This window comes from Apus apus, chromosome 5, assembly GCF_020740795.1.
Source record: "Apus apus isolate bApuApu2 chromosome 5, bApuApu2.pri.cur, whole genome shotgun sequence".
Taxonomy (NCBI): Eukaryota; Metazoa; Chordata; class Aves; order Apodiformes; family Apodidae; genus Apus; species Apus apus.
The window spans coordinates 19,906,097-20,050,275 of NC_067286.1; the positions used below are offsets into that span (position 1 = coordinate 19,906,097).

A 144,179-nucleotide genomic window follows, 5' to 3' on the forward strand; every position below is an offset into this window, starting at 1 on the left:
CTCCTCCTCCTATATTCTGCCTTCGTGAGGCCACATCTGGAATACTGTCTCCAGTTCTGGGCCCCTCAGTTCAAGAAGGACAGGGAACTCCTTGAGAGAGTCCAGCGCAGAGCCACAAAGATGATTAAGGGAGTGGAACATCTCCCTTATGAGGAAAGGCTGAGGGAGCTGGGTCTCTAGCTTGGAGAAGAGGAGACAGAGGGACGACCTCATCAACATTTATAAATACATTAAGGGCGAGTGTCAGGAAGATGGAGCCAGGCTTTTCTCAGTGATGTCCTATGATAGGACAAGGGGCAACAGGTGCAAACTGGAGCATAGGAGGTTCCACATACACGTAAGGAAAAGCTTCTTACTGTGAAAGTGACAGAGCACTGGAACAGGCTGCCCAGAGAGGTTGTGGAGTCTCCTTTGAAGGGGAGACATTAAAAACCCACCTGGACACATTCCTGTGTGATGTACTCTAGGTGATGCTGCTCTGGTAGGGGGGTTGGACTAGATGATGTTTCGAGCTCCCTTCCAACCCCTAATGTTCTGTGATTTTGTGATTCTGTGATGGTGTGGTCAGAGCCCTTACCAGACTGAGGCAAAAAAGTTGTTCAGTTCCTCAGCCTTCTCCATATCCTGCATAACAAGGTCTCCTGTTCCCTTCTGCAGAGGGCCCACATTTTTCCTGTTCTGACTCTTATCACTAACGTACCTGTAGAAGCGCTTTTTATTACCTTTGATGTCTCTGGCCAGGTCTCATCTTTAGCTTTCCTAACCTGATCCCTGGCTTCTTGGACAACTCTGCATTTCTCCTAGGCTGCCTGTCCCTGGCTTCCACCCTCTGAAGACTTTCTTTTTCTGTCTAAGAGTGTCCAGGAGCTCTTTGTTCATCCATGCAGGTCTCCTGACATTCTTGCCTGCCTTCCTCTTTCTTGGAATGCATTGTTCCTGGGCTTGGAGGAGGCAATCTTTGAATATTGACCAGCTTTCTTGGGCTCCTCTCCTGTCCGGGATTTTATGCCATGATATCTTACCAACCAGATCCCTGAAGAGGCTGAAATCTGCCCTCCTGAAGTCCAGAGTAGTGAGTTTACTGCAGACCCTCCTTGCTGACCTACAGATCCTGAATTCCACCATTTCATGGTCACTGCAGCCAAGGCTGACCTAAAGTTTCACATTGTTCAACAGTCCATCCTTGTTGCTGAGAACCAGGTCCAGCATAGGACCTTTTCTTGTTGGTTCTTCTACCATTTGGAGAAGGAAGTTGTCATCAATGCATTCCAGGTACTTCCTGGATCGCTGGTGCCTTGCTGTGTTGTCTCTCCAGCAGATGTCAGGGTGGTTGAAGTCCCCCACAAGGATCATGGCCTGTGAATGGGAAGCTGCACCTATCAGCCTGTAGTCGATCCCCTTTCCTTCCCACCCAGGTAGGGAAAGGAGAGAGAATAAAGAGAGACCTTCCGGATTGAAAACTGAACTAGACAGCTTAAAGTAAATACTAATGATAAGAAAATATGTACAATTATATACAAGTATGTGCAGGAATGTGCAAAACTCTCTTGCCTCTCCCCACCCCCAGGAACTCCCATGGCACTATTCTGAGCTGTGAGAAGTTCTGAAATGTCCTGGACCGCTGCCGAAGATAGTGGCAGAGCACACAGGAGCTGAGGGGAGAGTTATGAAGGTCAAGAACGCACAAGCCTGGGGATCAGTGGCCCCGAATGCTGGCCATGAACCGAAGAGAAGGGAGGAAGAAGCAGAAAGGGACTTGACTTCCATGGTTCCAAACTTATACTGAGCTTAAGTAGATATATGGAATGGAATACTTCAGCCAATTTTGCTGTCCATCTAGTCCATTCCTCCCTGTCGAAGGGCTGCAGATACAACTCTTCTGCTCCTGTAGCATCTGGGGCTGCAGACTCAACAAGTAGAGCAAAGTGACCTTGGCACCTCAGCAGTAACATAAACATTCCAGTGTAATCAGTCCAGTAGCTGGAAAACTTGCTACTAGTGAAAAGAGAGCTCAATGAAGAAAAAAAAAAATCAGTGAAAAGAAAATTGGCTTCATCCTGGCTCAAACCAGGACAAATGGATCAAAATCAACCCTCAGGCTTTCTTAAACGGGATCCTACACTGCCTCAGTTAAGTCATAAACAAAAATCTGTTCACTGTAGTTCTAGTGTTCAGCTAAAAACACTTCCAGACCTCAGTTATGAATTACTGTTAAAAAATATCCAACAAAAATCCTGTAAACTCACCAGATACTACAAAACAAAACTATAACCAATTTTTCACAATTGCATCTTTTCCCTTTTGTCTATATTGTGCGTATTTTGACTTGCTTGCTTTTTGGCTCTCTGCTATTTCCTACACAGGATAACTTTGATACCACTTTTAACCTTTAGGAGCTTGTGCTTTAGGATATGCATTTTCTTTCATTGGTTAAAGTTCTTTTAATTATTTCAGGCAAGTTCTGCACTCTGCCATGGTAAAATAATATGGGATATAAATGCAAAGTTCTGGAAGCTAAGTCCAGCTGTTCACATTATTTATAAAACTCTACTTCTCCAGGATAGACTTCACATACCAGTAAGTCTCCCAAATACTTCTGTTAAAAAAACCCAACAAAACAGACAAACAAACAAACAAAACAAAACCAAAAAAACAAACATAAAACCAGAATGATATGATGGTGCTTGCACTAGAGAGTTTATTTTCTAAGCCTAAGACAAGAAATGACAAGAAAATCACAATACGTCAGCAATCATAGAATCACAGAATCATAAAATGGTTTGGTTTGGAAGGGACCTTAAAGATCATCTAGTTCCAATCCCTCAGCATGGGTAGGGACACCTCCCACTAGATCAGGTTGCTCAAGGTCCTAGCCAATCTGGTCTTGAACACCTCCAGGGAGGGGGCATCCACAACCTCCCTGGGCAACCTGTTCCAGCATCTCACCACCCTCACAGAAAATAAATTTTTCCAAATGTCCAACCTGAATCTCCCCTCTTTAAGCTTCAGACTATTGCCCCTTCTCCTCTCACTATACACCTGTGTAAAAAGCCCTGCCCCAGCTTTTTTATAGGTCCCCTTCAGATATTGGATATAAGGTAAACATTGCAACTAAGAAAGATTAACTTTTGTGAATTCATGAATATTTTTATTTATGCTTTTTCTTCGTAGTTTACCTGAAAAAGCAGAATAGATAGTAGGAATTTATCACCTTTCCAAGAGAATCAACATTCCTGAATGGATGGCTCCTACATTTAAGGAAGTTGTTCTCTGCCTGTTGTTGATATATCACAGAAAGATTGAAAGGAATAGGTCTGTGCAGGTAGGACTGGGAGCAGTGTTTGGCTGCAAAGCCTCGATGACTCGTGAGGACAGAAAGAAGGGCAAGGACTTTTGTTGTATTTGCATAACTGACAGTTGAAAAAATTAACACTTTAAATTATAAACTGAAAAGTGCACAAATAACACTGAGACGGTGATTCCTTCGATTCCACGCTTTCAGCCACATGATGGAACAGGACCACACTGTGAGGCAATCTGATTTTCTTCCCATGGATTTAGGATTTTGCCCCAGATCCCTAACTGCTTTGGAATATTGATAGTAACAAGCAGGGCATTGTCACTCTATCTGGATTGTGCAGTACTAGAACAGTCTGCATTTCTTTAGTCTCATTTACCATGGGGAACTTAGACCTAACCTGACTGGTGAACCTATGTAACTAATAATCCCTTTTCAAGAGTGCAGAAATGGACATGAGTGGTACTGGTATTTTTTTTTTTCCTTGATACTGCACAGACTAAGAAAGCATAAGATTGAAACAGGGTCTTCAAACCCCTAAAGGGTGAATTGCTTTAATCCCTAAATTACATGTACAGCTTGCACAAAAATCTTTATTCTCACCTTTATTGTCTTAGGCATACTCTGAAGAAATTCATAGTAGACACTTCTTTAATGCTGTAAAACAGAAAAAGTTTTCTCAGGCTTTCAAATATATTGCATTTTTAAGAAATATGTAATTCTTTGTATGAATACTGAGAACATACAACATACATAATCTTATTCTTGAAATCTACTTTGTGAATACTTTTATGGCTAGCATGGTCAAGTCTCAGTTCTACCATTCCTTATAGGGTCTACTTCTGTAATCCACAGAAATTACATGCTTCTTAGCTGATGGTCTTGACTGCACTGTAAGACAGCAATTTTATTATTTAAATGATAGTGTGTCACGCTGACTGCTTTTAAATGCTTTTTGTTTATAATTCCTCTCACAATGGAGAAATACATGGAATACAACACAGTGCTCTGTTTCATGATTGCCAGACAGTAGCAGAGAAATAATTGAATATACTAAAGACAAGAGGACCATGTGTGTGAGTTGAATGCACTGTAAAAAGTTCTTATCAGGTTAAGGTGCAAGTCATGGGAAGCAAAGTGAGTCTCTCCTTTGCACGCAAGTGTGCGGATGATTACATACGCCATGTTTAGGAGGAGTAGAAAACTTCATAACATTGGTACTCTGTTTCCCAGTTACTGGTACTTCCAATAGTACATTATATACTATGATCCTAACAGTGTAAAATGAGACTCCCAAAGAAGTAGCTTTTTGTCTGAATTAGTTGATGAAAGCTCTGGATCCTGGAGGTGCCTATATTTTGTATCGCCTTTTCTCCTCCTTGCAGTTCTGAAGAATGTGTACATCTGATGAATGCTTCTAACCTTGACTAGACTAGAATTACTATTGAGCCTTTTAGCTGTGGGAGATAATGTTAGTCCAAGTTCTTGGCCATACTTCATCAGTTTCCAGGCTAGCGCATGTAGGCATGACGAACCTATCATAGCTATGGTTTAATGAGTATAAACAATTAAATAATAATAAATAAGTGAGCTCTGTAACTCTGGCATTATAATAATTACATTTTAGAAGGTACTCCTTAGTTACAACTTAGGGATTATTTACAGGCAATAATTAAGGTCAAACTGACTTCCTTCTGTATTAGTATGAGCAACATGTCAATTAATTTAAGGCAAACCTAATTGCCTAGTGTACTGAAGTGTGTCATTATCATAGAGAATTTGCTTGTGTCTTTCATTGGTTATATGTTAAAGAGAAAAAATGTCTTTCTTTAAAATTAAAAATGGAAATTGTCTTAATATGCTACTTTTCAGTTAAAATAATTTCCTTCAGGATTTTTTTATTCAGCCTACAGAAAAGGTAATAAAGTAACAGAAAAAAGAGTATGGCACATTCCATATATGAAGCAATCCTGTGAAGAAAGAATAGATGAAAAAAAAATCGTCCAGTTATTTTACAGGATTATTCCCCACAGTATATTTCCCAGTGCTTTGTCTGGTCTAGTTTGCAAAGATGCAAATGATGTCGGTTTTATTGCTTCCCTTAGGGGAGATTATTGTAGTCTAATAACACTCACCATTAGGAAATTTTACTGATGTTAAAACTGTTTTTCTTTACCTGACTTTACCTCATTGCTCCTAGTCATAAACTCCTGCAGGCAATTTGAAATAATTCTTCTCCTTCTTGGGTGTTCTGAGCCAAGCAATACACAAGTACTTCTTTAAATCTTTCATAGAAGTCTGCCTAAATGATGGATGTTTGGGCCTTGGAGAGCCTCCAAGTTTGTGCACGGCCTCTGATTACTGCCTTGTGTCCACATGTATGTCTGTGCATGGACACACAGAAATATGTGTACTAGTAAATTTCTTACCCCTGATAATGCCCCCATGATACCTACTGACCACGTAGCATTCTCCTGCAAATATAATTCTTTTACAGTTAGAAGCTAATTCCACATCTGGTAGACTTCAGGAAAGGTGTATTCATAGGGTCAGAACAGAGTCATAAAAGTGGGAAGGGACCCTAGGAAGTTTCTGGTCTGATGCCCATTGCCGAGAAGGGTGAACTATGAATACCGACCATGTCGTACAGGGCTTTTCTCATTTGGGTCTTTAAACCTCATGGATCTAAGCTGGTGACCTGTTTGAACACTCAGTTTTCTCATGGAAATATTTTTTTCTTTCATGCCCAGTTAGGAACTAATCTTATGCTTGGTAGTCTTCTGGGATTGATTTTACTTTTTATATACACTTTTCAGCAGAAACTACAGCTGCAAAAGGTAGCAGCAAGAAAAGTGTATTATGAGCTTTGAAAGGCAGTACAGACTTCTCCAGTTTCAGGTTAGATGAACACTGTCAAGTTACCTTCCCTGTTTGTGTTTTGTTTTCCTGTCTGCTGTTAATTTGCTCAAATGATAAGCCCCAAAAAAATAGTCTTTGGAGTAACATCCTGAGAAGGCATGTTTAAAATGGGCTTGGGTTAAAACACTTTAGAATTTAGTCATATTATGAGAACTATTTAATAAAATTTTGGAAAGTATCTGCTGTTTGATTAAACACCTAACATTACATGACCCTTGGTAGTCACACTGTGCAGTCTTTCTACTTTATCCTTATGAAAAGTGGAATCTTCCACAGGAAATGCCATTCTTCCTCGTCCTGATGCCTATATCAGATCACCTCAGTGACCTCTCCTAAGAGAATTCACTTTCAGATCCTAGTGGTACAACAAACTTTGTTGCCAATATGCCATGCTTTTTTCCTGCTCAATGCTCCTCTTTTTTCCTGCACTCCCATTGCTGAAGAGACATCTAGTCTTCCCTGTCTCCATCTCACTTGCATAAACCTTCTCCTCTTTTTCATCTGTCAGTCACCTACCACTGCCCTCCCTTAAATTTATTTCATAGGTGAGGCAGACTTGACTATCAACTTGGAATTGCACTCCTAGCAGCTGGAGGTGTCACTGATAAAGAGATAATGCCTACACTTTTTGAAATGGCAACTGTCGTGAACTCTTACCCCTTCCCTTCCCCCTTTCCTTCTTTTTTATCTTCCATTTTCATTACAAGCTCTAGTTGCAGTCTTTTGAAGATCCTAGCCTTGCTCTCCTCTATGTCACTTCCAGATACCATATATGCTGAAGTGGTTTTCCCAGTCCTAGGATCAGTATTCCAGTTAATTTCACTGAAAACATATTTAATAAATCTGTCAGGCTGTGTTTTACACATCAAAGGGTGATGTTTGCCTCTCATGTGTCTGTTGTGGCAACATACTGTTTACTCGAATAGATCCCCTGCCTCCATATATTCAAAATTATTTTCTCAACAGTAATCTCCTGTTCTGCTTTTTATGGTTGAACATATCTGTGTAAGTGTAGCATTTTCCAGTTGACCCTGTTGTTAAATAGTATTCTATTTATCTTCCAGTTTCTAACAGTTTTCTTATTGGTAACTACAGCAGCCAGCACTGTTTTCTGAGACTGTTCTCTATATTTGATTCAAAACAAAGGATTAAGTAAAATGTAGCTGCAGAACTCCAAAAAACTCACAAAATAATACGATTAATGCATGACAGATGTAATTCTGTTTTGTAAAAGTCACAGTATTTGTTGTGGGAAAAATAGGCATTAGTTTAGGAAGAGATACAGGTGAAAAGGGAACAAAATTCAATGCTTGAATTCTAAATAGATGTAATGCAAAAATTACATATCCTTATGATAGTTTCCAAAAATCAAGGATTAAGTATTTTGTACAAAAGCTGCCTAGGAAGCCATTTCAAAAATAACAACATGAAAGAGTTATGTTCCAAAGCGGATGCAACAACATGGGTGCAGTAACATGGGTTTCATGATAGAAGAAAATATTAATGCTTCTTTTAAGAATTTATTTGTTAACTTATTCTCCATAGCCTTTTCCCAAGGATTGTACAAGAGATACTTAGCTGCAGCAGTGAGGTAAGGATATGCTTGCATAGTAGACATGCCTCAGGATGAGTTTTAACCTTTACTGAACCTTCTCACTAAATAGAGAATTACATGTACTCAAAGGAAGAGAAAGAAAGAGGAGATAAGGAGAAGCTGGTGTTTTGACTGATTCTATGATATTGTAATTATGTTTCTAAACCTTTGCTATGTCCTTTAACAAATCTAGCTGGGTTTTATTTTGTATGGAAGTAAGTAAATAAAGATTGTGGTTGGTTTTCCTGTTTCCTCAAATACAACTTTATAGGTGTCAGTGAAAACAATGTAATCAAGGCCTAGAAAAAATAGGACGCATAATTATTGGAACTGTGCAACTAAAGTAATGGGATTCTTAAGAGGTTGACTGGGTAACTAGGGAAGACACGATTTAGCAAGCTATTTATAGTCCATCAGAGGGTCTGTATGTTTCAGTTAATAAGAACATGAAAGCCAGGAAATGACCAGATACAGCCTTTGAATTCTTTTTGTATGAACACAATGCAGACAATGATTGGAGCTGGCATGGGTACATATCGTATGGGTAAGATGTGAATCAGTTGAAAAATGTGATGCAGATTAATGGCAGAAGCCAAGCAGCAGGAAATGCATGGCAAAATGTAAAAGGAATAGATTAGATGTAAACAAAGGGGGAGGGAGAAAAGAGATTTGCATACAAATTTTTTTACTCAGCTGCTTGAAAGCTTGACTGGCATCATGTTCCGTTGCTTACTGTGCTACATTAGTAAATGGAACCCGAGCAACAAGCCTGCTCTTGATTTAAATATGTGGTTAAAGGTGACTAGGTTAGTGAAAATTCCTGACTGGTGAGAGAGAGAGGTTCCTGACAGGGATGCAGGGCTAGTGGATGAAAAGTCAAACCTAGAAAAGCATCCAGAGACCCTGGATGGTCAATGGGAGTGGGGCATGAAGGTGGAGAATGGATGTGCAGTTGACATCTCTGTGAACTCTGCTTTTCTCTGCTGCAGTACCTAGCAGCAGAAACTGTCCTTGCCAAAGTCCATAAAGCCTTACTCTGCTTTAAATCCCTGCTCAAAACCTTTTTCTGCTGTGATGCTTGTGAACCACTCCCATTGGTAAGCAAGTAGTGAGCAGTAATGAAGCTTGCTTACTTACAGTTACTCAATCTTTCCAATCCACTCCCACCTTGTTGTTTATCTCTTTCATGCATCGCTTTTATCCCAGCTGATAGGTACATTGTTAGATCTCTGATGCAGGAACTCATTAAAGTTTGCAAAACACCTAGTTAAACTGGTGTTTCTAGGTGCAACTATAATGTAAGCAATAAATAATATCTTTGTAAGATTAGCATTATCTCTAACCCAAAAATCTGAAAATAGGACTTCAGTAGTAGGTGATTTACAGTGGAGGAACTAAGCAGCAGAGAAGGTAGTGGGGTGTCTCAACAGAATCTTGCCATCATCCAAATCCGGGCCAGTAACATAGAGGAGTGCGAACAGATTGCAGTTGTCAGGAAATGTGCAAGTGTAAGTCCTCTTAGCTTGCTCTCAAAATACCGTCCAGACTAGGAAGTTAGAACAAAAAGAATTTCCATTGTAAGTTGTTTTTAAGTAGATAGCAAATCAATTTATCCATGCTTAGGTCTGATATATTGATTGTTACTAACCGCTGGTTGACCAACTGTGCACAGAAAGCTTCCCACATTAATGGACCTTAGGAATTTAACCTGGCAGTCCTCATATTTGAATCACAGTAACATACCTCATCCTGCAATGAAAACTGTTTCATCACGGAAGTGAAGAGACCCTTATTTAAACCTCACAGGAGAGGTTACATGTGAAAGTCCTGTCATAACCTTTGTATGACTTGGCCGTTAGCATGTCATCTTGGCTGTGATATTAATAACTGTGTCAAAACCAGGAATAAAAATTAATACACAGCACATCACTAAGCCAGAAAGAGAACACCATGTCTTTTGAGATTTCTGTGTAACTAATCATACCTGTTCTAAAATGAGAAGATTCTTTGAGAATTTACTCAAAGGAAACTGAGTGTACCTTAGCTTCTAATACTAATAAAAGACAGGCTGGGTTAATTATTACTTGGTAATCCTCTATTTAAACCTTGTCCCAAGATTCTTTTGCAGTATATTCTTTCATGCAGAACATAAAAGATGTAATTGTGTGGTGTGCTTTTTCCCAAGGTCAACTAAGGAATAATTTGCTTATATACTTGCCCTGTATGAAAAATCCATGCATGCTCTACCAGAATATCCTAGTTTATAGACTGCTTTTATTAGTTGTTTGCACAAATAAGGACAATTTTTTAAAATAGCATAAAGCTCACAGTGCACGAGGAAGGATGAATGAGCTGAATCAGCATCAACACGAACGTTAAGAATGGAAGTCAAAATCAATCACATGGCTGGCTGATATTCATTCATAGTATCTGGGCCAGTAGAGGTGAATAAGAGAAGAGCAACAAAAGCCTAAATTCCATCGAACTGGTAATTTCAGAAGTTTCCACAGAGAGGGAAAAGGAAGAAAAGTACCTTTACTCCAGGGGAGCAGGAATGATGCACTAGCAGCACCACATACACAGAAACAAACTACAAAAGTGATCTCTGACCATCCTGTGGAAGACTGGAACCACACTTTTCAAAGCTGCTAATCACCCACTTTAATTAGTGCTAAATTTACTAGCCCTCAAGGCAACGTTCTTTATTGCTAGCACTTCTCTGCATGTATTTTGGGTTCACAGACATCTACTCTGCTCTTTGGGGATCTCTGAACTGTGAAGCTCTAATTATCTTGGAAGAGTACAGGATGTTTAATGCAAGCAGTTGCAGAGGAAATAAATTTATTCCTCCAGCATGGGGAAAGTAGATGGTCTGCCACAGGGTACTCATTGTGTCATTACACAGGCACTGTTTTTTAGTGTTATCAGCCATATTTTAAAAGTAAATGTTTTTCTAAGCTCTGCTATTTTTCTGCCCTTTAGATACTCTTTTTGTATGTCCTTCATCCCATACTTTTTTATAGTTTTGGGTTTTTTTTGTTCTGTTTTGTTTCTTTATTGTTTGGAGTTTCTTTTCTTTAGTCTTAATGTTCCCTTGATACCTTCAAGTCCTTTTCCTCTTTGACTTTTTCAATAGGATTGCTTTTTCCTTTTTCAGTTCCTTTCTTTCCTTTTTTCTCTCCTGCATATTCCTCTCCCTTTTCCCCAGTACTATATTTATTTATTAACAGCATTTAAACAGTCTTAATTGAGCACGAGGTCCTATTATGTTTGTCACACTCTATAAAGCATAGCAGAAAGGAATTTTATCCTCCTTTCACTGATAAGGAAAATATGGCTCTAACCACTCAGTGTCTTGACCTAATACCATGGCCTAAGCTCAGTCTTGAGACCATTTAGAACAGAAGAGAATATCTCAGTTGGATGGTAGCTACAATGATCAATAAGTCCAACTGTCTGACCACTTCAGGGCTGACCAAAAATTAAAGCATATTATTTAAGGACATTGTCCAAATGCCTCTTAAACAACAACAGCCATAGGGCATCAACTGCATCTCTAGGAAGCCTGTTCCAATGTTTGACCACCCTCTTGGTAAACCTTCTTAACATCAGTTCTGAATCTCCACTGACACAGCTTTGAACCATTCCCATGTGTCCTGTCACTGGGAGGTCAGCACCTACCTCTCCACTTCTCAGGAAGCTGTGAAGAGCAATGAGGTAACACCTCAGACTCTTTTTCTCCATACTAGACAAACCTAAAGTCCTTAGCTGCTTCTCATAAGACATTCCTTCCAGTCACTTCACCAGCTTTGTTGCCCTCCTCTGGATGCATTCAAGTATTTTCACATCCTTCTTAAATGGTGGTGCCCAGAACTGTATACAGTTCTGAGGGTGAAGCCACACCAATGCTAAATACAGTGGGGTAATCACATTTTTTTACTAAATAGTTACAGTGTTTTTGATGCACCTCAGTATGTGATTTGCTCTCTTGGCTGCCAGAGCACATTGCTGACTTATATTGAGCCTGCTGTCAACCTGCACTCCCAGATCCGTTTCTGCAGGGCTGTTCTCCAGCCACTCCCCTCCCAATTTATGCTTGTGCTTATGGTTACTTTTTCCCAGGTGCAGAATTCAGCATTTGGACTTGTTCAATTTCATGCCATTAAACATTGCTCAGAGCTCCAATCTGTATAGGAAGCTCTGCAAGGCCTCTTGTCTCTCAAAACAGTAACCAGCACCTGCCAGTTTGGTATAACCAGCAATCTAGATAATTGAAAAATATATGGAACAGAACTGGCCCCAGAACTGAACCCAGCGGAACCAGTCACCAGCCAGATGTAGCCCCATTTGCTACAACCCTTTGAACTCTGCCCTTCAGGCAGTTCTTCACCTAGTGCACCATGAAGCCACTTAACTTACAGTTGGAAAACCTTGTTAAGGGAGAAGGCACTGTCCAATCATTCACACACATATGCAATGTTCAAGGAGTCTCACACACAACACCAGAGATTTATCTGCTAGAACTTGAGTTCCTTCACAACAGGCAAATCCAGTGAGCTGATGGGCATCTCTTTCAACTTCTTGCTCACACCCACTCACACACCCACTCTTGGGTGCTTCCTTTTCTCTCAGGCTCAACCCTAGGTTTCCCATAGCAGAGTCTCAGATATTGAATCTTATATTAAAAAAAAATATATAAATAATACATTCAGACAGTATAGTGGAAAAAACAGCTCAAGCTGGGTGTCTCTGGACCCCAGACAAAGAAATCCCTTGGCACTTGTACCCCTACAATCTATGTATCCGCTCCTCACATGCTCTTCACACACTCTCCATACACTTTCTGGTCCAATGGCGATTATTGCTCTGGGGTCTTCTAGCACCTTTAAGGATTCCTTCTCTGTGTCTACGCAGGCTGTTAATTATTCTTATCTTGTTGAGTTGCAGTTTCTGCTTAGAGATGTAGTCTCCTCATCTGCTCATTTGTGTGTCTTGTGCACCTCCTCACTGATGGGAAATTCAAAAGTCCTAGGCTTAGAATAAATACTGTTTAGGAAAAGCTGAAACATCAGTGTCTTATCAACATTATGTTCATACAAAATCCAAAACGCAGCACTGTACCAGCTACTAGGAAGAAAAATAAATCTATCCCAGCCGAACATGTATCTAGGTGAAAGTTCACAGCTTGCACTCTAAGGCTTCAGCAAATCTATCTGCCCATACAAAGTAAGCAAATCTAAACAAACTACACTAAATCACAGAACATTATGCTGTAACCCCTGTGTCCTTATGCTAAATGACTCTGAATTGACTCTGAGAAGTTCATTCTACTTAAAACTTACTTTTTCAAGCTAAATGTCTAGTATTTCTTAACATTTTGTCCAGAAGGTTGCTGTGAGGGACTGCAACAAAAGCCTTACTAAAATCCAGAAAAACTAGAGTTTTCATGAGTCCCACTGATACAAGGCTATCAGTCATTAACCTTTTTTAAACACACCTTTTACCTCTGTGTGCTCTGTCTTTTTTTCTTCAGTACTTTTTCAGAGAGAACAATTTATTCTCTACAGTTACTAACTCTTGGCCACTTTGGTGAGGGGATATCTTTCCACTCAAATTAGTGGCAATGATCTCAGGTTACAGGATGTTTCATCAGCTACAGAACACTTGTATTGCGTAACTCAAGTAAGTTGAACAGTGCACCCATCTAGAAATAACACTGGGCACCCAAGTTAATTGCATAGTTACTGTGGAAAAAAACCACTAAAATTAATGATTTGGTGATAACTATACAGTAACTATCAGCAACAGCAGTAACTTGCTTGTTTAGCTTAGATAACACTTTCAATGCTTGTTATTTTCCAGTATTTGTGTAATTGATTGATCTGCAAACAAAACAACATTTTGGATAAGTGCTTGCACATAAAATCCCAAGCTAAAATAGCAATTCCTAGTACCTCCATAAACATTACTAATGAGAAGTATAATAACTTACCAAAAAATAAAGGGGAAAAATACTATACATACCTTCATTGAATTCCACCCATGTTCTTCTGCAGCACATGAGATGTACACCTGAGGGAGAAGGAAGAAGAGAGGTACTTGATTGATCTTAATTTATAAAAGAAGATCAAATAGGTTTTTTGTTTTCTTGTCCTCTGCCATAAATAATTCAGTGAGGGAAGGTTATTTGAGGTACATGGTGAAATACATGTTTAGGTCTACCTCATTTACAAAGCAAAGGGAACACTGTCTTGTCACTTGGAGTTGTTACTATCTCTAGCTCTCCAGACCTAAGTTTCTAATTCTGAGAGCAAGATAGAATCAACTTCTGCTAATGGGAGTAGAAATTAAATAATCAATTTATCCAATAATTAGATTCTAAGTTTTTAACATAGAGATTAGTATTTGGTTCATAAAAGAAAAAACTGAGCTTTAGACTTTCTAAAAAATAAAGAACCATTGCTTTTTGTCAATATTCTTGAAAGCAGTTTTGAATCAACAGGTTTTACCAATAGATTTTGACATCCATGCTTGCATGTGGACAGAAAGATCCAGTCAATCTATATAAGGATCAAAATAAAGATGGGCATTAATAAGAGCTTGTTTATTCAAGTTCTAAAGTGGATACTCCTATTCCAAGATCAGTGTTAAATCACTTCTCTAGAGTTTAAGGCTCCACTAGTTACAATTATGCTGTTACAAGGGTATAACAAATTCCTTTTCTCTGATATGACACACTCAAAGGGGCTTTTTCTGCTTTTATTTCAATTGAGTTTCACTCCTAGTCAGAACAGTGTTACACTACCATATTCACAAAGACACAATGTAACTGTGTTACTGTATTGTCTTGAAATTCCGTTTACTCATTTGTAAGCACGTCAGCATTTGAATTGGGTCTGTTATTTTTTTTTTTTCCTGGGTGTTTAGGAGATTGTGTTGCAGTGTCTTGAATGGTAATGGAATACAGAGATCTTGCAGAATTTACTAGACGTTCACAGCAGTTGTTGTTCTGTCTGTATTTTGTTAAGGTGATTCATTATTAATGGGAATTCTGAAAGAGGTTGTTATCTCATACATCTGGGTTTTAGCCAGGACAATGTAGCTTTGTCAGCTTCGTGACACTTCTGAATTCTTCACGGCTTCTTTTCTCTAACATGTATTTTCTCTTTTGTTCATATGTGAGATTGTTTTTGTGTTACATTCCCTGGTGTATTATTTCAAATTTATGGAATTTTAACATTTTATTATTTTTATTTTTGTATTACCTGTTCATCTGCACCATATTTCTCTGTTCAGGAATCCTGTGTTTATTCCTTGTGCTCATAATGGATATGTTTTACTATATATGAATATTCTGTATTCCTTCCTAAATTCTGAAGAAGTTCTCATATGTGGACACATTTTCCATGGAGAAATCTTTGTAAAACTAGTCTTGTTAGGATCAACTTTTAATACAGTATGGGGAAAAAATCAGAGACCTGTAAAGATAGGTAAGGCAGATGAGAATGTTGCCGAGATGTACAGAGCTTTGGAGGATACCTGGAAGTGAAGATTTGAATGTCCGATAGGCCATTAACAATAAAGGAAGCGAGCACAGTAGTTTCAGAATTTTATTTTTTTTTTTTCCAGAGATTAAGCCTTCTGATAGATTTCTTCATATAGATTTCTGCATAAATTTCCACATATATAGAAACATGACTAGGGAAAGCTCATGACTTGGGTAATGCTGTTAGATGGCATAATGTCACAACTTTGGTCTCAGTGTCGCAACCTGGGAACCTTTATAAAGGTAGAGTTAAAAATAGATTATGTATTATGAAGAGACATTAAACTTAAATACAGCTGGGATGACTGTCTCCCATCCTTTGTCTCCTTATAGGAACAGGTGACAATGTATTTATTTGGTAATTAATTTTGTGCAACGTGAGTTTCAGGTTACACTAAGTTATCCAGTATTGTCTACTTGATTGGTCATTGTTCTCTTCTGGTGCAATTAGAATAATTTCCTCATCTTCAGCAAGCAGTAGTTTTGGTTTTAACATTTCCAAAATGTAGAAGGCATCTCTGTTGTATTAACTACTTAAAATATCTAGACTTTCCAATATAGCTGTCATTATTATTGAGGACTAGAAATTTCAAACAGGGTAATATACCTTAATGTGCATATGACTTAATAATATTGGACTAACTAGTCATGCTACTAGTATTGGGCTGTTTTAGTAATATTTAAAGTACAGTAAAACATGGTACTGTTTTTGAGTACAGTGAAAGTGTTTTATCAGTGCTTCAATTGCCATAGACAGTTATCATAGTTCTATTCATTTAACTGTGCAGATCTCATAATGTGGCTTCCATTGCTACTTTGCTTTCTAATTTACATTGCTTTCTAATTTGGGTGTTTGAGACCTTAATTATATTCTCTCTTCCTTGCCTTTACTACACTGAAATAATTTGTTACCATAATGTTTTTCCTTCCCTCACTTGAAACATTATTCCCCTCTTATGCTATAGCTTGAGGCTTGATAAACTCAGCTATAACTGAAATGCTATTGAATGGGTTGTCCTCCCTGTATTGCTTTATAGAAACAGCAGCTGCCCTCTTCCTACTCCTACATATCTCTTTGTACCCCCATTTGTTTTAACCATGACAAGCAAGCATGACAATAACCTTGGGTTACATGTGGTGGGTTGTTTGGGTTTTTTTCCTTTTATTCTGGCAACTGGATTTTCAGGTTCAAATAACTCACTCATTCATGTTGAGTGAAAAATAAATAACCTTTCAGATACCTGTACAGCACCCCAGTCATAAGCTTGTAAGAATGTTTACACGGAGGAAGTATCAGGTGATAATTGTGACAAATTCTTTACTTTGGCAATGGAATTCTCCAAATAAATAAAAAAATAAAGCATGCAACTGGATTTGAAAGGCAAGTGAGGGAGTATTAATCTGTTCAGAAATATTTAAATACCTTGATTTGTAATTGCTAATGTATTTCTACTTGAGACCCTTCTGCTAAACTACATTGACACTCTTTGATTTATATACAAGTTGAAAAAACAACCCGCATTATGTGTTATTAATTTTGGCTATGGTTTTCATAGGTGTAGTCCTGAACTCTTGTTTTTGTGGTTCACGTGATCTTTTAGAAGTTATCATAACCTTAAGGCGAGGGCATTAAATAAAATGATGACCCAAGAAGATGTGGTAGCTTGATTTTGAACCTGTGATAGAAGTCATAGAAGGAATGTGTTTTTTTAATTGCATAAATTAAGTTGCAGAGACTGTTAAGTTCAACTTAAAATAATGCTTTTAAAAGTTCTTGAGGATAATGAATTAGCCAGGAGGATTAGAGCTTGCTGCTGCCAATGAAAGTGCTTGGGGACTTGAGATAGAAGTAAATGATAAAAAGCATCTTTCATGCATTCAAATAAATTACATGTTGGGCTTGGCTTAATCCTGGCATCAGAAAGATCTCTGGGGTTTTCCCTTCATTATCTTAGTCTATGATTATGCAAATATCCTTTTAATGTAGTGACTCCTTAACAGGAAATCAGTCTCATACTTGCTCAAATGCTCTTTGCTCTTGTTTGCAAAATCCTAGTATGTCTGAGGTACAAAAAAGCCACATTAACCTTTTAAGTATTAAAATTTTGCAAACACGCTAATAACAGGACATGCTCTGATAGGTCAGAGATGTAGCAGATGAATCGGGGAATGGAGAAGTTTTCTAACACAAAAAATATTCCTGGGTTTAGAAGTTCTACCAAAATGCAAATGGTATGAAGTTTACATTTGATTTCAAAGATAGTAAAGAAAATGGGGGGGAGGGGTGTGTGTGCTGGGGGGGGGAGGGGAAGTCTTAGAGAAAAGCAGGATTAAAACTGAATAAAACATGGAAATGAGACAAAGCATAAAGACAAAAGAAATGTGATCTTTACTGTTAAATGCCCTGCAACCTGCTGAACCTGGGTAGTCTGCCATCATCATTTGCGCATATAGACATAGTTATTGTAGTGATGTTCTTTTTAGAAAGTGCACCAAAATAGGAACTCTGAGGGTAACCTGCTTTGTCTGGAGAACAGGAATTTAAGAACCAGAATCAGATGTTTCATCTGGAAAGACAGATACCTGTTATCCTTTGGGAGGTGTGGAATTCAAGTCACAAAAAATTGTGTGAAAGCTACTGTGGTAGCTTTCATGTACTTCTCTGAGTAAGCAGGGAAGTTCAGTTCTTGATTTCTTGTTTTTGTAAATCTCTGCTAGGTGAAATTATGCTAGGCAACCTCTTTCTTGACCTAAGTGTTTCTAGTATAAGGTTGTATTTCTTTTCAGTAAAAAAATGCCCGTTAACCATTTGATATCAGTCTGGGATACACCAGTGATAAATTGGCAACTAGTATTCAAGATGCACCCCCTCCCCCCGCCTTTTCATTTTTACCTCCTTGATTGAAACACAGACAGCTGAATCCTCCAAGTTATAGGGGAGACAAATGAAATTAAGCACCTAACTTTCCAGTGGAATTTAGGGTAGTATTATTCCTCCAAGCTCTTATGAAACACCCATCAAAGTGAACTGTTCAAGGCATGACCTTAAGGAAAGCTGGGAAGTGGCTTTTCACCATAGAGGGCAGAGATAGGACAAGGGATAATGGTTTTAAACCGAGAGGGTAGATTTAGGTTAGACATCAGGAAGAAATTCTTCACCATGAAGGCAGTAAAGCACTGGAATAGGTTGCCCAGGGAGGTTGTGGAAGCCCCCTCCCTAGAGGTGATTAAGGCCAGGTTGGATGAGGCCTTGTGCAGCCTGCTCTAGTGTGAGGTGTCCCTGCTCATAGTAGGGAGATTGGAACCTGATGATCTTAAATGTCCCTTCCAGCCTTAACCATTTTATGATTCTATGATTATTTCCCATGAAATCCCATCTAGTCAAACAACCCACTCAGTGCACTTTGGGTATTGAGCACTACCCAGTCACTAGTTTTTTCTGACTACTCTAGCAAAATATAGCAGATGCTAGATTAAACCTGAATACATATACTAAAAAAACCCCCACTATTTAGAATTTATTTTGTTTTCAGTAGATTAAGATCCTAACAAATAGCCAACTGTTGTGGTTCCACCTCCAAAATAATTTTGCAATAGTGTACTCGGTAAGCTGAACCACTAGCATTCAAATTTAGCAGACACAGGTCCCTGTGCTAATTATGTCAACCAAAAAACAGTGAGATTTTATTTACCATCTGACTCATGCAGAGAACCCTTGGGTGATACCAGGATAAATGCCTGAGAGCTCTTTTTCAGACTCAGGGACTTAGAAATTAGCTCTCTTAAAAATGATGTCAGGTAGCACTCTTCTGGAGTAACATTAAGCTTTTAATATTAAGCTGACTTAAAATTAAACCAAACATACACATTATTGTCTTCTGTGAAAGCTTTGATCAGCTGGTCACAAAGTGCAATCCCGGGCACTTTCTTACTAGTCTTCCTCAGCTCTGAAGGTTGTCCTTGGACACAACCTAGGTCTGTAAGGCACAACTTTTATTTCACCTTCATTGTAGGGAAAAAAATCAAAAAGCATTAATGTCAATGTATTTCTTCTATTTCTTTCTTCTTCTATTTCTTCTTCTATTGATATAGATGTAAGCCACCTAAAGTGCTCCAGTCTTGTGGTTTTTTTTTTCCATTTTGCCATCCTCTGTAAAATGGCAAAAAATTGTTAAACAGACATATTTGCCAAAAAGTGTGCAAAGAATTCAAAGAATTCAATTGTATTGTATTGTTCCACTAGTCAGTGGGCTTTTTTAGATGCTATTTTTTAAATAACGATTTCAGAGTTAAAGGAAATAGGATGCCAGTTTTTCAGGTGTTATAACATTCACTATACAATATTGATATCATTATAGAATCATAGAATGGTTTGGGTTGGAAGTGACCTCAAAAATCATCTAGTTTCAACCCCCATGCTTGACCAGGAATACCTCTCACTAGACCAGGCTGCTTACTAGTTAGAGCTCCATCTCTTAATGTTTCAAGATGCTGTATTCTGCAACTTTATTTCCTTCTTGGAAAGTAGAATGTTTGCTAGGACATTACTTTTATTGAGAAACGCTGGAACATAACGAGCATTTTGGATGACCCACTTGAAATGTCAATTTTTACATAAGCCTATCTGGTGAAAATAAACCTAGATAATCAGCTTTGATGGAGATCAACTCTTTGCTGCAAATGTATAAAAATATCCAGCTGGCTTATTAGTCTACGATTCACATCAGAAAATGATCTTGACTTTTAAATTATGGGAGTTTAGAAGCTATAAAATATATGGGAAATTTTCATATTTTTGTTCTGGAGCTGAACTGTAAGAACTTTCTATACACTGTGGGAAACAGTAACCATTTCACAAGATTATGAAGCCATCAAACCTGTGAAGTCAATGATTCCCTGGTTAAGATATGAGAAGACTGAGACTTGTGAGTATCTTGGAATCCCCTATGAAAGAACTTAACTGCTACTACAGAACTTTGGTATTTCACACAGAGTAAAAATTTGCCACTCAGTGGCACTCTGAGTGGCAAATGGTAGCTAGATAAGGAAGTGAATATTTCTAATTAACATGACCTTAGAGGAACATATTTGGCAAAAAATACCTTTCCTTATGACTGTTCTCTTGTCTTTTGTCATGATACATGTAGAAAAGAACAAAAAGTGTAAAATAATCTTTATCCTTACCAAACATTAGTATTATGAAATTATACAATTCTGTCTTGCTCCAACAGCATCATCAGCGTACCAGATAAATTTACTTTTGTAGAAATCTAGCAGTTTAAATAAAGAATTACAGATCACAATCAGTAGATGGCAACTAGATATCAAGACTAAGTAGATTGTCACATGGAGTATTTTCATTAATGTGCCCATAAGGAAGAAAAGCTAATGGAAACAGAATCTAATTTCCCTTCATATCACTCGCACCTCTGAAGTCCTGAAATACTTAGATACATGTTTTGTGCTTAAGTGGAGCAGAAGAGCATGCAGCATGTCCAAAGTCCCTCTCTGATCTAAAAAATAACACTTTTCACCCAAGCTCTTACTGCAATCTGCATCCACTCACAAGATGTAGTGTCACTGCAGAATACTTGCGACTGACAAACAAGTGTTTAATAATGAAATAATTTAGCAATAAACACAGTCAACAACCTGCAGTAATTTTACAGTAGTTAAGGTCACCCTCCCCCCATTGGTTTAAAAGATGCACACTGCAGGTATATCACTAAGTACAGTACGAAAAGACAAACATGCCCAATAGTCACAAAATACAGATCATCCATGAAACCTGTCAGTCTGTGAGCATAGCACCATTACTCTAAAAATTTTAAGAATCAACACAAGTGTTTTGGAAGAAAGTTCAGAAATAAAGACAATGGCATAAACCACAAAACAGTCAATGCTATTCTTGTGTTCCTAAAACATTTAAGGAAAAAAAACACACAACAAAACAAAACCAAAACTAAATATGTTTATTCCTCTAACGCAAGAATAGAATGACAAAGATTTTTTTTCAATTAAATTCATTGTAATTGATGCTGGTGAGTATTGCAGTCCAATCATCGGGGGGAAGAAAATAGACCTATTTGAACTATATGGCAATTCCTTTAACAACCCTTTAGTTGGTATCTGACTGACAGGGACATGAAAATTTGGAGCAAAGCTTATGTGTATACTATTGAGAAAATCTGAAGCACCCCAGTGAGGCCAGGATATGTTGGTAATGAGTACTCAGCAAGTTTTTGATGGCATATCACTTATAATGAAACATTCTTGTGAAGCTGTAACTTCACCAGTTGAGGTCTTGATGACATCTTTGACAGCTGCTGTTGCTTTGATAGCAGCAGATGCTGAACATTCTCTCTCGTGCAGCACAGAAAGCCAGGCTGTAGCTGCTACAAGGATATGGAGGTAAGACAGGTCTGGTTGCTGACAAACTGGCAGCATAGTAGCACCAACTCTGGTGACTACACAAGGCTGTCATGCAACGAGTGACCACATCTTACCGTTTAGAAACAGCTGGTATCCAGCAAGCTGGATCAGGTCAGCAGGCACTTGGCTTGCATCATAATGCAAATGTGTTTTGTCATCACCCTTTGACAGACTGTAACATGGGGACACCAATATCCAGCAAGCCAAACTGGGATGTTTTTTGTGCAAATTTAGCACAACTCAATTACCAGTTACAAGAGAGACCAACAGCTTATGTTGTGCTATAATGAGTAATCTAACATACATGGCTAAAGAAAAGCTTATTACTAGGTGAAAAATACAAGAAGTTTCTTCCTGACATTTTAGTTTAGCAGAATACTTTCCATAGATTTCAGTTCTTCAGAACATCCATACTGAATGCCTGTCCATAAGTAGCCGAGTAAGTCTGAATAGTCATCCCCACGAAATAGGAGAAGTATTGTCTGCCATCTCTGGCTTCCACTATCTCCTCTTTTGCCACAGTTCTGGTTCTCTTTGGACACGCCTCTGAGTTGATTCAATGTTTTACCAGTGGCTTATTAGGAAACAATATCATAATCTTCTTCCTCCAACTCCTGCAGTAGTTTTCTCTTAGTTTGAAATGTTATGCTTAAAGAAGTGCCAGAGATGATGAAAAGGGAAGTGGATGGGAATGCAAGGCCTCTAGTAGAAAACAAGGTAAATTGGCACTTTCCCCGTCTCAATTTGCCTTTGGGATTAGAGTCTCAAAACACAGTCAGAAAGTTGGCTTACCAAGGCTTACACTGATATCACCGGGGGACCATTCCAGCAGATTTTGAAAGATGACAATGAGACTATATTTTAATGAGCAGCTTGATTAAATCTATCTTACGATGGCTAATCATAACTAAGCTGTTGTAAAGTTGTAATAAACAAAACCTTATGGAAAGTGAATTAATTAAAATAGGTAAAAAAAGGCAAGACCCAAAGCAGTCTCTCAGTAGCAACTTTCAAATGCACACTATAAAAGTATGTGTTTCCTACTCAATATAATGCTAAGTAAGAGAATATATATGCTACCAGCTTAATTAAAAAAACCCACCCTACTAACACAGCATGAATGACTCAACAGTTCAAACAGTGCTTTAAGCTTTATACCTAATCTCAAGCTGAGGGATTATCCTCACTTTTTTCCCCAAGAATAAAGCCTACTATAACTTTCAGAAATGGAAACCTAGAAGTTAAATGATGCAGCAGTAGAGCATGATCAGCATGTGCAGGCTGTTGAAATATGAATTTTCAAATATTGCAAATAAAATGTCACATTAGCTCTCCATAGCTTTTTTCAAAATCTTTTTTTGCATATGAATTTTCATTCCTCCTACTGTAGCATTTGACCCAATTAATAAATAGCAATGATTGTTCATTTTTTTTTTTCTTGTTGTTTTAACTCGTTTTCTTCTTGAACGTATTTAACAGTCAAAACTGACTGATAACATCTGTAAATCCGCCGAGTATTACAGCACCCTCTTCTGGTTTTAAAAGCGTGAGGTCCAATCTGGAACTCCAATGATCATGTAAGAAATCTCTATAGGTGAAACAAGGTAAAAGTGAAAATGTTCTAAAACTAGGCATTTAGTAATAAAAAATAGGCAAAGGAATATTAATGTCACTATCTTAGCCCAATATTATTCAATAGCAGGAGCTGAGAAGCAATTTTATAATGGTTCTTGCAAGCCATGAGGTAGGTCTGTGCACATGTGGTAGCCAGCATGTCTTCAGCATCATATGCAGTGGCAGTCCTGCCAATACTTGCTCCTGCATTTGACAGCAAGCCTCGTGTACCACTGCTTCCTCCTCTGCTGTGGGCATAAAGGCTAACAATCCAAGTATCTGTTCTGTGCTCATGCTGCCTGAGCAGCCATTTCTCATCTCTTCTGATGCAGATGTAGTGGGTGGGGAGGATTATCTGATGGGCCAGCAGTGTGCAACAAGTTTAATTAGACCACCACTTTGGCCTAGTAACTCCATCATAATTTCAGTACTGGTACCTTTAAACTTGCTTAGATTTTCAGGGAGAAGTGTCCCAGACCTTGAAATGTACCCTATCACTGTATTTTGCCATACCAAGAATTTTTTCAGGAAGCCCTCACGTTAAGTACTGCCCAATTCTACCATCTATGTGCTTTTACTTTAAAAGATTTATTATAAAAACTTCCAAAACATTGATCACTGTTACATTAGAAAACAAAGTCATGGTAATTTGATGCATGAGGTAAACAGGTGACACTAATCAATTGAAGCAATCAACTTGCAATGAACCATTTCTGCTGAACAAATAAGGACTAACAACTCACCAGATAAGTAATACCACTGAGATGGATCGAAATCAAACCTCATCCTGCAAGCTGAAGAACAGAAGTGGGTGTTCAGGTATCTCAGTATAGCTTAGCTTACTAGGCTGTTGTCTTTCTTTTCCATTGGCTTTTTCTTTAATATCTGATAAAATCTAGTTTTTAAAAGTAATTGCATCCCGTGTTGTACATAGGTGCTAAAATATGCACAGAACATACTTAATTATTAATACATATATTTTTTATGCATTTTATGGTAAAAAAGCATTATTTCAGACACAGACACAAGTGCAGTGGTAGTGGGGAAAGAGGTGAAATACTGAAGTTTCCTGAGTGGAAAAGCGGATTGAAGGGATGGTGCAATCTCTAGTCTCTCCCTTCAAACAGATCTTCTATACAGATAAATTCACACCTAATGTAAATGTTGTTGTCATTTACAAGACCTTATTTTCTCCTGCTGGATGCTTTGAAGGATCTAACCCATGCTGCTTCATCTGCACTGCGATGTCAAACAAGTAATCGTAACACTCACACCTAAAATGAAAAGGAAAAAAAAAAAAAGTGAAATGTAAAGTAAGGCTCAAGTCTTACCATGTTTTATGAAAATGTAGTACTTTTTTTCCTTGAGCTGTACATTACCAATGCAATGGTCTGACTGGACAGCTCTATTTATTGCCATTACTGCAGTATGGAAAGTGCCAAGCATTATTGCTACATGATGCTGATTTGCTGCACTTCCGTAAGCAAATGAAGAAGTAAATTCCAGAAATGAGACTAGAGAAGACAACACAAACAGCATTGGCAGGTGCCATATAAGTGCAGAGATTGTCTGCAGGTTTCCTATGAGAAGGGACTTATCCATATGAAAGGAAAACGTTGGGAAACCTATCAGCCAGCAATAATATAACAGGAAAACTAAGCAGAACCCATCCCAAAAAACTCCCTATATGTTCAATGAGGCCAGAACTTAATGTCCTGAAGCATTGTCCATGGGTTGGAAACAGATATGACATTAAGGTCATTAGAAGTTTGAGGTATAATGGCAAAAGACACAATATTCCTAAATTGTACTCACATCGTTTTAGTTTTTTCCCATGTTTTTCCCCATACGTAAACTCCATGACGTCTGACCAATACAGCACAAGAGTCTGGGTATTTTTCCAATGCATGTACCATTCTTTCCTTGAGATCCTTCTCTTCTGGTGTATTCTCAATAATGGGAACCACTAGTGTATCATTATATCTAAAAGAAAAAAGGAATGTTCGTGAATTCAAAAAAACCCACTCTGTTTGAATGGATGAAGCTTCTCCCTAAGACAGAGATCCTCCTTTGATTGTGTAAAGATGTTAAAAAATTCTCAACACTAGTGATTTTACACTTTTCTCTTGCTGTAATTTAAGAACTCTCAGGAGTATCTCTCACTCTCAAACATACATTATGCTACCAATACCTGAGCTATGCTTGAGGCACAAAAAGAAAGGAACATTTTCATGTGTTAGGTGTAGCTATTTGTTCCCATATCACTTTGTAGTTGCATCTCTTTATCACTTTTTTAGACTCTTTCCATCCTATATTGGCATCACCTACAAGCTTTATCTCAGATTCAATTATTTAAAAGAATCACATGATGAAGAAGGAAATGAAGCTGTTTGCTGGAGAGAAGAACAAAATTAACTCAGGTAGTCCAAAAAGCCCCTGGAAAAGAGATTGTCCTGCTAAGTCATATAAACAGAAAGTAGAGTCAACACGTGAAAAATAAATTCTCTGTGATGGAGTCACTGGTGGGCTGTATGTGATCTTAAAAGAGCCTGAGAACCCCAGTTCCAAAGGCAAGATGATGCATGTTACTCAGTGGAACTTGCCTAACAGTTTCTTCTGAAGGAGGACTGGCATATTTGGCATTGTTTGAACCTTAATTAACACTGGTAGAAACTTGTTTAAATACTTTTAGTATGTCCCCAGTTCAGGTTCAGATTTATGATTGAGATCACATAGGTATTTCATGAGTAGTACTTACTTTCATAAAACAGAGTAAGAAAGCAATGGTAAAAATTATACAGCTTGCATTTCAAACCAGATACTCAGAAAATTCAAAAGTCTCATCCCCTACAGTTTTCAATGCTGATGTTTTCCCGAGGAAGTCTACAAAAATAGCAACTGAAGAAAATTAGATGTTTTTTGTAGTTTTACTTTTGCCTCTTACAAGTTTGTGTTTGCTATTAGTGAGGCCAGATGAGCTAAAGGATTGGTTTCCTAGGCTCTGCTTTCTACTTGGACCTGAGTTTGGAAGTAGGTATAAATATCATAACTGATTCCTAAACATAACCATAAGACTTTTACCAAGAACTAATGTCTACAAATCTCAAAGAAGACTCTGAATTAGTTAAATACTTAGCATCTCTTTAGTTTTATTTAAATATAAGCAGCCTACATTTAGCCAAACCTTCATATAAAATATCTTGGATCAGTTTGAAACTTTCAAAGCTATTTACTACAGATCGAGTTCTCCATCTACTGAAGTCAAAAGTAAAATTATGCTGGCATCACTGGGATCATATTTAGGCCAACAAATACTTCTGATTATCCTACCTTTAGCATTTTCCTGGATAGCAATCAGAAAAGGTTTACATCATTTGAAACAAAATATTGTCAATCCGTATTTTGAAAGACCTTATTCAGTACTATTGAATTTCCTTTAAAGTCAATGGGGTGTGAGGCAAAACAGTGGAACCAGTCTAGTACGGAGGAATACATACTTAGGAACCATGTAATCTGGAGCTTTGATTTCTTTAGTTTTTCTGGTAAATTAACAGGATGACATGGGACAACTCTGATATGGATCCAAACTAATACAACGTCTCCTGACTAACATTTAGGAATGTTTGAAAATTCGAAACATATACCCAAAAAAGAAAATTGCTGTGTGGTTCTTAAAAACCAGTGTTGTTAGACAACTCAATATAAGGGGTGTCTCTTGCCACATTAAAAATACAAATGCTAATGCTGACAAGAAGGTAAAACTGGCAACCAAAACCAAAATACGCCCTGGCATAAAATCACATGCCAGACATATGTCTTGCTTCCTTGCCAAAGGGCAATAGCTATAAAAATTAACACTGAAAAGTGGAAAGAATTTAGCATTTCAATTTTTCATCTCATTGCTACACATTACATAAATGCTGTTTGCAGATCCCAGTTCAACACTGTGGGTGGAGTCCTTAAAGCAAGCCATCACACATCTTTTGGAATAACTCAGCACTTACCTCAGAGCTCATCTTTGAAAAGTAATGACATTAAATTTAATGAGCTGTTTATTCTGAATTTTCTTTCGAAGTCTGTCAAGCAAAATCTGAAATCCTCTGCTCTCTTAACGTGCCCTAAACTAGCACAGGCAGTGATATGTGAAATCCACCCAATTGAAGTTTGTATGTTATCAATCCAACCTAATGTTGGTTGGCTTCAGTTTCAGTTTCATTGTATGCATGTATTAACATCTCTGTTCTTGAGATACTTGTCACAACACAGCACTTCTTTTGGTTTGTTGCTGTAGCTCAGCAGATCACAGTAGCCTTGACATCACAAGATTTTATCTTAGATCTCGTCCAAAAACTTGAGACCTTCTTAGAGATAGCTAATGACTGATTTATTCCAGAGGTCTTTTTACTTTGAATTTCCAATACTTTATTTTACATGCTTTAATGCACATAACTCACATGACTTGTCATCTATTTATATTGCAGAAAACACATGATCAAACACCACGCCTCTTTTCTTAAATATAGAGAAGTACCGGTAATAGCCTCCTGAAGTACACTTCTGGATTCCTTTTATCATCTCCTGATGGGTAATACTGAACTCACTCCCTTGGTAAAGAAGGGTAGCCATAACAGCAGCCTTGGAATGAGTATGTATCACTGCACCTGCCCCTAAGAACAGAAAAAGAGGAAAAAAAATGACCTAAAAATTATTTTAAAGCATGTCAATTAAGAATTTTTTTTACATACTTCATTTCCTTTGGCTAGGCATCTTAGCAAACGGTGATCTGCTGTTTTAGAGGAAAAAACATATAGCAACCTAAATAAAGGTATGAGATAATTATTAATCTATACATTATAATTATTGATTGCCTTAGGACAGTAATGTTAATTTTTAGTTAGTGACAAATCCCAGGAGAGAAACCACTTCCACAAATCTAAGAAGAAACACTAACTGTATATTTCTTTACATACTGCAATGACTGAAACACTTGACTAATTTTATCAGAGTTCTGAGATTCTAAAGAATTTCCAAACTTATTTTGAGTGACAGAAGTTTAAAGAGCTTTACTCTTTTTTATGCTAGTACTCTTCTTCGATTATCAATTGAGTATCTGAAAAAATTTCATTGTTATCTTATTATGTCATGATGGATAGATAGATAGATAGATAGATAGATAGATAGATAGATAGATAGATAGATAGATAGATAGATAATCCTTGGGTACACATATAAGCTTCTTGTGTAGGAAGATCAGAAGAGCCTCCCTAAATTCTTTCTGAAGTAACAGATGTAAATTTTATACAACAGCAAAAGCTCTCTTTTACTGTCCACCTGCAAAAGAAAAGTTTCATATTCATTTCACTTATCTGTGAAGCTTTTTATCCCAGCCAATGGTTATAAAACGATCTAAAACACAGTTGATGAATAGTCAAAACTACTGTAAATCCCTCAAGCTCCTCCCACAGCCTACTAATAAAAACACTAAAAATCAGTGCCAAAAAGACGACCACAGAGAGATTAAAATGTAAATGTTGGTCACAGTACATTACCATGGATTACCTTCCATTGTACATATTCCTTTGCAAATTAATTTATTTTATAGTTTCATGGTTATTTCACTGTAACCTCCAGGTATAGAGAACATGCTATTGAATTTCAACTTTGTGGATGTGTAGATACAGTGTTTCAGTCATAGCTGGCTACGCACCTCTCATAGTGTAGGCATTCATAAAAAGAGGCGTGCACTGGCTTTTCTTTAGTTTCTTGTGTGGTGGTGGACCACTGATGTCCTGTTCATTCATATCACAAACAAATATATCTTCTGGCTGTAAAAAAGAAGAAATTACTTTGACCTGTGATGACTAGAATAGTTTTAGTTTCTTTCTAGGGAGAAAAATACATAGAGCATGTGACTTCAACTTTGTAAAAATGCTATAAGGTACCACATTTACTCTAGCTTCTGATACTACTTACTGACATTGTGTACTGTGAAATAATATTAAGTACTTCTTTTTATTTAGACTGCTGCCAAGCAGATATTTGTAAAACTAAAATTTTCTCAGAAATGGGACAGCCTGTGTGTGAATAACGGACAATAGATCCAAAGGAAAAGTAGTAACTGATTCTAAAAAAAAAAATACAGATGTACTTTTCCTTCCCCCCTTAAAGAACCAACAAATGACAAGAATCAAATGTACATATATTCAACTTGTAGAACAATTTTTTCAAACCTTGCTTTTAGTATCTTTACATGAATGTTACCTTTGCATCAATCAGCTGCTTGTAATAGTACAAAGAATTGGTTCAGGGCAGCAATACAACTTTCTTCTTTAATGTTATTTTAAAAATCAGCAGGAAATACAGTTTCAAGAGTTTTCCTTACTTATTGCACTCAATCCACTGGAGTACTGGGCATAATCCTCAGTTATTTCAATAACTCAGTCACTAGTATAACGAATTTCTAACTTTACATATGGAAAAATGAAACTCTAAACAAAGGTACTTTCAGCCATCTCAAGATGAGCTCTGAGGTAAAAACAATTCAATATACCTGTATTCTTTCCTTTTGGACTCCTGAAGGAGCAATGTAGATTTCATTCCTAAGAAAAGTTAGACAGGGAAAATCAATAAACAAAGAACTATTCAACTGCACAGGCATTAGAGCTCTTCATAAACTGAAAAGGAAATAGCAAATCTAGCACCTCATAGTTTAATAACTTTTTTGCACCTTCCATAAATTGACATATGGATGGCTTTCAAAATTGAACCAAATCATACAAGCGCACATGAAATCTCTAACTTGCAGGGGTAAAAAACATCCTTTCAACTTGACAGGAGATCTGAAATACATGTGGGAAATGTAGACTCACTTACTACTTACACAGCCTCATCCTGCAATAATTCAAAACTCAAATCCCCAGAATTCAGAAAAAAATGGAACAAGAGAAACTGCAAGTAAATCTATGATAAAACGTGACAAAACCACTGCTTAAAAATCCACAGACCACCTATAAACAGTGTTAATTAGCTGTAGTATTCTACAATACAAATAACAATAATACTAGAGGCAACAGCCTGAAGTTGCAGCAGGGGAGGTTCAGATACTAGAAAGAATTTCTATACTGAAAGAGTGGTCAGGCACTAGAACAGCCTGCACAGGGAGGTGGTTGAGTAACCATTCTTGGAGGTATTCAAGAAACGTGTAGATGTGGCACTTTACGGCATGCTCTAGTGGCTGAGGTTGTGAAGGTTTTTGTGGGTGTTTTTTGGTAGGTTGTGTGGGTGGAGTTTTGTTGGTTGGTTGGTTGGTTGGTTTTTTGTTGTTGATTTGGTAATTTTGCTTGTTGTTACAACTATCTAGCTTAGATTTAAATTAGTTTTTATATTTATTAATATTGACAAAAGTTAAGATAATTCAATGCTATTACATTTCTGAAATTCAAGTTGCAGTGCATTTACTTATTGCAAGGCTTACATGAAAAAAGACTGAAAAATTGATTTAAATTAAAATTCTTTTGAGATGGTATCTGAAATATTTTCAATAACAGCAAAAGAAAAAAAAAGAAATTATCTCTTTCAATTGTAATCACTACTTAGTTTCAACAGTAACATAATAAATACAGGAGCATAGAGACATCTAGTGAATAAATAGTCAAGTTACAGATAATTTTCTAAGGACCATGAGATGTTCCTATTTCTGGACCAGAGCACTTAGAAGAGCAATGAAACTGACAAAGAGTCAAAAAAAGTCTTATAAGGAGAGGCTGAGGGCTCTGGGTTTATTTGGTCTGGAGAAAAGTAGGTTGAGGGGAGACTTTATTGGTCTCTGCAAGTACCTGAAAGGAGGGTGTAGCAAGACAGGTATTGGTCTTAATGTAATTAAACCCCAGCTGACAACTAAGCACCACACAGGCACTTGCTCACTAATGGGTGTCTTGTTGGCAAGCCTCCAATTGTCTGGCACCTATGTTAACTAGGACTGATGATAGATGATGGAGAGCAGCTTGGCAAGCTCCTCTGCCAGTTCCCTCAGCACTCTTGGGTGAATCCCATTCAGCCCCCTAGACTTGTGAGTGTCCAGGTGGCATAAAAGGTCATTAACTGCTTCCTTCTGGATTATGGGGAGTTGCTGTTGCTCTCCATCCCTATCAGGGAGTTGATTACCCTGAGGATTATGGGTCTGACTATTAAAGGCTGAGGCAGAGAAGGCATTCGGTACCTCAGCCTTTTCCTCATCCTGGATAGCAATGTTCCCCCTGGATCCAATAAAGGGTGGACATTCTCCTTGACTGTCTTTTTGTTATTTATGTATTTGTAAAAACCTTTTTTGTTACCCCTCACAGCAGTGGCCAGGTTGAATTCTAGCTGTGCTTTTGCCTATCTGATGTTCTCCCTGCATGATCTAGCAAGATCCCTGTACTTAAGAATTCTTGAGTTGCCTGCCCCTTTTCCTAAAGGTAGTAGACTCTCCCTGTCTGCAAAAAGCTATTAGAACAACACAATTATTAGCATTTAGAGCCTTCACTTCAGAGATGTACCTCTTTCACATTTGAATAGCTATGGCTGCTTCTATCTGCATGCAAGTGTGTCAGAAAAGTAAGAGATCAGACTTTTTTTTTTTTTTCTCAAAACACTTTGTGACTGGGGTCAGAATTGCAGGCACTGTGCAAGGTGTTTTGTAGAATGAGTACTTCCCTTTTTGCAGTGGCCACTGAGAGGAGCTCTGTCTCCATTAAAAGCTTGGAAAGCATGAAGAGGAGTTTAGCTTAAAAAGCAAAGCGGTGTTCCTTAGTAATGGATACACATTAAAAATGGCTATGCTGTTACGTGGTCTGAATTATATGTTAAGAATATCTCCTTAGATAGTAGAACAGTAACTTCCTTCTTAAAGGAGATGTCTTGCTTGCAAAATGCCTAGAGTGGGATTCATCTCATCTAACTCCAGGCATCTGAAAGCAATGTGGCTGGTGTAACCCACTCTATAGTCCATAATTGATGAAAAGAAAAATGGGGAATGCATTGCTCTTTAAACGCAATTCATCTACTTAAACAAAGATAGGAAAAGGACACCAAAAAAAGTAAACTCTCTGCAGCTGGCTGTATCCATTAATTCAGACTAGTCACGTGACTTCTATATGATAAATTTGGCATACTGTTCATTTCCCCCTCTACCTTCTTGCCCACTCTTGACTTTCATTTATAATGGAATTGAAATGCCCTCATCAACTACCAAACACAGTCATCCTCTCTCTCTCTAACCATCACATTCTTTCTCTTCCATCTTCACTTACCCATGCTTCAAGCTGATTCCTCCACCAGTTCCTGTTACCCAGCCTAAGTCATAAAACAATCTACAAAGCTCAGGGATAAGATTTCTTGGATGTAACTTCTCCTAAAAATAAAGAAATAAGTTAAAACCATAAGAAACATAACAAACATAAGAATTTAAATTCTGAAATTGAGTTTAAAGGGGTAGTACTTTTGCACTGCAGCATGACAGTCTAATTTACGCTTATGAATTTCAGTTACAAAAATGACCTTTACACATTTTAGGGGCCATTCATTTATTGAAACTAACAAACAAATAAAACGCATGTGTCATCCTTCACACAAACGTTTCACCTAAAATTTATTTGAGTCCAGTGGCCCAGAGGTATTACACCACTGAGATTAAGTAATAGACTATAGTAATAAAAAAAGAAATATAAATGCATCTAACATTATCCATTTTGAAAAGCTCAACTAATAGCTTTTCCCATTGAATCAGATTTCTGTGGGTCTATTTTGCTTCACTTACGAATTTCAGTAGAACAGACTTTATCAGTTCTGTTGTATAGTATTTTTACATAGCAATCAAAAATAATCACAGAAAATGTAGGCAAACTGATGAAATTCACATGCCTACATTTTTACAATGTCAGGTTACCTCACATGCAGTTTGGCCAGAAGGCAAATTGCTTTATTTTAGTATTTCTTTCAGAAGGAAAAAAAGATATAATTTTTTTCCATATTCTACTGTTTATGACATCATTAAATATATCTATACCTATCAATTAATCAAAGGTGTCTGCAGTGTCAGATATTCATAGAATCATAGAATGTGTGTGGGGCTGGAAAGGACCTTTAAAGGTCATCTAGTCCAGCCCCCCCTGCAGTGTGCAGGGACTTTTTTTACTAGATCAGGTTGCTCAGAGCCTCATTAATCCTGGAACCATACATTCATAGGTAATCTAAACCAGAATGGTTTTACAGTACAAGCCAAAACTGGAAATCTTGGAAAATCTTAAACATTACTCTTCACTAAACACATAAAACTAAGAAAGCTGTACCTAACAGGTAGCAATCTTTGACAAGTGAATATTACATTGGAAAATTAAAAATTAGAATATTGGAATCATTTACATGAGAAACATAGTCAGTATACACAGAGAAAACTAAGACACTAATTAATGCTGTGTGCTTTAATTTATGCATTTGCATGTTGTCTAGAGTATTCTTTTTAGCTTATCTGAGAGAATAAGAAGTCTTCCTGCATTTATGACTGTACAAATAAATGTTGTATGTGCTTTCACAGAGATCCTTATAAAATTGAACCCATAAAGCAAGAATTAAAAAGGAAACAGAGGGAAACTTACCCCTTCCCTCTCCCTGGGTAGGGGAAAATTTCCACCTACATTACCACAGTAATACAGATGGTTTGGTTTCTCATATGGGTATGTAATAGAAATCAGCAATTAAGCACAACAGATGTGCTTCTTGGTTGCAACAGAAAGGTGGACTAGTTTTAGGAAGGCTAAACTCTTACGTTACCAAACACAGTCCCGCTTCTGCAGCTAACTCTCACATAATTCTTTTTATATATGCATTAAGCCTGATCAGTATTTCAAACTTCAACTTAATAGTGTAGCACCATACTCTTCAATGGTACTTGTTTCTGAAGTGATTAGAGAACTGGGATTCAGTTCAGATGCTATTCCTGCCTGCTCTGATTTTGATCCTACTATTATTTGTTTCTTTTAATATATTAAAAAATCACCTGTTTATTCATTTCAACTGATAGAAAAAAGACTCTAACCAGCAATTCCAGAAGCTTATGTAAGAAGTTAAGATTCTTAAAGCACCATGAATCTTCATCAGTTCATGATATCAGAAACAAATAGATCAGCATATACAAAAGTACATGAAGAAAGACAACCCCAGGCCAAATAAACAAGCTCCTATATTTACAGTGAAAAAAATCTGAAATCTTCCCCATTCACACAGTTGAAAATGAAAACATTCCTTTCCAGCCTTTCACAACCTCTCTAAGTAAAAATATTTTATTTCATGTTTAAAATTACTGATAATAAAAATGACAGGTCTTTCTATAACTAAAAAAGGGTACTTGCTGTAATAAGCCTAGGAGTGAAAGTGTGCAAAAGCAGAAGGCAACTCAACAAGGTTACTCTTTGTCAAATCTCAATTAGCACTTAATTTTAGCATTTAATTTTTAATTTGATTTTTCACTTGAAGTAGAGACGCCATTGGTTATCTCTCCTTCTAGATCTACAACCGTGGATCTGGCCTACTACTTTTCTGATATAGCTAACATTAACAATTTTGCTTGTTTCCTGCAATGTTGTTACCATCTTAGCCTAAGTTTCTACATGGTATTAGGTATGTAGAAAAACTGGACAAACTTTGTGAACTAAGAGTATATTTTCAATCCATTAAATTATTATTTTTAAAACAACTTTGCTGGTAAAATTTTAAACAAAAACTGATTGAAAGTATTCACTGAAAATATAGAATATTTCCAGAGGTCAAATCTTCTCATACTATACCTAATATGATTTTAAAAAACCCAAACAAAACAAAACCACCTTCTCAACTCCAAAACCCAGAAAACAATGTGTATCTAATATATGGAAATCAAAGTGGACTCAGGCTAATTGTGGAACAAACATATTGTAAAGGTTTGGGGGATAATTTTCAAAAGGTTAAAACCTCAACTACAATGTGAATGTTTAAGATATTATGGTAAATAAAAAGTGCCTGAAATACGTATCTCCCTTTCACAAAGTCCTTAGAAATCATATAGTTTTCCTCAGAAATAAGCAAACTGCATAGATAAAATCTTACTATTCATATTTCATACTGATGGGTAGCAAATCATTATGAGGTTTCTTTGAATAGCTGCACAGGTAAGTTTAATGTGGTAAAACAGATTTGTGCTACACTGTATACATAAAGTGAGAAAAGTATCATTAATAAGTTAGTAGGTTCTGTTGAAAAGATGTCTTTAGCATAGACATAGATCAAATAAACCAAAGCAGCAAAAAACTTTAAAAACCCCCAAACTTAAAAAAGTTTATTTTCTACAATACCTTTAGCACCACATAAGGATTCTATAACGCAAAAGATTTTTTTATGTGAGGAAAATAATTAATTGTAAGTAAGATATAAGAAAGCAATGTGGTGAGGATTCCACTGGGTTTAAAACCCTCAAACTGTCAGTTTTTATAGCAAGTACAGACCTCCAAATGAAACTGATCATTTATGGTGTGCCTTTTTTTAAATTGCAGCTATTAGAAGCTTTTATAGTTGTTTGTTGTTTTGTTTTTTTAAATTACAAGTGATTAGCTGCTTTACTGCTCAGCTTAGTTATTAATGTCCTTGAAAGGAAATTTCCAAGAAGAACACTGGTTTGCAGCAGGAACCTAAATTAAGGGAGGTATTCTGTTAACACCCACAGAATAAAGAGAATAAAAGCAAAAAATAAATACAACATACCAAAACTGACAAGCAGGTTATTACTTAGTACCTTAGCTGAAATACTAGAAAAACAAGTTGTCACCGTTTTCTCCCCCCGCTCAAATACCACAGTGACTGTAAAGTTAAAGACTGGGTGATCCTTGATGGTCTAAAACAAGACTGTAAGGGGAACTGTGATTTTGCAAGCAGCTCAAGATTGTCTCCTGGCCCTTAGAATCACAGCAAGCAGAGTCTTTGTTTAACACAGGCCCTGTGAACAGAAAGACCGCTTGTATTTTGTTGCAGTTGCTACAGGGGGCTGCACACCATTGAGAAAATGCCTTCAGTTGGTGTTGGACTTGCAGAACCAGGCATGGGCAGGCAGTGGTGACAGCATGGAAGAAATACACACTGGTACAAGACAGTAGCAGTGGTTCGGAGGCAGCAGACAGCGAAGGTGAAGTGATGAAGAAGGCAGCCTGGGGCAAGTTTGACAAGGTTTGGAAGCTCCTTCTTTAACTTCATCCTTAAAACCTTCAATGACAGTGAGTCACAAACTCCTTAGGCAATCTGTTTAACTGTCCCAGGTTAGAAATATTTTCCTAATGCCTAACCTAAACCTTGCCTGCTGAAACTGAGGCTTATTACCAAACAGTTATAAAGAAGATGTTCTTTCCTTTCATCTCTGTGACAACTTACACATTAACACATCTCCATTTCTTTTTTTTTTTTTTTTTTTTTTTCTTTTTTGGTAAAGCAAATTCTTTCCTTCTTTCCTGGCAGGTCACATTTGATTCTCATCTCCTTGTTATTGGTCCACACTTTTATTGAAGTTTAGGCTGCTCTCTGGATCAGTTCCACATGGAAACAAGACTGGTATTTCAAGCCTCATCCAGGTGATGCTCCTATATGCTCTAGCATGATGTATATACTTCATTTGATGAAGTGCAAACAACGGCAATTCACAGTCAGGTTTTGATGACTTATAGCAATGAACAGTTGCCAAAATACAAAATAACCCAAACAATCAAACCTAGAAAAAAAGCCCAATAACCCCAAACCAAACCTAAAACACCCTCGAGTTGCCATAAATAAATGAATTATAAAGCCAACGTTCTGTAATTGCAGTCAGACTGTCAGCTGGCAACATTTTGGAAAATACAGTACATTTCAGAACATCTCTATACTCCCCACTAAACACTAACTACGAAGCTAATTACTAAAGCTACAGCAACTCAACAGTCCAACAACTGCAACTGCGAACTGCTACCCTGTAGACACGAAGTCCCCATAGCCAGTCAGTGAGAAGAGCGCAGGGCAGTCAGGACCATTAAAAGTGGCACAGGAGGCCATGGCAAGGCATGGCACGCCGGCAAGACTGTCGCCGGTTCACTGTCCTGTCTTGGGCCTCTAGGATTACCTCCAAGCTGGAGAGGGGACCCTGGTGCGCTGGGGCCCGCCTGCAGTCAGAGGGTGACCAACGCCACATCACACACCGGCGGGCTGCTGAAAGGGGACGCTGCCGAGACAAAGCGTGTGGACGCGACCCGCCACGCCGCTAAGCTCTGCGCCTCTTTGAAGCACACGCGGCCTCTGGGGCAGGCGATGCTTGCGGGGGGCTAGACGTGGCGCCTGTTAGTTACCTGAGCGGCATCGCAGGCGTTGGCAGCTGCTGCCATGGCGCCGGTCGGACGGCGAGTGCCGGGGTCCTTCAGACGCGGGTTCTTTGGAGCACCACGCGGGCGCCTGCCGAGAGCTTGCCTAGATCTGGCGGTCTGTCACCGACCCGAGCAATACCCTGTCGAGCGACGCGGTCTTTGTCCCGGGGCAGAGGCGGACAGGCTGGGATGGGAGAGAGACCACCCCCCTCGCTCAAGTCGAAAGGGTCGGAAATGGCCAGTAGCGGGTGTAGTTTGAGACGAAGATACGGGCGCACCCCAGGGGCAGACAGGAAGACAGGGCTCAGAAAGGAGCGGGTACGTCTGTGGTAGGCATTTGCTCGTACCTGGGGCGATAGAGCGTAGTCATGCCCGAGCAGGCGAGGGTCCGAGTGCCCACAGATGGTGCTGCGGGGGGTCCTGTGGTTGTCCCAGGTGCAGGCAGGTGGCCAGCGGCACGCTGGGAGGCTTCCGTGAAACCGTACCTGCAGGCTGAGGCTGCGGAGCGTGGTGTTCTGCTTTCTGCTCAGGCAGTGAGATAGACAGCCCCGGCGCTGGGAAGGTCAGGAACGGGAGGGCACGCAAGATGGCAGCTTACTTGTGGCTGAGTTATGGCGGCAAGGGGCTGGTGAGGCTGCTGTTGGGGATGCGGCCAGCTCTTGGTGCTGGCATGTCTTTACCATCTCAAGGAGGCTGGAGGCGTCTGCACAGGACCCGAGAGCTACTGGGTAAGTGATGGGCTGGATCCCGCACTCTTCGTTGTTAGTCGGGTGCCCGGCGTTGGAGTGCTGCACTTAAAGCTGCGACTTTAAAGTAAGGGATGAGAGTAGGTCGTGCTGGGGGAGAAGTAAGGCTGTACAAGATAGTGGGGAAGTGTGGAGGTGTGGGTGCCTGGTGTTGCCATGTAGGTGTGTAGGGTGGCAATGCCGAGCAGGGCCGTTGACGAACAGTGTGTTCACTCACAGGAGTGAGTGATGGAGTACCGGGAAGGCTTTCCAGTACCTGAAGGGGGCCTCCAGGAAAGCTGGAGGGGGACTTTTTATAAGGGCACATAGCGATAAAACGACAGGTAATGACTTTAAGCTGAAATAAGATAAATGTAGATTAGACATTAGGAAGAAATTCTTCACTATGAGGTTGGTGAGACACTGGAACAGGTTGCCCAGAGAAGTGGTTGCTGCCCTATTCCTGGAAGCGTTAAACGCCAACTAAGGTGGATGGGGATTTGAGCAATGTGGTCTAGTGGGAGGTGTCCTTGCCCGTGGCAGGGCAGTTGGAACTAAGTGATTTTAAAGATCCCTTCTGACCCAAATCCTTCTATGATTCTATGAAAACAGATTGGTGGGATATTCTGTTGAGGATAAGGAAAAAGGAAAAAAAAAGTTCTTACATTTGATAATTGTTGAGTGTTTTCTAGGAACAAGTATAGTTAAGTACTGAAAGAGAAAGTTTTTGGTTTTGGTTTTTTCAGTGTTTGGAATTTCTGCTACTTTTCCATCATCATTTTATTTGACAAGTCATGTTTCAAGTTGCTGGAGAAGGGCATGGAAGCAATATTTAATGAAATTCCTTTTTTTTTTTTTTCTTTGAAATGGGTAAGTGGATCTTAAATCTATTACTTGTATATCTAGTATACATTGCTACACAGAAGCCAACCTGTGAGTTTATGGCAGCAGCCTTTAAAGATGTACTTTTTTCTCTTCTCAGGAGTTTGTTTCAGAATAACCAGGGCGGTCTTCTGCTTACCTTTCGTATTTTCTGCTGTCTCTGACAAATGTGGGAAGAATTTTGGATGCTCAAATTAAATGTTATCTTTTCTTTCCTTGCTTGATTTGTTAGTTACAACTTGTTAAACATTTAAACAATAACCAAGTGCACTGTTAATAGGGAGAATTTAAAGTTAAGTGAGTTTTATTTTAGCATTAATTTTATTTCTCTACTTTTTTGTTTCTGAAAATGCCACCAATTGAATTATTGGTTCATGTGGATCTAGTTTTGATACTTTTTTGTTTGTTTCTCTGTGTGTTCCTGTCACTTTCTGTAATGATAGTAGAGCAGGGAGAATGTTTTGCAAAGTCAAAATTATTAATTCAGAATTGAATTTCTAGTTTGTTGGTTGAAAGAAAGGAAGAAAAATAGAATGAACCTTTATGTTAGAGGTCTGTTGATTTTTTTTTTCTTTGTTTTTAGTGTTTCTTGATCTTACCATTGATCTCAGGTCAGACTAAATTTTTCAATTCTGTACTTGCTACAGAGTAAGACTTAGAAGTTAAGAAATGGCTCTCCTGTGGACCATACTAAAGCACTTGTCTTCAGTTTGTTCTACCAAAAGCAGGGTCCGTCACCTGGTGTGCAAGAAGCCAATCCACACACACAGTCAAGATATTTTCTGTGATATCCAGCTCTGCACATCTCTATGCATGAACATTAAATGAATGCACAAGGAATGGATAGGTTGGTGAGCTTGGAGGATGAGATAAGAGTGGAGAAAATGTAGCTGAAGTGCACCTCGTTTTTTCCTTTCCTTTGTGGAAACACCTGTTTTTGTGATCAGGTTAACTTCCAGCAAGATCCATTTCCATATCTGGGCAGCAGCATGAATATTGGTACTACTGATAGTATAAATAAAGCTGTAAATATTAATAATTGGGGCAGAAGACTGATCAGCTCCTCTTGTATTAAGTTAATGTGAAACAAGAGGTAGTTGTGCATGACTTAAAACTTTTTCCCCAAATTGGCCCCATTCAAAATACCATTGTGCTGTCTTGCAAAATTAGATTGGTGATACATTGTAGATAAAAGAACTGCTTTTTTTGTTTAAAAAACCTTTTGAATTTGTAGCTATGAAACTACTTTAAAGCATCCAAGTGAAGTTAGTAAAGACGTTCTCTGGTAAGTTTTTCAGTGAACTTGACTGCATGTGACCTCCAAACAACTGAAAGTAATTAGAATTTGAGTTTTTAAGGTTGGTGCCACAGCATTGCCTAGTCTGTTGCTGGAAACTTTTATTCTGTGTTACTGTAATGGTTGCTATAACCATTGTAATTTTATTGTATAAGTCTTCATAGTTCAAACCAGCCAGCATAGATGAGAGGAGAAAAAGGAAGTTCTGTGCAAAATAAAGTAATAGAAGTAACACAGTTTGTCAGTATACTTTGTCCACTTTTTTTGCTGCTGTGGCTATCCCTGTTATCAACGTTATTTCTAAAGATAAAGTTTGTCCCTAGATAGCCCGGTTTAAAAATTACTTGAGATAATATATTACCTATTTTAGAGTTGTTTTCACTGAATTCCTCTGCCTCCAAAATTTTCTCAGTGTCAGGAATATTTTTCTTTCTTTGATGTGCCAGCAAACTCAACTAAATTAATAGATCTGCAGTTTTGCTGGTGAGTATGGGAGTTGGGAGAGAGGAAAAAAAATATCCTGTGGTTTTCCATCATGGGCATAAAAGATTCTCAGCTCTGCTGATTCTGGTTTTGTACATGTTTGATTTTTTTTTAACCATTTGCTTGCTGCAGATGACTACAAGTTTGCGAAGACTTTCTGAATAATTTGTGTGTCATGGTTTGGGTCTAACAACAAAGAACCAGCCGTGTGGCTGCTCACTCAATTCCCTCTCCCCCCTCAAACATACACACTGCGATGCAGAGGTCAAAGGCCAACTAGAAATTCATGGGTAAAGACAAAGGGCAAGTAGGTTTTGCTCACCAATTAAGGTCACGGGCAAAACAGACTCAACTTGGGGAAAAATAATAATTCAATTTAACACTAATCAAATGCACACAGGACACAGACAACACAAAGAACGGTGCTTACATATGTGATCCCCACCCCTCCCTTCTTCCCGGGCACAAATTACTTTGCTCCCGATTTCTCTACCTCTTTCCCCCCAGCAGCACAGGGGGACAGGGGATGGGGTTTAGAGTCCGTTCACAGTCTGTTGCTTTCTGCCGCTCCTTCTTGCTCAGGGAGAAGGATTCCTTACAGTCCTCCCCTGCTTCCCCATGAGGTCGCTCCCATGGGAGAGAGTCCTCCATGAACCTCTCCACTTCTTGAGGTACAGTCCCTCAGGAGCAAGCTGCTCCAGCGTGGGTTTCCCACAGAGTAATGGGCTGCTTCAAGGAAGTCACATGCCCTGGTGTGGGTCTTCCATGATCCCACTAGTGCCAATGCAGCACCAGGGGTGGTGGTTTCCCGCACTTCTGGCACGAGGCAATTGCAGCAGCAGCAAAAGGGGCTGTGGGGGTGCTTACAGTGGCGTTTTTCCCATGCCGGGTTTTGACTGTGAACCACCCCGTCACACATTCAGTGTGTCACACATTCAGGCACAGCAATAATACAACCAAAAAGTAACATGGTTTCCTGATGCCTCCAGACTCTGGCACTGTGAACTTGCTGGAGAAAATAGCAGAATAATTTTTTGTAACACCAAGAGTCATAAAATAGACTTTGAACCACCCAAGCCAATCCTCAGCTCAACTCCTCCCGGTGGAAAACAGTGCTTGTACACAATGAGAAAATACAGGTGGGAGATAGGACGAAAAACTAAAAACCAGAGTCACAACAGAGCACATACAGGCATGCTAAATCAGGTCTTCCAAAAGTGCCATTATTGCAATGTTTTTTTCAATTTCCAACCTTACAATCCTTTAAAAATAAACTTAATTTTGTGCCCGATGTTGGGCACCAGATAATTCTGCCCTGGTTTAATAGTGAAAACCACAAATCAGAGGGCAGAACTCCCTATTACCCCTTCTCCCCCATACCCGTGCAAGGGAAGGTAAAAGTGGAATAAGGAAGAGAGACTTAAGGGTTGGAAACTGAAACTTCAACAAATTTACTGTAACACAGACAAGCGGGTAACACGTGAGGGGAAGAACAGATATATATATAAACTTATATACAAATGTATATAAAACCAATCTCAATGATCGCAGGAGTATGTGAGTGACAGTCCCTTGCAGCAAGGCTGCTTCAGAAGGGGAGGGTCCATGGCTCCTCACAGCACCCAATGGAGTTGGATTCTGATGACCACATGGCGAGTTGAAGGACCTCCAAGAAGCAGTGGCAAGGAAGAAGGTGCAGGAAGAAAAAAGGGCCTGAGCTTCCAGTTTTCCTGGCTTTTGAGTATGTCAGGTAGTGGGAAGGAATACTGACCCCTCTCAGTTCCGACCCTCCTGGGTCCTTCAGGTCTCAAAGACCCTCTCTCTTGTTCCTCCTATAGGTGTCTAGCACAATGTAGGGGCCACTTAAAGCATAACAACTGCTTTCTGGAGGTAACCATCCATCCAATTCCTTATTCACCAAATAGGCCACCCATCAAATCCAAATCTGTCCAATCTAGAGACAAGGATGTTGTCAGGGACTGTATCAGTGGCCTTACAGAAGTCCAGATAGATGACATCAGTGTCTCTTCCCTTGTCCACTGATGCAGTCACTCCATCATACAAGGCTACTAGGTTGGTCAGGCAAAACTCACCCTTGGTGAAGCCACGCTGGCTGTCTTGAATCACCTCCCTGTCCTCCATATACCTGAACGTAGCTTCTAGGAGGATCTGTTTCATCATCATCCCAGGCGCATAGTTGAGACTAACAGGTCACTAATTTCCAGTGCCATTGTTTCCACTCTTTTAAAAAATAGGTGCATTGTTTCCCTTTTTCCGGCCACCAGGGTCTTCACCTGACTGTCATGACTTTTCAAATATCAAGGACAGTAGCTTGGCCATCATCAGCCAATTCCCTCAAGATTCTGGCTGGAATGCGTTTTGTCAGGTCCCATAGACTTCTGTATGTTGAGGTTTTTCAGGTGGTCTTGTCCTGGTTTGAGCTAGAATGAAGCCAATTTTCCTTTTTCTGATTTTTTTTTTTCCTTCAGTAAGCTTTCTTTTAACTAGTCATAGAGCCTTCCAACTGAAGCTGGTAAGAGAGGAATGTTTTTGTAACTGCTGGGCCTTCAAGGTCTCATCTTTACTCTGCTGGCTCAGACACTACAGGGAGACCCATGACCCCCCCGTAGGAGGCTGAGTAAGACAGACGGCAATACTGGCCAGAGATATTCTATTCCATGTATCTATGTAAGCTCAGAGGAAGGTCAGAGATCACAGAAGACAACTTCCTTCCTTCTTCCCTTCTCTTCCGTCCATGGCTGGCATCCGGGGAGAACTCCATCCATCTATCACCGTCAAGCCTTAGGCTCAAGCTCTCCTGACCCTCATCACTCTCTGCTTTCTCCAGCAGCCCTGGGATTTTTTGGGACTGTTCACAGCTAAGGAGAGTGCTGTGGGAGTTGCTGGAGGTGGGGGGAGGCGAGAGGCTTTTGCACATATCTGAACATATATGTATATAATTGTATATCTTTTCTTATATCATTGGTGTTTAATTAAAGCTGTGTAATTTAGTTTTCCATCCAGCCAAGTCTCTCTCTTTTTCTCTCTCCTTCCCTACCTGGATAGGAGGGGGAGGGGATCAAGAGCATTGTTGTCAAACCCGAGTTAAACGGTAACAGGTCTCAAACTGATCTTTTCCTACAGTGGGATGGACTCCTCTCCCCCACTCCCTGCCTTGAGCTCCATCCACTCAAGAGGTGTGGCAAGTGAGATTAAATAGTAATGGAAACAGTGAAAATAGAAATATCGGAAAAACTATGTAATGTCTTTAGCTCTACCTAACATCTGAAATATTCTGAATACTTGCATTCTTTTTTACAAGTGTAATTATTTGTTCTTTCATAATGTTCTAGCTATGAGAAAGACAAGATTTATTGGATTACATTATTACAGAACAGGGGTGGACATTTTTAGTTCCCTTAAATAATTTTGTCTTAATTGAAGTTTTACTTGCGTCTTTGTCTTTTCTGAGATCTTAACCATGTTTTCTCTTAGGACTTGGAAGTAAGGATGAGAAGCATTCCAGCTCTTGGTGCTTTTCAGCTAAAAATCCTTCTAGTTTTTTTCTTTCCATTTTTCTTCTGGATAATGAGGGTGAAAAAGAATTAATTTCCAACTTTATAAAGCTCTTCCTAGTTATTCTATGCAATATAGCAACTGCGAGAAATGCAGTGTTGTTTCTTATTAGAATGATAATAAGCCTCAATGCTGGGTAGTAGAGAAACAGGAATAATTTATTCTCCCTATTGTATACAATGTACTTTCTATGAGTCTATTTCTGTTCTCTTAGCTGAATACAGATTCAGATCCAATAGCTCAAGAAAGATCCTCAAAAATCAGATGGTGGAAAACATTAAATAAGATTCTAAAAATATTTATTTGCTGTCATAGATTTCCTTAAAAATTCAGAAAGATAGTATGTCTGTATGTCAAAACCACTACTTTGGTATACTGGATGAAATTACAAGAGGTGTAGTGTGCTAGGAAGCCAAGGACTGTGCTTCATCATGAGCCCTGTCCTCCGAAGAATCTCACTTGGGACGTGGCTTGCTGCTGTGCAGTTCCACTTCTGTGTATGATTTCAGTCAATTGGTGGACTGAAGTGATGTGCTAGCTAGCTACGTCTAGAACATGATATTGCAGGGCCAGAGGTTGTGGTGTTTTGTTACTTAAATACATTGGACTTTTCAGATCTGTATATTTGACTCCTGACAGGAAAGAAAAGACAAAAAAATTATCTGCCTTTGTATATAGACATGCATGAGAAGGATCTCTGTAACAGAGAAGGATCTCTGTAACTTCGTCCTTTGTTTTCCTTGGTGCTCTTGGGAGTGCATGTATGTAAGTGTATGTAAGCTTAAGAAAAAGAGCATCATAATAACTGTTTTGTTCAACTGTCTTTCAGCTTCATGCACTTCTACTTTCATTTATGTTAAGCAGTTAACTGAGAAAATAAGTATTGTGAAAAAGTATTAATCTTTGTAATCATGCACTTGTTTTACAGGTACACCTGGTATTAAAGTTCTCATGCCTGCACTTTCTCCTACAATGGAAGAAGGAAACATTCTGAAATGGTTAAAAAAGGAAGGTAAGACGACATTTTCTATGGCTACATTTGCTCTAATTCTTCAGCTGTAAAAATCTTTTCTGTAAGAATAAGAGGATTCTTTCTTGCTGTACCTTAGTATTTTGAAGCAAAGTGTTTAGTATATGGATGCTGTCTTCTTGAACAATACCTGCTTTGAAATTGTTGGTACTTAAAACATTTTTCTTTTAGTTGTCTTCCAAAAGGTTACATTGATCATATCTTTTAAGTTTCCATCAGGCTGTTCTAGGATGTCTGTGTGTGTTTTGTTTTTAATTCTGAACTTTGTCATGCTGGTCAATAACATTGGATGTCTGAGAGCCTTTGACTTTGTGGAAGGTGTGTCTCTGTTTCATTATTCTGCTGTGTCACCAAGTAACAGGGAAGATATGGTATTTTTATAGTTGCTATTCAGGACTTACATTTTTAAGTATCTAGATTATAGTCTAAAAATAAAACTGATAGAAAAAAATAGATTAACCAACATTCCAAATAGGGAAATCTCTTTCCATGAAAAAAACAAACAACGAACCTAAAATGAAAACAAACTACTCTGGAAAAAAAAAAAATGAAAACAAAACAAAAACCTAAGAAAACCAAGGCTGTTAGGGCTATTTGTGATATTCTGATAACTGAAAAGTAATGTGCTTCTGTTAAAATATGTTGTAGCAGCTACATAGTCCAAGTGTATGTTTTGTCTTCACATAGGTTGTATGTAAATGAAAAATGATCTGCAGAAGAATCGCAGTCCCTGTTCTGTCAGGAGACTTTTCTCTCTTCTCCTTCTACCATTTTGCTTCTCCAATTTAATATTAAAACCAGATTTAGACTGTTTTGCATCTGATGTAGCAGTTCTAGATAGGTATTGCATTCTCCAGGAGAAACTGGTTTCTCTTTTCACAAACTTCCCTTTTTACAAACAGGGAAGGACTGGTGGGAGCTGTGGTGGTCAGAGGCTTAGCAACCATGAAATGGTTGATGGGAGACCTCATTGCTTTCTACAACTAACTGAAAGGAAGTTGTAGGGAGGTGGGTGTTGGCCTCTTCTCTCTAGTAAATAATGGTAAGACTAGAGCAAATGGCCTGAAGTTACACCAGCAGAGGTTTAGACTAGTTGTTAGGAAGAATTTCTTTGCTGAAATAGTGATCAGGTGCTGGAACAGGTTGCCCAAGGCTGTCATGGAATCACCTCTTCAGGACGTGTTCTATTTGGTTTATTTTTTTAATATTTTTGGAGGGGTTGGAGCAGTGTTGACGGTTGCATGTGGTGATCTTAGAGATTTTTTCCAACCATGACAATTCTGTGATTCTGTATTTCTGTGATTCCAATGCCTTGGATGTGTGTATTCTTTGCTGGATAAAAAACTGGCTGCTTGGCCAAGCTCAAAGAGTGGTGGTGAGTGGAGTTGAGTAACTTGGCAGCTAGTCACAAGTGGTGGGCCCAATTTTGTTTAATGTCTTTATCAGTCATCTGGATAAGGGAATTGAGTGCACCCTCAGTAAATGTGCAGATGACACCAAGTTAGGGAAGGCTCTGCAGAGCAATGTAGAGTGGCTAGCTGGATTGATGGACCAAGACTGAGTGTATGAGATTCAGCAAGGCTAGGTGTTGGGTCCTGCACTTGGGTCACAGCAACCCCATACAAGTCTACAGGTTTGGGAAAGACTGGCTGAAAGCTGCAGGGCAGGAAAGGACCTGTAGGTATTCATTGACAGCAGGCTGAATGTGAGCCAGCAGCGTGCCCAGGTGGCCAAGGAGGCCAACAGCATCCTGGCTTGTATCAGAAATAGTGTGGCCAGCAGGACTAGGGAAGTGATTGTGCCCCTGTACTTGGCACTGGTAAGGCCACACCTTGACTATGGTGTTCAGTTTTTGTTCCCTCGCTACAGGAAGGACATTGAGGACATTGAGGTGCTGGAATGTGTCCAAAGAAGAGCCACCAAGCAATGAAGTTGTGAAGGGTCAAGAGCACAAGGCTTATGAGGAGTGGCTGAGGGAACTGGGGCTGTTTAGTTTGAAGAAAAGGATGCTGAAAGGAGAGCTGTATTGCTCTCAACAGCTACCTGAAAAGAGGTTGTAGCAAGGTAGGTAGTTTCTCACAAGTAGCAAGCAGTATAACCAGAGGAAATGGCCTTAAGTTATGTCAGGAGAGGTTTAGATCGGATATTAGGAAAAATTTTAACAGAAGTTTGTGTAGCATTGAACAGGCTAGTGGTCAAGTTGCCATCCCTGGAGGTATTTAAAAGATGTGTCAGTATGGTGCTTAGGAATATGGTTTAGTGGTGGACTTGGAAGTGCTGGGTTAAAGGTTGGCCTTGATGATCTTAAGGGTCTTTTCCGACCAAATGATTCTATGTTTCTATAATGCATTGCAGAGTTTACATGACTGTAGGAATATATCTTGTTCTCAGGCATTGTTAGATTTGCTAAAGAGAATAACTCGTTTGGAGAAAAAAGATTTAAATCTGTCAAAGCATACTGTCCTTGACAGACACAATTTGGTGAGCTAAATATGTTTTGGCTATTCTGCCATGACCTTTGGCTTACCGTCTAAGTGTCGATACAGCCTTCATCATTGCATTACTGGAGTAATTTGCTTTATACGTTTTCGATACAGTTTGAGAGGTAGCTGGAAGGCAACTTGTTGCTCCAGTAGTGGAAATGACTATCTACTTGTAAAACTTCTAGTAAGAATTTTTGCGGCAATATGGCTCCTACAGTCTGTATCTGTAACAAGTAATTGCGCCAGCGTTCTTGAAAATTGAAGCTTCAGTGAGTCAAGAACCACGTCCAAGGCTATGCGAACAATCCAAAGTCCTTTTTGTATTTATTAGTTGTCAATGACTGTAAGACATTAAAACACAACAGTAGTCTGTTTTACAATAAATAGAGCATTCAAAATTGCGATGGGTGTTTTTGTGTGGACCTAACCCAAAAAGAACCAGCCACATGGCCCCCGCCCCACTTACACACATAGGCACTGTGAGATGGGTCGAGACAAAGGGTAAGGAGGTTTCTTCACTTACTAAAATCCCAGGCAAAACAGACTCAACTTGGGGAAAAAAAACCAAACCACTAATCAGATGCACACAGCACACAGAACAACACAAAGACCAGAGCTTACATATGGTACCTACAACCCTCCCTTCCTCCTGGGCCCAAATTACTTTGTTCCCGATTTCTCTATCTTGTCCCCTCAGTGGCACAGGGGGACAGGGGATGGGGTTTAGAGTCAGTTCACAGTCTGTTAACAGTTTCCTGCTGCTCCTTCCTGCTGAGGAAGAAGGATTCCTTACAGTCCTCCCCTGTTTCTCCATGGGGTCCCTCCCATGGGTGAGAGGTCTTCACAAACCTCTCCTTCATGAGGCCTTCCCATGAGGTCCGGAGCTGCTCCAGCGTGGGCTTCTCACAGAGTCACGGGCTGCTTCAGGAGCAGTCACCTCCCCTGGCGCTGGGATCTTCCATAGCTGCATAATCAACTGTCAGCAAATTTGAGTCCACTGGTTGCAAAATCGAAGTCCACTGTCCAAGTTCACCTCTCCTGGTGCCTTCAGGCCTTCAGTTCCACCACGTTTCTCCATGCATGTGGGAGGACAGCCTGCCATCTCGCCATAGGTTGCAGGGAAACTTCTGCTTGGGCACCTTCTTCCCCTTCTTCCTCACCAACCACCAGCACTGACCGCTTTGTCCCTCCAGCTCAGCTCTTCTCCACTGCTTGCTCTGCTCAGGTGTTATATCAGTTCTTTCATATGTTAATTGCAGAGGTGCATCTGTTGTCCCTCTAGTGGCTCCTTAGCTAGCTGTTTTTTTGGAGCAGGGGAAGATCTCAGGGTCTTACAGGAGCCACTCCTGGAGCCCTTCCCCAACTTCCAAAAAATCCCACCAAACCAAGCCAGCACACAGACCCATAATATCTTTATCATGCACTGATAGATACATATATTCTTCAAACTCAGAAGACTAAACTTCAAAATTAATAATAGATTTGTCTAATGTGGTACAAGCAATTTCTGACAGTTGTGGGTATTTAACAAAGTAATTATGTTTCTAAAAGTCCCTTTTAACTATGTAAGAGATTGAGGAAACAAGCTTGCAGACAAAGAGATTAAAAGGTACTGCGTTTTGTAGTTGTTGTTTTTTTTTTAATATCTTTAATAGTGTAGGTACAAACTAGGGAACTGTAATAATTAAAGATGATGTTACCTGTGACCATTGTCTTAAAATTTACAGTTTTAAATAGCTTGCTTTGATTTATGCCTAGCAATGACTATGGAAAGCTCAGGACTATGTATATTAATGGTGTTGTTACTGAGTGATGGTAGTGTGAAAATAAATGTTGTATGTACTTTCTCTTGGAAAACCTACTGTAAAGATCAGTATTTGAAATATGTTAATATTCTGCTGCAGCAGTTTTTGTCTCTGAATCTTAGTGTTTTTATCTAGAAATAAAAGATAAAGTATGATAAATAAGGATGAGGAATCAACTATCTGTAGAACATATTGAAGAATGTTAAATGACTGTATTATATGGATAAGTATCTATCGTCCATGGTTAAATAGATCTGAAAATAATTTGAGCCTAAGTATTCTTAAGTTCTGCTGTATTTTGCAGGGGAAACAGTGAATGCTGGAGATGCATTGTGTGAAATTGAAACAGACAAAGCGGTGATTACCATGGAATCAAGTGACGATGGCATATTGGCTAAAATACTGGTAGGGATTCTGTGTTTCTGAGTGGGATGATAACAGCTTCTTTTCAGACTGTTGTTTAGCATTTTGCCTCAACAACCAGTTTAGATAGCTAAATTTTCTTAGTTGCATTCCTAGTGAAAAATAATTGCTCTATTTATTTTATACAGGTACACAGTACATGATTCTATATATGTTTAATGGAATTTCAGTTAACCTGATTTAATTATGTTTAATTATGTTGTTTTGCACCTTATAAATTATACCAATGAAATATTGCAGTTTATGACATCTCTTACTCTTAGTTATAGAAAAACAAATTACAATCAGTTAGTTGAATATGGAATTTTGAATGGTACTTCACTCAGGATGTGTGATCTCCATGCTAGATTATCTTGTGCTGGCCATTGAAGTTGAAACATTATACAAGATGGGCTGATCCAGAGGACAGTTCTTAGCATTTTTTATTTCCTGTATTCTTAAAGTTAAATTGATAAGGCTTAACATAAAGAATGAGAACTGGGATGAATGATGAGGTTCTGTAAACACAATTTTGGCGTATTTTTGTGTATGCCCATATGTAGCAGAGTTAATGCTCAGTTTGTTTGAGTTCCTTGTTTATGTTTGGCTTTAAATCCTGTTCTCTATGAAGATGGAAGCAAAAACAACTGGCCTATGGTGATCAGGATAAAGGACTTGGTTCCTAGCCCTGTATTGCTCAAAATCTGCTTACAAGTCCTGTACTGTTCTCTCTACATATTCTAAAAAGACTAGTCAAATTCTGTATCTTTTCCTTTCTCCTTCTCCTCTTTTCTAACATTTAAAAAAAATGTTTATTTCAGAATGAACTTATGCTAGTTCTCATTAGAATGTAAAAGGGCCTAGATGTGGCTAGGCTAAGATCTGTGAACATGGGAGAGCAGCTGGTGTTATGAACATGAACTTGGCCTTCTGTTTGTAATTTCAAGGTTCAGAGCTTCCTAGGACCTTTCCTTTCCCATGGGAATCTTTCCACCCCAGACCTGGGGCTATAAAACTGAGAGACAGAGAGCAATTGAATCACAGAAGAAAAATGAGGCAGGTACACAGAGGTGGAGCATTCTACTACATTTACCCTATGTAAAGTGAGACACATTTTTCTGCTGCTATTACAGTTATAATATTGAGTTGGTGTATTAGGTTGCCTACAGTTGGATTTTCTTGCAACAGCATGTATTTACATAGTTATCCTGTGCCAAAAAAGAGAGAGTAGTTTCCTCTGTGGTGGCATTTAAGAAGTGATGGTCTGTTTAGTATCTTCCTTTATTTGTGTAAGGAAATGGAACATTCTTTGCAAAAATGAAAGCATTGAAATAGGTGGGGAGCTAGGTGGGAAGTAGAGGATGTTAAGACAGAATTCAGCTGCGAGTGAAGTCTCTCAGGGCTGAGAAGAAATTATTTTTAGTGTTTAATTTCTACAGGATAACTTGCATTTAAAACAGTAGTTTACATAAATAAGAGTTTTGTAAATATTTTTCTTAAATTTACATTGATAAATAGTAATTTTCCCCGGATATTCAATTTTTTTGCAGTGCCTTGAAAATTCTGAGTTTTTGTGGTCAACTGTGGATCAACACATCTAAGAAGTTTCAGTGAATCTATTCCACTGTCCCAGGATAGTGGGAAACAGAATCTCACATCAGACTTTTTTTTAATGTGCTTTTAGTCTCTATATAGTTATTTTAATAATTCCTGTGTAAGTAATGCTTTCACTATATTTATTTCTCTCTCTTTCAATTTTGAATGTTTATGAAAATTATTTTGAGTCTAATAGCCTTGACAAAAACTTGTGCAATCTCTTATTTTTCTTTTGTTTCTTAATATGAAATACCTATTCTGCCTTTACACATACTGCTTTGTCTTAGATTATGTGAAGAGGAGAGAGAGGGATCATTTCTGTCAAAAGTATTAAATAATGATTCCCAGATGTACATTAAGAAAAGAATAGCAGACTCCAATATAGGTTTTTCAAATGTCTTTAATTCATGATGGCTACAGGTAGCATTAGTATTTCAGAAGCTGTGTTTTTCCTGTTTCCTGTCTTGTATTCCAAATGCATTCCAAAATTTCTTCTTACTGCTGTTGTGGCACGTTTTTGATACATCAAAACCAGACTCTCCAGCAACTACATACCAATATCATGGAGCAGTGACTCTCAGCCTTAGCCAAGATAGTAACCTAATCCAATAGCAATCATATACCAGAGAAGGAGATGCCAGGAGTTTGAAAATCACTGATTGCCTTTCAGAGTAAGGGAAAAGAGACAGCTTTATTGCAGTAATGTAAACAGATTATTGTGCAAACACAATCATTAATAGATTCTTTTAACCTGTCCTTTTGGAATCTAGGAAAGATGAGCTTAACTATAGTACAGAATAGTTACATAAAAGGCTTTTATTCTAGTCTCCTTAAGGCTTATAACATTAAGATATCTTAGGTTTGTGGCTGGGGAGGTGATTTCTTATTGAAAAGATGTCCCTCCATAGGCTACTGGAAAGTTTCAGATGCAATGTAGTGTATTGGAAATTAAGAATTTTTGGTGCATATGAATTACTGGCATCTGGCAGAAGTTTACTCACTTTCTAAAAGAAATGAGGTAACAATTTTATGTTCTTTGATGTAAGCTACAATGTCTTTACCATATGGATTGAGTTTGGTATGGAAAACTTAAGTCAAATAAGTTCACTACCGGCCTAACATTTTTGGTTTTTACCTTTAAAGATGGAAGATTTGTTAGATTAAATGAATTAAACTTCTATAACCTTTCTTGTTTTTTCTTGACAGTATAATGTAAGTATGTATGATTTAAGAAAAAGCAGACTAACAGTAAAATAGATACTCATGCATGTATTCCTTTTCTGTTTGGTTGGGTCTTTTAATGATCAGTGAGATCTCCCCTCAGCCTCCTCTTCTCCAAACTAAAAATCCCTAGTTCCCTCAGCTGCTCCTCATATGTCTTGTTCTATAGGCCCTTCACCAACTTGGTGGCTCTTCTCTGGACATGTTCCAGCATCTCAGTGTCCTTCCTGTAGTGAGGGGCTCAGAACTGAACACAGTACTTGAGGTGTGGCCTCACCAGTGCTGACTACAGGGACATGATCACCTCCCTGCTCCTGCTAGCTTGATGCAGGCCAGGATGCTGTTGGCCTTCTTGGCCACCTGGGCACACTGCTGGCTCATGTTAAACTGACTCTCCACCAGCACCTCTAGGTCTCGCTTTACTCAGCAGCTCTCCAGCCGTTCCTCCCCAGGCCTGTAGCATTGCCTGGGGTTGTTGTGACCAAAATGCAAGACCTGTCACTTGGCCTTATTGAACCTCAAGCAATTGGCCCTGGCCAATTCAGCCTGTCAAAATCCCTCTGTAGAGTGTTCCTACCCTCTAGCAGATCGACACTCCCACCCCTTTCGGTGTTGTCTGCAAACTTACTGAGAGTACATTCAATCCACTCATCCAGATCATTGATAAAGATGTTGAACAAGATTGGCCCCAAAACTGAGCCCTGAGGGACACCACTAGCTGCCAACTAGATTTGACCCCATTTAACACAACTCTCTGGGCCTGGCCACCAGCCAGTTTTTCACCCAGTGAAGATTACACTTGTCTACGCCATGATTTGCCAGTTTCTCCAGGAGAATGCTGTAGGAGATGGTGTCAAAGGCCTTACCAAAGTCCAGGTAGACAATATCCACGGCCTTCCCCTCATCTGAGGTCAGACTGACAAGCCTGTAGTTCCCCAGATCCTCCTTCCAGCATCACATTAGCCAGCCTCCAGTCATCTGGGACCTCCCCTGCTGACCAGTATTGTTGATAATTGATGGAGGGAGGCTTAGCGAGCTTCCCTGCCAGCTCCCTTGGTACTCTCAGGGGAATCCCATGCAGCTCCATAGACTTATGTGTGTCCAGGTGCAAAAGCAGATCATTAACTTATTCTGCCTAGATTATGGGGAGGGGCGTTATTCTGCTCTCCGTCTTTATCTTTCAGCTGAACACCCTAGGGGGAGCTGGTCTGACTAATTATTAAAGATGGAGGTAAAGTAGCCATTAAGTATCTCAGTCTTTTCCTCATCCTTGGTTGCAATGTTCCCCCTGCATCCAATAAGGGATGGAGATCCTCCCTGGTTCTTTTTTTATTGTTGATGAATTTACAAAAACTGTTTTTGTTGTCCCTTACATCAGTGGCTAACTTAAGCTCCAGCTGGGCTTTTGCCTTCCTAGTGTTCTCTCTGTATGACCTAACAAGATCTCTGTACTCCTCTTGAATTGCCCGTTCCCTTCTTCCAAAGGTGGTAAACCTTCCTTTTTTTCCTAAGTCCCATCCAAAGCTCCCTGTTCAGCCAGGCTGGCCATGATCTCCACCCTTTTATCTTGCGAAACATGGGGACAGCCTGCTCCTGGGCCTTTAAGTTTCCCTTCTTGAAGAGCATCCAGCCTTCCTGAACCCCTTTGCCTTTTAGGACCGTCTCCCAAGGGACTTTCTAAACCAGTGTTCTGAACAGGCCAAAGTCCATCCTCTGAAAGTCCAAGGTGTAGGTTTTGCTAACCCCCCTCCTTACATCACTAAGAATTGAAAACTTCACCATTTCGTGATCACTAAGTCCAAGACAGCCTCCGACCACCACAACTCCCAGTAATCCTTTTCTGTTTGTGAGCAGGATGTCCAGCAAGGCAGCTCCTCTGGGAAGCTCACTTACCAGTTGCCTAAGGAAGTTATCTTCCACACTATCAGGGAACCTCCTAGCCTGCCTACTGTCTGCTGTGTTATATTTCCAGTAGATGTCTGGTAGGTTGAAGTCCCCCACCAGAACAAGGGCTAGTGATTCTGTGACTTCAGCCAGCCATTTGTGGAATACTTGGTCTGTCTCCTCGTCCTGGCTGGGTGGTCTATGACAGACTCTCAGTACAATATCTGCCTTATTTTCCTTCCCCTTCATCCTTACCTGTAGACACTCAACTTTGCCATCACTGTGGTCAAGCTCTGTACAATCAAAGCACTCCCTAACATACAGAGCCACATCTCCACCTCTCCTCTGCCTATCCCTTTTGACGAACTTACATCCATTCGTTGCAGCATTCCAGTTGCGACAGTCGTCACACCATGTTTCCATGATGACAGCTACGTCATAGCTGTCCTGCTGCACAATGGCTTCCAGCTCATCCTGTTTGTTGCCCATGCTATGTGCATTAGTGTAGATGCAGTTGAGATGGACTATCGATTTCACCCCCATCCTTGGCCCTTTACCCCTAGACTCATCTCTGGTGGGCCTGGTTTTATCCCCCTACCCCTTCAAGTCTAGTTTAAAGCTCTGTCCATGAGCCCTGCTGTTTCCGTAGTGCCCTTTTCCCCCTGTGAGATAGGGTTTTCCCATCTGTTGTGATGAGGCCCAATGTCCTGTAGATCAAGCCGTGGTCAAAAAACCCAAAGTCCTGCTAGTAGTACCAGGTTTGGAGCCAGACATTGATCTGTCATGTCTTCTCATTTACCCATTCATCATTCCTAGGAACTGGAGGGATAGAGGAGAACATAACTGGTGTTCCCGATCTCTTGACCAATTGCCCCAAGGCCCTGAAATCTTTCTTCATTACCCTCAGACTTCTTCTCTCTACCTCATCAGTACCTACCTGAGAGGCCAAAAGAGGGTAGTAATCAGAGAGTCGTATCAGACCAGGAATTTTCCTGGTTATATCCCTAACCTGGGCCCCAGGGAAGCAGCAGACATCCCTGTGGGAAGGGCCCAGCTGGCATACAGGACACTCAGTTCCCCTCAGAAGGGAATCTCCTATAACAATTACCCTCCTCTTGCTCTTCACAGGAGCAGTCCTAATGTGTATAGCAGGCTGCTTCAGCCCTGGATAGGGCTTTATCAGCATCTTCATTTCCACAGTCCTCTATCTCCAGTGCCCTGCATCTGCTCTGTGAGGGCACCTGGGATGGCAGGGGATGTAGATAGGCAAAACAGATGCCCCTCTGTGATTAACATACAAAAGAACTGATACAAGACCTGAGCAGATCAAGCAGTTGAAGAAAGAGCTGAGCTGGCAGTGCAGAGCGGTGCCCATAGTTGGTGAGGAAGAAGGGGAAGAAGGTGCCCAAGCAGAAGTTTCCCTGCAACCTATGGTGAGATGGCAGGCTATCCCCTTGCATTCATGGAGGAATGTGTTGGAACACCTGCCTTAAAGTGCCGGGAGGGGTGAACTTGGATTTGCTGCCAGTGGACTTGGATTATGCAGCTGTGGAAGACCCCATGGCAGGAGAAATGACTGTTCCCAAAGCAGCCCGTGACTCTGTGGGAAGCCCACATTGGAGTAGCTTGCTCCTGACCTCGTGAGAAGGACTTATGAAGGAGAGGTTTGCAGAGGTCTCTCTCCCATGGGAGGGACCCTATGGGGAAGCATGAGAGAACTGTAAGGATTCCTTTTTCCTGAGCAAGGAGCGGCAGGAACCAGTATACCGTGTACTAACTCTAAGCCCCATCCCCTGTCCCTCTGTGCTGCTGGGGAGAAGGAAGTAGAGAAATCGGGAACAAAGTAATTTTGGCCCGGGAAGAAGGGAGGGGTGGGGTTAAGGTATGTAAGCACTGCTCTTTGTTTTGACTGTGTTTTGTGTGCATTCTTTTAGTGTGAAATTAAATTATAATTTTTCCCCGAGTTGAGTCTGTTTTGCCTGGGACGTTAATCAGTGAAGAAACCTCCTTGCCTTTTGTCTTTACCCATGAGCTCCTAGTTGGCCTTTGTCCTCCCCATCCCACAGTGTATGTGGGGGGGAGAAGTTGAGTGAGTAGCCATGTGGCTGTTTCTTTGTTGTTGTGTTAGGCCCAAACCACGACAGAACCAAAACCAAATGATGAATGATTATTTAAGAACTGGATTTAGTATCCAGTACCATTTTCTCATTTGTGACCAAATGAGAATTGATGTGAACTAAAACTACTTTTATATAAACTTTCATTGCAGAGTGAGCCCGCATCAAGTTCTGTCCACCTTTTTTCCTAATGTAGGCAGTAAACATCTTTGTAATGTGTGTGTTAGTGACTGAAGTACTGTGCTGCAGTCGCAACTTCTCCAAGGGAATTTTATTCTTTTGTGCACTTAATGTCCTCCAGGGTTTCTCCATGTCTTGGCTCACCTGTGCTTTGTTTGCTTTTCAGCAAAGTTAGGATCTTTTTGGCACTTCTTAGCTATGCATACAAACAGTACCAAAAGTAATTTGTTATTTCAGCTCTTCTTTTGCTCTGAGATTCTGGGGTTCATTGAGATCTACGCAGAGAGGTTTTTTGGTGTTGTGAATTATGAAAATGTAGAAGTGACTAAAAAATCCAGGAGGAAATTAATAACAACTTTACTTTGTCCTAGTTCTGAGCTGCATGTTTGAAAACATGTTTTTTAAAAAAATACTTCTAAAAAATACAAACTCTGCAGTTTTCTGGTTTGGAAACCTGTATTAGAAGATTAGAAGAAGAATGCTGGAATTTTTAACGTAACTGTCTTGGAGTGGTGAACATGATATAAAACACAATTGGCTTGCTCTGAAGAGTGAAGAGTTGACAGCATTGGTGGCTTTGAATGCTCATATAATGCTGGGTTATAAACAAAGCCTAACTGGTATAAATATTGTGTAATGTTTCTGAAGGCTTAAGCATCCCTGCTGGATTCCTGCATGTGGTATCATTGCATCATTAAAGCATTCAGACACCAAAATTGTGATAAGACTTGACACCACAATTATGTTGCAGCATTTCTTGGTCTATTCAGTTACAATATGTAGATTACTTATAAAAAGTGATCTGTTACATTGGCAAGACTTTGTAATTGAAAGAGAGCATGCAAAACTGCTTGATTTATTCTTGTTTTGGAAAAAAAATTAGGTGCTGCATATTAATACCTTAATGCCATATGGGGAGTATTTTGAACTTGGGGGACACCTTTGGTATGGATCAAATGTCTTAATATTATGCTGATAAGCATACTTATTTCTAAATATCTTGGTCAGTGCAAAGTATGATAATGCTGTAAAATTATTACAGTCAATAGCCTCAGTATTTTGTGTATTTGTAGCTTGGTTTTCTTTTTTGGTTTGTTTGTTTGGGTTTTTTGTTTGTTTTTTTTTTCTCCGGTTTGGTGTTTCAGTGGTTAGGTTAGGTAGGTTGTGTTTATACTGGCTTCAAGCTGCTATATTATTTGATTATGCCTGGAAGTAACATTGCAGTTATATATAGTTTTACAAGTCTAGGCCTTGAGCCTCTCTGCAATAAGATCTTTTAGCCTTTTAGACAAATCTGTTCAGAACTTTTGGTTGGCATTCTGTCATCCCAAGTACTTTGAAGCCAACTCAATAAAAATAAAATACGATCAAGTCTTGATGGATTCTTCAGATTTTCTTCTCTCAAATGAAGCTTTTCAGAATATTAATGACAAAGAATGCATCAAGTGATCAGAACAGAAAATAATGAAGTAAGTCTTAAGTAATGTTTTCATTTAATAAATGCTCTTAAAGAAGTATTACACTAGAATTTGCTTAGCATTCATGGGGAAAAACGACGTGAGCTGGCAAAACTGTAAATGTGAGAGATTTTATCAGAATATACTGAGACCAGATTGCCTTTGCTGTTCCTTCTTAGGTCTAGTGTTGGTCCTTCTAGCAAGCAAGCTGGGTAATCTTGTAAAATCTGATACATTCTGTCAGTGGAGTTAACAGAGTGCAGACAACAATCTTTGTTTTGGTTTGAGCCAGGATGAGGCAAATTTTCATTTTACAATTTTTTTTTTCCTTTGGAGATCTCTTTTTAAACTAGCAGCAAGTTTTCCAGCCAGTGGACTGATAATGCTGGAATGTTTTTGTTACTTCTGAGATGCCAAGGTGGCTTTGCTCTGCTGCCTCAGATGCTATAGGAACAGAAGAGTCGTATCTGCAGCCCTCCTGTAGGGAGGAGTGGACTAGACAGACAGGAAAATTGACCGAAGTATTCCATTCCATATATCTACATAAACTCAATATAAGGTCAAGGACCACAGAAGTCAAGCCCCTTTCTCCTTCTTCCCTTCTCTTCCATCCATGGCTGGTGTCTGGGGAGGAGTCCGTCTATCTATCACCATTGATCCCTAGGCTCGTGCATTCCTGACCCTCATAACTCTACCCTCGGCTCCTGTGTGCTCTGCCACTCTCTCCAGCAGTGATCTGGGACATTTCGGAACCGTCCACAGTTCAGGAGAGTGCTGTGGGAGTTGCTGGGGGTGGGTGGAGGCAATAGGGTTTTACACATTTCTTAGCACATTTGTACATAATTGTACATATTTTCTTTTATCGTTTGTATTGAATTTAAGCTGTCTAGTTTAGTTTTCAACCCAGAAAGTCTCCTTCATTATCTCTCTTCTTCCCTTCCTGGGAGGGAGGGAGAGGGTATCAAGAGCATTATTGTAACTGGTTCAGTTGCCAACCCTGAGTCAAACCATGACAGTCTTACCTCAATAATAACGTTCTAGTATTTCCATCTGCCTGGTTCAGTCATTCCAGCATTCTGTTTTATTTATTAGTGTGTAAGTGCCTAGAAAACCTAATTAAGGTGCTAGAACAGTGTGATACCTGATACTATATATATATATATATATATATATATATTTTATCTTTCTGTCTTTGGGCTTTTCGAATGGTAGTGATTTTCATTTTCTTGGGTAAAATGCCAGCATTGTAGATATATACCAGCTCCATTTGAGGAAAATATATATGCAGTATGGCTTTATGGTGGAAATACAATGTCCATTTCCTTTGTTAGGAAATCAGCTGTATTTGGGCTGGTAAAGTCTAAGTTGTACTTGGCTACCTGTGCTTCAAAAGGACTATCTTTACATTTGCCCTGATGCCCTAGAAATATTACTCCTTTTGAGCACCTGCAGAGTTGTTGTTCTACAACCATTTCAGAGACTGTAGGAGGAGCTCTTCATTAGGTTGTTATGTTAAAATGACTACTATGCCTTTATCTGCCAAAGCATCACAGCGATATTTTGACTGAAACATACCTTTTTATTTTCAAAGGAACATCTAGAATAAATTTGCCTTATCCAGTCTAATTAGAATAAGTTTATATTAGATAAGATTTATCTTTCTGTGAGATTTCTGTTCAGATGTTCTTTGAAACAGAGATTTACATACCACATAAGTGCTAACACTTTCTTGGTGGAAAGGCTTGTTAGTTGGCACCAGTTATGTTAAAGCAGACAAATCTAGAGGTGGAAATTAGAGGATAGTGAATGTTACCTTCTGTACAAAAAGAAGAAATGGGGAACTGTTGTTGTGGGTTTTTTGGGGTTTTGATCTTGTCCCCTTAGCTTCAGAATTTATAAGCTTGCATTTTGAAAACCAATCCTACTAGATATGGGATAGGTATCTCAGACTAGGTGTGCTCAATGTGTCCAGCAAAATTTTCAGGCTCTGTTGACAAAGGTTAACCATCCACAATTGTTTTCAATTGCTAATTAGACTTTTTTCTTGGAGGTACAAGGTAGTCTTTAAATTGCTTACTTTGATTTCTGAAGGCTAACTTAGGTGTATGTGATTTGGGGGCATTTTTTGCCCACTGTAAAAGAAGAGCAGGTTCAAGATCATCTAAAGAACCTGAAAGTGCACAAGTCTGTGGAACCCGTTGAGATTCATCTGAGGCTCTTGAGGGAACTGGCAGATGAAGTTGCACAGCCACTTACCATCATCTTTGAGAAGTCATTGCAGTCTGGTAAAATTCCCACTGGCTGGAAGAGGGGAAACATAATCCCTATTTTCAGATAGGGAAAAAAGGAAGACATGGGAAACTACAAGCCAGTCAGTCTCCCCTCTGTGTGGGCAGGATTATGAAGCAGATCCTCCTGAAGACTGCTAAAGCACATAAGAAAGGAGGAGATGATCACTGGCCACCAGCATGGCTTCACCAATTGTGACTGACAGATTTGGTGGGCATTTACAATTTGGTTACAGCATTGGTGGACAAGGGGAGAGCCACTGACATAATCTACCTGGATTTGTGCAATGTGTTTGAAACTGTCCCAGATAACATCCTGGTGTCTAAATTAGAAAGATATAAATTTGATGGGTGGACCACTTGTTGGGTAAGGAATTGGCTGGATGGTCACACTCGAAGGAGTAGTTGTTAATGTCTTGATGTCCAAATGGACACCAGTGATAGGTGGCGTTCCTCAAGGTTTGGTACTAGATCCAGCAATGTTTAACATCTTCGTCAGTGACAGGGACAGTGGAACTGAGTGTACCCTCAGCACGTTTGCTGATGACACCAAGCTATGTGGTGTGGTTGACATGCTGGAGGGAAGGGATAACATCCAGAGGGACCCTGACAGGCTGGAGAGGTGGGCCCATACCAACCTTATGAAGTTCAATAAGACTAAGTGCAAAATCCTGCACCTGGGTTGGGGCAATCATAAGCAAAATTACAGGCTGGGTGGAGAACAGGTTGAGAACAGCCTTGAGGAGAAAGACTTGGAGGTGCTGGTTGATGAAAAGCTCAACATGAGCTGGTGACATGTCCTTGCAGCCCAAAAAGCCAACTGTATCCTGGGCTGCATCAAAAGAAGCATGGCCAGCAGGTCAAGGGTGGTGATTCTCCCCATCTACTCCACTCTGTTGAGACCCCACCTGGAGCACTGTGTCCAGTTCTGGAGCCCCTAATACAGGAAGGACATGGAGCTGTTGTAGCAAGTCCAGAGGTGGACCATGAAGATGATCAGAGGGCTGGAACACCTCTCCTATGAAGACAAGCTGAGAGAGTTGGGGTTGTTCAGCCCGGAGAAGTGGACTCTCCGGAGAAGCTCTGGTCTTCCAGTACTTCTAAGGGTTCAAAAACAATAAAAGAGGGTTTACTTGATACCTGTCAAAATCCACCCCCCCCCCCCATGGGTAGTACACACTCTCACTCAAAAAGGGAATAAGGACACAGAGTGAGGGGTTTCTATGTGGTGCTTCTTTATAAACAGAGCAGTGGTGTACAGACGTAAATATAATGCAAGCCATGGATAGAATGCAAAAGATAGGAGGAAGACCATTATAATAAATGGAGGTGATTTAGAGTGCGTCGCATTTCCCCCTCGTTGGGCTGGCTGTTCTGCGTGTGAGAATGGGCCACTCCCTATTTTAGAGGACTGAACACTAGGAAAGCAGGATGGGGGTTCTTACACTCCCGGTACGTTGAATGAGGCGGCAGTGACGGCGCCAGCTGCTGGTCGGCGTTTAGCAGCCTGATGGGCTGGAGGGCTGTAGACATGCACCACGTGGCGGCAGTGGATGGCAGCGCGTGGCAGCGCTCTGGCGGCTCCGGCTAGGCTGGGGTCGGCTCTTCCCAGCTCGGCTCCTCCCGGCTCTGGCTCGGTGTTCCTCCAGGCTCCTCTCGGCTCTGGCTCTGCTCAGCCCTCCTCCGGGGTCGGCACCGGCTTCAGTGGCTGCAGGTAGAGGCGCGGTGCAGCCCCGGTTCGGGCGGCCCTTTCTTCTTAGGGAGCAGTCAGGGATCTCAGAGCAATAGGATTTCAGCCTTCGGCTCCCTAGGATTACACGAAGATCTGGTAGAAAGACAGTATTCTCCCAAAAGGCAGGAGCAGCAGTAGCGGAGTGGCGTCCCTGTAGGCTACCAGTGATTTCTTCTCTCGTTTCAACAGAGGCAGAAGCCACCCCACGGTTGTCCGGTGACTTCTGTTCTAATGACACAGCGCACCATTCCAGGTGCCGTAATGCATCATGCCATCTTCATGCCAGCCCTGGCTCAGCCAATCTTGAGTCCTGGAACAGAACAGACCAGCCACAGGCAGGCAGGTGCCCCTCCCCATGAAGCCCGCACCTCAGCTCTCGACCGGTTCCTGGTTCCACAGGCACTGTGCAGGAGTGGTGTCCATTTAGTCTCCCTTATATGGTGAAATAGTTTTATGGCAGACATGTATTTTCTGTGGTAAGGCGCCTAACCCTTGCAAGTACCTGAAGGAGGCCTACAAGAAAGCTGGGGAGGGGAATTTTTTCAAGGACATGTAGTGATAGGACAAGGCGTAATGATTTTAGACTGCAAGAAGGTAGATTTAGGTTAGACATTAGGAAGAAATTCTTTAGTGTGAGGGTGGTGAGACACTGGAACAGGCTGCCCAGGGAAGTTGTGGATGCCTCCTCCCTGGAAGTCTTTAAAGCCAGGTTGGATGGTGCTTTGAGCAATTTGATCTAATGGGAGGTGTCCCTGTGCATGCAGGGAGGTTGGAACTAGATGATCTTTAAGGTCCCATCCAACCCAAACTCTTATATGGTTCTGTGATTCTGTAAGTTAATATTCCTCACATTATAATAGCAACTGTAAGTAATTTCAATCGTAGGTCATCTTATTAGTAGTAGGAATCAAATACGATATATTTTCTTGAAGTGCCATTAATATGCCTGAAATATTTACATTACCACTTTTAGTCATATTATTCTAGATAGCACAGTATGTCATTGAATGTTCTCCTTGCCTTAAACTTAGGTGGAAGAAGGAAGCAAAAATGTACGCTTGGGCTCACTAATTGGTTTGCTGGTAGAGGAAGGACAGGACTGGAAGCAAGTGGAAATACCAGCTCATGGTGATGATTCATCTTCTCTGGCTACACTGGCACCTGCATTTACCTCAACTGCTGCAGGTGCTTCAGTTTTAGACCTTCTGAAACTGGAACATAAACCTGGAAAATCGCAGTAAGTTTTTATGTTTTTTTGTAAAATGGAAGTTTTATTTAGTAGTAGTATCAGTAGTGCTGAACCTAGAAGAATCTTTTCTTCCTTTTCACCTAGTATTAAGCTGTTAGTTTAAGGGAGTTTTTCCATATGTGTGATGTAATAAAACTTGCCCAGTATATTATTTGCTTGTAAGCCAAATAAGTCAAAATAATACTTTTTTTTTAGGGCACCTTCTGTGGCTGTGTTTTTATTCTGACATACAGTTGCCCTATGAAGGATTCCAAACTTGGATTAGGATTATGTTGTGTTATCACAGAATCATGCTGGCTGGGAAAGACGTTTCAGATCTTTGAGTCCAGCTATAACTTTACCAACCACTAACCTAACTCTACTGAGTTCAGTGCTTAAACCATGTTCCCAAGCACCACATCTATACATCTTTGAGACACCTCCAGTGATGGAGGCTCAAACACCTCCCTGAGTAGCCAATTCCAGTGTTTAATTACCCTTTAAGTGAAGAAATTTTTTCTGATATCCAACCTAAACCTCCCCTGGTGCAACTTGAGCCCATTTCCTCTTGTCCTGTTGCTTGTTACTTGCAAGAAGAGACCAACCCTCACCTCACTACAACCTCCTTTCATGTAGTTGTAGAGAGCAATAACATCTCCCCTCAGCCTCCTTTTCTTCAGACTAAATAACCCCAGCTCCTTCAGATGCTCCTGTTGTTCTCCAGTCTCTTTCCTGGCTTTGTTGCCCTTCTCTGGACTCATTCCAGCACCTTGATGTCTGTCTTGTAATGAGCAGCCCAGAACTAAACACTGTACTAGAGGTGCAGCCTCACCAGTGCTAAGTACAGGACAGTATTGCTTATACATTGAATGCTCAGTTTACCTATAACTTGTTTCCTATTTATTTTTTTAGGAGATAAAAATGAACAAACAAATGGCACATTCCAAAACCCATCCAAAGTCTCGCACCTTTGCTATTTGAAAAATGTCTTCCTATTTTCATAACAGTGAAATGCCAAAAGCTGAAAACTATGGCTTTATGTGCTTTTTGTTTTGTTTTAATGTGTTACGGTACTCTAAGGATTGCAAACATCTTAGAAGGGGAATAAGTTAACCCCAAATTGTTAATCACATAACAGTAATCTATAAATCACTGTTTTTTGTCACAGGATGTACCTTATTTGAAGGTATCACTCCTTATTTAGAGTGAATTGTGAAAACTCAAGACCTGTAAAATTACACCCTATGAAAGGAAAGAATTGAAAACTAATTTTTGTAGCATGTGCTATCAAACTGGTTTTTTGTTGTTTTGGGGCTTTTTTGGTTTTCTGTTGGTTTTAATTATCTCGGTTCAGTTCTGGAATTCCACCAGGGTTGGTGACTCCACCACCATGCTCCCTGAGCAGCTTGTTCCAGTGCCTTCAGTAAAGAAATTATTCCTAATATCTAGTCTAGGAATATGTCAGTGCACATTTTGCCATCTAACTCCCAGGAAATGGACCTCTCTGGCAGGTCCCTTGACCTTGCTTCTCTTCATAGCAAAACCACCTTCCAACAGAATGCAGATTACCTTCTTGCCTTTCTCAATTATCCCACACAATGATGTTGTCAATGTACTGCAGATGGCCCGAAGCTCCACCCTTCTCCATTGCAGTGTGGATCAGTCCATGGCAGATAGTAGGACTATGCTTCCACTCCTTGGGCAGTCAATTCCAGGTGTACTGAACACCCCTCTCAGTGAAAGCAAATTGGGGCCTGTACTCTGCTGCTATGGGAATGGAGAAAACTGCATTACTGATGTCAACAATGGCATACCATATAGCTGCCTTGGACTCCAGTTCATATTGAAGTTCCAGCATGTCTGAAACAGCAGCACTCGTTGATGAGGTAACTTCATTCAGACCACAGTAGTCCATAGTTATTCCCCATTCTCCATCAGGCTTTCTCACAGGCCATATATGTTTGTTGAAGGGTGAGTGAATCTTTCTGATCACTCCTTGGCTCTCTAGTTGATGAATCAGGTTATGTATTTGGAGCACGGAATCTCTGTTGGTATGTTATGAAGTCCTAAGGCAATAAAAAGGGACTCCAGGGCACTGGGCTGGATGGTGGAGGGATCAGGAGTGTAGATGGTGTTTTTCTTAGTTCCTTCAGTGGCAGAGAATGCTGAAAGCAACAGGAAGGCACACCTGATCAACACATGCTGGTGCCATCAGCTGAATTTTGGGTTGTTTGATCATGGGGATGTTTACGTCACACCAGCCTGCTGACGAGGGATGGAGTAGAACTATCCACAAGGGGAAAAAGGAATCTTGACCAGCAGTTGGCAGAGCTCATTGAGAGTTCTAGGTTTGAAGAGGGAAGGAGATAAAACCAGGCCAACTAGAGATGAGACTAGGGGTGGCATGGCAATGTTAGGGGTGGAACCGATAGTCCAGCTCAAGGACATCTACACCAATGCACGCAGCATGGGCAACAAACAGGAAGAGCTAGAAGCCATTGTGTGGCAAGACAGCTACAATGTAGTTACAATCACAGAAACATGGTGAGACTACTCTTCTGACCCGAGTGTTGCAACAGATGGCTATAAACTCTTCAAAAAGGATAGACAGGGAAAGAGGTGGTGGGGTGGCTCTGTATGTTAGGGAGTGTCTTGAGTGCCTAGAGCTTGATGATAGTGCAGATAGATTTGGGTGTTTATGGGTAAGGAGAGGGGGAAGGTGAGTAATGCAGATATCCTGTTGGGAGTCTGTTACAGGCTACCCAACCAAGATGGGGAGGTAGATGAAGCATTCTACAAGCGGCTGGCAGAGGTCTCACAATCGCTAGCCCTTGTTCTGGTTCCAGACATCTGCTGGAATCATAAGATAGCTGAGAGGAAACAGACTGGGAGGTTCCTCGACTGTATGGAAGATACCTTCCTGACACAGTGAGCCTACCAGAGGAGGTGCCTCACTAGTTCTGCTGTCCACAAACGGGGAAGGACTGGTGGAGGATTTGGTAGTCAGAGGCCATCTTGGGCTTAGCAACCATGAAATGGTAACATTCTCAGTTTTTAGTTAATTAAGGAAGAGGGGTCACCAAAACCTCCACCAGGGACTTCCAGAGTGCAGACTTCAGCCTGTTTAGGACAGTGGTTGAGAGAGTCCTGTGGGAGACAGTCCTGAAGGGGTTCAGGAAGGCTGGACGCTCTTCAAGAAGGAAAACTTAAAAGCACAGGAGCAGGCTGTCCCCGTATGCCATAAGACAAAATGGCGGGGAGGACAACTGACCTAACTGAATAGGGAGCTCTTGCTGGGATTCAGGAAAAAAATGAGATTTTACCACCTTTGGAATGAGGGGTGGGCAACTCAAGATGAGTACAGTACAGTACAGTACAGATCTCATTAGGTCATACAGAGATAAAATTAGAAAGGCAAAAGCCTAGCTGGAGCTCAATCTGGCCACTGTCATAAGGGCCAATAAGAATAGTTTTTACAAATGTGTGGACAATAAAAAGAGAGCCAGGGAGAATCTGCATCCATTGGATGCAGGGTGGAACATTGCAACCAAGGACAAGGAAAAGGCTGAGATACTAAATGCCTCTTTTTTGTCCGTCTTTAACAGCTGTAATACCCCAGGGTATTCTGCCCCCTGAGCTGGAAGCTAGGGATGGAGAGCAGAACAAAGCCCCCATAATCCATGAGGAAGTATTTAATGACCTGCTATGGCACCTAGACACTCACAAGTCTATGGGGCCAGATAGGATTCACCTGAGCGTACTGAGGGAGCTGGCAGAGGACCTTGCCAAGCCTCTCTCCATCATTTATCAACAGTGTTGGTCAACAGGGGAAGTCCTTGATGCCTGGAGGCTTGCCAACATGACGCCCATCTACAAGAAGAGCCAGAAAGGGGATTCAGGGAACTACAGCCCTGTCAGCCTGACCTCAGTGGTGGGGAAAATCATGGAGAGGTTCATCCTGAGTGTGCTCACATGGCAAATGCAGGACAGCCAGGGGATCAGGCCTAGCCAGCATGGATTCAGGAACAGCAGGTCCTTCTTGACCAAATCAATTTTCTTCTGTGACCAGGTGACCCGCTTAGTGGATGAGGAAGGAGCTGTGGATGTTGTCTACTTGGATTTTAGTAAAGCCTTTGACACCTTCTACAGCATTCCACTAGAGAAGCTGGCTTAAAAACTTGCTGTAAGCCTGGGCTCAGAGATTTTTAGTCAACAGAGTTAAATCCAGTTTGTGGCCCATCACTAGTTGTGTCCCTCAGGGCTCAGTTTTGGGGCCAGTCTCGTTCAATATCTTTATTAATGATCTAGATGAGGAGATTGAGTGCTTCCTTGACAAGTTCGTAGATGACACCAAGTTGGATGGGAGTTTTGATCTACTCGAGGATAGGAAACTGCTGATGAATCTGGACAGGTTGCATCAATGGGCTGAGTCCAAGTGTATGAAATTCAGCAAGGCCTTGTGATGAGTCCTGCTCTTTGGTCACAGCGACCCCAGGCATCACTGCAGACTTGGTGAAGAGTGACTAGAAAGCTGCCTGGAATAAAAGGACCTGGAGGTGTTGGTTGACAGCAGGCTGAATATGAGCCAACAGTGTTGCCAGGATGTCAAGAAGGCCAACAGCATCCTGGTTTGTATCAGAAGGAGCGTGGCCATCTGGAGAAGGGAGGTGATTGTGCCCCTGTGCTTGACCCTGCTGAGGCCACATCTTGACTACTGTGTTTATTTCTGGGCACCTCACTACGGGAAAGACATTGAGTTGCTTGAGCGAGCTTAGAGAAGGACAGCCAAGATGGTGAAGAGGGTGGAGAACAAGTCCTATCATGAGAGGCTGAGGGAACTAGGATTGTTTAGTTTGGAGAAGAAGAGGCTGAGGGGAGACTTCACTGCTCTCTACAACTACCTGAAATATTGAGAAGAGCACTCACAATCAACAGAGGGGTTTTTGTGGCATGCCAGACTGACGTAGTTAACTTCCTCTACTCACATTTTGGTTGGACGCTGTCACAATCCAACTCTATTCTCCCTTTTGGAGAAATTTGAAGGGACCGAGGGTCTGCACATGGCGTCTGCCTCTCTCAGGAGGTAGCAGCCAACTGCAGTGCCGACTTTTAGAATGGGAAAGCAGCCAACCTTCACCACGCTCACAATAAATGCAGTTGATGCTGAAATTAAGATTTACAAATTAAGAGGTTTATTTAAGGGATTTAACAGAATTTAGGGAAAGGTTCAGTAACGGTGGAGAACAATAAGGGATAACAAAAGAAACCTGGGGTAGTACTCCAGCAATTACTGTTTCCTACCCAACGGTACTTGTGTGGGGGGGTGTAGATTAGGAGAATTGATGAGAGGAGGAAGAAATGAAGGTCAGGCCCAACGCTGACTTTTCCCCTCTGTGGGGTCATGAGATATGTGTGTGTATGTTGGCCAGGAAAGTGGGGGAGAACGGTTTATAAAGTAAATCCTTTACCATGCTCCAGAGACAGTCTGCTGAATGATTGGTCTTCACAGCCAGTCTTGTTTCACCTGCATGGTGGCAGGACCATGTGCAGTGAGGACAGGGTGGGTTGCGATGGAGGAGGTCCTGACTCATCATCTGTCTATAAGGGGATGTAGGGTGTGTTCTTGGAAGGAGGATCCTCTTCTTCTTCTCCCGCTCTTTGGCAGCAGTGCAGCATCCTCTTCTTCTTCTCCAGCTCTTTGGCAGCAGTGCAGAGCAGCAGCAGTCTCAGTCCTAGCCACAGGCCCAGAAGCAGCAGGCCCTCCGCAGTCAGCAGCAACAAAGTATTCAAAGGCAATCAGAAAGGGAGAAGCAGCAAGCAAGCAGTCCGAGCCAAAAGGCAAAAGCAGCTGCAGCAGTCTGTCCGGAGCTGCTTTTCTATCTTGCTACGTTATACTTTAGACTCTCTAATTGGTTCCTCACTCCCTTCTTCGAGCCATCCAATCAGAGTGCCAGAACTCCCTGGGTGGACCAGCAACAATGTTGCAGTTTTCCTGCCACAGAATTTCTGCCTGCAGCCTATCTTCCCTGTTATGAAAGGCAAGTTGTTTAGTCCCTGAGGAACCGGAAGACAGGGAGCCCGAGGAGCAGCCATTTTGAGCAGTTTAGGTCACTGCTCCACGAGGCAGTCAGTTGTTCCAGAGAGGGGAGGGGTACCGACCCTCACAGACACCCATCTACTTGGGCCAGCAGATATTTCTTGGGAGACTGGACCAGCCATAATTCTGGGACCATTATCTCTAGTGGCATCACTATGGAGCTCCCATACTCTTGCACACAGAGCAGTGGTGGATTTGCAGTGCCACATATTCATATCTTCACCATGGTCATACATGGTAAACCACAGAGAACCTTGTGGTGAATTCTGGCTACCCTGAGCTGGACTCGTAGGAAGGCATGTGTTCCAGTTGCTGATACATGAATCCATTCTGGATAAGAAAAGGGAGTTTTTCTCCCTCTCCATCTTGGATAACTTATCACGCAGCCCCTCGTAAGAGGTTCTGCACTCCTCAGCCAGTTTTTCCACAGCTGAGACACAAGAATGTATGGGGTTAGAGGCAGTGTCTTCATATTGCCTTAGTTGGTTCACAAATTCATTGAAAGTCAGTGGTGTTTTGTCACCTACCCCAAAGATCTTTCCTTCCAAAATGTGGGAATATATAGGAGGGGCACTCTGTGTCAACAGAGGCCTCCTACATGGCAGCTCATCAGGGTCTGCAGGTGTTGTCTGATCACCATACGTGAGCTACTGGACTGCCAGCTCTCTCAGATATTTGATGCCTCTCTCCATGATTTTCCATTTACCATGGTGACGTTTGATACCCTCCCTGTGGGATACTGGCTTTTTACAGCTGTTAAAGATGTTTCTAGAGACTGCAAGTGCTGTTTTTTCTCCCAACGATTTTGATTATGCCTCCATCTCTGGCTAACAATCCCAATTGCTGAGCCTCTCTGCCCTCAAGATCTATCATATGAGATCCATTGTCCCAACACCATAGTAGCCACGAAGTCAGTAACTTGCCCTCATTATGAGCATAATCCTTTCTTAAATTTCGTAACTCTTTCAGAGACATAGACTGAACAATCATCTAGGGGTCTGAATCTCTATCCTGTGTTGTTCCTGCCTCAGGCTGACTCTCTGACTAGGATTTTCCACTCTGTCTCTGAGTCATCATCCCTCCCCAGGCAGTCTGACTTCTTTAAATGTTTCTGCAGGTTCTGCAGCTACAAGGGCTGGTTTGGACTGAGTGGGGTGATGTTGCTTGTTGCTGCAGTTCCCGCTGGCTCCAGAGCACAGGGCATCTGCAGCTCTGTCCCAAACCGGGCAAGACAGCAGATGAGATATATATATATGCACAGAACGACATTTATTGCAAACAGCAATAAAGTCTTAACCACCCAACGCCAAAATAAAGCATAACCAGATTGTATGTATGTTGAGATACTAGGGTAGCAGAACAGAATGTTAGAGGACTAATACAAAAAGGTATCATAACAGTAAAATGCACAACTGATAGTCAGGTTAGCCATGTAAATGCTAGCAACTTATCAATAGGCCTTATCTAAACCAATTATTAAAATAATACCTAGACAAGGTGATCATACAATGATTGCAATTATCTAAAAAAATGAACCTAAGGTCATAAAGTTCTAGAACTTAACAGTGAAAGATTTATTAATATTTAAAATTGGCTAATAAAGATACAGGGAGTTGATACCTTTCACCCTATTATGACTACAGCCAGGTCTACGTTGTCTCGTTCCTCGTAGTCAGAGTGATCATTCAAGCAGGTATCCCTGCTGGAGAGGAGAAGGTCTAGCACACCTCCTAGTGAAAGTGTATGGGAGTCTCTGTGATCAGGGATGGATGGGTCCAGGCTTTCGTAGAGTAAAGTGAGTTGACTGCTGTCAGTTAACTGTTTAGCTGTACCTGCAGAATTTCTCATTGGAGAATAAAAGGAAAACAGTGGAAAAGCCAAGAAGGCCCTCTTCTCACCAACCAAACCCTTTATGTTTGTTCTTATTTTGTCTCTGTTTTGGCCTAGCTGTGGCTAGGCTGGACTGTGTGTTTTTCAACACTGGAGAGCAGCTGGTGTTATGAACATCAACTTGGCCTCTGTTTGTGCTTCCAAGGTTGTTACCAGTTTAGAGCTTCCTACGACCTTTCCTTTCCCATGGAAATCTTTCCACTCCAGGCCTGGGACGATAAAACTGAGAGACAGAGAGTAATTGAATCACAAAAGAAAACTGAGGCTGGCACACTGAGATGGAGTGTCCTGCTGCAAGTTCGTAGCACTGGGAGGGGCTGCAGGGTGCTTAAAGCGGCAGTTTTCCCATGCAAATTTTTAACAATGAACAGTGAACCTGGCAGATACTCAGGCACAGCAGTGACAAAATCAGATAATAATAGTCATTCTTGGGCCCTCCAAATTCTCACAAACTGAGCTCACCAGAGAAGGGAACAGAATAATTTTTCATAATGCCAAGGTTCATAAAGTAGCCCCCAGACTCCCCAGTCAAATTCTTAACCCAGCTCATCCCCACAGAAGTCAGTGTCTGAAAGAAATAGTAAAGTAACATATGTAGGAGATAGGACAGTAGTAAATTTAAGGTGGAGTCCAAAAAGACATGATATAACAGGTCTTTCAGAAACGCCATTATGAACATTATTTGTTTCAATTTCCAATCTTCCAATATTTTCAATAAAAAGGAAAACTTTTAATTTACGTCCCATGTTGGGCACCAACTATTCTGTTTTCATTTAGTGATCAGGGTGAACCAAAACCAGAAGTAGCATTGCTCTCTGTTACCCCCCCCTCCACCATCCCAAAGGAATATAAAGGGGAAAATAAGGAAGAGAAACTTAAAGGTTGGAGAATAAAACTGGAACAGGTTTACTGAAACAATGAAAGGAAATAACACTGTGATGGGGAACAAATATATTCAAGACCCAGTCTTGATGAACACAGAGATGTGTATAAGGATCCCTTGTGGCAGGGCTAACTTGGGAGGAGAGGGGTTCCCAGCACCTGATGAATTCAGATCCTGCAAAGCACATGGTGAGTTGACAACAAAACAGGAGCCTCTCTCCAAGCCGCAAAGGCAAGCAGGAAGAGGAGTCTGGGCTTCCATTCCTCCTGGCTTTCATAGAGTATGGCAGGAAATGGGATGGAATACTGACTCCTCTCTGTTCTGCCTCTCCTGGATCCTGCAGGGTCCTAAAGACCCTGTGTCTGGGTCCTTGTATCAGTTACATAAAATTAGCCTGGGACCTCTCAAATTATAACATGGAATTTGGATTTTTTTTAAAAAAAACCTCATTACCTTTTCTTTGCTGTGTTTGCTTTGTCTGTTACCATTTAGACTCCGCTCATGCAAAGTGGAAGACAAAAAGTTGAGATCATTGACTGAATGTTACCTGTAGTAGAAGGATGATCCAAGGAAAGGATCCTTGAAAGGATTAAGTCTTGCAGTTCAGTACCAAAGAACATAAAAAATGTGTCTGTTTCACTGCAACTTTTAATTAGAAATGCATCAACATCTTTGGATTGAAGCAATTGTGGTTTGTTTTTTTTTTTTTGGCAAGGGCTCAATGTGGTGCAAATATAGTCTCCTTTAGGAAAAAATGAACATTTTGTGGAAAGACTTGAAATCAAATATAATATTTTATGAAAATGCTGATGCTTTTGTATCTAAGAATTCTGAAGTATCTTTTCTACATGTTGTGGGTTTTTTCATCCTTTCATAAAACAAATAATTCTAAAGTGTACTGGGTGTTCTATAGCTATATACTGTGCTTTATAGTGGATCATTCTTTCTGTTTTCAAGCAGAAGTGTTACTATTGAGCATGCCCCATCCTAGGTCAAGATAGCAGGTACAGGTTTACTAGCATTATAGTATATCTTGGATATATACTGGTTAAAATCTTTGAGTGTGGGAGGGCTTAATATTTCATCTTCTCTAACAGAAACTGAATTTTTCAACTACATCTGTATAGCTTCTGCTTTTCAAAATAGTAGCCATTTAATTAAACCAATCATATAAAATAAAATTGAAACTAGGGCAAAGGTAATGTTATAATTAGAATTAAGCTGCATTAATTATGAAATTACAGCTAGCCGAACAAATAACAGAGGTGAGCAACCTTCATCTTTATTTTGCTCTATTTAAATTTGCTATTGTATTTTTAAATTCAACTTCGTTTTAAAGCTTGGTGAAGGGGCACAGTCTGACTTTAGTGTTAGAATCACAGCCTTTGTACAGAAATCGGTTTTCTTCCCCAGATCTTGCTTCTGGAATAGAGCATACATTATATGGTTTCACTTGTTATACATTAAATTAAATAAGTTAATTATACTTTAAAAATAGTTTATTTTTCTCCTCATTTCTTTAGGGTTCGCTTAAGTCCTGCAGCTCGGAACATTCTGGAGACGCATGGATTAGATCCAAACAATATTACACCTTCTGGGCCACGAGGAATCTTCACTAAAGAGTATGTGGATATTTCAGTAAAGTTATTATTTTTTCCTTTGTAAGTGGAGCGATCTCCGCGAACTTGAAAAGTCTGTTTATTTAAAAACCCAACTTTCTGTTCCAGTTCTTTCTATGTTGTAATGACTTAATTAAAATTGAAAAACTAGTTGAGAAGATATGGAGAGTAGCTTAGGAAATATTGTAAGAAGACTTCAATTAATAAAAAATAATTTTTTTTATCAGTCTGTGTAGTACTGCTATCACATTTCCTGCAGCTAAGCTGAATGTTGACTCTCAGCTCCCAGGCAGCACTGTTAGCTACCATCATGGATCTCAATAATTTTGCTGCTCATAGGTGTATTCTGAGCCAAAATAAAATACCAGTGGCCTGTTTTCTTCAGCTGTTTTTCTTTAGGAAGCTCAGATCTTTTGCTTCTTTCACTTAGCTTCTTTCAGAGTTCAGTTATTAAGTCTGTCAGAATTTAATTTGCTCCCCTTTTTTTTTATTAGGATGGGAAAAGCAGTGAAGAAAAAGCAGAAAGAAATCCAGACTTCTTTTTTTCTTCCATCTTGTTTGTTTCCCTGTCTTTGAATGTTTACAAACCTGTTGTTTGTTATGATCAGGCTTCTAGTAGTTTACTATACTTTTTGAGTATTCTGATGTAATGATTGGCACTTAAGGGTCAGTGTAACTTGAAAGTGAATCCAGAGAAGCAGACAGTGGAAGTCTGCTGTTTTTTCAAAGCTCTTTTTTGTATGGCCTTTGGCTGAGTTGAGGTGAAATAAGGAGTTGAACAGATGTAATACCTGATATAGTAGCAAATTATCAGAGATAGTTTTTTCTTAGTTGTGTAAGTGTGATGGTAATTTATGGTATGTTACTAGGTTATAGCGGATGGAAACCATCTTGGACTTTGAGCTACCTAATTAACATTCCCTAATTGTCTTGGAGATGTAGCAAAGTTTTTTATGTACCTATGAGAATTATCTAACAAAATAATCCTTTTTTCAAAGCTGCTCTTTTTCCATGCAAAAAGTTTTACTTCAAAATGTCATTTCATGGCACAAGACTGTCTGGGTTTTTTTTAACCATTCTTTTGAAATAGTGTTCATCTTTCAGATGCCTACAGGCTCTGCTATTATGTTGAGTTTAAAATGAAATGTTTGCAGGTTTTTTAGAGAGCTGTTACAGATATTAAGGAAAGTATTTATTTTGCTACTTTGAGACTACGGTTAAAATACATTCCATGCTTTATACCTGAGTGACTTATGGATGCTCCCAGGCATCCAGCCTCCTGAGCTGCAAGGTAAGGACGGAGAGCAGAACAACATCCTCATAATCCAGGAGGAAGTATTTAATGACCTGCTATGGCATCTAAACATTCATAAGTCTATGGGACTGGATGGGATTCACCTGAGTGTCTGACAAGTGAGGCTTGCCAACATGCCTTTGACACCAGTTCATGTTGAAGTTCCAGCTTGTGTTGTGCAGAAGCGGTGGTATAATCTCATTCAGGCCACAGTAGTCTACTGTTAGTCTGCATTCTCCGTTAGGCTTTCACACTGGCCATATAAAACTGTTGAAGGATGAACGAGTCCTGCTGATCACTTGTCTTTCCAGTTGTCTGATTAGCTTATGGATTGAGGATCACAGACTCTTGGTTCATGTGATACTGTTGTCAGTGCACCATTGAAGTAGCCATTGGCACCTGGTGTTGGTTGACTTTCAGCAAGCCAACAACGAAAGAGTCCTTTGACAGACATACAGTGTCCTCAGTCTCCACAGCTACTATACCAAAGGCCCACCAATAACCTTTTGAGTCCTTAAAATATATTCTCTAGAGGTCTTCCATGCCAAGGATGCACAGCATCTGGGCCAGTCACTATAGAGTGCTTTTGCCACTTTTTCCCAGTGTGGCTCACTTTGGCCCACTAATGGCTGCAATATGGCCCACTTCCCTTGTAGGGGATGGTACAGTTACTTAGGAAAGACTTACCTAGAAAGAAAATTGATTCAGTCCTGGCTCAAACCAGAAAAACTCCTATGTTGATAGAGACTATTTATAGAGTAGTTGGAAAGTTGTGTCCAACCCTTCTATTTTCAGTTCTCGTATAATACTTATTTGCCTTACTTTTACTTAAATCTGTTTAATTTGAATTACTTTGGTTTTCCTCCAACTCTACCTTGCAGTTTTGCACCCATGACACTCATAATGTTGCTGTACCTACTTTTCTTAATCAGTTAAACTGTAGAATTAGTGGGGTGGAAGTTATGTTTGTATATATGTATAGAATATTTATATAATATATAAAAGATACATTTATATGAAATGTTATTTTATAGGTATAATTAATATCTATTTATATATCATGCTCATGTGTGAGTTTCAAAACTCCTTATTGAATCTTCTGTTCTAAAAATAAGCACAATTTTGTCAATACATTTTTCAGTCGACACCCTAAAATGTACCAAAATTATTAAAGCATTTTGACTTTGCTTTGATAGGTAGGACTATCTGTTTTTTTGTCTTTTGCATAATGTATGGAAGTAATTTTAAAGCATTTCATAAGCTTCAAAATACAGAAGATACAAAAGCTTTATTTTATTTATTAGAATAGAATAGTAGAATGGTTTAAGGTAGAAGGGACCTTAAAGATCATCTAGTTCCAACCCCTCTGCATGGGCAGGTACACCTCCCACAACCTCCCTGGTTGCTCAGGGCCCCATCCAGCCTGGTCTGGAACACTTCCAGGGATGGGCTTCCACAGCTTCCCTGGGCAACCTGTTCAGTGACTCACCACCCTCACACTAAAGAATTTCCTCCTCACGTCTAACTTAAATCCCCCCTCTTCCAGTTTTGATCCATTACCTCTTGTCCTCTCACTACAAGCCCTTGTAAAAAGTCCCACCCCAGCTTTCCTGTAGGCTACTTTCAGGCACTGGAAAGCCACTGTAAGGCCTCCCCAGAGCCTTCTCTACTCCAGGCTGAACAGCCCCAACTCTCTCAGCCTGTTCTTGTAGGAGAGGTGCTCCAGCCCTTGGATCAGCTTTGTGGCCCTCCTCTGGACTCACTCCAGAACTTCATGTCCTTTCTGTGTTGAGGGCTCCAGAACTGGACACGGTACTCCAGGTGGGGTCTCACAAAAGCCGAATAAAGGGGGAGAATCACCTCCCTTGACCTACTGCCTGCACTTATTTTGATGCATCCCAGGACATGGTTGGCTTTCTAGGCTGCAAGCACACATTGCTGGCTCATGCTGAGCTTCTTGTCCACCATCACTCCCAAGTCCTTCTCCTCCAGACTGTTTTTGATTCGTTCTCCACCCAGCCTGTATTTGTGCTTGGGATTGCCCCTACCCAGGTGCAGGAACTTGCACTTAGCCTTGTTGAACTTCATGCAGTTTGCATAAGCGCACTTCTCAAGCCTGTCAGGGTGCCTCTGGGTGGCATCCCTTCCCTTCAGTGTGTCAACCTCATCACACACTTTGGTGTCGTTAGCAAACTTGCTCAGGGTGCACTTGATTCCACTGTCCATGTTGCTGACTAAGATGTTAAATAGCACCAGTCTGAGTACTGACCCTTGGGAAACACGACTTGTCACAGGTCTTTGTCTGGACAACAATCTGTTGATCACAACTCTTTGAGTGTGACCATCCAGCCAGTTTCATACCCAATGAGTGGTCCATCCACTGAATCTGTACTGTTCCAGTTGTGATACCAGGATGTCGTGTGGGATAGTGTCGAAGGCTTTGTCCAGGTAGTTGCCGTCAGTTGCTCTTCCTTTGTCCACTGATACCGTGACCCCATTGTGGAAGGCCACCGAATAAGTCAGGCAGGATTTGCCCTTGGTAAAGCCATGTTTGTTGTCACCAATCACCCCTTTGTTTTCCACATGCCTTAGCAGAGCCTTCAGGAGGATCTGCTCCAACATCTTGCTGGGCACAGGGGTGGGACTGACTGGTCTATAGTTCCCTGGGTCTTCCTTTTTTCCCTTTTTGAAAATGGGGATTATGTTTCCCCTCTTCGAGGCAGTGGGAATTTCACCAGACTGCAATGATTTCTCAAATATGATGGAAAACGGCTTTGCAACTTCATTAGCCAGTTCCTTAGGGTGCATGGATGAATCCCATCAGGTCTCATAGACTTGTGCAACTTCAGGTCCTTCAGCTGGTCATGAACTTGCTCTTCTCCTACAGTGGGGACATCTTCCTTTTCACAGTTCATGCCTTTGCCTTCTCTAACTTGGATGGTGTGACCAGAGATTTTGCTGGTGAAGACTGTGGCAAAGTAGTAATTGAGTACATCAACCTTCTCTATGTCCTGCATGGCCAGGTCTCCAATTTCCTTCTGAAGTGGACCCAGAGTTTCCCTCATCTTCCTCCTATTGCTGACATACCTGTAGAAACCTTTCTTATTATTCTTAACATCCCTGGCCAGGTCTAGATCTCTGTGCTTTGGCCTTCCTTACCTGACCTCTTGCTTCTCTGACAACTTCTCTATACTCAACCAGGATACCTGGCCCTGCTTCCACTCTCTGTATACCTTGTTTTTACATTTAGCTGTGTCCAGAAGCTCCTTGCTCATCCATACAGGCCTCAGGGCTCTCCTACCTGCCTTCCTCTTTGTTAGGACACATAGCTCTTGGGCATAGAGGAAGTGTTCCTTGAATATGGACCAGCTTTCCTGGTCTCCCCTTCCCTCCAGGGTTTTGTCCCATGGTACCCTACCAAGCAGATTCTTGAAGAGACCAAAATCTATTCTCTTGAATTCAAGGGTACTGAGCTTGCTTCACTCCTGCCTTGCTGCCCTAAGGATTCTGAATTTGACCATGTCATGGTTGCTACAGCCTAGTATCCTATTAAGTATTCCACCATCAATCAGCCTGTCTCTGTTGGTGATAACAAGGTGCAGCAAAGCACGTTTTCTTGTTGGTTCCTCTACCATTTGGAGGAGGAAGTTTTCATCAGTGCACTCCAGGAACTTCCTGGATTGCTGGTGCCTTGCTGTGTTGTCCCTCGAGCAGATACTGTGGTGTTTGAAATCCCCCTTGAAGACCAGGGCCTGTGAATGCAAAGCTGCTCCTATCTGCCTGTAGAGAGCCTCATCTGCTTGGCCATCCTGATCTGGTGGCCTGTAGCAGACCTCCACCATGAAATATACTGAGCCAATTGTCTTACGACTGTCAGATTAAAACTCTGAAGTAATTTTTGCATACATGCTGTGAGGGATGTCTTAATGAAGTGATAGAAGTTTAGGGTGTATGGTACAGACTTCTGTTATCAGATTGGAAGCATAAAGAGAGGAGATGTATGGCTGATACAGTTCTTTTAACAACTTGCTAGTATAGTTGCAGTTTCAGCTGCAAAACAACTATTTTATTATAGCTTATTTCCCTTGCAATTGGCAGTGGTCCTGTAAATGCAGTCTTTTCTGATTAGCCTCATGTGCTTATTTTTAGCTTTTTGCTTTTTAAATACAGTACACCTAGTGGAAATGTAGTATTATAGCTTAAATGTGTGTCATACTGTGCCCACAAGAGGGAACTTCTGTAGTAATAGCTATATCGGTATGAAGACCCTGGGCAAATGCTTACAGAGTAGATGAGATTCAGCCACACCTGGGACTGTTAGATATTACTCAGTTTTTGCCTTTGGTTCTTTAGAGCGGTGCTGTCTTTCAGCTTGCTTACGAAGTGTGGACTTGTATACTATCTACATCGGTTTGTGCATATTTATGTCAGAAAGGTACAGAAAAATGAATGATAAATGTACTACTCAGTTTTTGATGAGCACAAAGTTGTATTAAATTCAAATTATTACAAATATAACAGATGAAACAGCTTTTTTTGAGACTTTATGGCTTGACTAAGTTTGATATCTTATTTAGAAGAACCGTTAGTGCAATTCACGAGTTACCTTGTACACTTGTAATTAGGGTTGATTAATGTAATCCATATCAGTTAATAATCTTCTTAATGTTTGGTTTATCAACAGAAATTTAAATACATGGAAGTGGCTAAGTAATTAAAATAAGCTATCAAATAGTAATACTTTGGGAATTTTTTAAATAGTTTCTTTGTTGTCGATATTTCACTGTGTTTAATCACCAGGGATGCTCTCAAACTTTTGCAAGAGAAGCAGAAGGGCAAACCCAGTGAACTGAAACCTATCGTTTCTCCAGCTCCTCCCCAGCCTACTGCAATACTTTCTGCTTTGCAAGCAACAGTGGTGACTTCTGCTTATCCAAGGCCAGCAGTTCCACCAGTTTCCACACTGGGACAACCTCCTGCACTGGTATCATATCTTAAATTCTCAATATTACTACAGCTAAATATTGCCATGGCTACCTAAGTAGCTATATGACATATTCCAGAACTGGAGAGATGAAGGAAACTAAGGCCACTTGTATGCCAAGCACAGGCATGTTTTTAGTATGTTTGAGTGATTGTAAAGCAGTTCAAACTGCAGAGCTGTTGAAATTATGGTCTACAGACTACTTTGTGTAACATGTAAATTGAAGCCATGAAAAAAATTTACATCGCAGGCCCTGGAAAAATCAGAGAGGGGAAAGTCAGAGAGGCAGCAGTTTAATTTTAGTCCCCAGACTGAAAATGCCACTAGTTTGGTGTCATACACCCTTTCATTCAGGATCATTACATAAATGTGTATTTTCAAACTCAGAGAGACTTGAATCCTGATTTATTTTTGCTGTACTTGGTTCAAGAAGTGAGGAAGGGCTTAGTGGTTGCTTTGAAGAGTAATTTTGCTCACTGCGGTACCTAAATACAGTTTCTACATCAACAGTGTTAGAAATAACAGATTTTTTTAAAAAAAAAACAAATGCCGGTGCTGAAATTTTAGTAGAAAATGAAAAGCTTTTTTGAAAAATTGGGGGGAAAACCGTTCTGGGTCTAGAACTAAATTTGAAGTGTCTTTACAGGATGAAGTTTACAATGTAGCTACAATTAATAATACTCCAAAAGTGCTGCTTTTTTTTTTTTTCCTTCCATTGTAGGAAGAGCCAAACAAAGCACGAAAGCTCAAACCTAGTTATTTTTCCATTATTGAAACAAAATGTTTCTATGATTGCACCAGAAAATAGATAATGCAATGTGTGTGTTGAGTACTAGTCATTATGTAGTAAGTATGCTATAGATTAAGTATACAAAATAATATTTTACAGACTCGCTTATTTTCTTGCTTTTTGTAGTCACTGATAATTCAAACAATTTCTTGAAGTTGACTTGCTTCTATTGAGAAGTTGGGAAAACATCTGCATTGAAACATTACTGAATATATCTGGAAGGACAGAGAATAACAACAGAAAACATACACAGTGAAGCCTGTCTGAGGAACCACTCAGGAAACTAAAAAAACAGTAGCTTATTGAGGAAACATTCTATTTAGATGAAACTAAGCATATTCTGAACAATATGCCATGTCTGACAGATGGAACAGTGCTTGTATACTCCGGCTGAGAATAATGCCTGAATATTTTGAATTTTTTTAGGCAGTCTGCCAGAATAGTAGGATTAATTCCGTAGTGTAAAGTGAAACTGTCTTTATTCTATAAGACCTGTTGTATTGATCCAAGTTAAGTGGAATAGACTGGAACACTCAGTCTTAATCATACTAATTAGAATCACATTGTTAGAATGTATCACTTTTTGATATCTAGGGGATATTTTAAGTGAGCAGGTGTCTTAAGTGACAGTGCATCGATGCTGGAGTCCTGTTTCAGCAAAGAGAAAGTGTGTTTGCTCTCTTGGTTTTTAATATGCAGCATATGATTTCTTTCAGGGCACGTTCACAGAAATCCCCGCTAGCAACATCCGAAGAGTTATTGCTAAGAGATTAACAGAGTCTAAAGCTACTATACCTCATGCATATGCTGCTGCTGATTGTGACATTGATGCTATTTTGAAATTAAGAAAAGATTTGGCCAAAGGTTAGTGATTAAATTGATTTATTTTAACATGTGGTACTAATGCATTGTTTGTTTTGCTTACATCACCTTCCCTAGGAGGTTTATAAAAATAGGCAGAACACTATGCATTCAAGTAAACTTTTTCAATATTTTGTATGTTGGATTCAACCTGTATTTCCCTGTGATTAGTGAATTGGACAAGTTAGCAAGATATAGGAAGAAAGAGGTATTACTTTGCCAATTAACACAACACTGTAGACAACTGCAATTTAATGAAGAACTGCATTTTTTAGTAGTTTTTTGTTTTCTTCCATCCAGATGTCATAATATTTAGCTTCTCAGTGGTTAAAATCTCAAATTATTCATGTGAAAGATAATAGAGGAAGCTTCAAATTAAAATACACTCATGCTCTGTCCTTCTAGGTACAATGTTAATATTTAGTTTTGCTGGCTGCTTTGTTGAAGTAACTGGAAGAGAAAAGCTAATGCAGCCTCTTAAATTCTGTATGAGAATGGCTTTATCCATGGTGAGGAAAGAAAGCGAGTTTTTTAACACATGCCAGCCAATGCATGGCAAATTCCTCTTGAAAGCAAGGTAACAGTATTAATGTGAAGGAGGCAGGATTATCACTTTCACTTAAGATTATTTGTATACTTAAAGCTATATTAAGCTGTTGAAACAGAAAACTGCTCCACAGAAAACTCAATTATTTTAAAATATACATAGAGAACTGGATTAAAAGCTATAAATCTCAATGTGTAAATCCTGGTTTTCATAGTATGTCCATTGTGTCTCATTTATACAGAAATGTTTATGTATAAGATTACAAATTTTTCCCTTTTTGTCTCCACTTTTATTCACAGAAGTAACTTATTTAGAAAAAGTTACTGAAGTCTAAGGTCATAATCAAAGATTGCTTTGTTTTTGCTAAAATCAGCCAAGGGTATTGTACAATAGGGTGTTTTAATAGTTTCAAAATTAACTATGCAGATTATAATCTTGTCCCAAAATCTTAATTCAACAAAGTATATATAACAGGCTGTGAGAGTTGGACTTGTTCAGCCTGAAGAAGAGAAGGCTAATAGCTGCCTTCCACTACCTGAAGGTGGCCGACATGAAGGCTAGGTAGGGAGTTTTTACAGGGGTATGCATTGATAGGATGAGGGGTAACTTCCATACTGAAAGAGGGCAGATTTAGATTGGATATTAGGAAGAAATTCTTTACTGTGAGGTTATGAAACAGTGGAACAGGCTTCTCAGAGGAGTCTTGGATGCTCTGTCATTGAAAGTGTTCAAGGCCAGGTTGGATGGTGCTTTGAGTAACCTGGTCTAGTGGATGTGTCCCTACCCATGGCAGATGGGTTGGAACTAGATGATCTTTAGTGTCCCTTTGAACCCAGACCATTCAATGATTCTATAACTTGCATTTGATAAAACAAGACGATTTTTCAATAGAATACTCTTAGGCAAGTACTTAATTTTCAAGCAAAATATTACAAAAGTCATGTTTGCTTAGTGTCCTTTTGTTTTAGGACTTCTCTTAGTTGGGTGAAAAAACCTCAGTCATAATTTTTGTCTGTTATGTATAAAACACAACAAATGCTGCAAATCAGTTAAGATCAATTTTTCCTAATATCCAATCTAAATCTCCTCTGGCACAAATTAAGGCCAATTCCTCTTGTTCTGTCACTTGTTACTAGAGAGAAGAGACCAACACCCACCTCACTACAATCTCCTTTCAGGTAGTTGTAGGGAATTATAAGGTTTCCCCTCAGTCTGCTTTTTTCCAGGCTAAAGAACTACAGTTTCCTCAGGCACTCCTCATGAGACTTGTTCTCTGGGACCTCCCCCAGCTTCGTTGCCCTTCTGTGGACTCACCCCAGCACCTCAATGCTGTTCTTGTAGTGGGGGGCCCAAAACGGAACATAGTATTCAAGGTGCAGCCTCACCAGTGCAAAGTACAGTGGAACAATCACTTCCCTAGTCCTGCTGGCCACCCTATTGCTGTTAAAAGCCAGGATACTGTTGGCCTTCTTGGCCACCTGGGTTGATCAACACCCCCAGGTTCATTTTAGGGTGTTTTTGTTTGTTTGTTTCTGGGTTTGTTTTGTTTGTTTGTTTGTTTTCTGAGAAAATGGTATTGTGGTTGCCCTAGACCAAGTGCATAGATCTTCAGAAGCTTTCTTGATCTCATCTGTAAATATTTTTATATTACAAGACTGACATAACTCAAATGAGTTATTTTTTTGTCTTCAGGGAAAGGCAGACACATTAACAACCCAATGTTCACTGTATATGATTCCAGATATAGCTGTAGGTAGGTGGGGTTTTTTTGTGGTTGTTGTCCCACCTCCCTCCCTCTTCCCCTCGCCAACCCAGAATGATACATCTATTTTGTGTAGTATCTCTTCAAGCTTAAATCTTTAATGTGGTTCTCCCACTTGGTCCTCTAGATGCTAGTGCAACATTAGAATGATTATTTATTTACTGAAAGCTTTTGCCTCTGGGGCAGGGTTAAAATACAGCTTTGGTGTTGTCACAGTGCAATATCAAGAAGTATCTTCAAGGTCCAGGTTAAATTTAGGTTTTAAACACAGATAAGTGTTCATGTGGTGATATGCCTGACAAAGAGGTGGATACTCTTTTTCTCTTTCCTTGATATAACAAAAGATCTGCTTGCAACCAGGTATTTCTAGCAATTTAGAGGGGTATTTTTTGTTTTTCCTGGGGGTATCCAAAACCAGAGATCTTGTGATATGGCATTATACCATAAGACATAAGCCCTCTAGGAGCTTTAGAGTATTTCATAGTCACTGTTCCTGAGGCTTTACCCTGTGAGTGAATTTTCTCTTAGCTGACATTGGAGGGCTACTGATATGTACTGATGACTAGCTCTTGCTTGTTTATCCATTTGTGAGGTCCTAAATTAAATTAGACTGGTATATTCAGATTTTCTAGATGATGATAAAGGAGCTACTTCTTTCATTGGTGTTTTGGATTAATACTTTTTTAATGCAAAAGTACCCAGGTAATTTTTTTACCTGATTTGTTTTTTTAAAATTGCATCAAAGAAACTGATGATGTTGGTGTTTTCTGTAAACAGCAGCAAGTCATAAGAAATTATGTAAAAAAATGTCTTAGGAATGCTCCCTTAAAATTTTTTGCATCTCTCCCGTAGCTGTAGGAACAAACCATGTATCTTTGTATGAAATTGAATTGCAGAGATGGTCCTGGTAGATGTTTTTTCTGGTGGTTTCTACTGCATTAGGAGACATAATGTGGAAGTTTCATGCAGCATTCCGTACTGTAAGCTGCTTTGTTTTGGGGGTAGAGTATAGCAGTTATCCCTAGTGTAGACTTCAATGATTGGGAGTAAGTTATCAGACATACTTCTTTTAACTGTACTCCTATATTTTAACTGCATTCCTTTGTCAAGGGTTAGGAATGTAATATATAATTAAAATGTAAATTATTTGATGAGCAAGATACAGGTTTGACTGATGTTGACTTCTGTCAATACAACATGGTACTTGCAAATTCTGTTGCGTTACATTAGAATTCTGTCTTTCTTCTCTCAGAGAAAGCAGACAGCATCTTTGGCCGTAGGCTTGCCAATTTAGCAAAGAGGGCTTTAAACTAGAGTCGCCAAGGGAGGGGATCCTCAGTCCATCCCACTGCCATGACTTTGAGGCCAGAGCCAGTACTAGATGCCCTGAACTTGGAGAGGGATTACAAGCTAGCAGAAGAACACCTGAAATACAGAAGAATGTAATCCCAGCCAGTAGGACAGCTTCAATCGCGGCCCAACTTAAATGCCTCTATAGAAATGCATATAGCATGGGGAACAAAAAAGAGGAATTAGAGACAAATGCGTGCCTGCAGGGAAACGGGCATGTGGTATAGTGAGGATTAGCTACACACCATCTAAGCAGGATGACTGAGTGGATGAGGCCTCCTACAGATGGATAGGAGCAGCTTCACGCTCACAAGCCCTGGTCCTCATGAGGGATTTCATCCATCCCAATATCTATTGGAGGGATAACACAGCAAAGTACAAACAATCTGGGAGGTTCCTGGAGTGGGTTGATGAAAACTTCCTTCTCTAAGTGGTAGAGGAACCAATGAGAAAAGATGCTATGCTTAACCTTATTTTCATCAACAAAGATGGACTGATGTGTAAGTGAAGCTTAAGGGCAGCCTTCGCTGCAGTGACCACGGAATGATGGAATTCAGGATCCTTAGGGCAATAAGCAGGGGACAAAGCAATCTCATTACCCTGGACTTCAGGAGAGCAGACTTTGACCTCTTCAGGGATCTGCTTGGAAGGGTACCATGGGATAAAGCCCTGGAGAGAAACGAAGCCCAGGAAAGCTGGTCAGTATTCAAGCATCACCTCTGCCAAGCTCAGGAGCAATACATCACAACAAAACAGAAGACAGACAAGAATGCCGGGACACCTGCATGGATGAACAAGGAGGTCCTGGACACACTGTCCTTGGAAACAAGGACAGGTAGCCTATCAAGGGAAATAAGAAAAGCTACTACAGGTACATCAGTGATAAAACGAAGAATTGGCACAATGTATGCTCACTCCAGAAGAGAGACCTGGTCATGTGGTATATTGAGAAGGCTGAGGTACTCAGTGACTTTTTACCTTAGTCTTCAGTGGCACACCACCCAAGTTGCAGAAGGCAAAGGCAGGGACTGGGAGAAGGAAGATCTACCCACTGTAGAAGAGCAGGTTCGAGACCATCTAAAGAACCTGAAAGTGCACAAGTCTGTGGGACCTGATGAAATCTATCTGCAGCTCCTGATGGTATTGGCAGATGAATTTGCAAAGGCATTTTCCATCACGTTTGAGAAGTTATGGCAGTCTGGTGAAGTTCTGACTGACTGGAAAAGGGGTAACAAAAAAGAGAAAAAAGGAGGAGGTGGGGAACTACATGCCAGTCCGTCTCACCTCTGTGCTGAGCAAGATCACAGAGCAGATGCTCCTGAAGGTGCTGCTGAGGCACGCGGAAAATGTGGAGGTGGTTGGTGGCAACAAGCATGGCTTCAACAAGGGCAAATTGTGACTGACAAATTTGGTGGCCTTCTATGATAGGGTTATAGCATCAGTGGACAAGGGCGGAGCATCTGATGCCATAGAATTACAGAATGTATTAGATTGGAAGGGACCTATAAAGGTCATCTAGTCCAACCTGTATCTCTCCAACTTTGAGAGAAGGATGTTGTGGGGAACCTTGTCAAAGGCCTTCCAGAAGTCCAGATATATGACATTTCTAGGTCTTCCCTTGTTCACTGGTACAGTCACTCCATTGTAAAAAGTCACTAGTTTGGTCAGGCAGGATTTGCCCCTAGTAAAGCCACGCTGTCTGTCCTGAAACGTTTCCCTGCCCTCCATGTGTCTTAGCATGTCTTCTAGGAGGATCTCTTCCATGATATTCTGTGATTGGATTGTATGTTGGAAGGGACTTTAAAGATCCTGTAGTTCCAACCCTTCTGTATGGGCAGGGACACCTTCAACTAGATCAGGTTGCTCAAAGCCTCATCCAGTCTGTCCTTGAACACTTCCAGGGATGAGGCTTCTACAACTTCCCTGAACAACCTGTTCCAGTGTCTCACCACCCACACACTAAAGAATTTCTACCTAATGTCAAACCTAAATCTCCCCTCCTCCAGTTGAAAACCATTACCCCATGTCGTATCACTACTTGCCCTTAGAAAAAGTCCCTCCCCAGCTTTCCTGTAGGCCCCTTTTGGGTACTGGAAGGCCGCTATAAGATCTCTGTGGAGCCTTCTCTTCTCCATGCTGAAAAACCCTATCTCTCTGAGCCTGTCTTCATATGAGTGGTGCTCCAGCCCTCTGATCATTTTTGTGGCCCTTCTCTGGACTTGCTCCAACAGCTTCATGTTGGTCCTATGTGAGTTCTCCAGAGTTGAACACAGTCTTACACATAGATTGCTAATGATGGTAAAAGTTGCAGGTCAGTTATGTGGTAAGTGGATAGTTGTTTCATATCTCCAAAGATGATCACTAAAGGAGATTTCACTTAATACGATTATCTATAAATAGTTTTCTCTCTACAAAAGCATTTCTAAAGGTATGCACATTACATGCAATAAACCAGACTCAAAAATTAAGTACTTTTGCTTCTTGATCTGTTCAGCTGATAGCAGTGATGATGGTAGCAGTGGCTTTTTTTCTTGTGAGAATGATGTGTTTAACATTGTGTAAATATCATTCATCTTCAGGATAATCTTGTAGCAACAGTGGCATATTCTGCATTGTATCTATAGTCTTTTCTTCTGCTGCCAGTTGTGATTTTAGGTAGTAATGTCAGCTTCCTAAAACCTGGACAGAAACAATGCAGAGTAACTATAGCCATTGTTTTGTTTTGTTCTTTCTCCCAAGCTTCTGAGGAACAGAAGAAAATGTACAAAGTATTTCATAGGCTCACATTGAAAAAATCTATTCCTCTCAAGGTTATTTTATGTTTCTGGCTAATGCTGCTTTTTTATGTGTAGTATTGCTTTTAATTTAAAACCTTTGTCATACTCATTTTGCAGCCTGCTTTAGAATACATTGTTAACCCATTTTAAGGATTTACAGGTGCCTTCACCTTGCTAGTTCTTACATTATAAGGCCCCAAAAGTCACTGGAGAATAACTGTTACAGTTTGACTCAGGATCAGCAATTAAACCAGAAAGACAACAATGTTCTCGATCCCCTCCCTTAGGTAGAGGAGGAGAGATAAAATTATGGAGAGAGACTTTTCTGGATTGAAAACTAAATGAGACAGCTTTAGTTAAACACTAATGATGAAAGAAAATATGTACAATTATACATGAATGCATTCACGAATTTGCAAAAGCCTCTTGCCTCCCTCCACCCCTGGCAAATTCCAGAGCACTCTCCTTAGCTGAGAACAGTCCCAAAAAATCCTGGACCACTGCCGGAGAGAGCATCAGAGCAGAAAACAACTGAGGGTAGAGTTGTGAGGGTCAAGAATGCATGAGCCTAGGGGTTGACAGTGATGGATAGATGGAGTCCTCCGTGGACGCTGGCCATGGACGGAAGAGAAGGGAAGAAGAAACAGGAAGGAAGTTGTCTTCTATGATCTCTGACCTTATACTGAGCTTATGTAAATAAATGGAATGGAATACTTTGGTTGATTTTGCTGTCTGTCTAATCCAGTCTCCCTACAGGCGAGGTCATAAATACAACTCTCCTCCTGGTAGTGTCTGAGGTGGCAGGGCAAAGATGTGACCTTGGAATCTTGACAGTAATATAAACATTCCAGTGTTATCAGTCCACTAACTGGGACCCTTGCTGCTAGTTAAAAGAGAGCTTACTGAAGGAAAAAAATCAGTAAAAGGAAAATTGGCTTCATCCTGGCTCAAACCAGGACAATAACATACTTATTTAAGTTGAATGCAAGCTAATCTCTGTGATTATTCCCATTAATGCATCACACTACATAAAGAATAGTCGTCTCCAGTATTGTCTCTATATATTTAGATCCTACAATAGATTTCTACATAGACAGTAAATATATAAATCTTAAAACACATATAGGCTGCTACTCATGAGAATGAGGAGTAATACTCAATTTGCAGCTTTTTTGACCTTCTACTTATAGATGGCAAGAATGTCTCTGCTAAAGAGACTTTTCCTTTTGTCTCAAGGGGGAGAAAAGTTTTCTTGCTTTTATGATTGCAGTTTGAAGATGAGATATTTTCTGGCAGTGTTTTAAAGAAGCAAATCTGTTGAATCACTGGAATCTTTTCATCACACAGAAGATGGTAAACAAATCTTACAATAAATTATTGTTGTCTTTTCTTTTTGCAGATGACATTAAAGTATCTGTAAATGATTTTATTATCAAGGCAACTGCAGTTACTCTAAAGGTATGTGACAAACTGACTTTTTAAAAAAAATGTTTTACATTGAACTATCAAGGAGACAGGTTTTTGTGAGCCTATATGGAGATATGAATGTGATCATAGCAAAACTTCTCATTCTTTATCACATATTGTCAGGTTTTATTAAGCTATCCAAGTGAAATTCTCTAGATTGCCTATGCTATGGGCTGCAAAGATGGGAACTTCTTAGTAAAGATTCACTTACTATAGTTAACATTTACAGATAAAGGTAGATGCTTTGTCAGCAGCTGGGAAGATAAGTCTTCTGTTCTTTGCTGGTTTTGCAGTTACAAACAAATATTGATCCAAGACTTAAACCAGTCTTCTGTATTACCTCAGATATATTCTGATGGCATATTCAGTGACCTCTGCTTTAAATTAAAAAATTTAAAGGCTTATTGCTAAGAATTGTCATTGTTCCTTTTGTCAATGTAAAAATTAAACAATTGCAATACATCCTGAAGTTAAGATCTTAAATTTCATTGATTAATTAATGCCTAACTACAGAGGCTTCACAGTCTCCATAAGATATTTGCGTGTTCTTTGAGTAGAACTGGATACATTGCCTTCCAGTTGGTGTTGATTGCTGTGCTTGGAAAACACTCACACTGACACTTGAATTTTTTTAAACGGAAAGGTTTTGGTGATCCTTCTTTAGGAGAAATCCCATGCCTTGGATCTGTCTCCTCTTAGTCCAGCGATTCTTAAATATAGTAACTATGAAAACATGATGTGAAATTAATTCTATTTCCAAACTTGCAAAAAGAAAGAACCGTGATGATTTCACTTAGATGTAGAGTGCTTAAATTCAAATTGCACTTAATTTGATCGTGCATCATAGGTCTGAGCTCTGATTAGCCTGAAGGGATTTTTTTAAGGTTCAGGGGGAAATAGTGTCTTTCAGTGATCACTAACAATTGGAAAAATCTCTTTAATGCAGAAATATAATCGGGGACACACACACTTGATCCTTAAACTAGCCTATGGAGTATGCCCTTATCATCAAGACAATGTAATTTTTTGTGACACTGAATTAATTCAGATTTTGAAGTAGTTTATTATTGCCATGGATTTGTTACCTATACATTCTTGCTTGCACAGTGATCATGCCTTCTAGCTATATGGCAAATGCCTAGAAAAGCTAAACTTTTCTGGTGTCATGGCATTGTTTGAGCAGCAGGATCTAAAAGCTAAAAATAGACAAGATAAAGCAGAACAAGGATCCAGACTAGTTGAATTACCTCACAACAATATAAAAACATCAGAAAGGGACTGAGAGCCTTTTTTCTTATTTACCAGGGCTATTTTAAGTATTCAAAAGCTGGAGGAGGAAGCCTGGGGAAGAGTGGCTGGAAAGCTGCCCAGCAGAAAAACACCTCTGGGTGGTGGTTGACAGCTGGCTAAACATGAGACAGCAGCATGCTTGCCTGGCCAAGAAGGCCAATGGCATCCTGGCCTGTATCAGAAATAATATGGCCTGCAGGACTAGGGAAGTAATTATCCCTCTGTAGTTTCCAGTTTTGACCCTCTCACTACAAGAAAGGCATTGAGGTGCTGGAACCTGTCCAGAGAAAGGCAACCAAGCTGGTGAAGAATCAGGAGAACAAGTCTTATGAGTAACATCTGAGGGAACTAGGATTGTTTAGTCTGGAGAGGAGGAGGCTGACAGGAGACCTCATTGCTCTCTACAATTACCTGAAAGGCCTCTTCTCCCAAGTGAACAATGATAGGTCTAGAGGAAATGGCCTGAAGTTGTACCAGGGGAGGTTTAGATTGGATATTGGGGAAAAAAAGTTACTGAAGGAGTAGTAAAGCATTGGAACAAGCTGCTCAGGGAAGTGGTGGAGTCACCATCCTTGGAGGTATTAAAAAAACATGTAGACACACTTTGGGACATGGATTAGTGAGCATGGTGGTAGGGGGTTTCACAGTTGGACCTGATGGTCTGAAAGGTCTTTTCCAATCTTAAAGATTCTAGGATTCTATGGTACATTTAGGTTGGGGAACTATTTCCATGGATGTATGGAATTAAGAGAGAGCACTGCACTGGAATGGACTTGAAAAGTTTGTGCCAATCATGATCTCAGTATTAATGTACAGTCACAAGAGCAATAGATTAATGTATTATAGCAAGAGCTGTAGATTTTAACAGAGAATAGACAGGGTACTAGGCAGTTTCATAAGCAAGTGTCTAACGCTGTCTGTCATGACATCATTGTCTCTAAATTGGAGAGACGTGGACTTGATGGATGGACCCCTTCGTGGTTAAGGAATTGTCTGGGTGGTTGCACTTAAAGACTAGTCGTAAAATGCTTCATGTCCAAATGGAGATCAGTGATGAGTGGCATTCCTCAAGGATTGGTACAGGGACCAGTGCTGTCAAACATCCTTGTTGGTGACATGGATGGTGGAATTGAGTGCACCCTCAGCAAGTTTGCTTTCTACAATGGAGTGACTGCATCAGTGGACAAGGGAAGACCTACAGATGTCTTCTGTCTGGACTTCTGCAAGGCCTTTGACGTGGTCCCCCACAACATCCTTCTCTCTTAAGTTGGAAAGATACAGATTTGATGGGTGGACTGTTCAGTGTATAGAGAATTGGCTAGAAGGTTGCATCCAGTGACCCTGCGGCTTGGGTTAGAGATGTTAAAAGGAAGCTCTCTGGTATTGTTACTACCATCTATTGGTTATCTAGGTAGGCAATGACAAGGTTGCAGAGAGAAGTCCAAAGGCAATTAAAAAGGACTTCAAGGCCTTGGGGCAACTGGTTGAAGGCTCAGGTGTGCAGGTGGTGTCTTCATCAATACATCAAGTGGTAGGGAAAAATACTGAAAGAGGAAGGAAAACACAACTGATTAACACATGGCTCGGAGGCTGGTGACACCATCAGAATTTTTGATCACTAGGAAGTTTATATGGCATTCAGTCGGCTGGTGACACCATCAGAATTTTTGATCACTAGGAAGTTTATATGGCATTCGGTCTGCTGGTGACAGATGGAGTACATCTGTCACAAAGGGAGAAAAAGTTCCTCTCACATGAGTTGGTGGAGCTCATTGAACGGGCTTTAAACTAGGCTCAAAGAGGGAAGGGGATAAAACCAGGCTCGCTAGAGGTGAGCCTAAGGACTGCTATGAGTCTACTGTCTCAGTTGAGGTGGGAGATGGTGATACATACGGCAGTAAAAACACAGGGCTCACTAATAGGTTAGTAACCATGGAAGTGGCTGAGAATGCTCAGATAGCAGTTAGGACTTCTCTCCTCCAAATGGTGGCAGGATCATTAGCCCAGCTGAAGTGGATCTGCACCAATTCACGCAGCATGAGCAATAAGAAGGAGAAGCTGGAGGCTATTGTGCAGCAGGACAGTTAGACATAGTTGCCATCTCAGAAATATGGTGGGGTTATCATCATGACTGGAGTACTGCAATGAATGGCTGTAAGCTCTTAAGAAGGGATAGGGAAGGAAGGGGAGGTGGTGGAGTGGTACTGTATGTTAGGGAGTGTTTTGATTCTTTAGAACTTGACAAATGTGGTGGTAAGGTTGAGTGCTTATGGGTAAGGATCAGGGGGAAGGCCAAAAAAGCAGACATCCTTCTGGGAGTGTGTTACAGAACACCCAACCAGGATGAGGAGGCTGATGACGCATTCTGCAGATTGTTGGCAGAAGTCTCCAAGCCACTAGCCCTTCTTCTCATGGGTGACTTCAATTTACCAGACGTCTGCTGGAAATACAACACAGCAGAGAAGAAACAATCTAAGAGGTTCCTGAATTGTATAGAAGATAACTTCCTGACAGACCTGGTAAATGAGCCTATCAAGAAGGGTGCCTTGCTAGACAGATTATTTACAAACAGGGAGGGACTGGTGGATGATGTGGTGGTCAGAGGCTGTTTTGGGCTTAGTGACCATGAAATGATAGAATTCTCAATTCTCGGTGAAGTAAATAGAGGGGGTCAGTAAAAATGTTATCATGGATGTCTGGAGGGCAGGCTTCAGACTGTTCAGGACACTGGTTGAGAGTATCCCTTGGGAGACAGTCCTGAAGAGCGAAGAAGCGCAGGAAGGCTGGATATTCTTCAAGAAGAAAGTCTTAGAGGCACAGGGGCAGGCTGTCCCCATGCATTGTAAAACCAGCTGTCATCAAAGACGACCACCTTTGGAAAAAGGGGCAGGCAGCTCAAGAGGAGTACAGGGATCTTGCTAGATTATGCAGGGAAAACATCAGATAGGCAAAAGCACAGCTAGAATTCAACCTGGCCACTGCTGTGAGGGATAACAAAAAAGGTTTTTACAAATACATGAACAACAAAATGACGGTCAAGGAGAATGTCCACCCTTTATTGGATGCAGGGGGAACACTGCTATCAAGGGTGAGGAAAAGGCTGAGGTACTGAATGCCTTCTCTGCCTCAGCCTTTAATAGTCAGACCCATAATCCTCAGGGTAATCAACCTCCTGATAAGGATGGAGAGCAACAGCAACTCCCCATAATCCAGAAGGAAGCAGTTAATGACCTTTTATGCCGCTTATGGACACTCACAAGTCTAGGGGGCTGGATGGGATTCACCTGAGAGTGCTGAGGGAACTGGCAGAGGAGCTTGCCAAGCTGCTCTCCATCATCTACCAGCAGTCCTGGTTAACAGAGGAGGTGTCAGACAATTGGAGGCTTGCCAAAGTGACACCCATCTACAAAAAGGGCCGAAAGGAGGACCCAGGAAACTACAGGCCTGTGAGCCTGACTTCGGTTCCAGGGAAGATTACGGAGCAGTTCATCTTGGGTGCGCTCACACGGAAAGTGCAGGATAATGGTGAGATCAGGCCTAGCCAGCATGGATTCATAAAAGGCAGGTCCTGCTTGACTCACCTGATCTCGTTCTATGACCAGGTGACCCACCTAGTGGACAAAGGAAGGGCTATGGACATTGTCTACCTGGGCTGTAGTAAGGCCTTTGACACTATCTCCCACAGCATTCTCCTTGAGAAACTCATGGTCCATGGCATAGACAGGTGGACTCTTCAGCAGATTAAAAGCTGGCTGAATGGCCGGGCCAAAAGAGTTGTGATAAATGGAGTTAAATCCAGCTGGTGGCTAGTCACAAGTGGTGTCCCCCAGGACTCAGTATTGGGGCCAGTTCTGTTTAATATTTTTATCAGTGTTTTGGATGAGGGGATTGAGTGCAGCATCAGCATGTTTACAGATGACACTAAATTGAGCGGGAGTCTGGATCATGTCAAGGGTAGGAAGGCACTGCAGAGAGGTGTGGACAGGTTATATGGATGGGCTGAGGTCAGTGGGATGAGGTTTAACAAGACCAAGTGCCAGGTCCTATACTTTAGTCACAATAAACCCAAGCAATGCTACAGGCTTGGGGAAGTGTGACTGGAAAAGAGCCCAGTGAAAAAGGATCTGGGAGTACTAGTGAATGGCTGGCTGAACATGAGCCAGCCGTGTGCCCAGGTGGCCAAGAAGTCCAACAGCATCCTGGCCTGTATTAAAAACTGTGTGTCCAGCAGGAGTAAGGAAGTGATCATGCCCTGTATTCAGCACTGGTGAGGCCGCACCTCGAGTGCTGTGTTCAGTTCTGGGTGCCACAGTGTAAGAAAGACATTGAGGTCCTGGAGTGTGTTCAGACAAGAGCAACAAGACTGGTGAGGGGTTTGAGAGGGCATGTCATACAAGGAGCGGCTGAGGGAACTGGGGTTGTTTAGTATGAAGAAGAGAAGGCTCAGGGCAGATCTTACTGCTCTCTACAAATACCTGTAGGAAGGTTGTAGAGAGGCCAGTGTTGGTCTCTTCTCCCAAGCAACTAGTGATAGGATGAGAGGAGATGGGTTTAATTTGTGCCAGGGGAGGTTTAGGTTGGATATTAGGAAAAATTTCTCTACTGAAAGAGTGGTGAGGCATTGGAACAGGCTGCCTAGGGAGGTGGTGGAGTCACCATCCCTGGAGGCGTTCAAGAAGCGTTTAGATGTGTTGATTCAGGATATAGTTTAGTGATTGTGGTAGTTGGAAGGTCCATTCCAACCTTAATTCTATCTATTCTATTCTATTTACATGCTGGTAGTGATCTGTGGCTTTCAGACACTCACGTCTTTGCATAGCTTGGCATTACATCATGTCCAAGTACCAGCTGGGTACATCTCTTTGCCCTTCTCTACTGTATGCTGAAGTCGTATCTTTAATCCCATGAAGTGAGGTTAGCTAAAGAATGCAGCACATAGCTGCATTTAGTCATAAATCAGCAAATAACAGTTCTTGTGGTCTTTCAGATATGAAGTGGGCAGTCTGTCCTTTCCTCACCTTCCTTCTTTTTTTTTCTTTTACAAATATTTCAGGTTTTGCTGGTATAGATTTAGGTTGATGGAATAGCCTATTTAGTAACAGATTTTGGCCTTGCCAAATAAGGAGTTCTTTGCTAAGCAGGAAGTCTGGCCAAGCCAGATCAGGAAAAATTCCTCCTGAGACTCAACTGGAGTAAGGAATAAAATTCACACTTCCTGTGGCCTTTCAGATAAGAAGGCTAGTGGTCAATGGCTTGAAGCCCAGATGAATAACAGTTACAACTGGTCTCCCTCAGAGTTCCGTACTGGTATTGAGAGCACCCTCTGCAAATTTGTTGACACCAAGCTGAGTGGTGTTGTCCATGTGCCAGAGGAACAGGATGCCATCTGGAGGGACCTGGACAAGCTGGAGAAGTGGGCCCAGGTTCAACAAGGCCAAGTGCTGCACCTGGGCCAGGGCAACGAGAGATGTCAATGCAGGCTGGGGGAAGACATGCTAGAGAGCAGCCTTGTTTTGAAAGAGCTGGGGGCAATTTTGGATCAAAAGCTGGACATAAGCCACCAGTTGTAGCCCGGAAGCCAACTGCATCCTGGACTGCATCAAAAGGAGTGTGGCCAGCAGATTGAGAGAGGTGAATCTGCCCCTCTACTCTGCCGTGGTGAGACCTCACTTGAAGTACTGCATCCAGCTCTGCAGCCCCCAACACAAGAATGACGTAGACCTGTTGGAGCATGTCCAGAGGAGGGCCACAAAATGGCTGCAGCATCTGAACATAGGCTGAGGGAGTTGGGGTTTTTCAGCCTGAAGAAGAGAAGACTCTGGGGGAACCTTATAGTGACCTCCCAGTACCTGAAAGGGGCCTATAAGAAGGCTGGGGAAGAGCTGTTCACAATGTCGTGTAACAACAGGACAAGGGGTAATGGTTTCGAGCTGGAAAAGGATAGATTTCGGTTGGACACTAGGAAAAAGTTCTTTAATATGAGGCTTGTGGAACAGGTTGCCTAGAGAGGTGATGCAGGCCCCATCCCCGGAGAATTTAGGGTCAGGCTTGATGGGACTCTGAGCAATCTGTTCTAGTTGGAGATGTTTCTCCTTATTGTAAGGGGTTTGGATTAGATGACTGTTATGGTTTGGGAGACCCTGGCACGGTGTTGGACACCTATAGAGAGAGAGGGGCCTTACGACCCTAGAAGACTGGAAGGGTCAGTATTCCCACCCACTTCCTGTCACAATCTATAAAAGCCAGGGAGCTGCAAGCTGAGCCCTTCTTTCCTGCTCCTTTCTGTTTGCTGGGGCTGTTGCTGGTTCCTTCGGTTTCCCACGTGCTCGCTCCAGAATCCAACTGCATTGGGTGCTGTGAGGAGCTGTGGACCTCTCCCCTGGAGCAGCCCTGCCTTTCCCGTATCCCTGCCATCATCGAGATCAGTTTTGTATATAGATACTTCCCTGTTCTTCCCCCACGTTTTACCCTTTCATCTTGTGTTATAGTAAATTTGTTTTTGTTTCAATTTCCAAAGTTTAAGTCTCTCTTCCTTATTCCCCTTCTATCTTTCCTTGGGAGGATGGGGGGGGGGCAATAGAGAGCAATTTTCTTCTCAGGATTTTGGGATTCATCTTTAATATTTAAACCAGGACAAAATAATTGGTGCCTCTGTTTCTTGGAACAAATGTTAATTGCTTCTATGGAATGAAGCTTTGTATTTTAACCTGTATCTTTTCTATTTGTGTTACTGACCATCTCACAAATATCCTGGATTTTACATTCCTCAAGAATCCATTTTTGTCATCCCTGAGAGATGAGATATTATCAGTAGATAGCCAATTACTAGGTGAAAAATGAGGAACAGTCTGAGTATGAATTAATGAGAGATGTTCTTAATGACAATGACCTTTATAGGTCCCTTCCAATCCAATATATTCTATGATTGTATGATTCTATGACACCGAGCTATGTGGTGTGGTCAACATGCTGGAGGGAAGGCAGGCTGAGAGAATTGGGGTTGTTCAGGCTGGGAAAGAGAAGGCTCCAGGGAGACCTTTTAGCAGCCTGAAGAGGGCATACAGGAAAGCTGGGGAGGGACTTTTTTCAAGAGCATGTAGTGGTAGGACAAGGGGTAATGGTTTTAAATTAAAAGAGGGTAGATATTAGACATTAGAAAGAAGTTCTTTGCAGTGAGGGTGGTGAGACACTGGAACAGATTGCATAGAGTGGTTGTGGATGCCCCCTCCCTGGAAATGTTCAAGGCCAGGTTAGGTGGGGCTTTGAGCAACCTGGTCTAATGGGAGGTGTCCCTGCCTACGGCAGTGGGGTTGGAACTAGATGATCTTTAAGGTCCCTTCCAACCCAAATTATTCTATGATTTATTCTACGTTCCTGGTAGAATTTCTGGATAGACTGGAAAATACTTCCCAAGTGTTTCTATACCAGAAACAGAAGCAGGAGCTAAATATGCTTGCTATGCATGTGTTAGATGTGCTTATAGCAAGAAGCTTCTTTTTGTGGCCTAGTAAGACCTCACCTAAGGAAACTTTGATATCCAAAAATTTCTGTGGACTGTTATCTGCGAACATGGGATAACAAATCTCTGCACCCGAGAGAAGTTGAAAAGAGACAGAGAGAGGAATTAAATATTAGGTTTTGTAGTTTTCTCTTCTTCACAAAAAAGACCAGTTAGGAAAGATAATGGAATGTTTACTATCCAAGTATGTGTGAAAGAATGACTTGAATGCAAGCATTCAGTGTACTTTTTATTGCTTCTCCTTATGTAATAAAAGTTTTTGTTATTTATGTGTTTTTTTAATTGCTGTCTGAAACTTTAAAGATTGTTAGCTTCCCGTCCCTCTAACTTTTAGGCTGCTTTGCTGTACTTTGATGGAGCATGTGTGTGGATTAATCATATTGCCATTATTTAAAATGAGTTTTCCTTATTTGCCATTACAAAAGGACCTAACCAAGTAATTCTGTAAATATGATTTCTCTTTCTGATATACAAATAAAAATATTTAGCTTGTGATTAGCTTTGTATTCTTTTTCTTAGTATTTTCGGCTGACACTTATAATACAGAATTAATATATTGAACTTAGGCAGTTCTATGCTGCAAACCTGAGAAAGTAATCTGTAAGGTGTCATATTTAACTTTCTTAAAGGAAATGCAGTAGACAGACCTAGTAAATTATAATGCATACAGCTTTGTAAAATCAGTGTATCTTTGGTTATAAGTGAGTTGATGTTACAGATTTTATTCTGAGAAGTTGGAGTTCTTGTGCATTGAGTTAGAAGAAACTGAGTTGTTTTGTTTTCTGGGTTTTTTATTTGGTTTTGGTTTTGTTTGGGTTTTTTAGTGGGACATTAATATTGTTCATATGCAAGCAATAATAAACTTCTGTCTTATGCTACTGCTTTGTTACAAATCTATGCTAGCATCTGTTTGACTATTAAAATAAATACAAATCAAGCAGATTTAACTCAGCATGCCAAGAAATAAGCTAATGATCAAGCTCATATCTCAACTACTTTCTGTCAGTGTTTTGGGGAAGTATGTAGACTACTGGTTTTAATGAGAAAATCCACCTTCACCTGCTCCTCCCCACCTTGATATTCGGTGGTGTGAATACATTAACAAGCTTAAATTTGAGGCAGTTTTACTGGCTTACTTCTGGGCTCCATTCAAATAATGTCTTTTAATATTTTCTTTTTCTTTAATAATAAACAGTCTTTCATTGCAGAAGTGATGGGAGAAATAATACTGTCTGGTCTCAATCAAAATTAAGGCTATTCTATTAATATTGAAGTTGACAGGAAAAACTCCTTGCCCCTACCATCTAGTTCAGATACCTTATATAGAGAATCACACTTGCACAATACTTATATGAAGGCATTTTACAACTGTATATACTGTGGGAATTTCCTGAAGTTTATTTAACTTGCAAAGAGGAGTACTACCATCCTTTTTTTTTTTTTTTTTTTTTTCTATACATTCTGGTGTTGAAGAACAGTAACTGACAAACTGAGAGTACTGTTACACTGCTTCTTCTTGGGTGGAGGTAGTTGCTAATATGTCCCTCCCTAATATTTTTTTCTGAAATACCTTTTTCACTATGAAGTCAAGTTCCTAATTCCTAATTTCATTAACATTACTCAATACTAGTGCCTTCACAGTATCTCTGACCAGTTACCTGAGACTTCACCTATATGTTGGGGTTGATTTTTTTTCCCTCAAACTGTTTCAGCTTTATATTGTAAACTCAAAAACCTTATTGAAATTATCAGTAAGCATTATCTCACTTTTAGTTGAGTCCACACACAGACACACACACACAAAATTCAGATGCGTTTTTGGAGGACTTAATCTAACAACAGAGAGTATACCTGCAGCATATTCTATTTGTAGTTTCCTTTGTTGAGAGTCATGCTTAAGTGAGCATAGTAGGATGTCCATTTCCATTCTGTTTAAGTCAATATCCTGTGATTTATTTTGAGGGATAAATTATACTGCTTTGTAGTCTTGCATGCTCGGCATCTGTAAGGTAGTATCAGTGACTCTGAAAGCAATTTGTAGCCTTTTGTTAATTTTTTTCCAGCAGTACCAAAAAACCTGAATGCCCTACCATTGTTCCTGAAGCATATATTCATTCTTTTTGACAACACAAATTTAAATAAAATAAATGCAAGCTGGTAATGTACATCTATTCTTAGACACAGTGATTTTAATTTTTTTGTCTTGCTTTTGGCAGTCTTGATGACAGATGTGAGCTGTTCTTTTGACTTCATTTACAGACAGCCATCTGTGATGTACTAATTAATTTGGTGAATGTCTGTATGTAAATATGTGTCTTAAAGGATTTTCCTTTTTCTTGATAATTGGTTGCATCATTGTTCTTTTAACAGCTGTCTTTTTTTATGTTCTCTCTCTTCTAGCAAATGCCAGATGTGAACGTAACCTGGGATGGAGAAGCCTGCAGGCAGCTGCAGTCCGTTGACATTTCTATTGCTGTGGCAACAGACCGAGGTCTCATTACACCAATCATAAAAGATGTTGCTGCCAAGGGAATTAAGGAAATTGCTGCCTCTGCAAAGGTAGGTCTTATATGTATAGTAGGCTAAGGAATATAGTGGCTATATAGGTTTTTTTGTAGCAGAACATGTGGCATGATCCAGTCACACTTCAGAAATAACAAAGGCAGTTTCAAAATTAATCTAAAGCAGTTGCAGCATTCCTTAGTCTTCAAAATTATTAATTTTGCAACTCTTTTTTAATTAAAAGTAACTTAGCTATCACATTATTTAGTTAAATTCTGGCTAGAATACTTGTATAGACTTCTGCAATTTAATATTATTGTAGTTCTTTAATCCTCTTGAGAAAGCTGGATAATATTAATTTCTTTAGTATTTCCAATCTTTGGGTTTGAAGTTCTGTTTATTTGGGAGATTTCCCCTCTTCCCCCCATTCCCAGAAGTTTTCTTGTGGCTGCTTGCATTACTGTCTGCATAGTTATGACATTCACTTCTGTCTGCAAAGTGAAGTTCAGTTGTCATTGTCATCTGAAAGGTAACATTGAACTCCTCAGACTAACAAGCAGTATTTTGCATAGATGAACTGCCATTTAGAGTGACTTGAATCTGTAGCACTTGTTGCCAGCCACAGAAGAAGTATTTTTTGGCAAGCAAAAATACAATTAACAATGAAATGCCCCATGCAAGCCCTTTTTTTGTCATTTAATGAGTGCTAATCAAAGACCTACTGTGTCTGAGGAATGCAATCCAAGTAGGTGTTAGTGTCCCAAAACTAGACAGAAGCTACAGTGACTGGGAGAATGAATTACCCCCCACTGTAGGAGTAGAGCAGGTTTGTGACCATCTAGAGACCCTGAAGGTGCATAAATCTATGGGACCTGATGGGGTTCATCCATGGGTCCTGAGAGAGCTGGCGGATGTAATTGCTAAGCCTCTGTCCATCATATTTGAGAGGTTATGGCAGTCTGGTGAGGTTCCTGATGATTGGAAAAAAAGGGATCATAGTCCCTATTTTTAAAAAGGGGAAAAAGGAAGATCCAGGGAACTACAGGTCAGTCAGTCTCACCTCTGTGCTCAGCAAGATCATGGAGCAGATCCTCCTGGAAAGTCTGCTAAGGCACATGGAAAATAAAGAGGTGATTGGTGACCGCCAACTTGTCTTCACTAAGGACAGGTCATGCCTGACCAATCTGGTGGCCTTTTACAACAAGACTAGAGAGATGGTGGATGGGGACAGAGCAAATGATGTCATCTTGCTGGATTTGTGCAAGGTGTTTGACACTGTCCCGCATGACATCCTGGTCTCCAAACTGACAAGGCATGGATTTGACAGATGGATCACTCAGTGGATAAGAAATTGGCTGGATGGCCACACCCAGAGAGTTGTGGTCAATGGCTCGATGTCCAAATGGAGGCAGGTGATGAGTGGTGTCCCTCAGGGGTCAGTATTGGGACCAATGCTGTTTAACATCTTTATTGGAGATATGGAGAGTGGGATTGAGTGTATCCACGGCAAATTTGTTGATGATACAAAGCTGTGTGGTGTGGTTAACACCCTAAGGGGAAGGGATGCCATCCAGAGGGACCTTGACAGGCTGGAGAGGTGGTCCAGTACCAACCTCATGAAGTTCAGCACGGCCAAGTGCAAGGTCCTGGGGCCTACAGGAAAGCTGGGGAGGGGCTTTTCATCAGAGAAGATAGTGATAGGACAAGGGGTAATGGTTTTCAGTCGAGAGAGGGGAGATTTAGGTTAGATGTTAGGAAGAAATTCTTCACTATAAGGATGGTGAGGAACTGGAATGGGTTGCTCAGGGAGGTTGTTGATGCCCTGTTGGGGCCCTAGCTGTGCTGAATGATTATGAGAAACTTTAGATATCAAGAGGAACAGTGAAGGCCATTCTGTGGGAACTAGTTAGTGAAGGTCATGTACAGCAGTTGGGTAGTGGGGTAAACAGGATGGGGGGCTGGACAAAGGGTTTGGAGTTGGAACCAATCAAAAGGGGAATGGGGACGTGTAAACAGTGTGTACTAACCAATCAAGAGCCTTGCTCTGCCACGTGGATGGCGTACACGCTGTCCTGAGACTATATAATCTGCACGCAGCCTAATAAACATGGCCTGAATCTACATCATATTGGTGTGTCATGTTCTTTCCCGGCTTGCCACGGAAACTGGACCTCGGCAATGCCCCATCCCTGGACGTTTTTAAGGACAGGTTGGACGAGGTTTTGTGCAACCTGGTCTAGTGGTAGGGCTCCCTGCTCATGGCAGGGGGTTGGAACTTGATGATCTTTAAGGTCCCTTCCAACATGAATAATTCTGTGATTCTGTGATACTGTGATTTTTGTCTTTAACTGAAAATTACAAAATCATAACTGCCAGTGGTGTTGTTGGGGAACAACCAACAAAGTTGCAGCTGAAAAAGATATGCCATGCCACAAAACATTCAACACTATATGTTTTAAAGATTTTTTCATTCAGTATTTCTTATTTCATGTTCAATGCATTGCAAAAGCAAACCTTTCTACTATAATACCCTTTTTCCTTGTGTTACAATAAATTTCTTTCTAGTTTCAGTTTCCAAAGTTCAAGTCTCTCTTCCTTAATCCCCTTCTGTCTTCTCTTGGGAGGGTTGAGGGGGGTGGGGGTGTAATAGAGAGCAGTTCTGTCCTCTGGGTTTTTTTGGGGGGTTTACCTTTAAACCCGAACAGAATAATTGGCACCCAACGTGGGACATGAACTTTAGGTTTAATTTGGAAGGATTGTAAGTTTGGAAATTGAAACTGGAAAAAAAAATATTTTGAAATGGTGATTCTCATGGATTTTTAGAAACCTGATTTTTCACATAGGCATGGCTTTTGTTGTGATGGAGATTCACGTTTTTTTGTTATATGTACCTGGTTTCTTACTTTCTTACTGTGGTCAAGCATTACTTGCTGCTTGGAGGAGTTGATCTGCAGATCAGCTAAAGGAATTCAGGAGCCATTTTATTATTTTTGCTGCCATGCAAAATTACTCTGTTCCTTTCTCTAGTGTCCCGGATAATTCCTCCACTCCTTTCTCTGGCAATTTCACTGTGCCAGAGTCAGGAGGCACCGAGAATGTCTGTTACATGTTTGTGGTAATATCGGTGTGCCTGAGTGTGTATCAGGGGTGGTCTATAGTTTAAAACTGGTACGGAAAAATGGCAGTGAGTGGTGGCTGCCTCGTGGTGGCAGTGCGGGAAACCAGAGCCCTCGCGGCCACTCCCATTGCCACCGTGGTTCCTCCCGCTATGTGCCTTCGCAACCCTTCCCACCACAGCCCCTGCCCCCGCAGTGGCTCCTCCCACCACCACGACCGTTCCTGCCACGGCTCCCGCACCCGCAGTAGCTTCATCCCGGCGCCACAGGCCCTCCCATTACCGGCGCGAACTGCAGCTGCCCCGTGCCGGCAGCGAAGGAAAGCGCCGTCTCCGGAGCTGCTCTAGTGCTGACAGCAGCCGCGGTAGCGAGCGGTACCGCCCCCCCCTCAGCTCGAACCGGTCCGGGTCGCTCCCGTGACAACTAGGAGGAAATATCTAAAGAAGTCCGACCACCGCATTAGTGATGAGGACTCAGATACGGGGGAAGGGGCAGATGTTGGGTACAGAGAGGGTTGGGGTAAGGCAGGAACAACACATGACAACTGTAGGGTGGTGCCACTAGAGATAACGGTCCCAGAATGATGACTGCTCCGGTCTCCTAGGAAGTAACTGCTGGTCCATGCAGATGGGTTTCAGACTCAAATGTGAGTCCAGTACACCATGCAAACCCCTGTGTTACTTGTGGATGCCATGCTCAACATCAGAGGGGCCCTGCCTCCAGCCAGGTGGAGGAGAGGGATAACCAAGCTTATTGGACAGTGCAGATTTGGTGGCCTGGCACAACAGAACGACAGACTTATAGAGCCCTGGTGGGCACTGGTGCACAGTGCACTTTAATACCATCCAGTCACAAAGAGTCAGACTCCATTACCATCTCTGGAGTCACTGGAGGGTCTCAAGAATTAGCTGTGTTGCATGCTGAAATTAGCCTGAGTGGGAATGATTGGGAGACACATCACATAGTAACTGGCCCAGGTGCTCCATGCATCCTTGGTATAGACTTTCTCCAGAAAGGGTACTTTGAAGATCCAAAGGGTATAAATGGGCCATTGGTGTAGCAGCCATAGAGACTGAGGGTATTAACCAGCTGTCTGCCCTGCTTGGTCTCTCCGATGACCCTTCTGTGGTGGGCTTGATGAAGGTGGAGGAACAGCAGGTACCAACAGCTTCTGCTATAGTACTTTGTCGGCAGTACTGCACCAATAGATACTCCATGCTCCCAATATGTAATCTGATTCGTCAGCTAGAGAGCCAATGAGTGATAAGTAAGACTCATTCACCCTTTTAACAGCCCTATGTGGCCAGTGCAGAAGAGATTAACTGTGGACTACCGTGGTCTGAATGAAGTCACACCACCGATGAGTGCTGCGGTTCCAGACATGTTGGAACTTCAATACAAACTGGAATCCAAAGCAGCTAAATGGTATGCCACTCTTTACATTGCTAACACGTTGTTCTCCATTCCCATAGCAGCAGAGAGCAGACTTCAATTCACTTTCACCTGGAGGGGTGTCAAGTATATCTGGAATTGACTGCCCCAGGGGTGGAAGCACAGCCATGGAATGATCCACATTGCACTGGAGAAGGGTGGACCTGCGTACCATCTGCAATACATTGATGACATCATTATATGGAGTAATACAGCGGAGAAAATCTTTGAGAAAGGGAAAAAAGTGATCCACATTTTGTTAGAAGCTGGCTTTGCTATAAAGAGGAGCAAGGTCAAGGAACCTGCCAGGGAGATCCAGTTCCTAGGAGTCAGATGGCAAGATGGACGCTGACATATCCCTATGGGTGTGGTCAGTAAAACAGCTACCATGGCTTCACCTGCTGGTAAGAAAGAGTCACAGACCTTCTTAGACACAGTGGGTTTTTGGAGAATGCACATTCCTGGGTATGCTCTGATTGTGAAACCCCTCTATGAAGTCACCTGAAAGAAAGGGAATTTTTCATGGGGCCCTGAACAGCAATAGGCTATTGAACAGACAAAGCAAGAGACAGTCCACGTACTGGCCCCGGAACTTGTCCAAATGGGACAGGAAATAAAAAATGTGCTCTACACTGCAGCCAGTGACAGTGGCCTTATCTGGAGCCTCTGCCAAAAAGCACCTGATGGTCATCCCCTAGGATTTTGGAGCCGGCAGTATAAAAGTTCAGAAGCCAATTATACACCAAGTGAAAAAGAGATACTTGCTGCCTATGAAGGAGTCAGAGCTGCTTCTGAGGTAATTGGTACAGAAGCAATGCTCCTCCTAGCACTTCAACTGCCAGTACTGGAATGGATGTATAAAAGGAGGGACTCATCCATGCATTATGTCACCATTGCCACCTGGACCAAGTGGGTGGCCCTGATAACACAGGGAGCTCGAATAGTGGGCCCAAATCATCCAGGCATGGTGGAGGTGATTACAAACTGGCCAGAGGGCAAAGATTTTGGAATGCCACCAGACGAGATAGTGACTTGTGCAGAGGAGGCTCCTCTGTGTAATCAACTGTCAGATCATGAAAAGCAATTTGCTCTTTTCACTGATGGATCCTGCCATCTTGTAGGAAGTAAGCAGAGGTGGAAAGCTGCTGTCTGGAGTCCCATGAGACAGGTTGCACAAGCTAAGGACAAAAAAGGTGAATCAAGACAATTTGCAGAAGTAAAGGCCATCCAGCTGGCTGTAGACATTGCAGAGCAGGAGCAGTGGCCAATACTTTATTTCTACACGGATTCCTGAATGGTAGCAAGTACTTTGTGGGGGTGGCTAAAGGGATGGAAATGGGACAATTGGCAGCGCAGGGGGAAGCCTATTTGGGCTGACCCCTGTGGCAAGATATTGCTGCCTGATTAGAGACATTGACAGTAAAGGTACGGCACATAGATGCCTACGGACCAAAGAGCTGGGCCACTGAAGAACAGAAACATAACCATCAAGCAGACCAGGCAGCTAAAGTGTTCCAAACAGATTTGGACTGGGAGCACAGAGGTGAACTGTTTTTAGCCTGGTGGGCCCACGACACATCTGGGCATCAAGGATGAGATGCAACGTACAGATGGGTCCGTGACCGAGGGTTAGATTTAACTCTGGATACTATTACACAGGTTATCCATCACAGTGACATATGTGTTACAATCAGTCAAGCCAGACGGCTAAAACTGTTGTGGTACCATGGCCATTGGTGCAAATAAAAGTATGGAGAAGCCTGGCAGGTTGATTACATCACCCTCCCTCAGACTCATAGCAGCAAGCGACATGTGCTTACAATGGTTGAAGCAAGCACTGAGTGGCTTGAAACATCCTGTCCCTCATGCCACTGCTCATAACACTATTTTGGGCCTCAAAAGACAAGTTTTATGGAGACATGGTACCCCTGAGAGGGTTGAGTGGGACAATGGAACTCATTTCAGGAACAACTTACCCACTCTGTGGATAAGGAATTGGCTGGATGGTTGCATGGCTTGGTGTGTAAATGGAGACAAGTGTCAAGTGGCATTTGTCAAGGATCAGTAGCAGGACTAGTGCTGTTTAAAATCTTTGCTGGCAACATGGACAGTGGAACTGAGTGCACTCTCTGCAGGTTGGCTGATGACACCAAGCTCTGTGTGTATGATCAACACACTGGAGGGAAGAGATGCCATCTACTGGGACATCCATAAATAGGCTTGAGAGGTGAGCCCATGCCAACCTCGTGAAGTTCAACAAGACCAAATGCAAGGTCCTGCACCTGGGTTGGGGCAATCCCAAACACAGTTACAGGCTGGGTGGATAATCGGTTGAGAACAGCCCTGATGAGAAAGACTTGGGCTTGCTGGCTGATGTGAAGCTCAACATGAGCTGGCAATGTGCACTTGCAGCCCAGAAAGCCAGCTGTATCCTGAGCTGCATCAAAAGAAGCATGGCCAGCAGGTGAAAGGAGGTGATTTTCCTGCTCTACTCTGCTCTCCTGAGAACACAGCTGGAATACATTTCTGGAGCTGCCAACACAGGAAGGACATGGAGCTGTTGGAGCAGAAGTCCAGAAGAGGGCCACGAAGGTGATCAAAGTGGTGGAGTACCTCTCCTATGAAGAGAGTTGGTATTTTTCAGCCTGAAGAAGAGAAGACTCTGGTGAGACATCATAGTGAACTCCCAGTATCTGAAGGGGGTTACAGGAAAGGTGGGGAAGGACTGTTTTACATGGGCATGTAGTGATAGGACAAGGAGTAATGGTTTTATACTGGAAGAGGGTAGGTTTATGTTTGACATTAGGAAGAAATTCTTCACTGTGAGGGTGATGAGACATTGGAACAGGTTGCCCAGGCAGGTTGTGGATGCCTCATCCCTGGAAGTGTTCAAGGCCAGGTTGGATAGTGCTTTGAGCATCCTCGGTCTAGTGGGAGGTGTCCCTGCCCATGCAGGGGAGTTGGAACTAGATGATCCCTTCAAACCCAAACCATTCTGTGATACAATATGTGATAGGATAACAATATGATAAAGTTAGCATAGCATTCCCCTTTCATTTTATATGGAATGTCTAACATAGGTCACACTACTCAATATGAAAGTCACTGGGTCATGTAAATTGCAGGTGTCCACACCAATATAATTTTGCTTTTTAAATTCTTTACTGAGTTATTGCAATAAATATGTACCTGACACACACATGTGTGATGCACAGATTGAAAGTGCAGCTGCTTCTCTATCAGTGTCTCAATAGTTTGGCAGACATTTCCTTTGTGCAGGTGACTTATGTGTCCCCTTCTGCTGCATGTTAATTTTAACTTCTTTCCAGGTCATGTGCATCCTAGTACCATATTTTCATCATTCAAATAATGCAATTGCATGTATGCATTACGCTTGTATTGATCCTATTGTGTGAACACTGTTCCCAAGACTATTGTCTTCTGGTTAACCAGTTATTCAGAGATGAATACAAGTCTAATGTAAAATTCAGTCTGTCCTTTCAACTTTTAAATTATAATAAAAGTGTCAAACTTTTATAAAACTTGATATAAATTTGAATTACTTAGTGAGAGATTCATTAGAATGAGATACTCTTAAACTTCTTGGTGTTTATTTCTAAACTGAAGTAATTGCAGTCATTAAACTACTGTGGCCTTATAGAACCCTGACTTGAAGGATGTTTAGAAATGGATACAAATGGGATTAATCCATGTCACAACTATAACTACTAATCAACTCAGTATTTGTGTGGAAGTTTACCTTTTAATGACTTTACTTCCCCCACATGCAAACAAACAAACAAAAAAGATCAATTCAGCCATGGTTTCCACTTATTGATTCTGGTTCTTAAAGGCAGGAGTAAGGTTTCATAGAAATTACCTCATGGCAGATTGAAATGAGTGCGTGATGGGATATTCATAGAATGCATGTAGAAAATCCACAGAAGGAAAAACAAGCACTTCCTGGAAAGCAATCTATAAACAAAACCATTGTAAAATAAGTAAACAAACAAACAAATAAATAAGGTCAATTCCTTCTGCATATATTCCCACTTCAGTATCTGCTACCAGTTCAAGAGGTCCTCATTTTTAAAAGGTCTTTCCTAATGGCGAAGTCATCCTACACATTCCCGGTGACTACCTCTTCCACTGAGTACTTGCAGGGTGTTAGTGGGTTGGTGGTTGCATAACTGGCTCTTGTCCCACCAATGAGTGCTATTTCTCTTGTGACCCACACAGGCCTTTCTTCTTTATGTGACAACTACTGTAAGAATTACTTATCCTGATTCCTGCTGCTGACACCCAAGGAGGCCTATGAGCTAGAAACATTCTAGGTGGGGATAAAGTTATCTTTCTCTGTGTTCTTATCTTAGAACATAGTATGGACTTAGTGGGCTGTATTTTTTAACAAATCATGTGTGAACAGTTTCTTGTGTTACATTTAGAAGCAGAAAAGTCTCACAAATAAAATTAAGGTTATGGGAAGGGTGGTCTTTAATGCTGAATGCTTATCTGGAAGAAATATATTTTCTCAATCTCCTTGAAAGTTCTAAAGTGTGGTACATGGCAGCTTCTTTAAACAAGTGTGTTAAGAAGAATAATGTGAAATTGTCTCATCAGCATTTTGCTAGATATTTTTCTCATTGAAGAACACCATGGAGAATGGTGGTTCGCTTGTGAAAACTGGATCAATGTTTATAAGGTGAGAGAACAGCTTTTATTCAAAAGCTAGTGTCATTGGGAAAATTCTGTGTCCTGGTCTCTTTGCCAAATCATTGCATCTATAACAATATTGCTGAGATGCTTCCCTAAATCCAAAAGCAGATTACTTTTTAATGGCTATATGATACTTAAAATGTGTTACTAAGTAAAAATAATTAATGTATTACAAACTTCAGTTTCTTTCTTCTTCCATTTTCTTTTTCTTCTTTCATTTCCCTTAGGCTCTAGCAAAGAAAGCAAGAGATGGAAAACTGTTACCGGAAGAGTATCAGGGAGGATCTTTTAGGTAAAACTCTCCAGCTGCATTTAATACATGCATTGTGGGTTCAGAACTGGTTTATCTTCAACTCTTCCACTATGCCTTAATGCATTGCCTTTAAAAATCTTGCTCCATTTAGGATGAAAATCCATGTGATGATTCTGAGGGCCAAGCCTAGGCCGAGTGTCCTGTATCAAGGGGAAACAGTTATCTCGGTACAGGTTTATTTCATCTGAGCCTTGTATTTTCTTACTGAGTCTGACTGAGTATTACTGACTTATATTTTTGCACCTAATTTTTCCCAATTGCAGAAGAATGTTTTTCTGTTGGCTTGTGTTTTGGGGTTTTTTTAGATTAATTTTGTAGGTAAGGAAACCTATTTATAGTAGTTTTTAAATAAATATTTTTAAAAGAGTGTTTGGCAGAGATAGTGCAACAGACAGTGATGTCCACTTTGTCTTCAATTCTCTCAGAGGAATTATCTAAGGGAGCAAAAAACAGTTACAGCAAAGTTGTCGTGCTAGGTCTTACAGTTTAACTGAAACGTTAAAAAGTGAATAGATAATTTTTAAATAGCAGCATATACTTAGTAAATATTTGTTCTAGAAAATGTACTCTGCAAAAAGAGCTAGTGAACTCAGTGATGAGAAATAAATGGCATGTGTAAAACCCTAGCATAAATGTAGTGACACAGTTGGACAATTAATTTCTCATCATACTGTTTACACTCCCCACTCTAAACTTTTAATGTACTGTATTTTATGATACAGTATCATCAAGGAACAATTTTGTTATATAAACTTTAGCTTAGCTCATTTTTTATGAATTTTCAAAAGCTGACTCTGAGTGCTTATATTAATCATATCTTCTAGAATAATAATTTGTGATGAGAGTAATATTTCATACTTATACAGAAACATTGCTGTAATGTATATTAATGTGCCTGAATTGCAACTGTATGGAATTATGTGGCTTTCATGCTAGGAGTAGTGGTTAAAAAAAATCTCCAAGCCTTTCAGCAGAAAAAACATACGGAAATGTATCAGTAGTGGCTCAGATGTCTTCGTCAACACAAATGGCCCCTGAGTGAAAATAACTGTGAATATTTCACTGGTAACAGATGTCAGTAGTGAGGACATCTGTGTGAGGTGTGACCAAGTGGATGATCTGCTCAGCCTGGTGGCAGAGCTATGAGAGGAAGTAAAGGAACATCAGGGATTGTGAGAAAGACATAGACTGGTGGAACCATTCTCTGCTCTCCCTGAGGCAGAAACAGGAAAAGCCACCAGATAAAAAGCATCATCAAGGGGATCTTATATCCTCCCCCCACCAGGCTGAAGGCAGTAGCTTAAAGGAAAAGACTGAATAGAAGCAAGCCCACACTCAAGGTGGCAGGAAAGCCCCCTCCTTGCTCATCTCACCTTCCCAGGTGCCTCTATACAGCAGGTATGACGCTCTGGATGTGAAGGCCAGTTAATGGATGATATGGATGACAGTCCATCTACACCAGAGGTGTTGCCAAGGTCAGAAAGGCCTGCCCCCCATATCATGACCACCTCTATAAGGAAGAAAAGATGGCTTGTAGTTCTAGGTATCTTCTTTCTCAGGGGAACACAGGGTTCATTATGCCATAGAGACCCTCCTCTTAGGGAAGTCTGCTGACTCCCTGGGGCCCTAGAATATCACTAGGAAACTTCCTAGCTTGGTGTGGTGCTCGGACATGGTATGGTTATTGCTCTTTCATGTGGGTGGTAATGAAGGCGCAGTGCATAGTCCAAGGGTGATCAAAAGAGGCTTCAGGGCCTTGGGGCAGTTGGTAAGAAAATCTGGAGGGGTCTAGGGCAATTATCCACTGCCATCTGTCGAGCGCAACAACTGTCTGCCAGATGACTGTACACTAGAAAACTGACTGCTGGACATTTATACACCACCTACTCTCCAATCAATAGGTGGTGCTTGTTCAGCACTGTGAAAAGAACCACCTACAGCACTGTGAACAGAACCACCGGAAACTGGTGGCTCTGCTGCCGGTGCTCTTATTTTTGTAAGAAGATTGTGTATATATGGGGGAGATCAAGTGTATGAGTCACACACTTTGTAACATGAAAAATTAACAGTGACATAAGGGCTACTCAATCAAATGTATTACAAACAGCTGTTTTCAGGTCACAGTCCTGAGCATCACTTCTAAAACTGTGTTTTGATGGTTTTTAATTGCATTTTTTTAACATTACTTTTAAAAAAGATCTCATGTTTAACTGAGTTGCCTTTATCTTATTGTTAGGTTTTTGTGTTACATTAAAGTCCAAGCCTTTCCAAGCATACCACTTCCCAGCTGGTGACAAGACAAAGCAGAAGGGCATGATGAGGTTTTCATGTGCCTGAGTGATATCTAGATGCCCAAATTGTATCACTTAGTTGTCAGCAGCCCTTGTAACTTAAAGTTGTGAAATTCAGTCTAAAAGACATTTGTCTCAGAACAAGAACAGGCAAAGTTTATTTGAAGATAACCATTTTCCTGTTGTACTCAGTGCCTTCAGTGTGTGCAACACAACTGTAAAGAAATGAGACTTTTTAAAAGGTGCATTAGTCATAATTAAAAAATCCCAAGCCCTTGAGAATCTGAATGTGCCTAGCTGAAATCCAGTTCAGATCTATTTTAAAGCTAATGGGTTTGGCCATGGGAGATAATTGGGTCACAGTAGTTGTTCAATATCGATTATTTCTTCTAGGTAATATATAATTTCTGATATTCTGGTAACTCTTTTCTTTCTTCCATTTAGTATCTCCAATCTGGGCATGTTTGGCATAAATGATTTCACTGCAGTTATAAACCCTCCACAGGCTTGCATCCTAGCTGTGGGCCGAGCAAGACCAGAGCTCAGGATTGTGGAAGATGAAGAAGGGAATGAGAAACTTAAGCAGCATCAACTCATGACAGTGACTCTTTCAAGTGATGGTCGGGTGGTAGATGATGAACTGGCTTCGAAGTTTCTGAAGACCTTAAAAGCCAACATAGAGAATCCAATGCAACTTGCCTTGTGTTAAACTTGGTGAAGATTGCTTCTTGATTTGGCATATAGATAGCTTACGTACTTGGTGTTGTTCTTCTCTATAGCGGAGTAAATAGTTACTGGACAGTTAAAATATTTAATGAATTAATGCACAAAACTATTAAGTGTCATGATTTTAGTCTTTGGCAATGACTAAGTTTTATATTGTAAAGCTACAAGACTTTTAATACGCTACATTTCTTTACACACTTAGTACTAATGGCACGTTTGCATAGAAAAGTTAGTTTTTCCTCTGTAAAAGAAAATTCAAGAAAACTTTGTGAAATTTAAAAGGCAATCATATAACAGTTTTGATTAGAAGGGATCTTTAAAAGTATTCTATGTGTTTGTAATGACGTAAGTGCATTTAGAGGATCTGGTGAGAATATAAATTGTCAGTAAAATTGTGGGAGCTCATCTTATTCTAGTTTGTGCAAGTTTTGGTTTTTGAAATGTTGCCATAATTAAAAATCCAGACAAAACCTATAGTTAATACTGAGTTGAGAGTTTTTGCTGAATGAGTTTGCTTCCTTGTTTTTTTCTGTTATAATAAATTTCATAAACTATGAATCTAACAGTAGGGAGAGATTCTGATTACCAGACCTACTTCACTGTGCAATAATAGACATATCCATTCTGTAATTGCAGGAGCTTCTCACTGATAAATTGTATTCAAGATTGGGTGCTGAAGATTAATTTGCAACCATTACTTTTTCCAAAGTTTTTTTGTCAATCCTGTATTACTTGGAGGGGAATATCTCAGCAATTGTCCTTAAAAACGTACAAAAAATTCTTAGTGTTTGCATAGCTAAATCTGCTCTGCCCACCTGAGAGAATTTGAAGACCAATTGAAATTCTGATATGGTGTTAATATTTTTTGTACTTGGTGCTTTAGTGTTGCTGTGTGCTCCCCAGCATTTGTATATTCTACTCTTAAGCTGACAACAGTTAAGAGCTGCCTAACTGATGTGTACAACTATAGTTTTGCATGTATGTGTGTATGTGTAGTGAGAGTCAGTATGTTTTACTGCTGCTGGAAGGCACTGTTCTGTGTAAGTATAGAATGTTTAACATATCTCATTCATGTGAGTACTAAATACAACCATAATACTTTCCCTGTTCAGCACAAACAGGTGAAGACAGTACAATTTTTTCTGCAGATTAAATAAACCTTTACAACTTTTGTTGGACTAGGCAAATCTCAGTAAGGCCAGTGCAAGCTTTAACTCAAATTTATGTACACCTGATTCCTTGCCAGTATTGTTATGTGACATAAAGATGCATATATGTGATTTGTCAGTAAACACATTCTGAAGGAAATCTCTGGAATTCAGACGTGATAGCAGTCATATCTCCTTAATTCAGACTACTATTTGGCAACATCTACCACTTTAGCAGAAGTGAGACAACAAATAATTCCTCATTATCACCATACCACTGTCCATCATTTTCGAAAAATCACGGCAAACAGGAGAGGTGCCGGAGGACTGGAGGAAAGCCAATGTCACTCCAGTCTTCAAAAAGGGCAAGAAGGAAGATCCAGGAAATTACAGATCAGTCAGCCTCATCTCCATCCCTGGAAAAATGATGGAGCAGCTCATTTTGGAGGTCATCTCAAAGCACATGGAAGAGAAGGTGGTTATCAGGAGTAGTCAGCATGGATTTACCATGGAAATCATGCTTGACTGATCTTACAGCCTTCTCTGATGCAGGGAGACCAGTGGATGTAGTCTTCCTTGACCTTAGCAAGGCTTTTGACACAGTCTCCCATAACATCCTTATGAGCAAACTCAGGAAATGTGAGTTGGAAGACTGGACAGTGAGATGGATTAAGAACTGGCTATACAATAGAGCCCAAAGAGTGGTGATCAATGGTGCAGAGTCCAGCTGGAGACCTGTAAACAGTGGGGTCCCCCAGAGATCAGTGCTGGGTCCAGTCCTGGTCAACATCTTTATCAACAACCTTGATGGTGGGACAGACTGGACTGTCTTCTCTGGAAGTCTGCTGAGGACATGAAGTTGGGAGGACTGGCTGATTGACCTGAAGGTTGTGCAGCCATTCAGTGAGATCTAGACAGACTGGAGAGCTGGGCAAAGGTTAACCTAATGATGTTCAACAAGAAAAATTGCAGAGTCCTGCACCTGGGAAGGAAAAACAAAATGCACCAGTACAGGTTAGGAGGTGATCTGCTAGAGAGCAGTTGTGTGGATAAGGAACTTGGAGTCCTGGTAGACAACAAATTATTCATGGGACAACAGTGTGCCCTTGTGGCCAAGAAATCCAGTGGTATCCTGGGGTGCATTAGGAGGAGCATGTCCAGCAGATTGAGGGAGGTGTCCTCCCCCTCTACTCAGCCCTAGTGAGACCCCACTTGGAGTATTGTGTCCATTTCTGGGCTCCCCAGTTCTAGAGGGACAGGGATCTACTTGAGAGAGTCCAATGGAGTGCTACAAGGATGATTAAAGGACTGGAACACCTGCCTTATGAGGAAAGGCAAAGAGTCCTGGGGCTTTTCAGTCTAGAGAGGAGAAGACTGAGGGGGGATCTAATTAATGTCTATAAATACATGAGGGCTGGGCATCAAGAAGGCAGAGACAACCTCTTTTCACTTGTGTCCTGTGATAGGATGAGGGGCAATGGATTCAAACGGGCACAGGAAGTTCCACCTCAACATGAGGAAGAACTTTACTGTGAGGGCTACAGAGCACTGGAACAGGCTCCTCAGAGAGGTTGTGGAGTCTCCTTCTGTGGAGACTTTCAAGACCTGTCTGGATGCCTTTCTGAGTGATCTGCCCTAGTTTTGATCCTGCTCTGGCAAGGGCCTTGAACTTGATCTTTGAAGGTCCCTTCCAACCCCTAACATTCTGTGATTCTGTGATTTTCCTGAAGACCGTAGGGATTTGGAGATGAGGGCAATGGATAAAATAGTCCAGAAGGCACCCTTAACACAGGTAAGGGTTATGCTTACATTTGAAGCAGATTTGCCTTAAAGCAAAAAAAAAAAATTCACAGTTGAAAAGCGTAACTTTTCATGTATTATTCTTTCAGATGTCTTCTGTCAACATCATTTTTACATATCTAAGAAAATACCATGCAAACATCTACTTTATTGAATAAATAAAAAGAAAAGAAAAAAAAGAAAACCACTAAAAATAAAAATTTAAGGAGTACGCTGAAATCTGTTGGAAATGTCTTCCTGTAGGATATACTTGGTGAAAACTGCTTTTTTCATACAATTTTCCTTTGCAATAGGCATAGCTAGAAAGAGATAAAGGTTAGCTATTTTGTGATTTTTGGCATTTAACTGTTTGTCACATTTTACTTCCTAATTACACTATCAGAATATGTGACATTTCCAGATCTTTTTTCCTGCAGTGTATTCCTTATGAAATAAAATTTCTGTAATTTTCCAACATTTTCTACATATAGTCCATAAAATAACTTCACTTCTGCACAATAAACTTTCACTTGTAGTTCTATTTTCACCTAATCCTTTTGTCCACATGCTCATTTCCATCTGTGCAAAATGCAGTAGACACATTCTTCAACTAATGATTAATCCCTTTGGATTCATTAGAATTTTAGAGTTGACTAGGAAACCATAAATATGACAATCCAAGAAACAAAGAACACACACTTATGTATGCTATGTTGTACAGAAAGTTGAGTATTGATTACATTAAAGAATATTTAATTGAAGACTAAGTTGGGGAAACTAATTCAGAACTGTTGGAACTAAGTGTCATGCTTAATGTGTTTTTTATATGTGATAATTTGTGCCACAAGGTGACAGAAAACAAAGGAGAAGTTGCTATAAAGGAAAAGGTTCTATTAGAATTGATCATATAATAGTGTTATGGTAGTTACCTGTAGGCTTGCAGATGATGATGATAATTCTCCTCCTCCACCTCCTCCTCAAGAGTGGTCAGGCTCTGGAACAGCCTGCCCAAAGAGGTGGTAGTCACCATTGCTGGAGATATTCAAGGAATGTGGAGATGTGGCACTTCAGGGCACACTAGTAGCCAAGGTTGTGGGATTTTCTTTTTTTTTCTTTTTTTTCTTTTTTTTTTTTTGTGGGGTGTTTTATGTGGATTTTTTGTTTTGTTTTGTCTTGTTTTTTTGGTTGGAGTTTTGGCTTGTTTGGTATGGTTTGGGATTTTTTTGTGTTGATGGTTGGACTCAGAGGTCCTTTCCAAGCATGACATTTCTGCAATTCTGTGACTCTGCAATATAGTTTTGAAGATTTGTTGGTAAAGCAATGGGTATAGACTGCAACACAGAGACTATGCATTTTGAAAACACCCATTACTGTAGCAATCAAATAGTAATATCCAGCTATCTCGTTATATATGAAACATATTATGGTCTCTTTTTCACACTCATTATTTTTACTTTTATGTATTCTAAATTAAGAGGCACTCCTTGAGCATTCCATGTGACTTCCTTTTTACAGTCTGAAAAAAGCTGATTCTCTTCTAGTCTCGGCCTGCGCAGCTCCATTGAGTAAACCTGGAAGCTTTCAGCCTAAATTTTATCCTAGTTACATATTCAGCAATATGTAGTAAAAACACACTGCTGAACAATCAAATAAAACACCATTCTAATTAGCTAGCAAGTTCATGGAAGTTTTCTTCAAGTCCTGTTTGCTAAAAGGCTCTAAGTAAAACAGGACTTTTAGCTCATTGTGACATACCAAAATAGAATTTAAAAAAGGAAATTTTTTTGCCTGTTCTGCGTTTTTATGCATCAGCTGATCCATCACAAGTCTGTCTGGTTTGTCATTCCTGTATAGTGTCTAGCTACATTATTTCTTTTCAAAATGTTCTTTGGGCTTTGAGGTTACTTTTTGAATGGAAGCAACACGTTATGTACTTGGTGTCTTATTGGGAAAGAGCTTCTTCCTAACAACTTCTGCTTGATGACTCAATGGCAGTTGCCATTAGACAAAGTAATATGTTTCCCAAGGCAGGATGTTCCTTTATGGGACTATTTGAAAGTTTGACCTGTTTCATGAAGAATCATCAGTGTCTTAGTTGACTTTCCTACAGCTTGCAAAGTCTGTTAATCCTGGAGGCGTGCTATAGATGCTGGTATATAGAGAGGCGTAACGAATATGCTTATTGCAGTATAAATCCATTATAACTATGTTTCACCAGAGATTTATTGATATAAGTAATAGAAACAAGGCATCATATCAAGGATGCTTACTTCTGCCATGTAACTTTTCTTAGAAAGTAAATTAGTAATGAAATAGATAAAAATAAAGGGAGCATATCTGAGTTTCTCAGCTATTGAGCTGTACGATTTCTAGTTGTTGTTTTGGGTTTTTTTCCCTTATCTCTTTCAACTAAAACACTTTTACAGAGTTGTAAATACCCAGATATTTTTTTTGTTAAAAAAAAACAGGTGAAATTTGCTAGTTACTCTTTTGTCCAAATGCCAAAGTTGACAGGTTTTTTCAAAAATCTTATGATGGAAAAAATAGTTCTAGTAGTGCATCTACTTTACATTCCTTGTTTCTTTTTGGCATATTTGTTTGTCAGGGTTTATTTAGTCTAAAGTATAATGCTTTTTTTTTTTTTTTAATACATTATTATCCAACATTACTACTCAGAAGAGGTTTTTTTCTTTACTCATTTTATTTGGTTTTTATAAAGCCAAATGTTTCAAGGTTTCTTTTGTATTGTGGGTTTTCTAATATAAATAGAAGAGAAAGTTAGGGGTGTTCAGCCTGGAAAAGAGAAGGATTTGGGTAGACTTCATAGCAGCCTTCCAGTATCTGAAGGAGGCCTATGTGAGAGCTGAGAAGGGAACTTTTACAAGGGTTTGTAATGAGAAGACGAAGGGTAAAGGATTAAAACTGGAGGAGGGGAGATTTAGGTTAGACATTAGGAAGAAATTCTTTAGTGTGAGGTTGTTAAGACACTGGAACAGGTTGTCCAGGAAATTTGTGGAAGCCCCAGCCCTGGAAGTGTTCATGGGCAGGTGAGATGGGGCTCTAAGCAACCTGGTCTAGTGGGAGGTGTCCCTGCCCATGTAGGGGGATGAAACTAGATGATCTTTAAGGTCCCTTCTGACTCAAACCATTCTATGATCTATGATTCTATGATAATAGCAAAGTCCAGAAGTTCAAACCTATGTTCCCTTTCACTTGAACCTGTTAGCAATGCAAGATGAGGAAGTTTTTTCAGCTTGCTATTCAGCTGCCTTCAAGTTAGCCACAGTAAACCTAGAGCATCTTCAGGTGTTTTTCCCTCTTGTCAGTCACACAAGTCTGTGGTTATTTTTTTATGCTGTCTCCAATACCTTCTTTTCTGATACCTATCTTTCCTTCCTAACAAATGGGTCTGTTTCCAGAACTGCAAAGCTGTTCTCATTCAAAGCACTGTTTTCCTAATTCTGATCCACAGCCTTCCACTGTACTGCACTTACCAATGGTCTTAGTTACAAGCCTGATAGAAAGATCTGCTTACTGGTCTGATCAAAAACTGTGGGTGACCTTCACCTACAGGACACTGGACTCCCAACCTCTGAGCATAAAGTTAAATTAAGTTATCTTTGCAGAGTCTTTTCAGGTAACAAAAATATTCAAGCATAGAGAGCTTTACTTCACTGGGACAGGAGCTCCAGTGTCTTTACAGTCTAATGATTTAACCCAGGAGATAACAATTCATCTCTGCCTTCTGTTTTCAGTAGTGTTGTATGATAGATGAGCTAAAGTAAAACAGGAATAAGAGACATGAGGACTCTATTCAAAATTATAAATAGAGATAGTGAGAGGGTAGGAATTTTCTGGTGATTACACCCTGGCCCAGGGTGTATCCAAAGCAGTCTGATAACTAATGAAATTGGTTTGCATAGCTTACTCCACTGTGTCACCGTTTGACTCAGGTTCGACAACAATGGTCTTGATCCCCTCCCCCTCCCACCCTGGTAGGGAAGGAGAGAGAGAAAAAGAGAGAGACTTGGCTAGATTGAAAATTAAACTACACAGCTTTAATTAAACACTAATGATATAAGAAAATATATACAATTATATATAAAAATGTTCAGATATGCGCAAAAGCCTCTTGCCTCCCCCCACCCCCAGCAACTCCCACAGCACTCTCCTTAGCTGTGAACAGTCCTGAAAAATCCTAGCCTGCTGCCAGAGAAAACAGAGTTAAGAGGGTCAGGAGAGCTTGAGCCTAAGGGTCGACAGTGATAGATGGACAGAGTCCTCCTCAGATGCCGGCCATGGACAGAAGAGAAGGGAAGAAGAAGCAGAAAGGAAGTGGTCTTCTGTGATCTCTGACCTTCCTCTGAGCTTACGTAGATATATGGAATGGAATATCTCTGACCAATTTTGTGCTGTCTGTCTAACTCAGCCTCTTATGTGGGGGTTATAGATCTCCCCGTAGTGTCTGAGCCGGCAGAGTAAAGATGCAACCTTGAAGACTGTTTCTTTCAGAAGGAAGAGACTACTGGGAGACTTTGGTCTGTGTTTTAATGTGAAATTTTCCCACGTCTTTTGCACACAGCTGTCCCAGAGTACCAGCATTTACATTCCTAATTAATATTTTGGGATTTCTGCGTTTTTCAGGCTGTCAGACTGTCACTGGACTGGCAATTAAATTAATGATAGACGCTCTTCTGTTAACCCCTCTCCTTTCACCTGTAGAGAAAGGGAAGATAATAAGGGAGAGAGACCTATGGATTGGATCCTAAACTACACAGCTATAATGAAGCCGTAATGATTAAAAGGAAAATAATTAAATATATACAAATATGTACAAATAAATACAAAGCCACTATCTTGCCCTCCCACCCCCCACCCCAATGTTCACATCACCACCTAGGCTGCAGGGCAGGCCCTGGAAAAATCCTGGTCTAAACTACTGGAGTCAGCAGCAGATGGGAGCTGGATTCAGAAACGCACAGATCAGGATCAAAGGCAGATGAATGGATGGTGTCCTCCTAGGATTTCAGCCACAGACAAAGAGAGTTTAACCCTCATAATCCCTCGGATTTATTCCAGGCATGACGCCTGTGGGATGGAATACTTCATCTGATCAGTTTTGGTCACCTCTCTGGTCCCCTCCTCCCTTGAGAAGTGTTGCAAGTGTCACCACTTTCCTCCCTTTTGTTTCTGGACTATAAGTTGTTTTGCAGAACCAAGATACGACCTTGGTTCTGCATACCATTCTCCAGCAGAATAAATAAAAATATAAACATGAGTGTTGTCAGTCCTAGAAGCAGACACTGACTGTTAATTTCAGCAAGTGCAGTTACTTGGAGGAGACTTCACTGAAAAGTAAAATCACTAGAAAGAAAATTGGTCCTATCCTGGCTCAAACCAGGACACAAAATTACTGAAAAGCTTGGAAGCTAATGATAGATGTCTCAGATGAAAAAAAAAAGAAATTAAAAAAATAAAAAATAAAGTAATATATGGGTTGTAGGCCTCTTGCAATGCATGAAGAATTGAGATAAAATCTAGCCTAGTTTTTCAAAGTATATAGGTCAGTAGAGAAGTAATACTTAAATTTGTCATTTTTCCTTGGCTTGGAATTCTACTTTAGTCATGACTTGAGGTATATGAAAACCTGAAACTCCCAGTAAGAAACCCGCTTTTAGAGTTCAGAGGCTAATTACCCCTTCAGTCAGGATGTTGGCTTAGCAGTGATTTGGTTTTTAGCATTCTTTGAAAGGAAGTCTTGACACTTAGACTTGCTCAGAAAGTAGAGGACCCTGGTTCAGTGCTTTCATCTGAAAAGGGTTCCCCTTTTCTGAAAAAAAAACACAGCATAGATTGACCAGAGGATAAACTGGCACACAGCATTGATATCTGTATCATGAGAGTGAGCCACTATGTAGCCAAGAACATTCAAAAGTGAGGCCAGTCAGCCAGAGAACCCAATATGGAATGGTGTCCTGGAGTCATGGTTTTCTGGAGTAAGTCTATGCCGTATTAATTATTACTTCCCATAAATAATTATCTTACTGTTCAGTGTAGGTAATAAATATTCCCCATCAATTATAAGAAATATGATGACGCTTTTTAGCTCCCGTGATCTCAATGAGTTTTGCATTTTGGCTTTCCAAGCATATTCAGTAGCAGAGATGAAAATAATTTTACTGACACAAGCAATAGGTCTACATGGAATCAAGTTTTGAGGTAAGATTGTTGATGATCACAGCCTTGAGCTGATAACTCCTGAATCCTTCCTGGTTTGTCCTTGAGGTATATATGAGTCTTATGTTTGGGTCTGGTTGGTTATAGGCATCCATTCCTTGGTTTTGCTGTCCCACAATGAATCAGTGCTCTGTCTTTTCTGTCTTTTTTTCTGTTTTCAAACAGAAAGGTCAAACATTTATCAATTAACACAGACATAACCCTCCTGCCTGCAGCATAAATTGCAGATGTAAGTAAGGTCTCCTGCAAGTAAAAGGTTTAAATATATTCTTCCTTTCAGGTGTAACACTTGGTGGGAGAAGGTGAAAGGGCTGTCTTCTAAATGATTGATGCCTCTTTCTGCAGGTGTTCCCTTTCTAGGAGTATCGTTAGAGAAGATAACATTTGAAAGTGCCAAGGGAATTGCAGTACATTGTGGCTTCGCTATCTGTCTGGGTGGAAAAATCACGGCCACAGGTGCGATCATGTACCAATGAAGGAATTTGTCATATATGACATGTTCACAACAAGTGAAACCAAGGGAAGTCTTGAATGCGTGAGTTACACGAGCATGATTATCCCCTACTCACAAAGTTTCCCATGGTTACGCTACATAGCTACAATGCATGCCAATGTTTTTCTCCTATAGCAGCATGACTTGTTTTTTCTTTTAAAGATATTTTTCTTACATCAGGGGAATAATTTTTTGAAATCTGATAGTTTTCTCTGAGTCAGGGAAACTATTTTCTTTTCCAAATGCCTGATTATCTTCTGAGTAAGCTGAATGTTGGTAGGGTCTGTCTGTATTTTTCAGGCAGAAAATACCCTGAATGAATAAATGTCTTGTATGTCATGCCAGTATTATTCATACACATCATATCTAAGAAAGAAAGCAATTTAACAAACTGGTGAATATTTATTTTTTTTCTGATAGTAATTTGAAGAATATGCACTAAGAAAGATAACTCCTCTTTCTCAGAGGACTTTCCCAGCTGTTTAGGCTTGCAAAAATAATTCTTCAGTCGGTACAGATTAACTCTATAAACAAAGTCAAAATATTTCTTTGTGTTATAAAATAAAAAAATACAAGGTCGTCTGTCATCATGCTGTATATACATGGATGGACTGGCAGCATGATGGATAGGAGAAACATTACTCTTGAGCACGAAGCTCAGCAGTGGCAATCAGGGTGCCAGGAGGAGCTGCGCTTCAGTGCCAATCACTTCTAAAACAGCTCTAAATCTTTCGTATGCTGCAAGTATCTCTGTTTCAATTAACATATACTTGTCCTTGGAATCTCTGTAGCTCTGGCTCCGGAATTCCAGGGGTTGGTGGGGTTGACCTTGAGTGTCTCCTGGTGTTTTCTGCCAGAGGCTCCACTTAGGACCATTGTACCTGGCTGTGGTGTATAGCACATTTTTGGTGTCTGGCCCTATTCAAACTGGTCCAAAGGCCATTGCCTGCACAATCTCCTTTTTAATGTGCTCAAAAGCTTTCTGATGTTCAGGACCTCATTTAAAGTCTCTCTTCTTTCAGGTAACCTCATAGAGAGGTGTCGCAATTTGACTGTAATCAGGAATGTGCATTGTCCAGAAGCCAACAATCCCTAGAAAGGTTTGAGTGTCCTTTTTGTTAGTTGGTGAGGCCAGAGCTGTTATTTTGTTAATCACATCCATCGGACTCCGACGACATCCATCTAATTACCAGGAACTGGATCTCTCACGTAGGTCCCTTGACCTTACTTCTTTTCACAGCAAAACTAGCATCCAGAAGAATTTGGATGATCTTTTTACCTTTCTCAAAGACTTCTTCTGGTGTGTCACCCCACACGATGATGCCGTTGATGTACTGCTGGTGTTCTGAAGCTTCACCCTTCTCCAGTGCAGTGTGGATCAGTCCATGACAAATGCTTGAGCTGTGTTTCCATCCCTGGGGCAGTCAATTCCAGGTGTACTGGACTCCCCTCCAGGTGAAAGCAAATTGTGGCCTGCACTCTGGTCCTAGAGGAATAGAGAAAAAGGCATGTGCATTGTCAGTAGTGGAGTACCACGAGTGCTTTTGACTCCAGCTCGTACTGAAATTCTAGCATGTCTGGCACAGTGGCAATGAGTGGTCATGTAACCTCATTCAGGCCGTGATAGTCCACTGTCAGCTTCCACTCACCATCAGGGTCATCTGAAGGGCCAGGCAAAGTATGCAGCTGTTCAGCGTCCTCAGTCTCTACAGCTGCTATGCTAAAGGCCCACTGGTACTCTTTTGGGTCCTGGAAATAACCTTTTTTTGAGACAGTCTATGCCAAGGATGCACTGAGCATCTGGGCTAGTCACTATAGGGTACATTTGCCACTTCTTACCAGTAAGGCTCACATCGGCCTCCACAACAGCTCTTGAGATCCTCCCATCACTCCAGAAGTAGTGATGGATTCTGTCCCTTTGTGATTCAATGGCATTAGGGTGCACTGTGTTCACCAAGGCGTTATACTTTTGTGATTCTAATGCACCAGGCCACCAAATCCACACAGTCCAATAAACTCAGTTGTCCCTCTCCTCCTCCTGGCTGGAGGCAGGGCACCTCTAATACTGAGCATCTGAGCTTGATGCACCATCCTGGTTGGAGAACTGGTCATGACCGGAGCAGCCTTCCCAGAAGGACCGTCACCTGCATTTATTCTATTTAGCAGCTCTTGTACTCATATCTGGAGAATAACAAGTGGGTTTACTGTCCCGTGTTCGCGTGTCCTCTTTGTAGTAATCACAGAAGAGAGACCACAGGTGGTGTTGAAGCAGGTCCCATCTCTCTCACTGCTGTCTTGTAGCAGGACATCTCCTAATGGCTGCAACACGAGACCAGTTGTCTCTAGGGAGATAATGGGGCTTACCTTCCCATCTTTTCAGCATCTTACTACTTCTGTCAGTCATTTTTTCAATGGCTGAGGTGTGGAACTGTTGGGAATCAGAGAACATGTCTCCGTATTTTCATGCTTTGAAAGCCAACTCACACAAGTTGGTCTTTTGTAGTCATTGAAACATCTCATGAAGGAGAATATATGGACATGTGCTTCTGTGACAGCCTGCGCAAGCCTCCGGAACATGGGCATGTTGCACAGGATGTCATCAGGATCTGTAATCCCATTGTTATCATGGATCACCTATCACACAGCTAATTCTCTCAAATACATGATGTCTCTCTCAAGAGTGGGTGTTCTGCTTCGGCACCAGTCAATGTCACCCTTATGGGGGTATCTCTCCCTTACATCTAAAAGAATACCACTCCATAGGGTAGTAGTTCCTGTCTTACTACCAAGTGCTCTATCAATACCAGCATCTGTGGCCAGGGATCCCAACTTCCTGGCTTCTCTTTCGTCCATGTCATAGGTATCAGCCCCACTACCAAAGCATTGGAGCAAGCAGAACAGAAGCGGTTCACCTTCATTGCTGGTAAAGTCCTTTCTCATGAGGCACAGTCCCTTTGGAGAAAAAGGCTGGACAACATCCTCGTTGTCATCTGCTTGAGAGCAGCTTGCTTTTCTATCTCCTTGAGAAGGACCTGCTCCTCCATCTGCTTGAGAAGGGCCTGCTCCTTTTTCTGTTTTAGAAATGTTTGCTCCTTTGGTTAGGTCTTTTGACATTGCTTTTAAAGCAGGGTCCTCTACTGTTAAACACGTTCTTGTGGTTTTGGATGGCTGTTTCTTTGCTTTACTCCTAGTCACAGGATTAACTTTTTTTTGTTCATTTGGTTTGACTGGGAGTGGTCTTAATCTTTGCAACAGCACCAGTGATGGCAGCAACCTTGGCTGTGGGGAAGGGGATTGTGATGACTCTATGCATCCACAATTGTGGTTTGGGCCCAACACGACAACAAACAAACAGCCACATGGCCACTCACTCAACTCCCCACCCCTCACATACACTCTGGTATGAGAAGGATAAAGGGTCTCATGGGTCAAAACAAAGGACAAGGAGGGTTCTTCACTGATTAAGGTCCCGGGCAAAACAGACTCAACTTGGGGAAAAAAAAAATAATTTCACTAATCAAATACACACAGAACACAGACAACACAAAGAGCAGTGCTTATATACATTACCCCCACGCCTCCCTTCTTCCCAGGCTCAAATTACTTTGTTCCAAATTTCTCTACCTCCTTCACCGCAGCGGCACAAGAGGACAGGGGGTGGGGTTTAGAGTCAATTCTCAGTCTGGTGGTTCTTGCCACTCCTTCCTCCTCAGGAAGAAGGTTTCCTTACAGTCCTCCCCTGCTTCTCCATGGAGTCCTCCATGAACCTCTCCTTCATGAGTCCTTCCCACGAGATCCGGAGTTCCAGCATGGGCTTCTCACAGAGTCACACGCTGCTTCAGGAACAGTCAACTCCCCTAGCACTTGGGTCCTCCACAGCTGCGTGTTCCAAGTGCACTAACAGCAAAGCCAAATCCACTCACCACAAAATCCAAGTCTACTGGCCAAGTTCACCCCTCCTGGCATCTCCAGGCAATGTTCCACCACATTTCTTCATGAATGTGGGGGGACAGCCTGCCATCTCTCCATAGGTTGCAGGGAAACTTCTGCTTGGGCACCTTCTTACCTTTCTTCCTCATAAACCACAGGGATCTTCACCCTAGCATTGCCTTTTCAGCACAGTTCTTCTCCTATTAAGTGCTTGCTCTGCTCAGTTCTTATCTCAGTTCTTTCATATGCTAATTACAGAGACACATTTATTGTCCCTCTAATGGCTCCCTGGCTGTTTTAGGAGCAGGGGGAGCTTGTACTGAAGCCACTCCTGGGGATCTTCCCCGACTACCAAAAATCCCACCAAACCAGCACAGCAATACTCAGCAGAAGCATCCTTACTGAAACAGTGCCATTTAGATCAATAGCTGGGAGATTCAGCCTAAGAAAAAACAGAGAGGTAAAACTGACCCTGCCATTACCAACATAAACCTTTCTGTTCATATAAAAATCCTTACTATACAGTGCCACCCTATAGATCAGTAACAAACCCCCTGTTATTGCTAAATAGCTTATCACATGATAGATTATGGCTTTGGCTATAGTCTTATTGATAAACAATGAAACAGTAACGAGAGCAGGTACATAGAGCAGTTTTATCCCATCTGCATACCACATGTGTGACTGCATGTTGTGGAAAAGGTCCCGCAGAAATACTGCAGAAAGTGTCTGTTCAGTTTTCAACCTATCAGTATATTCAGCAAAAGCATTTCCCATAGTTCTCTGAGGGATTCCTCCCATCAGAGTTGGAATTCTACATAGTCACCATTTATTGAGAATTTATAGCCTGGGCTTGAGATACAGGCCCACATTTGTGTGCCAGTAAATTATTGTCATGATTTGACTCAAGACTGGCAATTAAACCAGCGACAATAATGCTCTTGATCCCCTCCCACCCAGTCAGGGAAAGGAGAGAGAGAATGAAGAGAGAGAGACTTTCCAGACTGAAAACTAAACTAGACAGCTTTAATTAAAAACTAATGATAAAAAAAAATATGTACAATAATATGCAAGTATGTTCAAAAATGTGCAAAATCCTATTGCCTCCCCTCACCCACAGCAACTCCCATGGCATCTCGGTAGTTGTGAGCAGTTCTGAAGTGTCCTGGAGCACTGCTGGAGATAGAGACAGAGCAGACAGCAGCTGAGGGTACAGCTATGAGGGTCAGGAACGCACAAGCCTAGGGATCAATAATGGATAGTCCTCCCCAGACTCTGGCCATTAATGGAAAAGAAAGGAAGAAGAAGCAGGAAGTTGACTTCCGTAATCTCTGACCTTATACTGAGCTTACGTAGATATATGGAATGGAATGCCTTGGTCAATTCTGCTGTCCATCTGGTCCTGTAGCATCTGAGGCCACAGATTCAACAAGTAGAGCAAAGTGACCTTGGCATCTCAGCAGTAACATGAACATACCAGCGTTATCAGTTCACTGGCTGGAAAACTTGCTGCTAGTTAAAAGAGAGCTTACTGAAGGGGGAAAAAATCAGTAATAGGAAAATTGGCTCAATCCTGGCTTAAAACCGGACAATATTTCAAAATTAGTTTTGTTTAAACTATAGGGTGCAAGGTATTTTTACTGAATTTTTGGAAAATTTTTAAGTAGAGATTTTTACTTCAAGTGATCAGAGGAAAGCAGGTTTATATGTCCTTCTATGTATGTGTAATTTTATTGGAAAATTGTATAATTGAAAGGCGTGTCTGGGTGAGAGAGCATATTGGTGTGTGTGCTAATTAATTGAAGAGACATTATTTCTTCTTTATAAAACATTAAGTCTTGCAGTAGTCATTTTATCATTTTATATAAACCAGAAAAAAAAATAAACCCAAAACCACCAAACTGCTGGGTAAGTTGAAAGAATTTCTGCCTGCATACTGCCCATATGATTTGTGTAAATGAACAATATTTTACCGTTTTCACTTGAAAATTTGAAAACTAGAACAAGGCAGAGTAAGGTTCATAAAAAAAATTCATTAAAAAAGCATAAAGAGAACATAGGCATTAACTTTTAAACACTATTGTGGTTTTGTTTGTCTGAAGTAACTCTTCTGTCAAAAAAACCTAAAACTCAAGAAACAAAACTGTCATGGTGTGCTTAAGAGCAATACAAGCAGTACTTGTTCTAGATCTCACTTTCAGGCAAATCTCAGCCTAGATAGTTGTGAAATGGCTCTTGACTATCTTGAAGCTAGTGAGTTACTGAATGGAAACTAAACAGTAGAGATTTCCCAGGCTTGGTGATTGTCAACCTAGAAACACTGAATTCCTTCATTTAAATTGCTTAAAAATGTCTCCCTGATATCTGGAAAACTGAGTTACACAAGCCTGAAGGCTAGCAAACCACTGCTATCTTTATGTGTAGGTCGGCTCTGCTGCCAGTCCTGTAAATATTCCTGTGACAGAAGTGGAGAATTTCAAAGAAGGAGGTATGCTCAGCAGTCAAATTGAAAACTTCTCTGTTAATAATTTTAGTCTTATGGGATCACTGTAACCATCTTGTAAGAAATAACAAGCTTCAGCTCATTTGGTTGCCATTGGTTTTACACTCTTGCTTGCAAAGGCGACTCTTGCCACAGCCAACAGGAGTATTCTGAGCTTTGGATTACTCACTCATAAGTTTTGTAATGAAATTATTCAGGAGACATTGACATAGACACTTTCAGTCTTTAAAGCTCCTACTCTTTTCTAGGACACTTTCATGTTTTATTAATACCTTTCTCTCTTTGATTTTAGGCAAACTCAGATGGACCAAACACCTATGTAAAGTAGAACAGGACTGTGTGCAACAGCACACAGTTACATAATACCTACCTGGCATTACAGTGCAGGTAAAATTAAAAATACCAACATAGAGGTCCTAATTAACACATACAGACTGTTTTGGCTAATAGCAGTAATTGAAATATGAATTCACTGGATCCAACTGTCCCAAATCTTACCCCCTCTGTACTCCAGCCCTGTGGTAATCAGGTAAAAGTATATTGGGTCCCATTCCAGGTAAATGCAAATTTACTTCTATCATCTTCATCAGTAGAGACCATGAAGAACATACCTTTGATATCCAGAACAGCCATGATTGGATGGGCAGCCTCTTGAATTTCTGATATTAGCTCAGCTATGCTGGGGACAGCTGCTGTTAGTGGCCCAGTATTTGCATTTAACTTTCGATAGTCCACAGTCAAGCACCACTTGCCATTAGGTTTTTTTTACAGGCCAAATTGGGGAATTGTAGGGTTAATGAGTGCTGACAATGATGCCCTTTTCTTTAAGATCATTAATAATTCTTTAATTCCTTCTTTTGCTGCTAATGGTATAGGGTACTGCTTGATGTTGGTGACTTTGCTTTGTGGTAGAAGAGCAGCTCTCTGTAATAACCTAACTTCCAGGGTGGGTGTGCCAAAATTCCAGTAATTACCTTTATCATCTCTCCACGCCTTTCCTTGCAATGTATCTATTCCCATCAAATTGTAGGGAATGTCACCCACTACCATTTTGGTCCTAATTAGATTGTCTTCACCTGGTAATTTTAAGTAAACTTTAGCTGTCTTCTGTAAAGTGGGCTTGCCAAATGCTCCACTTACCATTAACGGTTTCAGGGTCAGTTTAATGCCACATTTTATTGCCTCCTCTTTTCTGAGTGTGGAGATTTGAGCTCCTGTGTCCACCACAAAAGTCACTGGATATCAGTTAGGACCCACACTGCAAGTAATCTCCAAATCACCCCAAGATATTTTAGATAATTTTAAGATATGCATCAAATCTTATAGAGGGTTTTGTTTTTAGAGTCTAATTAATTTTCCTTTGGAGTGCCTGATTTGTTTTCTTTTGGCAAAAAAAATTCGTTTTCTGGTAGGTCTTTCCGTGGTTTACCCAGACTGCTTGTCATATTAGTTTTGATTGCATTTTTATTTTCACTTTTCTCCTCCCTCTGCCATTTTCCTTGGGGCTTTCTTTTAACAGAGGGAGGCTCGTTTAGTTTCCCAAATTGTTGTTCCCATTTGCAGAGCATGTAGGCCACTTATCAACTAAATCTTTTAGATGGCTGTAGCTATAGTTACACATTAAAAGCTCTGGGGGGATCCCTTTGCACCATGCTTCCTCTTTAAGGCGGGCAAAGGGCCCCTGGTGGACACCATCCTTTGGTTTAGAGAGCCGTTGTGGAGTCGGGGGTTATGTGCAGTGTTTTGCCTGGGGTTAATGAATCATAGAATCATAGAATCATAGGCGTTGGAAGGGACCTTGAAAGATCATCTAGTCCAACCCCCCTGCCAGAGCAGGGTCACCTAGAGTACATCACACAGGAAGGTGTCCAGGCGGGTTTTGAATGTCTCCAGTGAAGGAGACCACAACCTCTCTGGGCAGCCTGTTCCAGTGCTCTGTCACTCTCACAGTAAAAAAAATTTTTCTGATACTCACCTTGAACCTCCTATGCTCCAATTTGCATCCATTACTCCTTGTCCTGTCACTGGTCATCACTGAAAAAAGCTTAACTCCATCTTCTTGACACTCACCCTTTACGTATTTGTAAACATTGATGAGGTCACCCCTCAGTCTCCTTTTCTCCAAACTAAAGAGACCCAGCTGCCTCAGCCTTTCCTCGTAAGGGAGATGTTCCACTCCCTTAATCATCTTTGCGGCTCTGCGCTGGACTCTTTCAAGCAGTTCCCTGTCCTTCCTGAACTGAGGGGCCCAGAACTGGACACAATACTCCAGATGGGGCCTCACCAATGCAGAATAGAGGGGGAGGAGAACCTCTCTTGACCTACTAACCACACCCTTTCTAATGCACCCCAGGATGCCATTGGCCTTCTTAGCCACAAGGGCACATTGCTGGCTCATGGTCATCCTCCTGTCTACCAGAACCCCCAGGTCCCTTTCACCTACACTGCTCTCCAGCAGGTCAGCCCCCAGCCTGTACTGGTACATGGCATTTTTCTTCCCCAAATGCAAAACTCTACACTTGCCCTTGTTGAACTTCATCAGGTTTTTCCCCGCCCAAGTCTCCAGCCTGTCTAGGTCTCTCTGAATGGCAGCACAGCCTTCTGGTGTGTCAGCCACTCCTTCCAGTTTAGTGTCATCAGCAAACTTGCTGAAGGTACACTCTGTACCCTCATCCAGGTCGTTGATGAAGATGTTGAACAACACCGGTCCCAGTACTGACCCCTGAGGGACTCCACTAGTCACACACCTCCAACTAGATTCTGCCCCATTGACTACAACTCTCTGACTTCTTCCTTTCAACCAGTTCTTGATCCACCTCACTGCCTGATCACCAAACCCATACTTGATCAACTTATCTACAAGGATGCTGTGGGAGACGGTGTCAAATGCTTTACCGAAATCAAGATAAACCACATCTACCACTCTACCATCATCTATCCACCTAGTAATTTCCTCATAGAAGGCTACAAGTTTAGTCAAACATGACTTCCCCTTGGAAAAACCATGTTGACTGCTCTTGATGACCCCCATGTCCTTGATATGCCTAGAGATAGTGCCAAGCACAAGTTGTTCCATTACCTTTCCAGGGATGGAGGTGAGGCTGACCCGTCTCTAGTTACCCGGGTCCTCCTTCTTGCCCTTCTTGTAGACTGGAGTGACATTTGCTATCCTCCAGTCCTCAGGCACCTCTCCTGTTACCCATGACTTACCGAAGATGATGGAGAGTGGCCTAGCAATGACCTCCGCCAGCTTCCTCAGCACCCTTGGATGCATTCCAACCAGACCCATCAATTTATGTATGTCCAGATTACTCAAATGATCCCTAACCCAATCCTCACCTACCTTGGCAAACTCCTCCTTTATCTTGACTACTTCTGGGGCTATATGAAACTGGGGCTCATGGGGAAAGCCTGCAGGAGTAAAGACAGAGGCAAAGAAGGCATTCAGCACCTCTGCCTTCTTTATATCCTCTGTCACCAGGGCACCCACCTCATTCAACAGTGGGCCTATATTGCCTCTAGTGTTAGTTTTGTCGGCTACGTATTTGAAAAGGCCCTTTCTATTATCCTTAACCCGACTTGCAAGGTCACCCCGCCTCCCTCATGAATCTTGAGGGGGGGTGGGAGTTGTGCATGGTGGCCATGCAGCCACCACGGTGTAAGTTGGCTGGGGACCATGGGAAGCTATGGAGACTTCCTGATGTTTGATTTTTGTACGTAATTGCACTCAGGGACTCCGTACTTTCTTACATATTCTGTCAAGGCTTTTGCCAAGTCCCCCCAGGTGAATGGATTGTTGATGGGGTCTGATTCTATCTTTCCTTTTAATTGGATGGCCATATTTTACCTCACCTGGTAAATCCCTGATTAAAATGTCCATTCTCTCTGAGTGTACCTGCAACATTAATGGAGACTCTTGCCCTGTTACCAGATCATTTTGGTGAATCAATTGTATCACGGCAGCTTTGTCAGTGTTTACTATTAGCTGTGGAAACGCACCCTTTAATACAAATGGCTCACCTCTAGACATCAGGTCTACTAGTCCAATGTTATAAGCAGCCCACCGGGTTATTTTCCACGGAGCCTCATGGTTTCCAGTAGTTAATAAGGCACCTGGACCCCAGTATCTGGAGGCTTCCTTTTCTGATAGTTGAATGTTGTCCCCTCCGGAGGCAGACACTCGAATCACATATTCCGTATCTGTTTCAGTGGGCAGTTGGCTAAACTGCTTTTTAAAATTAGCCAGCTCCAAAGGGCTGTAAGCAGTTTCTTTGTGTCTGACATTAGTTCGCCGGTGCTGCCTCTCATCATATGAATAGTCCGTGTAGATAACCGGTGCAAAAGAGTGTGTGAAGTGCCGTCATTATCACTGTAATCAGTGTGTTTACTAGAGGAGCTGAGAGAAGCACTTTCAATTAAACTTATTTTCTTCAAACCATCCCCAGTGCGTTTTATTTCTTTATGTCCAGCTTTAAGAGCTTGTTCTAATTTTGGGATGTTTTGCTTGAGCTGTGTTGTATCTGCCTCTAATTTATCAATGGCGGAAGGAGCATTTTGGCTGCATTTTGATGTTTTACTCTGTTGGGTTTTGGATTTTACCTGCCGTTTTGGCTGCAGCATGGGCAGTGTTTCTTCCTCCTCTGAAGAGTCTGATTGAATATTGGCTTGTTCGGGTGTGTGATGTTCCCCGTTCCTGATGTAACAACCACAGTCTAAAACTGTAAAGTATGTGAGTGTTTGAAGAGTTGAAAGAAAAATGTTTCAGAAGTATGGATATTTGAATAAAATAATATACTCTCAATTTCATTAATTGAAAAGACCAAACTATTCTGATTGAGTTTTTCCAAAAGCTGAATTTATCTTAACACAACAGACACTGAGAAAAATTTTGTTTCAAAATTTAGCAGACATTTAAGTTGAGATCTTTTAAACAGATTGTCATGGTTTGACTTAATTAAATCAGTGACAATAATGTTCTTGATCCCCTCCCACCGAGGTAGGGAAAGGAGAGAGAAAATGAAGGAGAGAGATTTTCTGGACTGAAAACTAAACTAGACAGCTTTAATCAAACACTTATAATAAAAGCAAATATGTACAATTATATAAAAGTATGTTCAGGAACGTGCAAACCCTAATGCCTCCCCACATGTCTAGCAACTCCCACAGCATCTCCTGAGCTTTGAAGAGTTCCAAAATGTCCCAGAGCACTGCTGTAGACAGGGGCAGAGCAGACAGGAGCTGAGGGGGAGAGTTATGAGGGTCAGAAATGCATGAGCCTAGGGATCAATGGTGATGGATAGATGGAGTCCTCCCCGGATGCCAGCTGTGGACAGAAGAGAATGGAAGAAGAAGCAGGAGGAAGTTGACTTCCTTGATCTCTGACCTTACACTGAGCTTACTTAGATATATGGAATGGAATACTTTGGTCAATTTTGCTGTCTGTCTTGTCCACTCCTCCCTGTGGGAGGACTGCAGATACAACTCTTCTGCTTCGGTGGCCTCTGAGGCTGCAGATACAACAAGTACAGTGAAGTCACCTTCAAGTCCCTGCAGTAACATTAACATTCCACTGTTATCAGTCCATTAGCTGGAAAACTTGCTGCTAGTTAAAAGAGAACTTACTGAAGGAAAAAAAAGAAAAATCAGTAAAAGGAAAATTGGCTTCATTATGGCTCAAACCAGGACACAGATATTGTTATATGGCTTCAGCAAGGTGGAGCAACCAATACTAACTACTAAGCCATCAGCAAATGGAAATATGTTTCTATATAAGACTGACCTGGAACACAAGCAACAATCTAAAATTACAGGACTGTGTGGTTTATTTGCAATGTCAGAGCCTTAAAATTTATATATTTAAATATTTTCTTTCCTCACTAGAAGGCATTTCCCTACATTGCCAGTCTCTCCTTCCTTTCTTCCCCTTTTCCTGGAAGAAAAATAGTAACAATGCTACATTTGTATTTCCACAGTTGATGACCACACACTTCACAGGAAGTAAGTTAGGATCTACCTTTCCAGTTACTGGTGCACGGTAATAAAACTGCAAGGAAATTCACAACATCAAATGCTATGTGAGAAAAGGACAAAGAGACCCTTTCTATTACTCTTCTTCCAATGTCTTTACAAGAGAAAATGAATTGCCATCTGTAGTCTGCTTACTGAGACTAAGAACTCGGAATGTTTCCTCTGTGAATGAACACTGCAAATGGAGGTTAATGCTAGTCCATAAGATATCTTTTTCTAAGCCAAATTATTTTTGTCACGTGCTGCTGAAGGCAATTTTCTCACAGCAGTGAGACTTACCTTTCATTCAGATACTTAGTATTTGGGCTTGAAACTTCATGATTATATTATTCAGAACTTCATAATAAGAACAAGTTTAGGGTCAAAATTCTTTGCATCTGAATGCACATTTATGAAATCAAATTAAATTTGATATTTGAAAGGCAAATTTAGAAACCTTAGATAATTGCACAGTAACAAGCTGTTCAAGACTCATAGTATTTTCTCAGTTTCTGCGGATATGGAATCACTTCTTCTACCTTTTTTGCATTTCAAGGAATTGAAAAAAAACCAAACCAACAAGCATCTCAAAGACTGAGTGTGGTCAGTGAGAAACCACATATTTATATACTAATACTGCAGCCTGGTAACACAACAGAGGAAGTAGAGATACTAGGGGAAATGAAACTAGACAGTATGGGGAAAAGAGGAACATGGTGGAATAAGAATCATGACTGGACTCTTTAAGTACTGGGAAGGGCCCACCTGCTGCCCTCGCCACCTTTTATACCCCCTGACCCACCGGTCCAGTCAGTGTCACTGTCCAGAGCCAATGGGCGTCCGTGAGCCCCACTTTAAGGCGGTGACTGCCAGGGGCACAGGATGGCTTGTCGCCCATCCTTTCTGCCCCGGACCACAGTTGTTGTTTTGGGTTCAGTTGTCCTTGAGAAGCAAGTCTATTTTAGTTCGTTGGCTGGGGATAATCAGGAGAGGCCTTTGCTGGCTTAAAAGACATTTTGTTTAGACTTATGTGGGGAAGAAAAGAACAGTTTCCCACAGATATGCTATATACAAAAACACTATTTATACATTTAGCTGGTGTTAAGGCAGGTGGATAATCCAACACACTCAACTGGATTAATAGAAATGAGAAGAATTTCAGCATAACAGTAGAGAAAAGCACTTAATGGAGAGACTAAGCACAAAACTATTCTGAATTAGGACTACCACTGGAGCGGGCAACTTAAAAAGGAAGTCATTTTGGGGAAGAGAATGGACAACTATCAGTTGCCCACAAGATATACATTCATGGGAAAAGATAAATATCCTGAGAGCTATCAGTCAAAACATTTCTAGTAGAAATTTCAGGTATGCGAACAACTGATTGAAGCCAGAAGAGGTGCAAAGAAGGGCAAGTAGAATGATTAAGGGAATGGAGACACTCAGGAGAAAACTGCATTTTTTGCCTTAGGAGGGCAAGTGGAAAAGGAGCTATTTTTCTCTGCACATAAGCAATGAGGATAACCGCTAATGAGAGACATAATCTTAAACCAGATAATACAAGATCAAGCAGATGGAGTTGTGACTGTATGGAGTCTAAAAATGACATCAAGAAAGCACTGGAGGAACTCTCAATGAGAAATAGGCCAGAGTATTAATGGAACTTTTAAGACAGAGATCAGAATAACACTAAAAGTAACTTTTGTGACTAGGTGACCGTTTGAACAGGGAAATAGCTTTAGTTAAACTTGGAAAATCTTCCCAAACTTACAGTCTAAATCTGTATTCAGTCTTTGTGGAACAGTTAGTCCCTGGTTCCTCATTCTAGTTCCCTTAATCCCTCAGATGCAGGAACTACTTAGCCCTTCTACATAAACATACTTCTCAGAAAATATTTTCCAGGACTCATCTTTTTGAACACAGCAGCAAATGTGGATTAAGTATCATTGCCAAAGATAAAAAACTATTATTTTTTTCACTTCTATTACTTCTACTGAAGAGTCTGCAGGTTAAAAAACTTTTGTTCTACTTCATTTAGGAGATAAAATTAAAATATTAAAATGGTCTGTCATAATTTTAGATGGCATAAACCACCAAAGTACTAGCTTCTCAGGAAACTGCTGGCCTACTGTATCTGAGGAACTTCACAGATAAAAGATTAAGAATATGGAGGTGACATGAAAATGTCATCCTTCTGATCTTAATTAAATTACAAGCGAAACCCATCCATCCTCAGGCATTAGCTAGGTATTTAATTTTATAATACTCTTCTGTCATTCACCACTTTTTTCCCCCATCTCCCAGCTGAAAATATTGTTTTACTCCTACAAGAAATCACTACGTGGCACAAGAAGTCACCGTGTGGCACTCAAGCATGAATTGCACAGATGATTAAATGACTGACTTTTCTACACCAACATAGCTGTTCATAGCTGTTCTACTCTAAACACGTCCCTCCACAGACCAAACTTTCTATCACCTCTTTTTGTACTTACTTGCTTAGAGTAGGTATGCACATTATCACTTGGAGGCAGTTTACCAGTTTTAGCATCTCAGTTAATGGCCTGTCTTAAGTGGGTAAGTATGCCTGGAATTTTGATGTGTAAATAGCATACACAAAGGTGCATGACATAGAAAATATTAAAATACTTGCAATGTTTCTCTAAGAAGGTAACTTCTGTTCATTATTGACCTGCAGTTCACATAAGAAAAAAACTTATAGGAGAGTCAAGTTTATCAGAGCATTGCATTGTCAGAAAGAGGACATGCCAGAATTGAGTTTTGCTGCAAGGGACACTAAATAGGGAGAGAACTCTGTGTGACATAAAATGAGAATATGGTAGAATTGCATGGTAATATCTAATCCCTTCAATGCAGGAAAATACATTCAAAGAGAAACAATTTGAAATGGTTGTGAGAAGGCTTGAATAAACAGGAAAGCTAAACAGGAGGCAGTACAGAATACTGTACTTGGGCTCACCTGCTCTGACATTTCACTTTATATTTCCTAGTACAGGGAGTGATTGTTTCAATTCACTTCTGATGTCTTCAGCTCAGTGTTAAAAGTCCACATTAGTAAAAAAAAAACAACACAATAAAATTCTCCACTGTCACAAGGCATTGTACTTATGCAAAAGTAACAATACAATATGTCTTGCAAGAAGTTCTGCAGTTTCAGTTTTTGATAATTTCATAAAGATTATGAATTGCCACAAAACTTGCTTTTACTCTGTGAAAGTGAAAACCTTGAGATTCTTCAGGTTTCAGTGTAACACATTTCACACAGGAGGGGAAATTAAATGTATATATTTGAAAAGAGAAGAGCTGTGTCAAAGATTCAACCCTTTCTCATGTAGCCAGTGAAAATTTTCTGGAAAATATTGGGGACAATTCGCAAAATATGACCATTTTAGAGATTTTGAGTGTTGAATTTAAGATACCAACTTTCTGCCCATGGGAAATTTTCCCGTAAGAAGCATGTATAATATACGTCTGGAAGGAACATATTCAGTTTGACATGTAAAGCCCAAAAAGTTCATTTTTACATGTTGCTTTGCTTTGGTAGAGACAAAGTCCTATATACCCAAGGAAGGGTATTTCTAAGGGACAAGCAACAAAAACAGTGTTTCCATTTTTTATGTCTTTGATTATCATGCTAGTGAGTAGTCTAGTGTTAGGACCAGATCATAGTTCTATAGAGGTTTGGCAACTGGAAAGGGGAAACTCTCTGCTCCCAACTCGTCCCCCCACTTATACATTGCCATCTCTCTCCTGGGACAACTCTATGTGGATCAGGAGATAACACACTGTGCTGCGCCACTCCTCCCTGCTGCCTGACACTGCAGCACTTCTGCCTGCCATGCAGCACAGTGCTGGTCCTCCCTGCCACCCCATGCTGCGCCATTCCTACCTGCTACCCAGTGCCATGGGACTTCTCCCTGCTGCCCAGCACCACGCCAGTCCTCCCTACCGTGTGACACCACAACACTAGTCCTCCTCATGCACAAAGAGTTCCACAAAGCCCTTGAATATTGACAAGGTCTCTGTGCAGCACCTACAGGGAGACCTGAGCACCTGGGGCAGCAAGCAGTATCTCACAGGAGGTAGTAAGGGTACCACCAGTGAGCTCACTTCTGCTGTGCCTGCAGTACACATTATATTAGGAGAAGGATGAGGTGTGCAGGCAGAGGACAGACAGGCAGAGGAGGTGGGGGGAAGAAGCCAGACATCTGAGCACTGCTTGGCATAAGAGCCTATTGTTTTGTCATACAGGACTTGCCATTTTGAAATTAAAAAGCTAAAACTTTGGCCAGCAGAAGTTCAGCTGGCTAACTTGCAGTTGGGATGAAAGGCAGGTGGAGAGAACTACTGGAGAGTTTTGCTCAGGAAGCTGGGGAGCAGGCAACAGCCCTGCTGCATGATGGACTGGTGACACAGCACTGCACTGCAGGGAAAACCAGTGCACTCCCAGGTGGTGGGGAAAAGATGCACGGCAACAGGTGGCAGGGAAGAGCAGGTCAGGGAGGAGCAGCGCAGCACTGTAGTGCAGCCCGGAGGACCAGCACAGTGCCATGCACCATCTGCCAATCAGCATAGAGTTGTACCGGTAGAGAGCTGATGTAGAAGAGTCCAGCAGCTAGTTGGCAGTGGACAGTTGTCAACAGCCAGTTGGCAGTGGACAGCTGTCCTAGACCCATGGCAACAAATTGAGGAATGGAAAAGGAAGTGTTTGTAGATGTAAGTGTCTGATTCTCTCATATTTTTCTAAGCAAAGAAGCTTTGATGCAGTCAGAAAAATTTCCGGTCTGTACATTTTGTATTATTCTTCATTAAAAATCTCAGTGTGTTTTCTGGAAAATCTCGTCAACTTAGTTGCTTTTAATACTCAAACAAGCTGGTTTCATTGAGAGCAAGCAGTTGGACTGTACTGAATGAGAAGAATGCTAAAATAAATTACATATTCTTCTTGTTAACACGGAAGTTGCTACAAGGGGAATTTAAGTTTTTTTATATTTATAAATGTTACCTAAATTCTTTGCATGAATCTGCATAGCAGGAGGATTGATCATACAGCTGCTGCATTCAGATAAGAAAATATTTCTTGGTTTTATTTTTAAAATGCTTGCTTTAGTTCTCTGTAGTACAAGTTAAAAGCTGTGCCTTAAAATTGACCTCCAGTCACTTTCTTAGATCAAGAAGAAGAACTGATAGACTTTTTTGTTATGTATTTCTTAATAGAATTTACCCATATCCTGTTATGTTACATGAACAAGTTCCTAAATCCAGGTTTAAACCTGCCTTAGTTAAATTCTATCTGATCACTGATTATGTCTGTGTAACTTTGGACAGTTCCTGTTCTCCGGGTCATTCAACATAGGACAATCAGGCACAATCCACATTTGGGTTCATCTCTGACTTGGTAATGAACACTGTCAATCCTTTTAAAAATGTGGTTGAGGTTGGAAGAGACCTCTTAAGATCACCTAGTCCAACGTTCTTGCTCAACCAGGGTCAGCTAGAGCAGGTTGCTCAGCTGGGTTTTCAAGACCCAGCTGACTTACTGTTGCTCCTCAGGCTTTTTAACATTTTTAAAGAGACTTCAAGTAAACATTAATATTTCTTTACAAGAAACTGAAGAGTCCTAATACGCCTCTGATGATGTGTATTTACATATAGAGAGATACATCATAAAGAGCTACTCACAAATTTTAACATATTAACATCTGAGAAGAGAGCGAGAAGGCGTAAGACCTTAATCTTAATTTATAATGCCTAGCAGAACAGCACTGTCTATTGGGCAGAAATCTAATTGTCCTACTTTGTTCTACTTTGAAAGACAACTCAGAAGTGATGGAGCCTAAGTGCAGTGTGGGAGCAACAATCCTTGGAGCAAACTGGCAGTGCAGATATCCTCAAAATACAGCAGAAGAGACTGAGTAAAGGCCAGAGCTACCTCCTTCTGCTTACCAGTCTGAGATCAACCTGGAATAACTGAGAAGAATCAGCAATGAATTTGAGCCAGAAGTGTGTTTTCTATGTTCCAGACAATGTTCCTGCATAGTTTTAACGGAAAGCTTTCAGACAACTTGTAGTCTTGACCTTGACCTTTTACTCCTTTATTTGAAGTTTTGCATGCAAACTTTGCTTTTTGGTAGTTGCAATATATGGAAAAGAACATTTTGGCATACTGTTGAATACTATTTGGAATACTATTAATTGGAATCCAAAGCATATCTGAATTTTAGACATTTCCCTGCGAGTCTAGCAGATTTGGTAAACAGTTATACAGACTAATAATTCAGCACTTAATTCTCTGTTGTTTCTGGGTGTTTCGTGGGGGTTTTTTTGACAGGGGAATTTTTTTTTTTTTGTCTGATTGTGGCAGAAAACACATTACAGTGTGTTCCTCTTTGGGATAGAATTCTTTAGAATATAGAGCTTATTATGTATTTTTATATTTTTATATTTTAACCACAGGTTGTGGTTACAGAAGATAACATAGATTGAACTGTACAAATGAAAGTGTAACATAAAGGTTTGTTCTTCCTTTGTCAGTTTCTTAGCAATGTAATCCCATTTAATCAGACCTGATTGAGACAGTAACATTTTTCACTAGTTATTTCTAACTAGGAAAATCTTCTGCAGTATTTCTCTGTTCCTGAACTAAACTGGAAAAAAGCTTGAAGTTTTAGTTGTTTCTAGGTAGCACATGGGAAGCAAGTGATGTGGTGAAGGGGAGATTTAGCATTGTCACAAGCCAGTACTGGGGGGCTACCGGCTGTCAGGTGCTTTTGCGACTCCCCCTCCCGATGTGGAGGGGTTTTTGAATAAGACCAAGGGTCACACGTGGCACTCGCCTCTCACGGAGGAACGGCCACTGCGGGACCGTATTTCAGGGTGGTAGTTAGAAAGCACCCACACCCCACCACGCTCAGAAATTGCCTCTTAAACCAAGGTTTACTCCACAAGCTAATCGGTTTATTAAGGGTTAACACAAACTGAGAGATGATGTTTAGGGAAAATGCAAATGTGAATGGCTACCAGGGATATGTATATATACAGTAAGGAAGTGTCCTTTAGGGAGGTAATGCAAAAGGTCCTGTGCTTTTAAGGGAGAGGGTTAAGGACCAAAGGGAGGAGGGAAGGAAACCCGACGCTGGTCCTCCTTAAGAGGTCGCACTGTGTGTGGGAGTATGAGGAAAGGAATGTGTGTGTGTGTGCGCGCGTATGTGTGTGTGTGTGCGCGCGCGCGCGGTGATGTTACCCTCCGCCTTGTTCCCGACGGCTCCATTCCCAGCAGCAGCGTCGGTTGGTGGCCCCATCTCGGAAGGCAGGACGGCAGGTCCGTGGTGTCGGAGGGGCAGCCTCTCGGCAGCGGGTGCAGCGTCCGCTGGTTTCCCCTCAACCGGCAGCAACACGGGGAGGGGGCTCCGGCCCCGACCCCAGGGCTCGGGACCCCGGCACGCTCGGCGCTGAGGCTCAGGCTGGACCCGGGGCAGGCAGGCAGGGTCCCAGCACCAGTGTCCGCAGCAGGGAGGTGTCCCACGCAGAAAGCGTCCAAACGAGCCTCAGGGAGGAGGGAAGGGCCCACCTGCTGCACTCGCAGCCTTTGATACCCCCTGACCCACCTGCCCAGTCAGTGTCACTGCCCAGAGCCAATGAGTGTCCATGAGCCCCAC

General features: G+C 40.9%; 2 protein-coding genes across 11 annotated transcripts; one reads left to right on the top strand and one right to left on the bottom strand.

Annotated features, from left to right (window-relative positions):
* Window positions 1-3,927: 3,927 nt before the first annotated feature.
* Window positions 3,928-38,220, bottom strand: APIP (APAF1 interacting protein). Of its 6 annotated transcripts, none has more exons than XM_051622233.1 (9): window positions 37,556-37,762; window positions 32,694-32,794; window positions 29,954-30,002; window positions 29,111-29,228; window positions 27,935-28,070; window positions 25,219-25,386; window positions 24,587-24,677; window positions 13,836-13,883; window positions 3,928-3,955 (listed from the first exon to the last, which is right to left on the bottom strand). In XM_051622233.1, the coding sequence occupies exons 1-9, from the start codon at window positions 37,622-37,624 to the stop codon at window positions 3,950-3,952; spliced, it is 786 nt and encodes a 261-aa protein (XP_051478193.1). In that variant the 5' UTR covers window positions 37,625-37,762; the 3' UTR covers window positions 3,928-3,949. The 6 variants fall into 6 exon arrangements, 5 of the variants coding, with proteins under 5 accessions (XP_051478193.1, XP_051478195.1, XP_051478197.1 ...); XM_051622235.1 differs by lacking the exon at window positions 37,556-37,762 and adding an exon at window positions 37,779-38,220 and having other exon boundaries at window positions 3,933-3,955; XM_051622237.1 differs by lacking the exons at window positions 3,928-3,955; window positions 13,836-13,883 and adding exons at window positions 21,313-23,377; window positions 24,147-24,197 and having other exon boundaries at window positions 37,556-37,760.
* Window positions 38,221-38,334: 114 nt separating this feature from the next.
* Window positions 38,335-114,967, top strand: PDHX (pyruvate dehydrogenase complex component X). 5 transcript variants are annotated; one of them, XM_051622223.1, is made up of 12 exons: window positions 38,335-38,521; window positions 45,685-45,768; window positions 50,379-50,479; window positions 63,983-64,188; window positions 74,573-74,671; window positions 80,763-80,946; window positions 82,453-82,600; window positions 90,433-90,491; window positions 101,710-101,868; window positions 111,302-111,366; window positions 111,479-111,554; window positions 114,184-114,967. In XM_051622223.1, the coding sequence occupies exons 1-12, from the start codon at window positions 38,380-38,382 to the stop codon at window positions 114,385-114,387; spliced, it is 1,527 nt and encodes a 508-aa protein (XP_051478183.1). In that variant the 5' UTR covers window positions 38,335-38,379; the 3' UTR covers window positions 114,388-114,967. The 5 variants fall into 5 exon arrangements, with proteins under 5 accessions (XP_051478183.1, XP_051478187.1, XP_051478186.1 ...); XM_051622227.1 differs by having other exon boundaries at window positions 114,123-114,245; XM_051622226.1 differs by lacking the exon at window positions 114,184-114,967 and adding an exon at window positions 111,651-114,116.
* Window positions 114,968-144,179: the final 29,212 nt, after the last annotated feature.

Excerpts from the sequence above, each read along its gene's own strand:
- APIP (XM_051622233.1), bottom strand. The coding sequence starts at position 37,624 with ATGTGGCGTTGGTCACCCTCTGACTGCAGGCGGGCCCCAGCGCACCAG. Across the intron at positions 29,229-29,953 it reads TCCAAAAGGAAAGAATACAG|CCAGAAGATATATTTGTTTG; the intron begins GTATATTGAATT and ends TCTTTTTTACAG. Across the intron at positions 24,678-25,218 it reads TGGGAAAAAACTAAAACGAT|GTGTGAGTGTTACGATTACT; the intron begins GTGAGTACAATT and ends TTTTCATTTTAG.
- PDHX (XM_051622223.1), top strand. The coding sequence starts at position 38,380 with ATGGCAGCTTACTTGTGGCTGAGTTATGGCGGCAAGGGGCTGGTGAGG. Across the intron at positions 74,672-80,762 it reads CGAGGAATCTTCACTAAAGA|GGATGCTCTCAAACTTTTGC; the intron begins GTATGTGGATAT and ends TTTAATCACCAG. Across the intron at positions 111,555-114,183 it reads AAGGGGAAACAGTTATCTCG|GCTTGCATCCTAGCTGTGGG; the intron begins GTACAGGTTTAT and ends AACCCTCCACAG.